The sequence below is a fragment of the Malus domestica genome, chromosome 07 (assembly GCF_042453785.1).
Source record: "Malus domestica chromosome 07, GDT2T_hap1".
NCBI lineage: Eukaryota > Viridiplantae > Streptophyta > Magnoliopsida > Rosales > Rosaceae > Malus > Malus domestica.
Genome location: NC_091667.1, coordinates 10,387,936 through 10,507,876, shown reverse-complemented (window position 1 = coordinate 10,507,876; position 119,941 = coordinate 10,387,936). Strand labels below are relative to the sequence as shown.

The window sequence follows — 119,941 nt, the reverse complement described above, 5'->3', positions numbered from 1 at the left end:
TTTCTTTAAAACTCTGAATAATCAAGTCCTTTCAAAAAATGGATCTCTATTTTTATTTTTATTTTTTTAAATGGGGATTAGTTGTGAGACATATTCCATGTCAAACTTCAACAATTCGAATCATCTATTCATAGATTGTTATTACAAAAAGTTCAATTCAATTCGCAACCATTTACCTATTTAATTGTCATGATGATATTTAAGATTTTTTAAAATATAGTGTTTGTCGATTACTTTGAACTCAATTAGATGTCTAAAAATTTTCCGATTTAGCTAATATTTTGCAAGTATGATTTATGAGATGCAATTTGAAAAATAAACAGTTTGGATTATTGAAGTTCGATGTGATGTCCATCCCACAACTAATCCTCTTTTTTTTTTTTTTTTTTTAATGAGATCCCTCCCTTAAAAGGCTTTGTAAAATTAATTATGTGTGTGTATATATTATTACATATTAATATTTTTTTAATTATCGAATCCTCGCCGTTCTCAAATCAGGATTCTTTGAGTTTTCACGCATTCCCAAACCTCGTGCTTCCCGAATATCTGCTCCCATTCCCATACTCGTGCTTCTTAGCTGAACTAGGTTTCAAAGAAAGCCTGATAACTGAACTCTCTATATCCAACCAAAAAAACTCAAAATCCTAAAGCATTACAAATAAAATATATGCATAAATTTGGTTCATGTCGATAATAATTTCATATTTCGGCATAGATTAATAGACATTTCTTTTTAAGAAATTTGAAAATTACTTTTACGTTCGTTTCAAAGAACATTTTTTTATTTGGAATTCCTTGATCCTTTTAGTGTAAATTGCCCTGAGTCAATTGAAATAATTCTTCTATACGACTAAAGTTAATAAAAACAAAAAAAAAATTCTCTAACTAAGGGCCAATACCACTTTCTTGAATTCTTCTTTATTGACTTCTCCTTAAAAGCATAAAATGTTAATTGAGAACAAATTACACCATTCCTTGCTAAATAGTTGCACATATTGCTTTGCTTATTCATGTTTGGTGGATTGGAAGTAGACTTGGCATTTGTGTCATGTTTTCTGTGTTCATGTCGTTTTCGTAACTTACTTGATATCTCAACGGGTCAAATCGTGTCGTGTAACACCCGTTAAAGTAAACAGGTAATATGACCTGACTCAAAATCGACATATTAATATTATCAAGTAATATGATCTGACTCGTTACTCGTTAAAGTAAATATATTTTAAATCAATAAATAATGGAAATCTAAAAAATGAAATTTGGTGAATAAAATAAAGCGTAAACTACAATCGACGGTCAAATTCAAATCTAAGGTTTATGAATTATGGTGTCAGATTTTGGAAGGTTTTAAAAATCTAAACAACCATGTAACCATCATCTAAGCGTAGATGATACAATCACGAGGCTTTATGCTTTCATATTTTTTAGACTTGTACATTAATAATTATGATTTTTTTTTTTGTTTTGAACTCCTTTAAAATACTATTTATGAGGGTTTGTATAGTTTTAAAAATTCCAACAACAATATATTCATCCTCAAAGCGTAGAGGATGCGATCTCGAGCATTTGCATATTTTTTCATATTTTTGGCACTTGTAAATTAATTATTATAATTTTTTAATGTGTTTGGTATTTTTAAATTACTTGATATTTTTATTTTTAATGTGTTTTATGTTTTTTAATGTCACTCTTTGCCTATAGTATACTATAAAAATAAATAAATAAATAAAACTTACATTTTTTTAATTTATATAGAATAATAATACAATAATACATATTTAATATACAATATATACATACACGCTCTGGCTATTGTACTTTATATTAAGTATTTTTTAGTAGTTTAAAATTTAAAATCATCAAAATAACTTTTTTCTTAACGTGTCGAAACGGATTACCCGCAAGTTACTCTCGTGTAAACTTGTTAAGGATTCATTGTTACATGTTCTTATTGATCCAATTAGTTAACATGTTGACACGAAACCTGTTATTTTCATGTCATTAATATATCGTGTTAATGGATCGTATAAGAAATTGTCAAATCTAATTATAAGAGTACCTTGAGTTACTGTGGAAATTAAGGTAATTCCTTGTTTGGTGTCCCTTTAAGCAGAGCTCGCTTTGGGGAGGTGTGAGAGGTTCTATGGCACAGGCCCCCATAATAGTTTTCTATCTCATATAATAATATATAAAATAATATTAAATATAGAAATAACATATAAAAAGCTAATTAGAGCAAAAAAAATATATATAAAAATGTTAGCAGAGCCCACAAACCACAAGCCTACACATATTATAAAGCAATAGAAAAGGTAATGAGTTAAATACAGAAAAGAAGTCAGAGTCAAACCAAAATGGTTATCAATTTTCGGTTATCAATTAAGGGATGGTTTGGGAGTGAGCTGCTATGAGAATAAGCTGAAATTAAAGGAAAAAAGCTGAAGCTGTTATTTGCAATTTTGGAAAACTAGTTTTTTTTCAAAGCATACGGAGCTACAGTGCTCCTTTAATGAAAAGATCCACTATTAGACTGTTTTTTTTTTCCAAAAGCACTTTTACAAAAAAGTTTACAAAATCCTCTGCTGATTTATTTCACAGCCGCTTATTCTCACAATAGTTTTTTTTTCAAAGCACAGCACTACCAAACCAGCCCTAAGAGTTAGAATCCACTTTTCTCTCTCACGCCAGACGCCAACACCCCTCACGCTGCGCTCATGTATCTCCCTTCTCCACTATTCTTTATCCCACAAAGTTACAAACCATTAAACCCTGATTCATAATTTCATGCAATTAAAAAGAAATTTTTATCACTGAGACTTCAAGTGATTGGAGACTTAGAGTGATGCAGACTTTGATTAAAGTAAGATATTTACTAATTTAAATATACTAAGTTGGAATTTGAAGATTTAGATATTTCTCGTTTATAATGATTTTTTTTCTTTGTACTTTTTATTCATAATTTTATGCAATTGAAGATAAATTTTCATATCACGGAAACAATTCAAGTGATCAAAGTGATACATACTTTGATTAAAGTAAGATATTTACTAATTTAAATATCTTGAGTTGGAATTTGAAAATTTAGGTATTTCTCATCTATAATAAATTTTTTTCTTTTGAACTTTCCAGAGAAAAACTCAGGAATTAATCAAGTAATCGTCACAACAAGAAATGAGCAGCCATAAAAAAATCACTAGACGCATAGGCGTTGCGGCTATCAGGTTTCATTGTTCATATTTACTATAATTTAATTGTGATCTTGTTTGAGATATAAAATATGACACCTACTAGAAAATAACCATTTGGCTACTTAAAGTGCCAAAGAAAAAGAAAAGTTGAACAACTGACTCAATCTAAAAAATGAGCTATTGATAGGTTCTTTGTTAAAGAAAAAGAAGCACAAAATTTGTTCGGTAGATATTTTTAGCATCAATACATTCAATACATTGTTCAAAAAATTTTTTTTTTGAAGATTGTCTTATAAGAAGGGCCCCTATTACAAATGTCGCACAGGACATCCGAAATCTCAAAGACGGTCCTGTCTTTTAAGTATGGAGAAAGATTTATATGATCCAAGTGTATTGTTATAATAGAGTCTCGTGCTAATAATAAAAAATATATATTTTTTTACTGCCACGGGACGTTATCATGTTGGTGAACATGTGTCATTCAAGTTTATCTCTCAAATATGAATACACGAATCATGCAATTAAACTTAATGATCAATTAGGGCTGATTTGGTGGCTCGATCGTATCTTCCAGTCAAGCAATGTCTCAGAAAGTAAGTTGGCATCTAGAAGACCTGAGCAAGGTTGACATTTACGACATTGCTTTCCTCGTGTCGTATTTTTTTTCATTTTAAAATGAAATCCCATTTAACTTCATTTGATATTTGAGGAAATTAGATATGGCAAATCTCATACCACCTTCTATTGATAGCATGTATCACAACCTACAACCTGTTAGAAATTTAATTCAAAATGAATTAAATTTTATGTGTATGAAAATTATATTTGATGAATTGTGACTATTTGTGAATAAGTTTGTGACTGGGTGTGTTGAGAGTGAATTCCACATCGAAAAAAAGATAGAAATTGTATGTGCTAATAAGTAATTGGGTTACTCTCCATACTGTCAATTGGTTTTATGGTGGAACCTTAACTTTCTTCAGGGTGCAACCTTTTCCTTTTAATTGAAAAGATGTAGCTATTGATTAAAGAGTTCTTGAAGAGTCACTTCTACATTTATATAAAAACCTCATCATATTGAGTCAAAAGTCAATTAAATATGTGGAATCATACAAGTTCATATGAGTCATATCATGCTTAGAGATTAAGTGAATCTTTGAGAGAGTTCAACACAATCATGGTTCGCTGGTGGTCATTGTGTCTTGGGAGACAAGCACCAAGCAACCAAGGGCACCATAGTGGGTAAATTGTCTTAAGAAGAAAGAACCTAATTCTTGACTTGACCATATTTTCAGGTTTTTCTAATCTATTTTCATGTGCATTAGCATTGTGTTTTGTTTATTAGTATATATTAATTTTTAGGGTAAAGTACAAAAAACTACATCAACTATTGGTCTCACGACACTTTCATACCTCATCTTTTTAAAATGACAATGTCATACCTCATCTTACGAATTTGTGCCAATGTCATACCTCCGTCAGTTTTTCTGTTAGTTTCTCTGTTAAGTGCTGACGTGGCTAGATACGGGCCACTCACTAATCCAACTGGATTAAAATATAATTAAATATATTTTTTAATAATTAAAATTTAAAAAAATTAAAAAAATTATATTAAATCTCTCTCTCCTCCATCTCTCTCGCCTATCTCTCTTCTCTGCATCCCCAAAACCCCTTCCTACTCGACTACCCCGTCCCCTTCCCACCCGTCCCCCCCCCCAACCTTCCTCCACCACCTTCTTTCTCCCCTCTCTCTCTCGCATCTCCCTCTCCTCTCCACCATAGTCCTTTCCTCCCCACTTCTCTCTCTCGCCGTGCCTAGAACCCCTCAAACCCCCTGGATTTTTTCATCCGCCCTCCTTTCTCAGATTTACCTGCAAGCTCCGACCCGCTTCTCTCTCCCACTCCATTGCCCATCGCCGATCTGCCGTCGTTGCCGTCTCCGAAGCTATCAAGGAGAAAGGGAGAGAAGGAGAGCTGTCAAGGTCGGGGCCAACAAGGTTGCCATCTTCCCCTAACCCAAACCCAGATCCCACCCCAAACCAACCACTCACATTCCTACCAGGTGCCTATCTTCTCTTCCTTCGCCGCTCTATCTATTTCTAACCTACAAGCATGCAAAAAAAACAAGGCACCCACCAATTTCATTTCCTTTCTCCCACATTTTCTGAGCAACCAAACAAAGCAAAACCATTCAATTTTTCCCAGAAAAAAAAAACCCAATTTGTATTCATAAAAGACTCGGCAGCGGTGGTGGGCGCGGGATTGCTGTTGCGTTTTGCTGGGCTTGAAGATGGTGCTGGGCTGCGGGAGCAAAAGGAGGTGGTAGAGGCGGTCCTCAACTTCTGCAAACCCGACAACGAAGTCGATTACTTGGTAATCGTGGGGCGACAAGGCTGTCAAGGATTCACAGAAGTATTCGAACCCATATGGGTAGTTTGGTAAGGAAAGGGAGGAGATCAATGGAAGAAGTGGGTACCCGAAGAGGGGCGAGGTTGGTGTGCTGGAGATCGGCGACTTCGATGTCGTCAGTTAGAATGAGGAAGAAGGTGATGGTCGTTGGTGGATGGAGTCGACAATGAAGATAAGAGAAGGGAGGGTGAGTGAGAGTTGCAGATGAGAGAAATGTGGGTGGGGTTGCAGATGAGAGAAGGGAGAAAGGGGGTGGATGGGGAATAAAGAGAGTGGATCGGATTTGGGGAAGATGGGAGGGGGAAAGGGGGTGGGTCCCCAAGTAAAAAAATATTAAACGATTTTAATTTTTTAGTTTTTAATATTTAATTAATTTTTAAATATTTAATTAATTTATTTAAGCCAGGCCACGTCAGCACTTAACAGAAAAACTGACGGAGGTATGACATTGGCACAAATTCGTAAGATGAGGTATGACATTGTCATTTTAAAAATATGAGGTATGAAAGTGTCGTGAGACCAATAGTTGAGGTAGTTTTTTGTACTTTACCCTAATTTTTATGTTTACTTGCATGATAATTTATGAATTTTATAAGCGACTAATATAACAAGAAGACCCTATTTTTCCAAAACAATCACATCCACATTGACATACAATACATCTTATTTTTCTTCTCTAATTCCTTTGACATACGTTGCCCCATATGTGTTTGGTTGGGTGTAGAGAGGAATTGAGATGTTAGGTTGTATATTTTACTTAAGTGAGGGAATTTCATCAACTAAACTTGGTTCTCGTGAGAGAATAATGGTAATTTCTTTAAAATAAGACGTGGGTGGAATGCATGTTGTGTCCCGAAACTGAATTGTTGGGTCTAAATAAGATCCTTAATGGGAATTAGCTAAAACATTGTTAGTAAATTAGAGAAGGAAGAAAAGAAAAAAGAAAAAAAAAACACTCTTAACATTTGTATTCTAGAAACACCACTTCAACAACTTCAAGTGTTCAGCTGTATATACAAAAAACACTTTTAAGAGCTCAAGCTAAAATGGTTCCTAAAATTTGTCTAACTCCTCACTTTGGTCATTAAGATTTGAAATCAATAGAAGTTGTACTTGAGATTGTCCATCATCAATCATCTTGGTCATTTGGTGAAAAATTATGTTAAATAAGGATCAAAATGACAAAATTATCCTCAATATAATAAACAATAGGCCAAAATGTTTAACAAAAATTGAGGGTATTTTTATCATTTTATCCTTATTTTATGGATATTTTTCACAAACTGACCAAATGATTTATTGTGGACAAACTCATAGACCAATTCTATTGATTTCAAATCTCAGGGATCAAAGTGAGGAGTTATGCAAATCTCAATTATCATTTTAATTAAAAAGCAAAAAAAAGAAAAGAAAAAAAAACTCATTAACAATCTACTTGTTGTGCTCTAATTGATTCTTAATTTTCAATTGCAAAGTTAATAGAGCTTTTTTTTTTTTTTTTTTAACTTTATAGTGTACCGAGTCTGAAGTAGTTTTCTTTAAAGTGCAATACTTTGAGGACTTACATGTGAAAAATTGAAAAATTGTTTGCACCAATTGTATTCAACAATCAAATTAGTATTCAACACGTGATATAAATATAAATTAAAATAGAGCTAGATCCCAATTCCAAAGCATTAGTTTAGCAAACCTCTCAAGTCACCGCAACAATCCAAAATCGTACACTGCAAAGGTCACTTATGCTATGAAATTAAACTACTTGTTTACACTAGAATGACTTTGGAGGGTGGAGACTGTATCCACCCAAACTAGGGTTTTATTTATTTATTTTTATTATTTTTGTGATTGAATTTGAGGCCATGGTTTCCTTCTCTAGAATGACTTGAAATAATTTAGGAGTAGGTTGCTTCGTCAACTACTGATCGAACCCTAATATGTAGTGTGACTTGTTAAATTTTTTCGATTCAGGTTAAGTTTTCTTCTTTTAGACTATGATTCTTTTCATCATCAATATATATTATCACTTCTCCATTAATTTTTTTATTTTAATATTGATAATAACCAATATGAAACTTTTGGTAATGTTTGAGATGAAAAATTGAGGTTCGCTAGATTGCATTATTGAAAGTGCCGTTTATAGTGGCAATTTTTCTAGGGTTTGTGTCGACACACAATATGCACGTACCAATCAATTGGAGTGGACGTGGACAATTAACAAGTACTACCTCCTATTGAACGTATGATTCAAACCCCCTTTTTCCTTTTAACAATAAGAGTTGAGTTTGAAGTCACTTTCTGGGTTATGCAAGTTTCAGACTTGAACCAAAATATGGAAAGTTAGACTCTTTGTACAATATGAAAATTTGACAATTTAGTCGCATAATAACATGCATGAGGTCCATCCACGTACCTTTGTGACAATAACTTCAAGTATGGGAACATGATCCCTAAGTATATGTGCACAATGCAATGGATGTACGTGTATACATATTCCGATTCGGCCAAATTCCAATCAGAGATAAGCGAGACTCAAAACTTGTGAAGTTTTTCTTGTCAAATAAGAAATAATATAAACTCTGGAGGATTCCGAATTTCGGTTTCCTTTTCAATTTGGAAATTTTAAATATTTCGTCTGATTTTCTAGATTCAGTTATACTTTTCATAACCGTGATGGGTGCTCATTAACTTAAGTCAGTGTATATTCTTTGTTGTTTTCGTAGCAACAATGCAAGGATAGATGTGTTAACTTCATTGTTGTCCGGTTGCTTGCGGCATTTACCCCAATGCAACATCTATTATGATATAATGACGTTCACATACCTAGTGTCCCCATTTTGTTGTGTGGTTTCAAGCTGGACGCATGCATCTTCGATGCATTGTTGTTAGTGAGGACGGAAACCTAACCTCTCAATAAAAGTTGAACATACTTGGTTACTAATAGATTAGAAGAAATTCTTATTCAAAATTGTTCATGATTGGTTTAGAAAATTTCGTACTTATCAATCGAGCCCCAACATATTATTCTATAAAGACAATATCTGTTAAAATATCATAAAAAACTAAAGTCGTTTAGTCAAAACAAATAGATAGACGGTTTAAAATATTACAATTGGTTTGACTACACAAACCAACTATCTATTTAGTATTTGCTACAGTTGATTGACAAAACGACATAATTTTTTTTAGAAATGATCTTTACAAAGTGTTTTATAATATGACTGTTTTGATTATAAGTACGAAGTTTTGTGAGTTGATTACAAAGAGTTTTGAGTAGAAATTCTTACTCATCCTTAAGTAGCCAGGTACTATTCTTAAAAGTTTCAATGCCCCTGCAAGAAGAACAATATAATTACCGTTACAACTCGTGTTAATAATACAATACTAAATGAAGAAAAACTTACGCGTTAGCATTTTTTTTTTCTGACACATAGCATTCCTCAATTACAAAAATCGTTTGGATGACAATGTACTTGTGCCACGTGCACCACAAGCCATGGATCGGTCAATTTTATTGCTATATATACTAAGTAACTAAGAGAGAATTTATTTTTCTCTTATGTAAATTTAAATTCCTTGAAGCCCACTCCATCTCCCTGTCATTTGACCAACGTCTGAACACATCCCACCTCTCAGAATATGATTTTACTGTTGTGTTTAGTTCATGGCATGGACCATACCAAATTACCAATACATTCAAAGATGGTAAACAGGACAACCCCCACCTAAGAAACCTTTCCAAAATTAGTAATACTAAGAGAATTGTTGACAATTATGTTGATTTTACTGCAATCCAAGATGGTGAGGTACAATCGCCCATCTTGATCTGCAAATTTAATCTTACTGCAATCCAAGATGGTGCGGTATCATCGCCTATCTTGGACTGCATATTTAATTTTACTGCAAATTTTAGGTAGAGCGGTATAATCGCCCGCCCTACCCTGCATATTTAATTGGTATGCAGTTTAATTTCATTACAATTTTAGGTGGTGCGGTATAATCACCCACACTGCTATGCGTATTTAAATTTTCCTGCTACTTGAGTGGTGCGGAATAATTGCCCATTCTATGTTACATTATTTCCCGGTACAATCGCCCTCCTCATTCACCCTGAAAATCTCGAGCCAAAAGTTTCGAGTACTTATCATTTTGGCCTAAATATCAAAATGAAAAATTTGTAAGAACCAGAAATTCTAACACTATATTCCTCCAGGAATACATATTATTGTAAGTTCTTACACATCTCATTTTCTTTCAGAAAAGAGAATGGTGAACTTGGCGAAGCTTGATTATGCTGCCTTGGACATTACCAGGAAGAATTACCTTACCTGGGTACTAGATACTGACACACCCCGTCCCGAAGGAGGGCATGCTGGCCGTCACATGAGAGTGACGTAACCATTTACACAGTTCGGAAGCTTTTAAAATACAATTATTAAAATGGAAACCCTCGAGGGTGAGTCCTACTTTTGTGATTTCTGTCAGAATACCGTTGGATTCCTCGTAGCCACCAAAACTCTGCTATCAAGAACCTGGAGGGGCGAAAAACAAAATTGAGTGGGTCAGTAAAACTAAGCTTTTCAAAAACATTTCGCCAAAAATAATTCTAACCCCTCACTGTAAAACCTGTATACTTTTCCCAGAAAATAGTATAATAACATAATACTTTTCATAAATCTCGAATCATCAATTTTTCTTTAAAACCCGAAAGTATGCCATGTTTTAATTTCGAAAACAAAATAAATGATGCATCAATGTAACAGGTGAAAAGTTGAATTAACCGGAGACCCTGCAGTTGGTCCTGTACGGTTAATTCCATAGCTCAACATCCAATCCAACCGGAGTCACCTCGATGACCTGTACGGCACTACACTGCAGATAAGTCGGAACTACCTGAAGTAGTCTGTACGACATGGATGGTGTAATAATACGCTCTAGTGCTTCTCTCATCAATCATCTGTGCACATAATCTAAGGTCACCCACTAGTCGGAATCACATCTAGTAATCTATACGACTAGCATGTCGGAACCCTCACTTGGTCTGTACGACATCCACCTACTTGGATCCAAGACGAGCGTGCGGTGTGGTGAATAATATAAGCACTAACACCATGATTGCAGGTTATGAGCTATCCACAATATACACATCAACAATGCACATGAATAATATAAAACTCACCTGATACTTACCTGTGCGTCCACAGCACCAATTCACATATATATATGCATCATATATCAATTCATGCTTTTCATATACTTCTATGCATGGCATTTCAAATCATACTTTTCATATAAATCTATCCATGGCATTTTAAATCATGCTTTCATTTAAATTCAATTTCTGGGAAAACTCAATAGTATATAGGTAATACGAAAACAAAACTGCCCACTCACTTGGAGTTCGCCCTACAACTCCCTAGCACAACTCATCAAGGCGTCATGACGATCGCCGCCTAGAACAATAATCAAATCCAACCTCAGAAATCATATCGATAGAATATAACTTTTATAAAATACGTCACTACGTAGATTGATCCGAAAGATCTGCAACTCAGATTTTAAATCCATAACTTCCAGAGTCCACAATATATCTCTAGGACAACATCCTGAAATTTCATTACCATCCAACGGTCGGATCTCCGTCAATTTCCAAAACTAAGTGACGGTTAACATTTTATTTTATGAACTTACAACTCCAATTCCGGAAGATCCGTAACTCGGATTCCCAATCCGTAAGTTCTAATAATCCTCAAATATTACGTATTACAACGTATCAAAGTTTGGTGACGATCCAACGGTCGGATCGTCAATTCACATTTTCACCTAAATGCGAAAACTATAAAACGTTATTTAAAGCACCTAACCAATAATCGTAATAACTTTCTCATACGGTGCTCAATTTGGGTATATGAATATACCACATTGACCTACTCGACGTCACGGACGTCGACAAATTTTTAAAATAATTTTGTTACTGTGGAACTCGCCCCCACGCGCCAAGGAAGGCACGGGTCCACGCGCGCCCACGCGCACCTTCTTCCTCGCGAGTTCGCCGGACTGGTTTTTCTCCGGTGGCCGGATTCTGGGCATTTTTCAAATGCCTTGTTCTCCTTCGTTTCTCAACCATTTTCTTCGTATAATATATCAATTTAAAGCCCTCAACATGTAGAATCACAATATACTACTTTTAAGCTTCAAAAACAACTAAATCTCACCGGAAAAATCCAAGCAAAACCGGCCAAACTTAACCCTCGTGATCCCGACGTCCAAATCCTTCCAACGAAGCACTCCAAGCTTCCTTGGGACCTCACTAAGCTCACTATGAGCTTGGATTGTCCTAAAAATCAACCAACAAAAAGTTCATGAACAGTGCCAAAATCGGTGCTTGGGATTTCGACGTGAAATCGAAAGATTTCTTACCTGAAATGGGTGTGGTTGAGTTCGTATAGTCCTCACGAGCACGATGGTACCTTCACAACCTTCGATCCGTGCTTGTAGGCTTGGTGGTGAGTGTGTCCGTACAAGTCGAGAGTGAAAGAGTGAGAGAAAGCCGTGAGGGAGGAGAGAGGCAGCACGGGAGAAGGAAAGGGTTGAGGTTGACCCGTGCGTGTGTTGTGTGGTCCAACAAAACCCACCAAAATTCCAAGTCTTTTAGGGTGCGTTTGTTGCGCCGGACTGTCTCGGACTGGACTAGCTGCCGGGACTAAGCTGGACTGGCTTAGACTGGACTAAGCTGGACTAACTTAGTGAAGCGTTTGGTGCAGTCTCGGACTAAGAAGCAGGATAAGAAAAACAGTACTGTTCACCAGATTTGTGTTTGCTTAGACTAGGACTACAAATTTTTGCCATTGTGTAATAGAGTAATGCTACAAATCTCATGATATGGGTTAATTGGAGCATATTTTTGCCATGTATATTATGAATCTTAAAAAAAATTGACAATTGTTTTGTTTCTATTACCTGCTAATAGAATTGGGTTTAATTTGCAAATGTAGCTTGATTTAAACTCTATCACCCAACAGAAGAAATATTTTGCCTTAACTGAATTGCTAGCTCTCAGTGGGTTTGAGTGGAATGAAGAGAAAATGATGTTGGCTTGTGAGAAAAGTGCGTATGACGAGGCTACGAAGGTTTGCGTATATCGGATTGTATTTTTTGTTTTATCTGATTGTGTTTTGTTTTTAGAATCTCATTTCCTTGATTAATTACACTGAGTTCAAAATCTCAGAGTTAATATCATCATCTTCTTAATTACGAATCAGGATAATGCACTAACAACATACATAGAAAAAGAAAAACCTCCATGGGAGGTAATTCCAAGTTCTTTACTGACACCATCACCATACACTCAGAAACCACTTGAAGCTAGATATTAGAAGGATTACAGTGCACATAAACAAAAACTGAGACTTGTATGAAAGACATAGCTTTTTAAATACCAGCTCTTTCATACTGTAAAGAAAAAAGAGTTATGACAAACTTATAGATGATCTGTTGATCTGCCAGCTTGTGTGGCAACATAAAAGAGTATATATATATATATATGTATATCTTTTCGGAAAGGTTCACCCATCATCCCTCTGAAAAAAGGAAAAACTTAACATTGTTTTTTTGTTTTCCATAGCTAGCACACGTCAAAACATCCTGCCCTGTCCATTATTAATTGTTCTGCCTCTTGTCCTTTCTTCAAAGATCGATTTTTCACTTCTTCCTCTTTACGCTGCCCTCTTCATCTTGTAATAGACCAAGAATTAATATATTGTATTACACGCCTTGTGTTTTGTGTTTTTTTTTTGTAGGGTAAAAAGGATGCAAGTGGATTGTACGATAAGCCTTTTCCGCACTACCACAGTTTGGGAGAGATTTATGCAAAAGATCGTGGTATGGGTGCAAATGCTGGTAACGCTGATGACGATGAAGAAGAAGTTAGACTTGAAGATGCCAATGTCAATCAACATGAAGGTGAGGATGAAAGTGGAAATGACTTTGATACTTCTTTCTCAGTACCAAATACCCAACAACAAAGGAATGCAGAAAGTAACACATCAAACATTAGTCGCAAAAGGACAAGAGTAGCGGATGAAATGGCCAAGCAATTCTATATTATGGCTAAAGCTATAGCCGATGTGGGACCTAAGATTGATGGTCTAGTTCATGCACTGTCAACCGATATAAATCTGACCGAAATGCAACAAAAACTTGACAGTGAGTTGACCAAAATGGAGTTTTTGTCTCCCATGGATTTATTTAAAGTCACTAACTTCTTGGCCAAAGAACATGACCTTTTGAGGGTGTTTTTCAACATGTCTGATGAAAGGAAGAGTGCATATGTGACTACTTTGTTGCAGACTTGGATGCATAACGACATCTAAGTGATGGTCCAAATAATGTGAATGCTAGTTTTTTGCTATGACGTGCTTACTGCCATAATGACATATCAGGGAAAATTGTGAATGTTTTGTAAATCTAATGACTTATTAGATGACACCATAATGGTGAAGAACTACTTTTTGTTGATATTATGATGTTTAGGCAGGTTAAGAATATTTTGTTGACAATCTGATGTGTAGGCAGGTTATGAATATTTGATAATATGATGCATACGCAGGGTATGACAAGTTTGCTTAGGTTGGTTATGGTGGTTAGATAGATGTACTTTAATGTAAAATATTAACTTTAATGAAGTTATTTCCTACTCTTTGTTTGTTACTAATATTTTTTTCTTCATTTATTTACTATTATACAAAATCCACCTCTTGAAGATCACTTTAGTTCAAGGGGAATCAAGTTTTTTGATTTGAAATGGTAAAACAAAATTTCTTCTACTCCTTGACATTATGTAGCAAAATATATTCTTGAAGAGTTAAGACTGAAAATGCTCCTAACAATTTCTTTCCATGTCCTTCTTGCTCATTAAGCATAATTCTATGCTCATTCACATTATGCACAACCAGTGGCGGAGCCAGGAATCTTACCACAAGGGGTCGTAGTGTAAAAGTCCAGAAAAAAAATTTAGGATGGAAATGTTAAAGTTAATGCTTTACTTAAACTGATTATGTGTAAAAGGGCTGACTGTTGCCTTTATTAGTCGACCCATTCTATTTATCAGTCGACCCATTCTATTTATCAGTCGACCCAATTACTTCAGTCGGCTTATGTATTGAACTAATTCTGTGTAAAAGGGCTGACTGTTGCCTTTATCAATCGACCCATTCTATTTATCAGTCGACCCAATTACTTCAGTCGGCTTATGTATTGAACTAATTCTGTGTAAAAGGGCTGACTGTTGCCTTTATCAATCGACCCATTCTATTTATCAGTCGACCCAATTACTTCAGTCGGCTTATGTATTGAACTAATTCTGTGTAAAAGGGCTGACTGTTGCCTTTATCAGTCGACCCATTCTATTTATCAGTCGACCCATTCTATTTATCAGTCGACCCAATTACTTCAGTCGGATTATGTATTGAACTAATTCTGTGTAAAAGGGCTGACTGTTGCCTTTATCAGTCGACCCATTCTATTTATCAGTCGACCCATTCTATTTATCAGTCGACCCAATTACTTCAGTCGGCTTATGTATTGAACTAATTCTGTGTAAAAGGGCTGACTGTTGCCTTTATCAGTCGACCCATTCTATTTATCAGTCGACCCAATTACTTCAGTCGGCTTATGTATTGAACTAATTCTGTGTAAAAGGGCTGACTGTTGCCTTTATCAGTCGACTCATTCTATTTATCAGTCGACCCATTCTATTTATCAGTCGACCCAATTACTTCAGTCGGCTTATGTATTGAACTAATTCTGTGTAAAAGGGCTGACTGTTGCCTTTATCAGTCGACCCATTCTATTTATCAGTCGACCCATTCTATTTATCAATCGACCCAATTACTTCAGTCGGCTTATGTATTGAACTAATTCTGTGTAAAAGGGCTGACTGTTGCCTTTATCAGTCGACCCATTCTATTTATCAGTCGACCCATTCTATTTATCGACCCATTCTATTTATCAGTCGACCCATTCTATTTATCAGTCGACCTAGAGTAAATTCAATCGATCTAAAGTAACTCCTAAATACATGCAGAATCATTTTGTTACTCAATGCATAATCAGTTTGTTACTTCATGCAGAATCAGTTTGTTACTCAATGCAGAATCAATTTGTTACTTCATGCAGAATCAGTTTGTTACTCAATGTAAAATCAGTTTGTTACTATTATATACTATATCAAATTTTATTAAAAAAAAGTATATAAAATATTTGATTTGGGACAAGGGCATTTTAGTAATCATACTGGTTTATATTCCGATTCTGCTGAATTAGTAAACAGCTTTATGGAATTGTATTCCGATTCCAGACAGTTTTAGTAAACAATTTCAACAAGAATCTGATTCTGATTCCACCTCATTTCAATTCCTCCTCAATCAAATTCCTCCTCAATTCGATTCCTCTCAATTTGATTACGGATTAGTAAACGCGCCATAATAGTGGCCAATACATGCAACTTCAACAAATACAAGTACATAAGATCTCCATAATTTAGAAAATCCTAGTTAACATTAGTTAACATTAGCCAAAATAGATCTCCATAATTTACAAAATGGCTAGTTAACATAAGCCAAAATACTAGTGCAAAGCTAAGTTATAAGTCATAACATAAGATTGTATGATTAATAAAATACATCCATGTTAACGTTAATAAAATACATCCATGTTAACATTAGCCAAAATCCTCATCCGCTTGCGTTGTCGCTTAAAAGCCTTTGGACGAACACTTTCTTGAGTTCCGGTTTGATTGCCCTGAACACTCCCACATTTTTTGGTTTATCCAAAATAAGAGACAATGCATCAATTTGATCCATAGGAGAGAGACCCATTGCTTCAAGTTCATTAGCTATGTCAGTATGATCTGCAGTACCTTGAACTAAAGCTTCAGTTACCATTTGCATCCTCTTCCCACTTTCAACATAAAAATCTTTCAGTCCACTGATAAGTGCCTCGGTTCCATCACTTGAACTTCCCACAGCTCTTTTCCTCTTTCTTTGGCTATTTTCAGATGGGGTGCTTTGTTGGCTTTGTTGGTTCATTGAAGAAACAAAATTTTCACCTCCAATATCACTTTCACCAACATGATCATGACTTTGTTCCTCCACCATTTGAGCAGGGGTTTCGGCTACATTACCCGTAGCCCGATCTTTTCCAAATATATATGCAAATCTATCAAACAGTGGAAAATGTTTGCTTCTCCATCCATCGGCTTCTTTATTTCTCTAAGATTATATCAACATAGCAAAACTAAAATTTAGCATGCGTAACAAATATAGCAGCAAGAATATAACTAATGCATAAATAAAATAGGATATGAACCTGCACATAAGTTTGCCATGCGTCATCACTGTCAACTTCAACGCACTTTTTGACATCATTCCATGCAAATCCACTTGTGTTTATCATGTCAACGACCATACTATATGTTTTTTTCCATTTCTTCAACTTGGACTCAATATGTGGATTTGCCTTTATATTTGAATGAGGACATAAAACATTGACAGCTTTTGCTATTTCAACCAAAGTACCTTGTTTGAAAGCACCGGTGTCACACCGTTGCTTCCGAGCAACAAAATCCTCAAGAACTCCTAGTAATACTTCTTCCTCAAATGCTTCCCATTTACGCCTTCTTCCTTTTGGCTCTTGAGTAGCATTCAAAATATTATCGTTATCCATACCTAAACAAAAAATATTTTAATGAAGGAAAATACCATACAAATAATCAATTTGCATAATATCCAATCAACTTGCATAATATCCAATCAACTTGCATAATATCCAATTAATTTGCATACCATCCAATCATTGTGCTAATATCTAACAAATGCATGATAAAAAGGAATACTAAAATAAAATGTTATCATTAAAACATATAGCTAGTTCGGTTGCTGGTTCCTAATTGCTCTCCACTCATTATACATTTCCTGAGCCATATCATTCCTCATTGCAGTCCACTGGTCCGATGTTTGAACACTACCAACATATTCACCTTCTTCTGTATTTTGTCCATCTTCTATTATTGGCAAATTCTCCATTGGATCTACTGACATCTCTTGCCTAATAAGATTGTGTAGTAGGCAACAAGCGGTAATTATTCGACCTTGTGTCCTTATCGGATAGAAAGATGGACTCCTTAGTATCGACCACCTTCCTTTTAGCAAGCCAAAACAGCGTTCAATTACATTCCTTGCCTTAGAATGCTTCATGTTAAAATATTCTTCCTTATTAGAAGGTGTTCGTCCCTCCCATTCAGATAAATGATAAGGTATTCCTCTATAGGGTGCAAGGAATCCTTCACCATTTGTATAACCACCATCTACAAGGTAATAACAACCTAATGAAAAAAAAAAACAAACCTTATTAGTGTTTTGTAGTTGACAAACAGAACTAAACCTAACTTACAAAGTTGAGACTAAGTAATAGTCTTACCCGCTGGTACCTTAAAACCATTAGGCCTACTAATCGCATCATGTAGCACTCTAGAGTCTGATGCGGAACCTCCCACCCCGGAAACACATATATGAACTGCATATCTCCTGAACACACACCTAACACATTAGTTGCGACTCGACCCTTTCTTGTTCGATATCTTGGTTTGTCAATTTCAGGTACATGCACATCAATGTGTGTTCCATCCAATGCTCCCAAGCAATTCTTAAAAACCAAAAATAATAAACTTTTTGTTAATTTATACAAAGGGAATGAAGAGTTAAAGCTTAGGGAAAATGAAAAAAATTTCTCATCATACCTTAAAACATCGCCACCTAGCATCTGTAGAATCAATAGGCACAGGCTGGGGGACTTTTAGTAGGATACCTTGTAATCGCAAAATTCCTTGCAATACGCTATTGAAATACCTACTTATAGTCTCTCCCGACCTATAAAATCTACCGCCAACACTACGATTCTTAGTATGATGTGCTAATATTTGTAAAGTCATACACACTTGTTCCTCTACATACACCAAACCATCAGTTTTTACCCTCTCATCTTGACGAAGTAAGTCGCATAATATGCCAAAAGTCCTTCTATCCATTCTCAATTCGTTAACACATTCAGTATCAGTATTCCCTATTATACCATTCAGATAACACAAACTAATCTCTCGTCTAATAAGTGAACGGTTAGTCAATGTGGGTCGTTCAACATGTCTCTGTTTGCCACGTAGCATCATCACCACAAGAATCGTACAAATACAAATTGTCTCCAAATAAGACATCTCTAACAATAAGATCAATAAAAGCTTCCTTCGATCCATATCTATCCAAACAAAACAAAAAAACAATAAACAAATTAACTAAATCATTAACCCGAGGCAACAAATATACATATGGCGTTGAAAAAAAAAAGTTATCATTAACCCGAGGCAACAAATATACAGGTGGCGTTGAAAAAAAAAAATTTCATTAACCCGAGGCAACAAATATACAGGTGGCGTTGAAAAAAAAAATTTCATTAACCCGAGGCAACAAATATACAGGTGGCGTTGAAAAAAAAAAACTTTTCATTAACCCGAGGCAACAAATATACAGGTGGCGTTGAAAAAAAAAAAAATCATTAACCCAAGGCAACAAATATACAGGTGGCGTTGAAAAAAATAAAAGTTTTCATTAACCCGAGGCAACAAATATACCGAGGCAACAAATATACAGGTGGCGTTGAAAAAAAAAAAATCATTAACCCGAGGCAACAAATATACAGGTGGCGTTGAAAAAAAAAAACTTTTCATTAACCCGAGGCAACAAATATACAGGTGGCGTTGAAAAAAAAAATCATTAACCCAAGGCAACAAATATACAGGTGGCGTTGAAAAAAAAAAGTTTTCTTTAACCCGAGGCAACAAATATACAGGTGGCGTTGAAAAAAAAAACTTTTCATTAACCCGAGGCAACAAATATACAGGTGGCGTTGAAAAAAAAAAACTTTTCATTAACCCGAGGCAACAAATATACAGGTGGCGTTGAAAAAAAAAAAATCATTAACCCAAGGCAACAAATATACAGGTGGCGTTGAAAAAAAAAAAGTTTTCTTTAACCCGAGGCAACAAATATACAGGTGGCGTTGAAAAAAAAAAACTTTTCATTAACCCGAGGCAACAAATATACAGGTGGTGTTGAAAAAAAAAATCATTAACCCAAGGCAACAAATATACAGGTGGCGTTGAAAAAAAAAAGTTTTCATTAACCCGAGGCAACAAATATACAGGTGGCGTTGAAAAAAAAAACTTTTCATTAACCCGAGGCAACAAATATACAGGTGGCGTTGAAAAAAAAAAAGTTTTCATTAACCCGAGGCATCATATTCAAAATGTTCTACTCTTATACATCTATAAACATGTGTCTAAGAACACTAGTATGAGGATTGCTATCATTGCTAGGCATTGCATGTGAAAAGGGAAATTAAAGGACACCTGTAATGCAGTAGCCTTAGCCTTAGCCTTCCGTTTATGCTCCTCTTCTCTGCAACCAACAACCACAACAAATTGCAATTCAGCATCAACCCCACACAATACAAAACATTCACATTGTATACACACTACATACATACACACTGCAAACACAATACATACATACACACACTACATACACCCTGCATACACCCTGCATACATACATACACACACTGCATACACCCTGCATACACCCTGCATACATACACACTGCATACACAGTACACAAACACACACACTGTATACACCTTGCACACACAGTACACAAACACACACACACTACATACACTACACACACACATTGCATACACTACACACACACCCTGCAAGTACACACACAGTGCATACATACATACACACCCTGCATACACCCTGCATACATACACACTGCATACACAGTACACAAACACACACACTGCATACACCTTGCACACACAGTACACACACACTGCACACACACTCATTCACACACACACTGCACACACACACACTGCTTACACACTGCACACACACACACTGCACACACACTCACACTCACACTCACTCACACTCACTACATACACTACACACACACACTGCATACATACACACTGCAAACACAGTACACTACACACACTACATACACTGCATACACTACACACACACACACTGCATACACACTTATTCACACACACACTGCACACACACACACACTGCTTACACACTGCACACACACACACTGCACACACACTCACACTCACACTCACTCACACTCACTACATACACTACACACACACACTGCATACATACACACTGCAAACACAGTACACTACACACACTACATACACTTCATACACTACACACACACTACATACACTACACACACACTGCATACATACACACTGCAAACACAGTACACTACACACACACACTACATACACTGCACACACACACTGCATACACTACACACACACCCTGTAAGTACACACACACTGCATACACCCTGCATACATACACACTGCAAACACAGTACATACATACACACACTACATACACTGCATACACTACACACACACTACATACACTACACACACACACTGCATACATACACACTGCAAACACAGTACATACATACACACACTACATACACTACACACACACACACACACACACTACATACACTACACACACACACTGCATACACTACACACACACCCTGCAATACACACACAGTGCATACATACATACACACACTGCATACACCATGCATACACCCTGCATACATACACACTGCATACACAGTACACAAACACACATTGTATACACCTTGCACACACAGTACACAAATGACACCGTAATCTTATATTATTACATACGAATCGAATAAATTCAAGATACAAGATCTTTGGACCAATTTTATGAATCAATATTCTGTTAAACGTCCTTGATTCGGTATCAATTTCCTAAGACACATAAAGCAGAATAATAGAGCAACAGAGTAAAACCAGAACTCAAACTAATCAATCGTGCCTCAAGAAGATCTCCCTATTTAGATCATATCACCAGATTCACCACATCCATTTCTACCAAATATCACGATGCAGACTATCCGTTCCAAACCATTAACGTAATCCGAATGAAACACTCAAAACCAAGAGCAATGCACACATCTAAACATAAAGTTGATAAAAATCTCAACATTAAAGAACCATTTCAACTATATTGGCATAGAAGAAAAACCAAACGTCTGTGTGTGTGTATACATATGCAACTCAACCACTACATTCCTCATCGAAACTTTTGATTCGTTTATAAAATTGAACAAACAACAATTACCAAAATCAAATTAATCCGAATTCCAACTAATAAACAACCTAATCAAATCATACATCGATCAAGCAAACCAATCAAATCTCCACAATTTCCATCAATAATTTTCAATCAATGGATTTGATTAGATCCAATAAATACCTAAACAGATCCAACGATGATATTGTTGATGGGGATGAAGATCAGCTTGACGAAGAACCCGACGAAACCCATCACGACGAACCCGATCGCTGTCCGGAGCGCGACCTTGGAGAATTCTACACGACAATCAACCATCAAATCTCATCAATTACACATGCATATCAAAGAATATAACTTGTGAGAAAACACAGATCCGACCCGAATGCTGAATTACCTTTGCGATCGGGCTTGTGGCAGCGCTTGACGAGGCGAATGCTGTCCTTGGAGAACTCTCGGAGCAGATCTGTTACGTGAAGACGAGGGAGCGGACGACGAGAGGAACAGATGAGGAGCAGGATGCAGATGAGGGCGACCAGGATGCAGCTGACGGCGAGCAGGACGTAGAGATGAGGATGAGGAGGACGACGTGAGGGAGGAGGTCTTACGAATCCGGACGTTTTTGGGGTGGTTCGCTAAGAACTGCTAGCGAAGGGTTTAATCCGTGCAAGTCGGATCTAATCCCATTAAACGTAATCCTTACCCCTACCAAACATCAGACTACAATACCAATTAGTGTAGTCTAGTCCAGTCCCCCCTAAGAAGGTCAAACAAACACGCCCTTAATTCCTTAACCACACAAAAATACATACCAAATTTTAAATCAACCTTTAATCCAATTTAATTAATTTTCCAAAAACTTAGGAACCATGAAATGTTCAAACATATCACACACACGTACCTTAATAACCGCTAAGGGTAAATCCGTCATTTCACATTCCCGTCAAATGTATCTCCGGGACGGGCTGTGACAGATACCAAGATCCATCTGGAAGCAGGGAATCTTGGAGATACCATAAGGGAATGGAGCATCTCATCCTCTTAAGAGCAGGCGAATGCTATGATTTTTATTCGTCGTCATCTTGATGAGGCACTAAAGAGCGAGTACTTAACGGTTGAAGATCTGTTAACTCTTTGGAATGCATTGAGAAGCAGATACAATCACCAGACAACGGTGATTCTTCCAAGAGCTCGCTATGAATGGACTCACCTAAGGATCTAGGATTTCAAGTCAGTGGCAGAATACAATTATGCGTTGTTCAGAATTACCTCTCAGCTGAAGCTCTATGGGGATACTATTATGAAGACATTCATATGGAGTTGCTCTATAAATAGAGCACTCCTACTGCCATCGATGTACATACAGAGAGAATATACAGAAATAAAAAAATCTCTTCCTCCATCTTTTATTTGTCATCCCCTAGTGCTATAATTTCAGTGTGACATTTTACACCTGCTTTGCTCCATCATTTATTAAAAATGTTATCTCTCTAACTTTGACATATTTATAACAAGAATTAAATTTTTAGACTAAATTTACAAATCATGTAATGTGTTATAATAGTCTAAAATATCCATAATATCCCGATATTTCCATCGAAATTTTCGTGTTTTTTGACTACCGATATTTCCGATATCATCGATATTTTAGACCTTGCTAAGACACTCATATATCTTACCATGCAATGTATAAAGTGTAAAATATTGTACTAATTCATTATATATAAATGATTATGGTGTGTTTAAATTTCTTTCATTAATTACTACATATTTTCTACTCTCACAATGTTTGTCAGCTCGTTATATAATCAACTTAAATTAGTTATATCTATCATACAATACATTTCCTTCCAATTTTTTGTGATAAACTAATAGATAATTGACTAAATAAATATCCTGCAAAGTTTCAATAAAAATTTCCAAGTTTTTCTTACAATTTCCGTGGTTTTTATTCAATTTTTATCGATATCGATAATATCCCAATATTTTCATCGATATTTTATACCTTGGTTATAAATAGAAAATAAATATGTTGATTAATACTTAAGTAATAATTCAATTATCAACAACCATACTATATAATTTACAAAATATAATTTTCATAGTCACCCCCCGCATTACCCGAATTTTGTTTTGATCGCGGGGAGGCTATGAAAATTATATAGTATGGTTGTTGATAATTGAATTATTACTTAAGTATTGATGAATGTATTTATTTCTATTTATGACACATTACATGATTTGTAAATTTAGTCTAAAAATTTGATTCTCTTAGTATTACTAATTTTGAATAGGTTTCTTAGGTGGGGGTTGTCCTGTTTTAGGAAAAACAATTGCAGTATTAATCCAAAATTTCTTAATTTAATTTATGAGTTGGTGATTAGACCACAAACAAAGCCAACAACTTAGAGCTAAATTACTCTCTCAATGCTGTCAAAACACAACCAATATGTGAAATTCTTCATACTGGCAATACACGATGGTGCAATTCCTAGTATATGTCGAATGGGTAATGCTAGGAAGACTAAATTTGTAGACTAAATTTTATGAACTAAACGACGTGGAAGTTGATGGTTGAGTTATTATTTAAGTGTTAATTAACGTGTTTATTTCTTATTGGTGATACATCATTTACTTTGCAAATTTAGTCTAAAAATTTCTTCTCCTTAGCATTACCCATGTCGAATACAGCACCAATTATTAACCAATTTTTAAATGATGTAGCTCATAACATAACACTTGCTTATTAGTTGTAAATAAATGATTCTTAGAGTACGCCCAAATATAAGTGAAATCTGAACATGAGAACATATATATGGTAGTTACTAGTTAACTTAACGTAACATTAACTGGTGTAGCACATAACATGACAATTGCTTATTAATTATAAATAAATAGTATCTAAAGTGCCCGAGATATGAGTTAACAAAATTTAAAGTAACATGATATGAGTCAGTGTCTCTTGTATGTTTTAGATTGAATAATACCAAATTAGGCTGCCCATTATGTGGCTTAACCGAACTCCCCTCCTCTTAATGTAAAAAATATCGATGTACTAAAAAAAAAACAAAAACAAAATTCAAAGTAACATGATAGCCTTGAATTTCGAATGCAAAAATTCGAAGTAAAAAGTTAACTACGTGAAAAAATAATTTTCTTGAGGAAATATAAGGATAAATTAATTCATCAGATCCCTAAAAATCATGAAACTTGATCAACATATGGTGATTAAGAGATATGTTGATAGCAAATACAGCATATTAATTAGGGAACTTTAACGAAAAGCACCCGGTACTGTTCACTTTAACGAAAAACCACATTTTTACACTAAAAAGTCAATCTTGGTACTATTCACTTTACCCTTTATTTTGTCCTTATCATTAAAACTCAAAGTTTTCAAGCCATTTTCGTTAGTTTTCCTTATTAATTAATCAAGGATTATACAAAACTAATTAAGAAAGTGATTAGCACAATTTGTTATGGAGAAAATGCATGAGGTGGTAGTCTCCTAGTATTTGAATAATATTCATGTGTATATGGGCTGCATATATTGTCTTCATTCCTAAGATCAGATCTTTGTGTGACTACTTTATGGGTTTTTGACACTTCATCATTTGCTTATGCTGTCTTGTATACCAAAAGATTCTTAGCATGGTAGCCATATTTCAATTGGTCCTTTCATTTAATTTTAAAATTAAATTAATGACTATCAAACATAATATTAGTTAAAATTGAATTAATAGACCAATTGAAATATGGCTACTATGCTAAGAATCTTTGGTACAATATATCAAACAAGGTTGTAGCAGAGGCCAGAGCAATATGGAGATATAATTGGACCACGTTGAAGGTAGGATACGTATGTGATCAGGCCCTTTATCTAACGGGATCCCTATTTTTGGATAAAAATTAGGATTAGTTGTAGGGCTCACTCTACGTCGAATTTTAACGATCTGAACGTCTATTTTGTACGTCTCGATTCATAGATCATTTTTGCAAAAATTCAATCTAATCCGAAACCATTTGTCTATTTGATTATCACAATAAAATTTCATTTTTTTCTTATAAAACAAAGTGTTCGTCAGTTTCTTTGAACTCAATTAGATGTCTCAAATATTTCCGATTTGGCTAATGTTTTGCAAGGATGATTTATGAGGTCCAACTTGAAAAATAGACGATTCGGATCGTTGAAGTTCAATGTGATGTGTGACACATCCCGACCTGGAATGTCCACTTGAACTCCGCATCGAGTTGTGTTAGCCAGCACAACTTGATTCGGATTCCAAGTGGACATTTCAAGTCGAGGTGCGATAGTGTGGGCCCCACAACTAATCCTCATTTTAGGAGATCCCTTCTCTTAAATGCCTTGTATATATGACATGAAAGAACAAAATTAGAATACTCATACATTTTTGTCCTATTTTCGTAACTTTTATTCTTTTTCTGTTTCTTGATTTTCTTTTAGTTTCTTTAAACTAAATGCCATAACTAAATAAGAACGTGGAAAAAGACAAAAGAAAGTGTTTAAAAATTACTTTATATTTTTGGACATTGGTACAAGATGTACTCTACTAACTACCATGTTAAGATACACACCCTAACTCCTAGAGAAAAAAAAAAAAAAAACCTGAAATATATAGGTAGTTTCCTTTCAAATCAATTGGACAAACTAAACAAATCTCTAGTGAGAGAATTATTGAGACCTCAGTGAGGCCTACCAAAATCTCAAATAATTTTTTATGTTCTCCACATGAAAAATGAATATGCTTAGTCACCAAAAATATTTATTTATTTAAGGTGAAAAAAAAAAAGAGAATAAGGATAAAAAGAAAGACCAAATTTTGTGACCAAAGCAAATATATATTTAACATGAAAAAAGTGAAAAAGAGGAAAAGATAGACCAAGCAAGGATAAGATGGGAAGATAAAAAAAAACAAATTTATATATCTTAAATAAAAGAAAAGCAAATTGCGGATGCAAAGATGGTCTCAAAGCGTACACTCCCCATATGCTCTCAAAGCATACACTACTAATCTATTACCCACATGCTCTCTCTCTCTCTCTCTCTCTCTCATGCCATTGGACACCACCATGCTTCTTCATACATATTCTTTTTTTTTTCTTTTCCTTTATATTTTAATTTCAATTTTTTGTTTTTTATAGAGAATCATAAAAGCCCAACACCTCCATGTTTTTATGCACCACTCACATTTGTTACTCTGAAACTTTGGAGCTAGTTAGACCCCCTATCATGGCAAACCAAACCAACATAGAGAGTGATGCTCAAGAAAACCTCCTCCCCTCCACCTCCTCCACCACCACTACCACCTCCTCCTCCTCCTCCTCCACGATAATGAATTCCAATTCATTGGCGGATCATAAAAGCACAAAAGTTTCTCTATCAGAGAATTGTACATCAAAAAAAGGGCAAGAGCCAAACAATGAGAAAGAGCAAGGCAACAAAAAGAAGAGGCAGAGGACTACTAGTGATCACAGTAATGGCAAGCACCCGACTTTCTGTGGTGTACGAATGCGCAGTTGGGGAAAATGGGTGTCGGAAATCCGCGAGCCGAGGAAGAAATCAAGAATATGGTTAGGGACATACCAAACAGCTGAAATGGCAGCTAGAGCTCATGATGTGGCAGCTCTGGCCATCAAAGGTGCTTCTGCTTATCTCAATTTCCCTGAACTGGCCCAAGCACTTCCCCAGCCAGACTCCAAGTCTCCAAAGGACATCCAAGCTGCAGCTGCCAAGGCAGCATCAGAAGCAGCAGCTGCTTCTGCTTCTGAGGAAAAGCAGCTTATTTGTGAAGCAGAAACTAACGAAGCAGAGGTCAAGCTGCCCATGTCAGCAAATTCAACTTTGTCCAATGCTCAAGAATCAAGTAGCACTTGTGCTTCTGCTTCAACAAATTATGATGAGGAGCAATTGTTTGACCTACCAGATCTTGTCATAGATGGGAAAGATGGAAGCGATAATTTTCGCTATTATTCTTCCTCAACTTGGCATTTGTGTGCAGCTGACACTGGATTCAGGCTAGAGGAGCCATTCTTGTGGGAGTATTAGTTAGCTAGTACAGATTAAGGACTGCATTTTTTTCTCTTTTTTTTTTTTAATTTATTTGGTCAAAAATAAATAATTAAGTTTCAAAATTGATCACTTTCGATCACTACATTGTCCAAACATAAATAACAGCGTGGATGCATTCATTTGTTAAAAAAAAAAACCTTACTAATTGAATTGCCCATGAAACTGTCATTTAGTTTCAATTTATCTCCAGAAACTGGTTTTGTCTCATTTTACCTTCTAAAACTGTCATAAGCAATTCATTTAGTCTCACTCCACCCCATTCAGTGAAAAAATGTCAAATTCAAACATAATAAATCGTCAAATTTCGTTCTCTTCTTTCATGACTCCAATTTGTTTTACCAAGAAGATCAGTTGCTTGAACTGAAAGGAATGATGGAGGCAAGACAAAAAGGTGTAAGAAGTTAAATGCTCAAAATGCTCTTGAATTTAGCGTTACCTTAGACCAAAAGAGTTAAAAATGGTCGTTTCAGAAGGTAAAGTAAGACAAAACCAATTTCAAAAATGTAAATCGAGACTAAATTACAGTTTCAGAAGGCAATTTAGAGAATAAGCCGTAAAACAATATTTGTTAGTTTGCTTATAACTGGCATTGGAAAAGAGAAAAGTGCATAATCTTTCCCCCAATGTACTATATGAGCAGAATAAACTGTGTTAGATTTCTATTTGCATGATTGTTATTCTGAAACTATAAAAGTAATTATATATCCGTCTTATTATCCAATCTAATTTAAAACTCGGTCAGTAAACACTACATTAGTAATAAAAGGACTATCATGATTGCCTGTTACTTTTCACTAATAGAATAGGATCTTTCCTTTAATTCTATACGCAAGGGGATCCAATCCTAAGTTTTCTTTAGTGAGAGGGTTTCATGGGGTTCACAGAGAAGAAGACCATAAAGTTAACCACCTTCCTAGATTTTAAGCAATTTTATGTTAAATGACTTTTAAAAGCTACCCACTTTCAAAGGTTTATACTGCCCTTCTTTCTTTTTCTTTTTTTCTTTTTTCTTTTTCTTTCATTTTTCAATTTCTCTCTCTCTCGGAGAGGTACTTGGAGAATGAAGTACTTGATGTACTAATGATGTCTTTATAATTACTTTTCTTTTAGGAAATTATTATTGGCATTCTAAAAATCTTATTTTACAGTCCAAACTTTTTATAATTAGAAAGAAAAATACACTTGTGAGGAGTGTAGAATGAGATTTTTGGAGTGCTAATAACAATTCACTTCCTTTATTGTCTTCATTTATGTAAGTATTGTGTATTAGGATCATTGTGGAAATATTTTTTAGCTAATTAGAAACTACCCACTACCATTTTTAGCTGAGCTTAGGGGTCGCCTAATGTGCCAATGTCAAGAATAGAGTGATTTCCTAAATTATGCGTGTAAAATAATAAGAAAAATTACGAGCAACGCATAAAATTAATAATAATATATTATTAATTATTACTCACAATAAAAGTTCAACTCTTGTTCTTTTGTCTTCAAATCTTAGAAACTACCACGACCATTTTTAGCTAAATTTATAGGGTCACTTAATATTCAAATGTCAAGGATACAGTGATATTTCTTGAATTTTATGCTTATAAAATAATATGCAAAATTAGAAGCAATGCATAGAATTAGTAATAAAATATTTTTGTTATTCATAATAAAAGTTCGACTCTTATTCTCTCATCTTCAAATCTTAGATCTACTATGAAAAACTTGAAGAAGAAAAATATGATTCTACAAAATTATCTAATGAAACTGAAGTGAAGGATTCGTGGGGGTTCAAGTAGTGTCAAGTTGAAGAGGGACAATCTCTATTTCTCTTCATTTTTATATATGCATGCCACTAAACAACAAATATTTGTTGAACCAAAAATTATGCATAGTTATTACCCGGAAAAACAAATCATAACTAGTTAAACCATGTGAGTGTATGTAGCAAACACTTCAAGATTCCATTAGAAGTGATCTGCCCAAATATTTTCAATACAACGGTGTGTTTATACTAAGGGATCAGAGATTTGGGACAAGTCATACAACGAACTAGCAAAATAATGAGTATTGAATTTCCTATTTATCAGAGTTGATCAAACTTATAACCTCTAACTTACAAGTGAAGAAAAATAATATTAGACGGTAACGTTAGGTGGCTTGATGTTGATATAATTAAGAAAATGAAATGAATTAATGTGGAGTCCAAAGAATGTAGACAACCATGTAGGGTACCGAAACTAGGTGACAATACCAAGTAACTAAAGAAATAGTTAGGTGTGTGTGTGTGTGTGTATATGTATGTATATAGAATTAGGGTGTAAATGAATTTAGTGGGGAACCCTAAAAGGGCCCCAATGCTTCCATTAGACTTAAATGAAATTTAAAACCCAGTGCATTAGTGGTTATCTTGTTCATGGTATTCATTATTATCTCCCCCTTCATTATTTGCCACACTTCATTTGGCCATTGGCCTGTATTCAAGAAAATACAGAAAATTGTCATGTCTTGCATAATGCCAACTGGCAAGCTTTATGTTAAAAAATGACCCACGAGTCTCTAATCATTGAGCTCCTATTACTTCCTCTAAACAAATAATTAACGACTAGCTAAACACTGCGGTGTGAGACAAAACTAAAGACATAAAATCCCTTCTCTCTCATTTTAGATAAATTTTTACCTATATTTGGAACTATGTCACGTCAAGTATTGCTTGTTAGAGAATAAATTCGTGTCAAAAATATAACAAAATAATATATATTTTATATGTAGAAGATTCAACTCCTAATATCATCGAGATATTTTTATGATGACAATATTAAGCTTAAAAATTTATCATTACTTTATTTGTTATAATTAAGGTTCTAAAAACGCTAAGTGCTAGTTAGACGGCGGACTGGGACCTAGCGCCTAGGCTAATTTAAGTAGATCTATATATTTCGTGTAAATAAGTGTATTTATACTTAAAATATATATAATTTCAGCATCATAAACTACAAAATAGAATGACATATATATTATAAAGTATTGGAATATGAGGAAAAACATGAGGAACAAGCATATAATGTGTGTTCATTTAAGCATTCAATAAGTCTCTTACAATTTATTGAAAAAAAAATAAAATACAAAATGAAAGTAATCTATTTTCTGTCTAAGTGAGTCGCAACCTAGGCGAGTGCTTAGGCAGCCCTGGACGGGCTAGACGTCTAGGAGGACGCCTCAACAGGCTTAGACGTCCTTTATTAATTTTTATACATCTAAGCATTAATCGGGATGGTGACCAACTGCTCGGCGCTAGGCATGGACTTTTCGAACAGTGGTTATAATATAACTGAGGAACAAGGTTGATATATCACATTTTAACATATATAAATACAAAATAAATACATATTGCGATGCTCTTTGGATGTGATGAGTAATCATGCGTTGCAGTGAGTGTTAAACCAAATGATATTGACTAGTGCTTGCCAGTGGTGACAACCTTTTGATTACAAAAGATGGATGATTGGATTTTTTATTTTTTTTCTCTCAAACGGGATAATCAACCCTCTCCCTTACAAGAGTGAAGAGAAATACCAATTATTTATGTGGTTCAAATTTACTTTTGACGATAATCAAATTTAAAATCTCTCACTTACAAGTGAAGAATAATATCATTAAATCGTAATACTAATTGCCAAATGAATGATTGGATTTAGATTTGTGAAAGTCCATCAGGATTACGTCACAGTAACAGCGGCTTTAATCATGTTGATGCTCGTTCGCCATCAGAATGAAAGACATATCTAAACTCTAGTACCAAATAATTGGTGTCTACACAGTCACTAAGATGTTAAGATTGGTGATTTTACATAATGATGCTGAAATAATTGTCCTTCACAATCACACTCACACTAAATCAACTTAAGTGGTACCACTAATGCTCAAATATTCTTTACACCTATTTAGGTTACAAAGCTTCGCAAATATTTTTATTTTGATCGCCCTCATTTATTTGATTGCTTATTGCTCAACCACACAGTCTAATTTTAATATCCAAATACTATGAGGAACGAATTTTACACGAGGGTCAAATAGTTACGGTGTTCCTGTGACAAATGAGAGAATTGATAAGTAAAACCTTGTCATACTGATTAATGGTGTGGTGTGAACAAAAACCCCTCCAATGTCTAAGTTAGACTCTAAAGAATAGTAAAATCCGGAAGCTATGGGTTTCTTCGAAGAGGAACATTTACGTTTCCATGGTTGGTTATTATGTCTTTATATAGTAGGAAATATGAGCTTGAAAATGATTCATTACGGCACACTCTCCTTAATTGGTTAGTTTGAACCCCTCACTATACGCGCATTTGATTAGTGAACATTGAACTTATGGAGACATTGCTAAAGGTCACTAATTAAGAGTGCCGTTTAAGAAAATATCTTTGTTGCATTGGATTCATGGTATATCTCGGCCATATAGGGATTGTAATCCCATTAGTAGATGAAACACATAAAAGAAATAACTCATAAATATTGATAATTCATGTTTTTTTTTTTTTTTTTGCAAAATTCATAATTTTATTTAAGATTTTTTTTTTTTGGTTACTTTAGCAACTTCTATTTTCTCAATTCTAACTCTTTCTCAAAATATACTTTTAAAGGATTATCTTCTAGGACATTAAGTTGGAGAAACACTTAGATCTTCTTGTTTTTAAATTATGGTTCATTTGGAAGTGATTTTAAAATGACTGAAAGTGTTTTTGGTGAAAGTATTTTTTGGTTCCAAAAGCACTGGAAATGCTTCATGCAAGAAGCACTACTAGCACTTTAAGTGCTTTTAGAGGATTCACTTTTTACTAAGGATTGGTTCTAAAAGCACTCTCATCAAAATCGCTTTCAGTAATTTTGAAAGCACTTCTAAACGAGCCTTTAAAAGTTTGAAATTATTATTAAGTTTGTACTCAAACAAAAAACACTATTCATGAGGGTTTGGAGGGTTTTAAAAATCCAAACGACAATGTAATCATCTTCCAGGCGTCGAGGATGCAAAGCGTTTGTATATTTTTTTTCACACTAGTACATTAATTATTATGGATTTGTACATGAGGGTTTGAAGGGTTTTAAAAATCCAAACGACGATTTGCCTATCATCAAAGCGTAGGGGATGCGATCACGTTGTCCTGCTCTCCTAATGTCCTTATTTTAAGGACTTGTGAAGACCAAATGTATATTAACCACAAGATTATATTAGTTAGACCTAAAGGCTTAACATATTTGACTACTTAATAAAGCAAAACAAGAAAATGAGTTTTCTAATGGTTTATGGATTTTAAGTTGGTTTTGCTTTATTAAGTTGTCAAATATTTTGAGTATTTGGATCTAAACTAATATAATCTTATGGCTAATATAGATTTGGTTCTCATAGGTCCTCAAAATAAGGACCTTAGGAGAGCTGGGCTGTCACGATCACAAGTATTTTTATATTTTTCACACTTGTAATTAATTAGTAGGAAATTTTTTTTGTTGTGCTTTGTTATTGTGTAGGAAAAATCAAATTACATTAAAAATTCATAATATTTAATTTACAAGTGTAAGAAATATGAAACAAATATGAAAAAGCTCATGATCGCATATTTTACGCTTTGACGATGTACCCATCGTCGTTTGAATTTTTTAAAACCCTCCAAACCCTGGTGAACACTATTTTTAGGTGGAGTTGAAAATGTGTAATAATTCATAATAATTAATTTATAAGTGCGAAAATTGTAAAAAAATTATATCAACGCTCGTGATCAATCCTCTACGCTTTGACAATGGTTATATTATAGTTTGAATTTTAGGGTTTAGGGTTTTGGATCTAGAATAAAGGACATATAGATACTAATTTAGTGACAACATGGTATATAGATACTAACTAGCAAGACTACCCGCGCGATGCTGCGGTGCTACGTCTTGCTCCTGTACAACCTTATCTACAAAAGGAACAATGAGCAGAGTTGAACTTAATTCCATCATCAATGCCTTGAACTTGTAGGATCAAAATTAATATATATACTAACATAGACCCTAAAATTTCTATCATGGTGAAAAATATTAACATTGGGAAAAGGCAAAGAGAGGAATTCTCAAAAGAAAACTGAGAGTATGGATCATATTGCATGGAAATCACAAACAGCAACCACATCAAAAATGAAGAATAACAATTGAAAAGGAAAATAATAATCGAACCATAACTGAAATAGCTATCTGGCTTTGAATATTACAATTATGAAGCAACTCTTATAGGATGAGTGAGTAGAACTTACAACGTAGTTAGGAGTTACAATGCAGTTAGGAGTGTTCCATCTCGCTATCAATTTGCTAAACCAAGATCATCTATACCAAATGACAACATTTTAATCCTTCAAACTGCTCCTGGAAAAAGAAGTAAATTAAATGCGGGGATCTATACCTTAAGACAACGGAAAAAGTAGATTAAAGCTGAAAAGTATCAAACTTTACAACTTTCTCCAAAAGCATATATCACTACAAAAGTACCAACGTTTCGCATTAATCAGAAACTATGCAAAATTATTTCATATTTTCCAATGAATTTGAAACCCTGAAATTGTCATATTTGGACGCTCTTTACTCGAAATTTATTCAAGAAGCACTTGTCAAATGTTCGACACAATTTAGGAATTCAAACAAAATCCACATAGTGCAGTGATCACAATCGTCGAGACCAACATTTGAAAAATGTAGATAAATTCACTAATAAGGCGTATCATAAAAAATCCATTGAGATTGAGATTACAGTAAATTGAAAACATTCTTATTAAAATAACGTAAGTCACAAAACGCACAATCAAAACAACAACAACATAGATTACTTTAAACTTGCAGAGACTCCAAAGGAATACTGAACTCAACTACATCATTAAAAAAATTGAATAATGGTAAAAAAAAAGGATCCATCAGGACAAAAAATTCTCACATGAAATTTAATCAACAAATGAAATTCTTAAGTTACCCAATTAGACCAACCAAGAAGAACCAGTCGTTAATCAAGAATTCACCAAATAAAACAATGCAAGAATTGACCAAATAAACGATGAAAAAGTGGAAGCTAAATGCATCCCTTTGTACTTCTTTTTATCTCCTCATCTTCCTATTTGTAAAGTCCAAAAAGCTGAAATCAGAATTGCTTCAAATAATTTACCAGATTTTACAATTCGAATGTGCTCACAGATACTGAGATCGTAATTTAACCATTCTATATCACTGCGTATCATTTCTTTGTCAGTTTTTTTATTTTTATTTTTTATAAATCAAATCTAAACCAATCTCAATGGAAAAAATAAAAAACAACACTTATTATCTCTATACGTAATTTAATCCGTACGGTCCAACGACTAATCAAATGATCAAACAAAGCAAAAAAACTAAACTGATCACAGAATTTAATCAGCAGAGCAAAGTCAGTGACAGTGAATTTTTAAATCACATGTGCTCACAGATAACTAATGACCTTGGTATTTGCAAATTGCGGATAAATTGATCTGGAAACAAAAGTTGTAGTATTAGTTTTGTAACCTGCAAGTGAACAACAATCTGTCAGGCCAATACTATTATGTTTTTGCATTAATCCACATGAATAAGACAGACTGCAATGCATAGGTTTAACAAATCAAACATACATCTAACCCACCTGAGATAAAACTCAAACATGTAAAAACAATTTGTGTCTTTCAAGGTAGCCAATATATGGATTTATCCATTGAGACGGAAGAGATTTTTGAACTGTGAAAAAGGAATAACACCAATTGATATGACAACCAACACAATCAGAAAAAACTCAGTGAGAATGTCAATTTATAAATCACATGTACTCATAGATAAATAACGATCTTGGTATTTGTGAATTAAGGATAAGCTGATTTGGAATCACAATTTGTAACATTAGTCTTCAGACCTGTAAGTGAGCAACAATTTGTCAGAGCAATACCATTTTGTTTTTCCACTAATCCACATGAATAAGACAAATGCAGATACACAGGTTTAACAAATCAAACAGACATCTAACCCATATGAGATAAAACCCAAACATGTCAAAAAAATTTGTGCCTTTCAACGCAGTCAACACATGGATTTGTTCTTTGACATTTAGTTTAATGAACCATTGCTCTTTACCACATGGCTGCAATTTTTATATACAAACATTAGTCTTTTGACACACATTTTCAAGATTGTCTGCACGTTCAGCAAAAGCACAGAGGCTTCCAAAATTCCAACGACCCTTTAATTTATTCTCAAAAATTCCAAATCCATTTTAATCCATACTGGAAAAAAGCATAACCATAAAAAACAGACCCAAATAATTTTAAAACAACTGCACTCACACAATTTATACCACCAAGAACATAAAAAAAAATTAAATCACAATCTAAACTAATGTTTCCTCTCCTCCTCTCTGTGTTTGTAACCCCCTGCAGCATAAAACCCAGAAAAAACAAACCTTCACACAACCTCAACAACTCCTCCCATATTTTCCCCAAAAACTACGACTCCATTTAAATCCAATAATTATCAATCCATGTCCGAACCGAAAAAAAATAGAAGCGCAAAAAACATACCCAAAAAATTACAGCAGCATTGCATATGCCATCCGAGATTTGCCAACCAAAGAACGAAAATGCAAAATTCTCTTTTAACAGGGAAAACCCAAGAGAGCACCACAACTGGCAATAAAAGGAAACGATTAAGGTTTCATTGAAACAAAGGAAAAATCAAAAATAAAAACCGAAAGAAAATGATTATAAAATATACCTTGGCTGAATCACACTTGTTCCACAGTGGGGTGGAAAGACGCCACCCCTGAAAAGGGCTGGAAATCGGCCAAAATCATAGCCACAACCCAGAAATCCAAAACGGAAAAAAGGGGCAAACATCAGGAATTCATTACCCTGGATCAGAGATGTCGAAACCCTCGGAACGTAAAAAACCCCAAGTGTAAATAGACGCATAACGACCCGGCAACCACAAAGTCCCTTAAACCACAAAAATCAGCAGACCTTTCTGCGAAACAAAGAACGGAGACCACAGAGAAGCAGAGGATTGGAAGAAAGAACGGGCAAAACGAAAAGACCAAAGCCGAAATCAGGAAAGGCAACGAAGGAACAAAACCCTAACTCGTTAAGAAGACTCTCGAAGTCGAGAGAATAAGGATGACCGACACGTGGAAAACAGGGGCAAAAACGTCTCTCCGGCGCATGAAGCAAGCGAGACAAACGGAAAGAAAACAGAGAAGCAAGGGCATTTCCGTCCGGACACTATTAATGAACAGTGCCGTTCCCAACCCAGTTTTAGTATATATAATTTAATATGACATTTTAATTTGATTCTTTATTGAAATAATATATATATATATATATATATATATATTAATGGGTAATGGAAAAAAAATGGGTAATGGATTGGATCATATTACTTGTTAATTTTAACAAGTCGAGTTCGGGTCAGGTCATCTACCCGTTCTTTTTAATGAGTTTGACACGACACATTAAGATATCAAGTATGTCACGAAAACGATACGAACATGGCAAACACGACACGATGGATCACCAAACCTAGAAAGTATGTACTATGTATCACCCTATGGGGGTTTTGTTTGACCGATCTATGACTGGATTGAGCTATTTAAACTTAATTTCAATATGGGGCAAACTTGAGTTTAATTAACTTGGATAAGTTAAGATTATAGCTAATTTTTAAACCATATAAAATAAAGGGTCGAAGTAGAATCAACCCAATCCAAGTCAAACCAGTCCAAGCTAATCTCAATAATCTTGTATCAAATGTGCCCTGTACGATTAGTTATAATCTTTGATATGATACATTTTGTTTTGGTTTGGTTTATAAGGGTCTAAATCTTTGAGGTGTGTGTTTTGATTTGTTTTTTTTTTCAGGTTGATTAACATTGTACGTTCTGATTGCTTATAATATATATACAGTTGGCAGCATATAATCTAAATATATAACAAGAAAATCATGTCGATTTGGGGTTGCATGTGTTATATATCTTACGTACTCTGGCATTGCATTGTGTCCGAGGATGACAATGGAGACCTAAAAAGAAAGAAAGCAACATGAGGGGACAAAGACACTGATTACATTACACATGAAGAATCTAATCACAATTTAGAGACTGGTTGATTATATATTTCACTAATTAGTCATAAGACTCGTAACCACAAAATCATTAGACAATTGGTTCGCAACTACGGCCAGCACTAGTACAAAAAAGTCGTAATCGTTGTCTTAGACAAAAATTTTAAACTCTCATCTTGTATTAAAAAACCTCGTCATCCTATAACAAAAGAGACGTCAAATATTAAAATTTCAATCATGCAATGAAATAATTGTGACTGGGATCGAGCTATATAGAACGTCTACAACGAGCAAGGAATCGATATCATGAATTCTTTGAAGTTGGAAAGAGCTGCATTTGAATGCTTTTGCTGAATGAATGATTAGATACTTGTATGCTTTTGATGCATGCATGTTTTTCTCTTTTGTAGTGGAGAGATCTAGACTCTGGACAATGGACTCTAGTGAGAGAAAAGCTCATTGCTTATGCATACAAGGAATGATATGGTGGATCACTTCTTCATAACATGGACTAGTGCTACTCACACACTTCTTTTTTATTTTTTATATACTTTTGTTAATTTTTGTCCGTTAATCTTCTTCAATTCATTCAATTCGATGACTAAAAATCAAGAGGAGTATGCAAAAAGTAAAATAATTGTGCGAATAGCACCAACTGATTAAAAAAGGTCACTCAACTCCCACCGTTCTCCAACATTCTTATCAATGAAAAAAACAAGAGAAAATAACAGCTGTCGCTTTACTGTAGTGGTAGAAAGTAATCATGTCTATACATTCTGGTGTGAGTTTGTTTCTCAAATCTCCCTCCTTCCTAATAACAAACAATTTAATTCGTTACACGCTAACGTTTGTAAAAAAAATGACACGTGATTTTTGTGGTCAAGCCCTCGCGACAATTCGTGGCGAGTTTGCTAAGGAGGATGTGATGGGGGTTTGAGGGTTTCGGGTACAGGGTACTTTAAAGCAATAAATATCTTAACGAGTTGGTAGTTTGGAGTTCAAGGTTAATTGTACACATTCAAGAGTGAAATTTCGACTTGGTCTTAAATGAAATGTCCGCTAACTGAGGTACCTGAATTAACAAAACGTGCACCATTAATTCATGCTGTTAACTTCCGTTAAAATGTGCGTTAGATTGATGATGTGGCACACGTATTTCACACCCACATATCCAATTTTGTGATGCCATGGGAACTAACAAAAAAAGTAACTATATATATGAGTGAAGAACCGAATACCCGCTTTTGACACATGTTTTTGTGAAGTCCATTCTGTAATGTATTTCAACATCCAAACCAACTATCTTTTAAGTCATCACTTAAAGATCATGTCTACCAAAAATCAACCAAAATCCAAAAACATATGAATATTGAATTAAATTTAGCGTTTCTTTGTAGAAACATATTTATCCATTTTCTTTACTACAAATGAACATCTTAATAGTTTAAGATTTGTCTAATTTGATTTATCCAATTCTTTTCACAAGGATGATCTATAAATGATGAACCAAAATATAAACAGTGTAGATCATTGAAATACATTACAACGTAGGTCCTGCAAAATGAGTATCTAAATATGTGTGAGGCAAGGTTTTATATAGCCCTATGCACTAGCTAGGCGGCGAGCAAGGGCTTAGGTGGGTATCTTTATTTTAATTAAATTAATTATAAAGCAATAAAAGCACATACACGAGGAATTATGACAAGTATAAAATGGATTACAAAATGTTAGATATGAACAATTAAAAATGCACCATATGAATTCCCACTTGAAATGAGTCATTTACAAACGCCTTGGCGTCGTAAAATTGAATGCAATAGTTTCTAATTTGTTGAGTCCATCTCACATCAATCACTTCAAGCCCACGCAACTATGCGACAAGAGTTTCTAATTTGTTCTTAATTGACAAAAGTTAAAATACAAGAGCAGCATGGGTAAAATTAGAAAACAATGGACGGGAAATTGTGCACCGCAACACATATCAACAAACACCTAAGAGAATTTTCACCATAAACAATTTAGCCATCTGTACAAGCAGTCGAACGTAATGCAATCGGAGCAGATTGTCTCCAAACGGTAGCATCTTAACTTCCATCTCCAAGACTCCAATCTATGACAAGCGACGACCGAGTGCATTTACGATCCCCTGAAAAGCCAAGAATTAGATTCAGTAGGTTATAAATAACATTCTGCAGCAACTTTCTTAGTGGTGGAGGGGGGAAAATCTCGCCAAAAATCCACTTCATAACCACTAAAGCAGTTCCATGAGTAACTTGAAACAGCTATCGGAGCAGACTTATCAATACACTTTCAAAACCCGACTGGCAAAAATAAGTTTTTAAAGACATACTAATACAAATGAACCGTCAACTGGTAAACAGTTTAATGGGGCAACAGTTTCCAGCATTACTTCACGGATACTGAAGAACAGTAAAATCCTTTTCCTAGTCTAATTTTACCTCTGCGAAGTTGTTAATTGCTGGCGCTGCCAAGATCAAAGTCCATCGTATAATCATATTCAATAGTTGGAATTACAGAGGCAACAAATTTCAGGAATAAGAACAGGTACCTACAACACACAAATGCACAATGATAAGAATGTTGTCCATTGACCATTCAAGGTACTAGTCTAGTAAAACAAGTGTAAGCGTTACTGTAGGATGCGTATCTCACAACAAACTGGTGGGAATGTCCTAATTGAAACATGTAAGAAAAATTAAAATAGAGACAAAACAAATTCCTAAATCAATTAACGTCTCAAAATTGATAGTTCATAGTATCAAATTGTTAACTCCGCCTATGTCTTACATGGCCGGTCCCAAGCCCGGATAAAGGAGGAGGGGGAGGGCGTCAGGTAGTCGACAGCCGGCACTCCATGATCACGTCGAATCCTTATGAAAATGAATCCAGAACAAAATCGCGCTAAAGCTAGGACGTCGCCCGTAAGTGGCGCGCTATGTGGCCCGAGCACAGTGATAAGTGAGCAAGGGTCGCTGTATCTCCATCGGCATCCGGATGCAGTGTTAAATGAGCAAGGGGGCCATAGAAACTTCTTTTCGAACGACTCCACTCAAAGTTGTTTGGGAGCATATGCTCCTATCAACTTTACCCGGGACACACAAAAGAAGTACTTTGATCATATTAGACAAGGGAGGGTGAAGAAGCTAGGACAGAAGGGTAGAGTTCAAGAGAGCAAAATGCGTTTAGGAACGTGGAATATAGGAACCTTAACGGGAAAATCTATGGAAGTAGTGGAAGTTATGGTGAGGAGAAGGATAAATATTATGTGCCTACAAGAAACTAAGTGGGTTGGTAGTAAGGCAAAGGATCTAGAAAACTCAGGGTTTAAACTTTGGTATTCGGGCACAAATAGAATGAGAAACGAGGTTGGCATCATCGTGGACAAGACCTTGGTACAAGATGTTGTAGATGTCAAGAGGGTAGGAGATAGAATCATGGCAATCAAGATTGTAATAGGACAAGAACTTATCAATGTGATTAGTGCGTACGCACCTCAAGTAGGGTTGGATACGAGTTCAAAGGAGAAATTTTGGGAAGATCTTGGAGACTTGGTGCAAGGAATTGCTCAGACGGAGAAGTTATTTATAGGAGGAGATTTAAATGGACACGTGGGCAGGGAGACAGGCAACTATGGAGGTTTTCATGGTGGCCATGGTTTTGGGGAGAGAAACGAGGATGGGGAAGCTATCTTGGATTTTGCAATGACATATGATCTCTTCTTAGCCAACACCTTCTTTAAGAAGAGAGAAGAACATGTGATCACCTACAAGAGTGGGTCGTCAAAAACACAAATAGATTTTCTTCTAATGAGGAAAGGGGATCGTATAACTTGTAAGGATTGCAAAGTTATACCAGGAGAGAGCGTGGCTAATCAACATCGCTTGTTGGTGATGGATGTACATATCAAAAGAGTAAGACAAAAGAACAAGACTTGGAAGTGCCCAAGGACTAGATGGTGGAATCTAAAAGAAGAAAAACAAGCCATTTTCAAAGAGAAGGTAATCACCCAATGTGTGTGGGATAGAGAGGGGGAAGCTAGCCAAATGTGGGATTCCATTGCTAGTTGTATCCGAAAAGTAGCAAAAGAGGTATTAGGAGAGTCCAAGGGTTTTGCCCTACACCAAAAGGAATCTTGGTGGTGGAATGAGGAGGTACAAACAAAGGTGAAGGTTAAGAAGGAATGTTGTAAAGCCTTATACAAGGAGAAGACCGATGAAAATGGTGAAAGGTATAGAAAAGCGAAGCAAGAGGCGAAGAAAGCTGTCAGAGAAGCTAAGTTAGCGGCTTACGACGATATGTATAAACGACTAGATACTAAAGAAGGAGAGTTGGATATCTATAAACTATCTAGAGCAAGGGAAAAGAAGACAAGGGACCTAAACCAAGTGAGGTGCATCAAGGATGAGGATGGAAAGGTTCTTGCTACAGAGAACGCGGTTAAAGACAGATGGAGAGGTTATTTTCATAATCTTTTCAATGAAGGAAATGAAATGAGTGCTTCTTTAGGGGAGTTGAGTAACTCAGAAGAGTGTAGAAACTACTCTTTTTATCGTCGAATCCGGAAGGAAGAAGTGGTTGTAGCTTTGAAGAAGATGAAGCATAAAAAAGCAATAGGCCCAGACGATATACCAATCGAAGTGTGGAAACTTTTGGGAGAGACAGGTATAACATGGCTCACTGACCTTTTCAATAGGATTTTGAAAACGAAGAAGATGCCAAATGAGTGGCGAACGAGCACTTTGGTGCCTATCTACAAGAATAAGGGCGACGTACAAAATTGCATGAACTATAGGGGTATTAAGCTAATGAGTCATACAATGAAGCTCTGGGAGAGAGTCATTGAGCATAAATTGAGGCAAGAGACACGGGTTTCGGACAACCAATTCGGGTTCATGCCAGGGCGCTCAACCATGGAGGCAATCTATCTCTTACGAAGATTGATGGAAAGATATAGAGATGGGAAAAAGGATTTACACATGGTCTTTATAGATTTGGAAAAAGCGTATGATAGGGTCCCAAGAGACATTCTTTGGAGGATTTTAGAGAAGAAAGGAGTACGAGTAGCATATATCCAAGCTATAAAGGATATGTATGAAGGAGCAAAGACTGCCGTAAGAACTCATGAAGGACAAACCGAAAGCTTTCCCATAACTGTAGGATTACATCAAGGCTCATCCTTAAGTCCTTACCTTTTTGCGTTGGTAATGGATGAGTTAACAGGACATATTCAAGATGATATTCCTTGGTGTATGCTTTTCGCAGACGATATAGTGTTGATAGATGAAACTCAGGAAGGGGTAAATGCAAAGCTTAACCTTTGGAGAGAAGTGTTGGAATCTAAAGGTCTTCGCCTAAGCCGATCAAAGACAGAATATATGGAGTGCAAGTTCAGTGCAAATGGAGGCCAAAACGAGTTAGGGGTGAGGATCGGAGATCAAGAAATACCAAAGAGCGACCGTTTTCGTTACCTAGGATCTATCTTGCAAAAGAACGGAGAATTAGATGGAGATCTCAACCATAGAATACAAGCTGGATGGATGAAGTGGAAGAGTGCATCCGACGTGTTATGTGACCGCCGTATGCCACTGAAGCTCAAGGGAAAATTTTATAGGACGGCAATAAGGCCGGCGATGCTGTATGGCACAGAATGTTGGGCGGTGAAACATCAACACGTACACAAAATGGGTGTAGCGGAGATGAGGATGCTTCGTTGGATGTGTGGGCACACGAGAAAGGATAAGATTAGGAATGAGGATATCCGGGGTAAAGTAGGAGTAGCCAAAATTGAAGGAAAGATGAGAGAAAATCGGTTACGGTGGTTTGGACATGTGCAAAGAAGGCATACTGACGTTCCGATTAGAAGATGCGACTATGGGACAGAGGTTCAGGGCCGAAGGGGTAGAGGAAGACCTAGGAAAACTTTGGAAGAGACTTTAAGAAAAGACTTAGAGTACTTGGATCTAACGAAGGACATGACACAGGATCGAGCACAATGGCGTTCTAAGATTCATATAGCCGATCCCACTCAGTGACTTGGATTTTCCAAGTCTCCAACCGAGAAGTTTTCCTCACTCGGAAAATTAAGGGAACACTACCCCAACCTACATGCTCCACTCAGAAAGCTTCAACATACAAGCTTCAACAAAAGAAAATTCAAAGAACTTAGCGAAGAAGGCTTTGGTGTATTTAACACAATAAGTTGAAATGAAGGAAAGCTTATTTATTGATATCCCCGATAAGCTACAAATATGTACATATACAGGAGTCAAAATAAACACACAAGAGGGAGCCTTCACAAAGGTTTCTTAGGAGAAGTCTCAGCAGTCGGTAGAGCCCCAGAAAGAGAAGGCACCGGAGGGGGATCATTTGGAGCCTCAGTACTGGACAGAACCCTAGAAGGAGGAGGCATCAGAGGTTGATCATTTGGAGCTTCATTACGCGGTACAGCCCCAGAAGACGAAGGCAATAAATGCCTTTGGAACAAACCCACAAATCTCTGATGATCAAGTAAAACCTGACCATCAGTTTCCTTCATCTGGTCAAGCTTCATCTTCATGTTTGTAGCATAGTCATGTGCGAGCCGGTGCAACTGTTTATTCTCATGCTTGAGCCCTCTAATCTCCTGTTTGAGACTCATCACTTTAGCCGCCAATGATTCAACTTGGCGGGTTCGAGCAAATAGGCGTTGGGCCATATTAGACACAGAACCTGCACACTGAACACTGAGAGCCAGCGAATCCTTAACAGCTAACTCATCAGACCGTTTGGAAAGTAGTCTGTTATCTTTGGGAGTGAGAAGGTTCCTGGCCACCACCGCAGCGGTCATATCATTCTTTATCACGGAATCCCCAACGGTAAGAGGACCAGTAGGGGAGACGAAGGATGGGCGCCATATGTTGTCTGGAGAAGGCGGGGCTGCCTCTTCAACAATGTTCAAGTCAAAACGACGGTCGGAGGGGCCAGACATTTTCAAAGGTGTTGAAGAGAGAAGAGGTCGGACAAATCAAGATTTTAGAAGTGCAAGAATGAAGCTTCTACTGGTGGAGATTCAAGTGTGCTTTGGAACTTAATGTCAGCCCCTATAAAAATCTGCACTCGACGGAGCTTCAGAAATCGAAGAGGCGCCTGCTCAGAAATCGAAGAGGCGTTTGCTTTCTCAAAAGCTGGGCTGCTTAGAGATCACGAGGGTTGATCTCAGAAATCGAAGAGGCGTTTGCTTTCTCAAAAGTTGGGCTGCTCAAAGACCACGAAGGCCGATCTCAGAAATCGAAGAGGCGCTCGCTTTCTCAAAAGCTGGGCTCCCCAGAGACCACGAGGGCCGATCTCAGAAATCGAAGAGGCACCTACTTTTCCAGCCTTGTCAGCACCTGTCACACGCACACTCAGCTTTGCGGAAATTATGGGCATTCTGTCGAAGATTTCTGGGGAAGTAGAAAACACATGAATCTTACTGTTCAATCACCCACTTCCCACACGCAACAATAGCTCATGGGTACCACAGATAACTTTGCCAAAGTTGAGCACGTGAAGCTTGCAGCTCCCTCTACATCGCTCTGACCAAGAAGGGTAAAAGAATAGCAAAGAAACAGCACTAACAAAGTTTAGACCCATAAATTTTGAAGGTCTAGCTACCATATTATTACCCACAAGGGTAAAGGAACAGTACCACTGCTGGATAATTGGAAAGTCCCTGTGTGTCAACATCTGTGCTTCGCGGCAAGGTAGACTAGCAAACATGCCCAACCTTTACTCACATTCGAGAAAACACTCCCAATAAGATTGCTTGCTCCAAAATCGAAGAGGCACCGTCCTCCGAATCTCGAGAGCCAGACTCCCAACATGACTACTTTCTTAAAAATCGAAGAGAGGGTAAAGGAACAGTACTATTGCTGGATAATTGGAAAGTCCCTGTGTGTCAACCTCTGTGCTTCGTGGCAAGGTAGACTAGCAAACATGCCCAACCTTTACTCACATTCGAGAAAACACTCCCAACAAGATTGCTTGCTCCAAAATCGAAGAGGCACCGCCCTCCGAATCTCGAGAGCCAGACTCCCAACATGATTACTTTCTCAAAAATCGAAGAGACACTACTCCCCGAATCTTCGAGAGCCAGACCCCCAGCATGATTGCTTTCTCAAAAATCGATGAGGCATCGTTCTCCGAATCAATCGAAGAGGCGCTCGCTTTCTCAAAAGCTGGGCTGCTCAGAGACACGAGGGCCGATCTCAGAAATCGAAGAGGCACCTACTTTTCTAGCCTTGTCAGCACCTGTCACACGCACACTCAGCTTTGCAGAAATTATGGGCATTCTGGTGAAGTAGAAAGCACATGAATCTTACTGTTCAATCACCCACTTCCCACACGCAACAATAGCTCATGGGTACCACAGATAACTTTGCCAAAGTTCTCTGCCAAAGTTGAGCACGTGAAGCTTGCAGCTCCCACTACATCGCTCTGACCAAGAAAGGTAAAAGAATAGCAAAGAAACAGCACTAACAAAGTTTAGACACATAAATTTTGAAGGTCTAGCTACCATATTATTACCCACAAGGGTAAAGGAACAGTACCACTGCTGGATAATTGAAAAGTCCCTGTGTGTCAACCTCTGTGCTTCGTGGCAAGGTAGACTAGCAAACATGCCCAACCTTTACTCACATTCGAGAAAACACTCCCAACAAGATTGCTTGCTCCAAAATCGAAGAGGCACCGTCCTCCGAATCTCGAGAGCCAGACTCCCAACATGACTACTTTCTCAAAATCGAAGAGAGGGTAAAGGAACAGTACCATTGCTGGATAATTGGAAAGTCCCTGTGTGTCAACCTTTGTGCTTCGTGGCAAGGTAGACTAGCAAACATGCTCAACCTTTACTCACATTCGAGACAACACTCCCAACAAGATTGCTTGCTCCAAAATCGAAGAGGCACCGCCCTCCGAATCTCGAGAGCCAGACTCCCAACATGATTACTTCCTCAAAAATCGAAGAGACACTGCTCTCCGAATCTCGAGAGCCAGACCCCCAGCATGATTGCTTTCTCAAAAATCGAAGAGGCATCGTTCTCCGAATCTCGAGAGCCAGATACCACAGACCACTTTTTCAAAAGTGCTCTGACAGAGTTAAAACATGTGAAACTGACAGCTCCCACTACCGTGCTATGACCAAGCAGGGTAAAGGAATAGCATTACTACTTGTTGTTAGGGAGACTCCTATATATGTCGACCCCCATCCCCAACGGACAGGCAGACCTGCAAAAATGCCCAAACCTTCATCATATCTGAGAGGGCACTCCCAACGAAGCCTTTCGAAATATTCAGCTTTCTTTCCCCCCGATAATACCTCTGCAAACAAGTTATACTAGAGCAAGAATATCTCATATCATCAGGGTTAAAAGCAAGAGTATCCCATATCATGCTTTTTCCCTGTCTTTTCCTTTGGCCTTGTTTTTACCTGCAAGACAAGGAGAAAGAGAGCAATCAGTCAGCACTTGGAATCAAGCTTCCAGCCAGGAACTGACTGCATGGAACCCCTTACCTGATTACTTACCTGGCATTGCTCTCGAGTACTCACCTTCAACATCTTATGTTTCCAGGGAAGATTCCGCACCTGCTTGAGGAACAGATAGGTCAAGTGCGAAGGATACAAGGAAGCATGTGGAGACAAGCGTAACAGCACACGTGCCGATACATCCATTACTCTGTCAAAAGCAAAAGTATCCCATATCAGCAGGGTGGAACGTACTCTAGATTTGATGGACTTGTTTTGACCCTCAAATTCTTCAGTCGGCCTTATACTCTGGAGGAAACCAGAAAACCCTCCAGCTCAGTTCAAGAATAAGCCTGTGGAAAGTTACTTCTTCAAAAGCAAAAGTATCTCATATCATCTCTTCTCATTTTTCTTCTCTTTATCCTTCATGCTGCTGCAAGATGGGGAGAAGGTGAACAATCAGTCGGAGCTCTGATTGCTTACCTTGTCTGTCACCTCTTTCAGCAGACCCCCTAGCTCGGCGACTTGGGGGACTCCTACTACATGGTTTGTATCGCGCTTGACCAAGCCTAAAACTACAAGTAAGCTTCAAGTGAAATTGATACATTACCTTGTGCATCTCCACCAGTTAAAGATACCACCCCTGGATGGAGGAAGAGTATTTCCAGAGAAGATGCCACATCTACCTATAAGACAGATAAGGCAAGTCAAGACGACACCACACTCCGATACTTAGAAGTTTCGTGATTACGAGATCATTCTCCCACAATATTTCCTAATGTCATTTGTACTAAATCATTCACTTGTACTCACTAAAGGAGAGCTTGAACCTATGTACTTGTGTAAACCCTTCACAATTAATGAGAACTCTTCTATTCCGTGGACGTAGTCAATCTGGGTGAACCACGTACATCTTGTGTTTGCTTTCCTATCTCTATCCATTTATATACTTATCCACACTAATGACCGGAGCAATCTAGCGAAGATCACAAAAAGCGACCGTTTTCGCTACCTAGGATCTATCTTGCAAGAGAACGGAGAATTAGATGGAGATCTCAACCATAGAATACGAGCTGGATGGATGAAGTGTAAGAGTGCATCCAGCGTGTTGTGTGACCGTCGTAGGCCACTGAAGCTCAAGGGAAAATTTTATAGGACGGCAATAAGGCCAGCGATGTTGTATGGCACAGAATGTTGGGCGATGAAGCATCAACACGTACACAAAATGGGTGTAGCGGAGATGAGGATGCTTCGTGGGATGTGTGGGCACACGAGAAAGGATAAGATTGGGAATGAGGATATCCGAGGTAAAGTAAGAGTAGCCGAAATTGTAGGAAATATGAGAGAAAATCGGCTCCGGTGATTTGGACATGTGCAAAGAAGGCCGACTGACGCTCCGGTTCGAAGATGTGACTACGGGACAGAGGTTCAGGGCCGAAGGGGTAGAGGAAGACCTAGGAAAATTTTGGAAGAGACTCTAAGAAAAGACTTAGAGTACTTGGATCTAACGGAGGACATGACACAAAACCGAGCGCAATGGCGTTCTAGGATTCATATAGCCGACCCCACTTAGTGGGAAAAGGCTTTGTTGTTGTTGTTGTTGTATAGTATCAAATTGTTCTTTCGATAAGTATATGCATGCATTTAAAGTCCACCTCATGGTTTTGACACCCTAGTGATTCAACCACATCCCAGCATCAAAAGAAGCAAGGTTTGTGCATGGCTCAAAACATACCCTAGTGAACACCTATATTCACCGACACTCTCACGTAACATGGAGATCAAACTCCAAGATTGATGATGTAAGACTATAAGACATTTTTATTGGGAAATTAAAATTGCAACTATCCAACAAAGCTCAGTTTAGCCACTGGGAGATAGCATCATATGACAAACAATTAGCTTAAGGATATATAAATGCATACAAAATGGGTGAGCCAGGAGAAAAAATTACTTATCAACTTCTGGTTCCACTCCGCGTGACATTAGTACATAAATAATTTTTTTCATCACAGGCCCATGTTGGCATGGATGTACAGATGCATGCTTTCCAGGCAAATGGGGATGATCCTCGATGGTTACCTGTGTCCAAATAATAAACCGTCAAACACAATCATTTGAAGTTTTTCCATTTCTCCTCACAATTAAAATTTACAAATTGCAAACTTCTCTGCCTTAAAAAAGTACAAGAAATAAAAACTAAAACAAGAAAGAAAAACACAACCACCTAGGGAACTTGAGCAATAAATAAAAAATTCATAGCCTCAAAAAGGAGTAAATGGCTTTACAGCATAATCAACAAACATTGTGGCCTGTGGAATGAGGTACCACCCTCTTGATGTGGCATCTTCAAGGCATGGTTTCACATTAGAGACAGTCAAAATAGAGTCAAGTAGAGACGACAAAGAACACAACAACAACAACAACAAAGCCTTTTCCCACTAAGTGGGGTCGGCTATATGAATCCTAGAACGCCATTGCGCTCGGTTTTGTGTCATGCCCTCCGTTAGATCCAAGTACTCTAAGTCTTTTCTTAGAGTCTCTTCCAAAGTTTTCCTAGGTCTTCCTCTACCCCTTCGGCCCTGAACCTCTGTCCCGTAGTCACATCTTCGAACCGGAGCGTCAGTCGGCCTTCTTTGCAAATGTCCAAATCACCAGAGCCGATTTTCTCTCATCTTTCCTACAATTTCGGCTACTCCTACTTTACCTCGGATATCCTCATTCCCAATCTTATCCTTTCTCGTGTGCCCACACATCCCACGAAGCATCCTCATCTCCGCTACACCCATTTTGTGTACGTGTTGATGCTTCACCACCCAACATTCTCTGCCATACAACATCGCTGGCCTTATTGCCGTCCTATAAAATTTTCCCTTGAGCTTCAGTGGCCTACGACGGTCACACAACACGCCGGATGCACTCTTTCCATCCAGCTCGTATTCTATGGTTGAGATCTCCATCTAATTCTCCGCTCTCTTGCAAGATAGATCCTAGGTAACGAAAACGGTCGCTTTTTGTGATCTTCGCTAGATTGCTCCGGTCATTAGTGTGGATAAGTATATAAATGGATAGAGATAGGAAAGCAAACACAAGATGTACGTGGTTCACCCAGATTGGCTACGCCCACGGAATAGAAGAGTTCTCATTAATTGTGAAGGGTTTACACAAGTACATAGGTTCAAGCTCTCCTTTAGTGAGTACGAGTGAATGATTTAGTACAAATGACATTAGGAAATATTGTGGGATAATGATCTCGTAATCACGAAACTTCTAAGTATCGGAGTGTGGTGTCGTCTTGACTTGCCTTATCTGTCTCATAGGTAGATGTGGCATCTTCTCTGGAAGTACTCTTCCTCCATCCAGGGGTGGTATCTTTAACTGGTGGAGATGCACAAGGTAATGTATCAATTTCACTTGAAGCTTACTTGTAGTTTCAGGCTTGGTCAAGCGCGATACAAACCATGTAGTAGGAGTCCCCCAAGTCGCCGAGCTAGGGGGTCTGCTGAAAGAGGTGACAGACAAGGTAAGCAATCAGAGCTCCGACTGATTGTTCACCTTCTCCCCATCTTGCAGCAGCATGAAGGATAAAGAGAAGAAAAATGAGAAGAGATGATATGAGATACTTTTGCTTTTGAAGAAGTAACTTTCCACAGGCTTATTCTTGAACTGAGCTGGAGGGTTTTCTGGTTTCCTCCAGAGTATAAGGCCGACTGAAAAATTTGAGGGTCAAAACAAGTCCATCAAATCTAGAGTACGTTCCACCCTGCTGATATGGGATACTTTTGCTTTTGACAGAGTAATGGATGTATCGGCACGTGTGCTGTTACGCTTGTCTCCACATGCTTCCTTGTATCCTTCGCACTTGCCCTATCTGTTCCTCAAGCAGATGCGGAATCTTCCCTGGAAACATAAGATGATGAAGATGAGTACTCGAGAGCAATGCCAGGTAAGTAATCAGGTAAGGGGTTCCAGGCAGTCAGTTCCTGGCTGGAAGCTTGATTCCAAGTACTGACTGATTGCTCTCTTTCTCCTTGTCTTGCAGGTAAAAACAAGGCCAAAAGAAAAAACAGGGAAAAAGCATGATATGGGATACTCTTGCTTTTAACCCTGATGATATGAGATATTCTTGCTCTAGTATAGCTTGTTTGCAGAGGTATTATCGGGGGGAAAGAAAGCTGAATATTTCGAAAGGCTTTGTTGGGAGTGCCCTCTCAGATATGATGAAGGGTTGAGCATTTTTGCAGGTCTGCCTGTCCGTTGGGGATGGAGGTCGACATATATAGGAGTCTCCCTAACAACAAGTAGTAATGCTATTCCTTTACCCTGCTTGGTCATAGCACGGTAGTGGGAGCTGCCAGTTTCACATGTTTTAACTCTGTCAGAGCACTTTGAAAAAGTGGTCTGTGGTATCTGGCTCTCGAGATTCGGAGAACGATGCCTCTTCGATTTTTGAGAAAGCAATCATGCTGGGGGTCTGACTCTCGAGATTCGGAGAGCAGTGTCTCTTCGATTTTTGAGGAAGTAATCATGTTGGGAGTCTGGCTCTCGAGATTCGGAAGGCGGTGCCTCTTCGATTTTGGAGCAAGCAATCTTGTTGGGAGTGTTGTCTCGAATGTGAGTAAAGGTTGGACATGTTTGCTAGTCTACCTTGCCACGAAGCACAAAGGTTGACACACAGGGACTTTCCAATTATCCAGCAATGGTACTGTTCCTTTACCCTCTCTTCGATTTTGAGAAAGTAGTCATGTTGGGAGTCTGGCTCTCGAGATTCGGAAGACGGTGCCTCTTCGATTTTGGAGCAAGCAATCTTGTTGGGACTGTTTTCTCGAATGTGAGTAAAGGTTGGGCATGTTTGCTAGTCTACCTTGCCACGAAGCACAGAGGTTGACACACAGGGACTTTCCAATTATCCAGCAGTGGTACTGTTCCTTTACCCTTGTGGGTAATAATATGGTAGCTAGACCTTCAAAATTTATGTGTCTAAACTTTGTTAGTGCTGTTTCTTTGCTATTCTTTTACCTTTCTTGGTCAGAGCGATGTAGTGGGAGCTGCAAGCTTCACGTGCTCAACTTTGGCAGAGAACTTTGGCAAAGTGATCTGTGGTACCCATGAGTTATTGTTGCGTGTGGGAAGTGGGTGATTGAACAGTAAGATTCATGTGCTTTCTACTTCACCAGAAGTCTTCGACAAAATGCCCATAATTTCTGCAAAGCTGAGTGTGCGTGTGACAGGTGCTGACAAGGCTAGAAAAGTAGGTGCCTCTTCGATTTCTGAGATCGGCCCTCGTGGTCTCTGAGCAGCCCAGCTTTTGAGAAAGCGAGCGCCTCTTCGATTGATTCGGAGAACGGTGCCTCACCGATTTTTGAGAAAGCAATCATGCTGGGGGTCTGGCTCTCGAGATTCGGGGAGCAGTGTCTCTTCGATTTTTGAGAAAGTAATCATGTTGGGAGAGTGGCTCTCGAGATTCGGAGGGTGGTGCCTCTTCGATTTTGGAGCAAGCAATCTTGTTGGGACTGTTTTCTCGAATGTGAGTAAAGGTTGGGCATGTTTGCTAGTCTACCTTGCCACGAAGCACAGAGGTTGACACACAGGGACTTTCCAATTATCCAGCAATGGTACTGTTCCTTTACCCGCTCTTCGATTTTTAAGAAAGTAGTCATGTTAGGAGTCTGGCTCTTTAGATTCGGAGGACGGTGCCTCTTCGATTTTGGAGCAAGCAATCTTATTGGGAGTGTTTTCTCGAATGTGAGTAAAGGTTGGGCATGTTTGCTAGTCTACCTTGCCACGAAGCACAGAGGTTGACATACATGGACTTTCCAATTATCCAGCAGTGGTACTGTTCCTTTACCCTTGTGGGTAATAATATGGTAGCTAGACCTTCAAAATTTATGGGTCTAAACTTTGTTAGTGCTGTTTCTTTGCTATTCTTTTACCCTTCTTGGTCAGAGCGATGTAGTGGGAGCTGCAAGCTTCACGTGCTCAACTTTGGCAGAGAACTTTGGCAAAGTTATCTGTGGTACCCATGAGCTATTGTTGCGTGTGGGAAGTGGGTGATTGAACAGTAAGATTCATGTGTTTTCTACTTCCCCAGAAGTCTTTGACAGAATGCCCATAATTTCCGCAAAGCTGAGTGTGCGTGTGACAGGTGCTGACAAGGCTGGAAAAGTAGGTGCCTCTTCGATTTCTGAGATCGGCCCTCGTGGTCTCTAGGGAGCCCAGCTTTTGAGAAAGCGAGCGCCTCTTCGATTTCTGAGATCGGCCTTCGTGGTCTTTGAGCAGCCCAACTTTTGAGAAAGCAAACGGCTCTTCGATTTCTGAGATCAACCCTCGTGATCTCTAAGCAGCCCAACTTTTGAGAAAGCAAACGCCTCTTCGATTTCTGAGCAGGCGCCTCTTTGATTTCTGAAGCTCCGTCGAGTGCAGATTTTTATAGAGGCTGGCATTAAGTTCCAAAGCACACTTGAATCTCCACCAGTAGAAGCTTCATTCTTGCACTTCTAATATCTTGATTTGTCCGACCTCTTCTCTCTTCAACACCTTTGAAAATGTCTGGCCCCTCCGACCGTCGTTTTGACTTGAACCTTGTTGAAGAGGCAGCCCCGCCTTCTCCAGACAACATATGGCGCCCATCCTTCGTCTCCCCAACTGGTCCTCTTACCGTTGGGGATTCCGTGATGAAGAATGATATGACCGCTGCGGTGGTGGCCAGGAACCTTCTCACTCCCAAAGATAACAGACTACTTTCCAAACGGTCTGATGAGTTAGCTGTTAAGGATTCGCTGGCTCTCAGTGTTCAGTGTGCAGGTTCTGTGTCTAATATGGCCCAACGCCTATTTGCTCGAACCCGCCAAGTTGAATCATTGGCGGCTGAAGTGATGAGTCTCAAACAGGAGATTAGAGGGCTCAAGCATGAGAATAAACAGTTGCACCGGCTCGCACATGACTATGCTACAAACATGAAGAGGAAGCTTGACCAGATGAAGGAAACTGATGGTCAGGTTTTACTTGATCATCAGAGATTTGTGGGTTTGTTCCAAAGGCATTTATTGCCTTCGTCTTCTGGGGCTGTACCGCGTAATGAAGCTCCAAATGATCAACCTCTGATGCCTCCTCCTCCTAGGGTTCTGTCCAGTACTGAGGCTCCAAATGATCCCCCTCCGGTGCCTTCTCTTTCTGGGGCTCTACCGACTGCTGAGACTTCTCCTAAGCAACCTTTGTGAAGGCTCCCTCTTGTGTGTTTATTTTGACTCATGTATATGTACATATTTGTAGCTTATCGGGGATATCAATAAATAAGCTTTCCTTCATTTCAACGTATTGTGTTAAATACACCAAAGCCTTCTTCGCTAAGTTCTTTGAATTTTCTTTTGTTGAAGCTTGTATGTTGAAGCTTTCTGAGTGGAGCATGTAGGTTGGGGTAGTGTTCCCTTAATTTCCCGAGTGAGGAAAACTTCTTGGTTGGAGACTTGGAAAATCCAAGTCACTGAGTGGGATCGGCTATATGAATCTTAGAACGCCATTGTGCTCGATCCTGTGTCATGTCCTTCGTTAGATCCAAGTACTCTAAGTCTTTTCTTAGAGTCTCTTCCAAAGTTTTCCTAGGTCTTCCTCTACCCCTTCGGCCCTGAACCTCTGTCCCATAGTCGCATCTTCTAATCGGAGCGTCAGTAGGCCTTCTTTGCACATGTCCAAACCACCGTAACCGATTTTCTCTCATCTTTCCTTCAATTTCGGCTACTCCTACTTTACCCCGGATATCCTCATTCCTAATCTTATCCTTTCTCGTGTGCCCACACATCCAACGAAGCATCCTCATCTCCGCTACACCCATTTTGTGTACGTGTTGATGTTTCACCGCCCAACATTCTGTGCCATACAGCATCGCCGGCCTTATTGCCGTCCTATAAAATTTTCCCTTGAGCTTCAGTGGCATACGGCGGTCACACAACACGCCGGATGCACTCTTCCACTTCATCCATCCAGCTTGTATTCTATGGTTGAGAGAGACGACAAAGAACAATGGGAAAAAAAAATATTCTTATATATGCTCCACCCCTCCCCACCTTTTGAGTTGTATGTATTTGTATAACTGTATATCCATGAACAAATGATTTGGAACCCATGGAAGACAGATTCTAATTATAAAAGCAAGGAATAATATGAGGCATCAACTCACAGTTTTGCGTGCATGATCTTGACTGACATCTTCAAGTACAAGCTCTGGTTGTAAAAGCATCCTTGACTAACGGCATTAGAAAGGGAGATTAATCAGTTCTTCAAGTCAAATTTTAGAGAATGAGAAACCAGACAAATTGAGATTCCCACACAAGTTTAAAATGAAATAAGTCTAAAAACGTGTAGCCATAAAAAAATGATTGTATATTTTAATAAGCAATTAGCCAGAGCCCAAGGTATGACCAGGATTGGGGAATAAACAGAATCAGTTACCTTAACACAGCTAGAACTGAAACAAGCCACTGCAACTTTTTAACATTCATTATCTTCTTTAATTATTAAATCCCAACTGTAGTAAAATAGATACTAAGCCTAACCCTATTGAGCACCAAGAGCCATAGAAAATAAGGAGAGGAATGAGTTTCTTGCAAAACATGTACCTATATAGTATTTACCCATCTTTAAAAGAAATATACTCACTATAGAGTCAGCAAGCAAAGAAATTAATACAAGCCAAACTGAGCCAAAAATGTGAATATGGGCTTTACATATGGGCTTAGCTGGTTCGTATGCATCTTTACTACTCAAGCTAGATGTTGGCTTAGAGACACTCCAGCTAAGCTGTCAGCTCATTTAATTAGTTTCTTCTTGAAGAACTTGGTCTCCAACAACTACATTTGATATATCTCCACTATTTTGCAATATCAGTCACTCTTCTTTTTCTTGATCTCCCAGTGGTCTTCTTCACCACTTGGTTTTCTCTTTGTTGTTTTATTGTCATTTTCAATAACATATCTAATTCTCAAACAAAAAAAATAAAATAAAAAACTCAGGCATACGATCGTAGGGAAAAACACTCTTGAGTTTATTTCATTGGAGTATTTAGCTCTATAAGTCAAGCTAGGAACCAACTGAAATTAAATGTTTCTGTTTCCTATGAATTGGATGCTTGCTGTTTCTTGAGATGATTGTACTCCTTTCGTTGTCCCTTAATGTTAGTTGCATGCCAACCATTTTGTATATTTGGTGACAGCTTATTCACCCTATTGTAATTCCAACCTTCTTTCAGAAGTTTTTCTTATTCCTTTATTTTCATTTGAAGCTCAAAATCCAGCCTCCAGCTTGATAAATTGGGCTGGAGAACATTCTTAACATGCAAAACTTTAACTGCCTCAAGTTGAATAGCAAATGACATAAATTCTTGACAATCATAGAACCATTCAAAAGAAAAATTGCTAGTTACTGAAACCAACCTCATCATACCCAGTAAGCCACACTCGAGGAGTCTGGTAGTATTTATCATACCTGCAAGTGACTAACATAAATAATATCATTGATGCCAACTTTAAATTAACTATACAGACCAACAAACTGAAGCAATCTTCAATTGCCTCACAATTGAATTATCCTGAAAGCTACTTCATTATCATAGAATTTTGAACCTGGTAAAAGGAAATATGCTACCGAGTTCAAATGTGGAAAATGTTGGACCTGGTAAAAAGTTAAAACAAAAAAATAATCTTACGTGATGCTAACATCATATGTTCGGGTTCGTAAAATATTGTCATTGTCAGGTTCATGAGCAATAAGATATGTTCCCTGCAATATAACCAACATACATGACATACTAAACTGATGGAGCAAGCATCAATTTCATGGTCAATATGCATCATAGCCATGAGTGTTAAAGGGACAAGAACTATCTTTTTGCTCCAACTAAACACTTACAGGGTCAAATTCGATGTTGTCAGCTTCTTCAAAGTCAGCCATGTTAGGAATATCGTCTTCATCTTCTGCTCCAACATGTGAGGGGACTGACTTCACATCCCTATTCTTGCTGATTTCTAAACTTTCAATGGCAGGTAAGTTTTCCTCCTCACCACTTCTATCTTATAAAGATAAGAAAATGTCTGAGTAAATGGTTCTGCGAAAGTATGGATAGCACTTTGACCAAAGTAACCTACCCTTCGGCTTCCCATGGGTTGCCAACCAGCCATCATTATCTTCATTATCAAGAAGAAGTTCCGTACCAGCAGCTTCATACTCCTCTTCCAAATATGCAGCCCTTCGTAAGCATGGCACTGAATGAAAACAAACAGATTACCCGGTGTAGATAAAGGTACGAGGAACAAGTAATGGCAGCAGTCTCACAGAGCTTAGATGTGAAGCATAAAGAGAGGCAAGTGACTTCGCACGCACATGCATAAATTGAGAGAGTGAAGCACACGAGCAGACACACAATAATAGGCGATTAGCTCATATGATTCTTGACTCAGTGAAGATTATGGAAACTAATTGACCTAACTTAACTTTTTGGAAGACAAAACTTTCCTTTCTTTGGTTTTCTTTCATTTACAAAAACCGTGTAGAGGATCACTAGATAGGTGACCGTTATGATCAATGATTAAAACGAAAAGGAAAAGGCAGAAAACACTAAGCACACATTACCATTACTCATGTTTGAACATTATATTCTATGCAAGAAAAGGCTTGTAAGGAAATAGCGCAACACGATGTCACTGTACCATTTCTAGTAATCAAATACTGCTTCTCCGGTGGTTAAGTACGGCTTCCTCTAGCTCGGTTCACCAGATTCCCTAACACCATATCAACAGGACGGAAAATCAAAACATACCGAAACAAAAATCAAATGCGAAGAAAAAAAAAACACACACGCAAGTTAAAGTCGAATGAAATTAACAAGAATTATAGCCACAATTTATCATCTTTCTGTAATTTTTATCTGATTAGACATTGAATTAAACCTCGAATTTCAGAAAAATTGAGAGAATTAATCAAAATTGGAATTTGGAAATAAAATTAAAAAACTTGAGAGAAAAAGAAGGGGGAAATTTGAATACCAGGACCAGGTGGGGCACTTGGAGACGAGGTTATCGCCGGAGGTGACGAACTCGGAGACGCTGAGAACGCCTTTCTCTTTGAAGGCGGAGACGGTGCGGGGACCTGTGATTTTCTCCACCGTTCCTTTGAACGCCTCGTGCAGCTTCTGTTTCAAAACCATCTCCCTTCTCTCCTAAATAAACAATCAAAGTCGCTGGCCTTCTGCGTTCAGCAACAGTGGGGGTAGAGACTGATACCGTGTGAGAGAGAGGATAATACAACACCGTATCATGCATTAGGACTACGGCCTATTGTTATTTTCTCTTCACTACAAGTGAAAGGTTTTTCATTGTGAAGCTAAACTCATCCTCTTTCCGTAGATAATATCGTGTTCAAAAAAAACAATTGTTATATCAGTAGACAACTGATATGGCAAATCACTTTTCAATCTCATAGCATACCCATGTTTTATCTTCTCCTTTGTTTGTGAAAAATTAAACGATATTGGATGATGACGAAAGCTGAAAGTTGAACTCCGCATTTTGAATGTAAGGGTGAATGATCTTAACTAACTGAACTACAAATCTCTTGCTATGAAAGAGGTCTCTCCAAACAAAGATATTAAATAGAGATGAGAGGTTTAAACTTAGGTCATCACATATAGTTACTTGAATCACAAGTGTCTTGTATTAAGCAGATTGATATTAAATATAAAATATTTCGATACAAGTGATCTAATATTTTGATACAACTAAAAATTCTACTTTAGTGTGTTTTATAGTACAAATGATATTGAGATATTCTACATTAATTTATACCAAATGAACATGAAGAATTTGACTCAGGACGAGGATATAGTGGATTGAAGACGAAATCAGCACTGCATTGTGATGAAGAGCTTAAAGGCAAATTAGTTACTGACATACTGTTTTTCCATAGTTAAAGGACATAAATAAGAAGAGTGATTTCACACTTTTTAGCTTCTCAAACCTCTCTCTATTTCTGGCTATCAAATTGAATAAATCAAACAAAATCAACGGTCAAGATTAACAAAGGTGTGAGAAGCATAAAGAGATGTACGAAAATCACTTTTCAAAAAGAGAAACGGGGTTATTTATCTGCTATTCTTTTTCAAGAATCAATATACAAATGGGTGCACTGGTAAACTCAGATGAATTTGTTATTGAAAGTGCAGAGTCATTTTCTCCTTCAAACTGGTCTGTTTCCTCTCGCGCCTCACCTGTCCCTTCCGCACCCTGTCATTTTTCCTTGTAACCAAGCAAGCAAGAAGGCTGACAGGCTCACAACTCTGAAGGCTTAAACCGAACGTACAAAGAACAAATGGTGAACAAAAAGGAAGTTTACAGCTAATAAATGAACAAAACCGAGACCGTCTTTGCATTTATAACCAAATGAATAATCAATCTCAGCAACATTTACATACCAACTGCACTTACCAAATGACAAATTAAACAGCAAAAACAAGGCTACTTTAGACAACTCCCTAAACATCAACTAAAATCTGTACAGCCAATAGCTCGGACACAGCTTCATCTGTTTTCCGCAGAAACAAAAGCCCTCGGGTACAAATAAACACCGACTGCCAGTCCCCAACACAATATCTTATTCTTTTATGATCACGCGGGCAAAACCGCCTCTGGGAATACAATCGGTATGACAAGATCTGATAAATCCGACGATAAGGTGAGATTCCAGGGCTCCAACCAGTTAAAAAGGGCAAAACCAAAAAGAGTTTTATGCTGCACTGAAAAACTCAGTTATACTAACATCCTAGAAGCAGAACCAGCAAAACTAAGGTTATTTGTACCGATCCATGAGGGGAAGGGAGAGCTACTTTTCTAAACAAAGCTTTTCTAATTTTCACTACGATAACAATTACATTTGAAGCTGCAATAGCCCATAATTCAAGTCTCGGATCGTTTGCACTTGCCTCACATGCATGATGCTGATCTCAAGAAAGTTTCATCCGTCTCCTTTTAGATGTATACAGGTTTTACATCATTAGGTCCAAAGCTCACAGAACACCTCGGGCACTTCCTCTGTCGAGTTTCAAGTACTTTTTTCACACAAGGGTTGCAGAACAAGTGATAGCATTTTGTAATGACAACCTGGGCATTCAGATAAAGAAAAGAAACTAAGTGCTGTACCGGAGGCACCAAAATAACGATGATGATTATAGTAACATAAATTTTCCTATGACTGACTGGCCACTGGCATCTGAACTTTAACATTTCAATTCCGAAAAGATAAGGATGGTGGAAGAGGAAATAAATAAATAGCAAAAAGACTTTAAAACCACAATTGTTAATTGGGGAAAGCTAGCAACCTTCTTATTTCAACCTTCTCACTTTTACTCATGCCACGTGTATTCCATTAGCACGCAAAACTAAAACTTTAATTACGTAAAAAGTAGAACCTTAATTACATTAAGAAAGGAAGAAAAATATTGGGATTTAAATATAATTACAATTTTAGTTTTCGGTGTCAGTTTATTACACATGGCATGAGTAGAATTGAGAAGGTTGAGAGGAGAAGGTAAGTGAGAAGGTTATTAGCATTTCTCTTGAAAATAATGCATTCCATTTCACATACAAGTTGCCTTCGCTTAAAATTAAATCCATATTTGTGATGCTTCATATATCATTTGATGCCCTTATTCTTTACTTTCTACCTAAATTTGAAAAATAATGTCCTAACGTATGTCATTATTAAATTTCAATGTAAAGTCAGACTGATGTTCACATTTTCCTAGTTGCTCCACATATTAACTTGCATAGCATCTGATATTTGGACATTTTCGGCTCCAAAAGTTGATATTTTAGATTTTTAACCATCTAAAATCTAAGAATTGCTGAACTGGAAATAAACTAAATAAAGTATAAATAGAAGTTATTTCAGCTAATACCTGTTTTGTCCTGTCAAGGCAGACATCACATTTCAGTATCTCCTTGTATTCTCCAAGTTCCTGTTGAAGCTTTTCAACAATTGATGAAGCCTCCGTCTCTGCTCGAAGCCGTGAAGCCTTTCTTTTTAAAACTTCCAGTTCCTCCTCTTTTCTTCTCTTTTCAAACCTATTGAATAACAAAGTATGAGTTGACACCACCACTATAAAATGATTTGCAGGAGGGGGTGCAGAACATCTACTATACCGTTCCTTCTCTAGTTCCAACTGCAGCTCTGACAGACCCTTTCGACTTTCTCCAACTTTAGATTGTGATGCGGCTAAAGCCTCCCGTAACTGCTGAGATTGCCTTCGAACTTCTAACAATCTCTTTTGAGTATTTTCCCACGTAATTTGTTTTTGCAACTTATCTTCTGCTACTTTCTGAACATGATCCTTGCATATTTTCAACTGTAAAGAAAGAATCGAACAATCAGTTTAACTTAACTCCATATGAATCAAATTTAACGTTTTACAGAAGATTCAAAAGTACCTGATCTTCGATTCGAGCGGCTTTCATGTTATAGAAATTAAGAGAATGATGGCCTTGTTGAATCTCCCTCTCCATTTTCCTATTGTCCATGAGTACAGCATTCTGCTGTTGTCTTGCCCTTACCCCCTCTAAAACAAGCTGCAAAAAGAGCCACAAATTAAAACCTAATATTAGAACATGTTTATAATCATTCAACACTTTAGCATGCCATGTGGACTGATGCCTGTGAGTTTTTTTGTTCCCCTTCGGTATTACAGCATATAAAATTTAACCTTCAGACAAAAGAAAATGGCAAGTCAATCACCTTAATGTTATAGTCATCTCTCTCAGTAATTTGCTGCAGTAGATGTTGGTTTTGAGTTTGCATATCATCATATGCCTGTCCAATTGTCTTAAGAAAAATCAAAATAAAATGTCAGAACTATCCGATGACAAGGGAAAACTCTCATCCGCATATGCTGAAGAGCACTAACCTCAATTTCAGATAAGTATGCCTCGTTTTCTTCATTTTTGGATTTCAGAACATCAGAAAGTCTCAAAATATCCCTGAAATGCCAAGAGAAGGAAAAATCAAATTTCCTCTACGCAATAATCATGTCGAATGGAGAACTAGGAACAGCCAAACAACAGTGTACTAGTTACCATTACAAACTAAATGTAATCTATAATTCCATTGTGTTTTGATCTCGTTTTAAGCCCATATAAAGTAGGAAAGTCACACAAGTGTGCATAAAGTTGTCAATCCCATGAGTGAGCTGCCACAATCAATCATTTTTTGAGATGAAGGATGAATTGAACTATGGACAATTATTCCAATGCTTCAAATAAGTATGACGGTTCAAAGTGAACCATATACATACGAACTCCTTATTTTAGGCTTTTAGCTCATTGAGATTCCATAAGTAATAAATAAATAAATTAGGGGGATTCAATAAAAAGTAACTAAGAGGAAGAACGAGAGCTCAATCGTATTTTGTTAGTCCAAATCTGAGAAAATGAAGGGAAAGAGTGGAATGCTTCACCCATGCAACCTGTTAAAACCCAACCAGAAGACCCAAGGCTTATGTTTTCTTAGTTTCTTAAAAACCCTTTAAACATCCTACTAATCCTAGCATTTCTCTCGAACCAAAACACGACATTCAGCAAATTTTTTGGATAGTGCTATTCACACACCCATTTTTACCTCCCATACACCCTTGTTAATTTTTGGCCATGGATCTTCCTCAATTCATTTAATCCGACGGCCGAAAATTGAGAGGGGTGTGTGAGAAGTAAAAATGGGTGTATGGATAGCACTACCCATTTTTTGTTTGAAGTTGGGTAATTAGCCCATTGCTCCATTGCTTGAAGTTGGGTAATTAATCAAGCATGTCCACAGCTATTCATAAAGAAGAGAACTATTGTTCTTTTAATGGAGAGGAAAAAAGTAAAGAGTTTTATGGTACTCTGGTGTAATGGTAATGTTCCGGATGGTTTGTCTAGAAAGAAATACCAGGATTTTAAGGATAAATTTGGACAATGAAAAAATTGTTTTGGGTCTCGGTTTCTAATGACTCTAAAGAGTGCCCTTGCTTGTTGAATGTGAACAATTTCTTAGATTTCTTTGATGTTCTTTGGCCTGCATGTGTTGCAGTTTAAGACTGTCTCTTGATTAGCGGGTGTTATGTTTTTTCCACTGCATTTGTATTATTTGATACATCTTTTAGGTAGAACACTGATTCAATGTGTCTCTACTCATTTCATACTATCTGTTTCCTATCATACAATTAAAAAACTAGTCAGAAAAAGTGTAACCTTTTGGAAGCTTCAAATTTCTGTCTCAAGTCAGCAATCTCAGCTTCAGCAGCAGCTAGCCTTTGTTGAGAAATAGCCTCAGCTTCATTTGCTCTCTTAACCCGTAATTCCAAGTTGCGTTCGTCAAGAGAGGACTTCAAACTTTCAACATGAGCCCATGCCTTGCATTCTGAATCTCTAGCTTCCAATACATCCCTGCAAATAGAAAAAATCCACACATCAAACACATGTTACATTTGCACAACAAAACCAACACATGACAAGAAAATCAGCTGTTATTGTATAATCACATTAATTTTATGGAACTCATTTATTACAGTTGTGTTATAACACTGTTGAACAAAAGCCACTATGCAAGTAAACTAGAACATGAGATCTCAAAAATTCACTTGAATCAGTTATGGAAACCCAGATGCACCCTTCACAAAATTTGCATTGATTTAGTTAATAAAACAGAAACGATTTTATTTCAGAAAATACAAAGCACATTTCAAAAAGTCTTGAGTAGATGGTTCAAGTGTCATTCTTTGCACAATATGTAAAATGGAAGTAGTGAATAACTAAATAACCAAAAACTAGTACAGGCACTTTACCTTGAATCAGTCAATTCACGTCTATACATTTCCAAAATCAGATTTAACTCTGACTCGCTTTCCTTTAAATCTTGGACCTACACCAAATAAATGAGAGAAATGAAAACTTGATGAAGCAAAACAAATCACATGAGGGCAAAAAAGTACAAAGCAAATTTATAATCTGAGAGCCACTGATATCTAATACTATATGAACAGATGCAACTCAATGGGTGTGGCTATCTAAAATGTACATATGCATGCGTGCAAAGGAAACAAAGTTTATAAAATGTTCAGAACGGAAGGATCATATCCCTGTACTATAATAAATGCTAAGCACCTCCACTCTTACTTTTATTTCATTTAAAACCACACATTAGGAACTCAACAAGCGAACCAGACAGCTATATTATGTGTTCTCATCATCTTCCATAGGCCATTCAATATAAAACCGTAGTCTCAACTATTAGTCTTCAGATTTTGATCCTCACGCTCTGTGAGCATGGATTTCCTACTCAATGGGGAGCAGGAAATTAAAATCCAGTATATACATATTTTTTTTTTCCCAAACGCGTATACATATATACATCACTTTTCTAGGATAACTTTCAATCTAAATAGTTCCTTATAGTTGCTACCCTTTCACTCAAAGAATGGCCACTGAATATGCTGCCTTTCCTAGTTGCTAAACTTTTCTCTTTGGGATTACAAGTTGGGTTTTCCAAACATGTGCCGCCATTCATATATTGAAGAACCAATCTCCATCTTTCTAATAGAAGTAGCATAAAAGAACCAACAAATCTGATGAGGATTGACGCCAATTGATTCACTTCAACTTTCAAAACTACTTGCTCTCAAAGTCTCAATACAAGTGGAAGGTACGTATTTCTATAATCAGGACTTTTATTAATTTTAAACAAGAAAACTACAAAACAAGACAGACAAGAAGTCTGCTGTGGGCACTCCAATTAAAAACAAAGAAAGTCCACCAATCCAAACAAAAAAAATTATTCGGAATAGCAGACCAATCTAGATATATTAAACTAATACTAGTGAAGCTTTTAGCATATCCAACATATCAAATGGAAATGCAATCACTTCCACTAAACATAACAGTCAAAACATAAAATAATATTCATGCATTCAAAAAGAAAATAGAGATAGTCCAACACAATTGCTTAGAGATGACTCTTTTAATTTTATCCCAATAATAAAGGCTACATAAAAGTGCTCCTTGTACACGAAGAAACTTGACAAAAATCCTAGGTCAAATAAGACAAGCTGACAAATTCAAGTCTTCCACCTCATGATAGCCTTTAACATAAATTCAGTCACAAGATCAAGAAACACATACCACAACATTCAACTTTTGTATCTCAGCATCTTGATCTTTGGATCTGGCAGATAAAGTCTCACACTCTTTCACCTGTTTATAAAGGCAAAGGTTAACCTATTTCAATGCAACCAAGACTTTCACTGCATAATAGAAATACCCACCTTCCTATCAAGGATGCTGGATAGAGACTGCACATCAGCCTTCAAAGAATGAAAATCAGAAGCAGCCTCTTTGTATTTACGTAATTGATCTTGCATGGTGCCCATTTTCTCAGGAAATGATGAAACCAAAGCTTTAAATTCTTTAATGATTTCTTTTCTTCCTGAAATAGAGAACATAATTTCAGCATGTATACTGTGAACAAATGCAAGAATTCCACAGTTAAAAAGAAAAGCATCAGATATCCTCTAACCTGGTTCTCTTGATGCCTCTTCCAGCTTGGCTTCAATCATTTTTCTTTCCTCAATCTGTTTCTGTATTTCTGTACCCAGATCAGAAATTCTAGATTCAACAACTGCAGAAGATCTTCGAAAGACATCAGCAATGTCACTCTTGACATTAAGCTCCCTCTCCCTCCACACAAGATTATCCTTCTCAGCCTACTCCATGGCAAAAGAAAAAATCAGCATTACAACACTAAACTTTCAAAAAAATTACAGTTAAAGGCATAACTGAAACTACCAACCAGTTACAACCTGTAGTTTCTCAAATAAGGCCTGGCACTCAAAAACTTCTGACTTTGATTTTTCTATTTGATCTCTCACCAAGAGAAAGGCTTGGGAAGAAGAAATACATATCACATTCTTAAGCATGTTCTGTCAATAAAATATCCCAATTTTAGTAAAACGGCTGAATATGAACTAAAAAAAGTGCAAGAAAGTAAAAGTAAAGTTGGACTTGCATTGACATAGAAAACGACGATAGTAGCACAGTAAAATAACCTGCAAACTAGATAACTGCTGTAATATTTTTAGCCTTTCTTCATGAAGGCCTTTGATGTCCATTAGTCGAGATGAAGCTTGGTCCTGCAGAGCTTAAATCAATTGATAAGCTTACCCCATCCAGTATAAGTTTTCAGAAATCAGTCAAAAAATTCAAGAAGAGAAAATTCATCACAATACCATTAGATCCTTGAGAGTAGACTCCATATCTTGCAGATCTTTTTGCTTATCTCTTACCCTATCAACATGCTTGTTCCCAACATTTAGAACTGGGGAAACTGTGCCTTTTGCGGTAGTAACTTTCTGTTTTAGTTGACGATCACTGTCTTCTAATTCACCAACTACAATTTTTAACTCCCCTTCAAAACACAACGAAAACATAACCAACTTTCAGAACATTCAATGACCTATCAAACCATGAAAAGCTGCCACCATCCAAAGATTCTTCCTTTCTACTTTGGGCCGGTGATTAAGCAACATTTTGTTTGTGGGAAACAGCAGTGCATTAATAAAAAATGAAAAGAAATAAGTGCAAGAAAGATGGAGAATTCTGCACCTTAAGAAAATAACAAACTAGAACGCTCATAGAGAGAGAAACTGTTAGGTTTTTCCAGCCCATGATAAGTTGTCCTAAGTCTATAAGGAATTATAGTCTTAGAGGATTAAATTGTTTTCCCAATTGGAGTTAGTTTCTCAATTGGAGTAGGATTTATAGCTAGATTCCAATTAGGATTAATAATCCTTATTGAAGAAGACCTTTATTATGTCTATATAAAGGGGCTATTGTACTAGTTTTGAATGTAAAGGAGCAAAACAATAAATTGTATACCACTCAAGGGATTAGAGTGAGAGAATATTGTAAAGTGTGTGCGAGAGAAAAGAAATAGTGTATTTCTTGTTCTTGTTCTTTCAGGTATTTCGTCAAGTCCCAGTTTTAGAGATTTGGCAAGATTATTGGTTGTACTCATTATTGATAAAGTGAAAGATTGTTGTTGCTGTCCTGTGGACGTAGGCACATACTGCCGAACTACGTAAATTCTTGGTGTTATTTATCTTGGTTACTTGTTTTTCGATTTCCGGAGATTGTTCTATGTTTCCCATTCTTAAACACGATATTCTCAACAAACACTCTCATTGTGGGGAGGAGAAGATACCAACCAAGGTGGATTATTAGACTCTTACATCCTGGAGAGACAGACTACCCACGAAGGACAACATTAATAATCAATGCGAAATCTCCCCCACCCCCCACCCCCAACAACCCTCTCCACACCGACCCGCTCTGCCCTTCTCAACCCCAAAAAAGATACAAAAAATAAACGTGTGTGTATATATATATATATATATATATAAAGAAAGATAGAGCAAACAAGGAGAAATGTTAAGAAAGTATCTGGCAAATTATCTCACAGGTTGGTAAAAAGCTGTATAACACAATAGGTGTAAAATTTTACCTTTCAAACGTTTAAGCTCAGCTTTATTCTTTGCATCCAAGTCACGGTGGCTCTGCAGTTCCCTTGCCAATGTTCTGTGCTTCAAAAACATATCCATAAAGGCCAATCTCAAGTTCTTAACTTCATTTTTAAAGTCAGTTGATGTCTTCTGCCTACTTGTGCCTATCAAAAGGAGCAGTATACAGAATATATGAGGAGTAAGTTTCAAAGGAACTAGATCATAACACATGACATTTGAAAGACATCTAATCTAAACTCTCACCATCTTCTGGAAGCTCTTTCACAAGTGCATCATACAATGCATCCTTCACACGCCACTGGTTGTCAATTGCAGCTACAACATTACATACAATATTCTTAGTCTTTTCACAGGGAGCACCTTTATCTTCTTCCATCTGATTAGAACTTTTATATGTACATGAACTTTCAGTTGCATCTGCTTGTGCAAGACGGTTAAGAAAAGCATCCTGCAATGCAGATGGAGCGCCATCTGACAAAACAATACAAGGCAGACTTAACAGCAAGTATATTTGAACAATCATAGTACTGATTATAAGTTGAAAAAGTATGATTTCAAATCACCATAAAGATTCTCAAGCTTAGGGGGTATTCATCTAATTCAAACATAGAGATGAAAAGAAGAATACAATGGTAAATAACTTGAAACTCAAAGAGTTGGAGCATGGTACTTCTACGAGCAGAAGAGCTAGCAAAACCACCTAGTACTTCAAAAATTAAATAGAGATGACAGCGTACAAAAATCATATCAACTTGTGGCTTTCAGTTGATGCTTAAAGGCTTGTACAGAAATATTAAAGATGCCCATAGATGGACCACCCCTTAAAACTATTTTACAGTAAAATTGGATGGCAGGATGAAGAACATGTTCGTAATTTCTGATGAAAAGAATAACAGTATTCAGTATTCAACCCCTCAATCATAATTAATTAAAAACGAAGTTTCCATTCCGATATGCAACAATCATAATAAAAAAAAACCATTAGTTAACCAACTCAGGACTTTTACACCAACTGCCAAGTTTAATATACAATATACACACACAAACTTCAGAAAGCTAAAACCAGAATTAACTAAGCTTTTTCATCATGACTACATTGAACGCAAGTTTGATCCTCACCTTCCATGATGGAAATGTCTTTAGCATCTTTCTGACTGTTCGATTCTCTTGTACGGATGGAACAAGATTCCAAGTCATTAACCATCTATTGTCAAAAACATATTGTCAATTTCCCACAATCAATATAGAGTACCATAACCATAACACCAAAGACGACAGAATCATAACAGATAAGAAGGAAATAGAGAACAATCACACCACAGAGTGTCCTACCTCTTCCCAAGACTTATTGACCACCGTTAATATGGAATCATATGCCTTTTGCTTGTCCTTCATTTGAGAAAATTTATTCTCAAGAATAGAGTGCTCCATCTTCTGAGTCTCTAACTTCCGTGATAGATTTTGATTTTGAACTTGCATGACAGTAATGTTAAGCTACAAGTCAAAATATACAATATAAGTTCAAAAAACAAGAAGATTACATGTATTTATGTATTTCAGCTAGCTGATCGTATGTACGCCAGTAAAAATGTCTATCAGCTTTCAAGAGGGAAGTGAAAGAAAGATATGCATAAATCTTACATCACTTGAATAGCTGATTGACAAGAGCATTTGGTCCATTTGTTAACTCTTCCCCAAAAGAGGATAGATTTGAAGCGAATTTGACATTCATGTTTCATTGTAATTTCAAAGAAATGTTTGAAATTTAGATTGTTCTCTTCATTTATTCATCAAGCATTCAAATCAGGGCTATATAACTTCTCACTTATTTTCTTCTATCTCCCACCCTATCATATATCATAGCCCAACCACTTTACCTTAGAAATGACAATTCACAAAGAAAACAAAAGTTAGAACATCTGGAGTGCACACATCATCTTTAAAGGAGGAAATGTTATCATATTTGTATTGAGTCATATACTCTACCCTAATCCGTTTATATCAAGCCAACCTATTTAATAATCGAAATAGTGTTTGAGTCAACACACATTTCATTAACCATTAAAATCAACTAATCATACCCTTAACAAAATAAAGATGCACCCAATTCAGATATCAGTAAAAACCAAGAAAATCTTTATAAGGATTCATACAATACAGAGAAGAAACGAAAGGGAAAAAAATCCTCAAATGGGACTAGTCAAACTTGTCTTTCACAGAGAGTCTTGCTATTCTGTTTGACACTAGCCCAATTGATCTATTCTTAACGTAAGTGGGTTTCATCCCTGAGATTGTGCCAATAAGAGCAACCGTGACTCGTTGTCTACAGTTTCCATACCTAGCTGCGTAAACTCTAGGTACAACTGAAATGAATAAAATCACCACAAATAGCTGGGGCAAAAACCAGAGACTGAAAACTGCAAAGATTAAGCGGTAAAGTGCCAACCTATCCGTATACTAAAATAATTCAATTGGATAAAGTAGTAAAATTTCCTCAAACTAAGATCGATTGATAAGTTCAATGGTGTACTATAAATCCTTCAACAACGATAAGAGCACGAATTTTGTTCGAATCATCGGGCAAACTCAATCAACAAAACAACAAATACTAATAATCCGAATACGAAACCTCCAATTCAAACTAAGAACAAAACATATGAGCAAATACAAGCACAAAAGACCACACCTTTTTGTCCTCGGAAATGGGCAAAATGGGCTGCTTCTTAGCAGTAGCAGCCATGGGTGATAAGGAGTTAAAGTGACGCCGTTTTCGATCAGACTCACCTGTGCTCCCCATTGGAAACCCTAGAACCCGCAAACACTTCCACTCACATTACACCAGACACACCCCCACAAAAGAAAAACGGCCCCAATTCAATCAATCCCTTTTATACAACAGCTAGGCAGGCACACCATCAAACCCTAAAAATTCCAGCACAAACCCTAGCTGGAAAAAGCCCTAGAAATTTTCCCAAAAAGAAAAAAACAGTTTATTTTACTTTTCTGCTCTCTTAATCGGTTAATCCCCAAAGTCTCCAACCCTAATTCAAATTCCACAACTGCAATTCAAAACCCTAATCTCTCAATCTTAAGATTGTCAAGGAATTTTGATGCATCAGATCTCTCTCTCTCTCTCTCTCTCTCTCTCTCTCTCTCGCGTTCTCGGCTGAGACTGGAAGCCCTCAACACACAAACACTCAGAAAAAATAAATTATAAAATAAAATAAATAAAATAATTTGACTTTTTTATGGTTTTGTAAATTTTGTGCAACAATATTTAAGAAGCTGAAGGGGCAAGCGTGGAATTGTGTGAATTTTAAAAGGGTGTTTTGGGATAGAGAATGATGTGTGATTGGTTGGGTGTGAGGTTGCACGCGGTGCGACAAGCAGGGGATTATTTGGTGAGTTTCACTACGAGCTCTCTGCATGATGAAACTGCCACCCTGGTTGCATATGTAGTTGCCAGTTGGTCTCTCAATTTGAGTGACTTTGACTGTTTTGGTTAGTGCGATAAATTAACTTTTTTTTGTTCTGTGTGCCTGAAAATCATTAAATAAAAAACTTTTTTCAATAATTCTTTTCGACCAACAATCTAACCCACTAACAATATCGATTATCATAAACAAATAAATGCAAAAGAAAAAGTTATTAGCCTTACAACGTTTTATTTAGTACAATGATACTTTACATTAAACAGAGCATGATTTGGTTTTAAGACACACGATGGTCAATTATCATAATTGGTATCGAACCTGAGTAGAATCTAAAACTTTACACTTACAAAATGAATAGAAATATCACTACCCAGTTTACAATTCTTAACAATGAGTAATTGTAAAAACAAAAATCATTGTGCAACTCATTTCTTACAATTTTTTAATAATGATATATTAATAGTCTAACACTATGGGTCGAAAAATTATTGTCGAACTCATCATCACGGGTTCAAATTTAAGACTTTGCACTTACATGTGAGAAATATCACTAAAATTGTCTAGTTATTTCTCACATTTAATCATTCACTTATTTATGAAGAGAGATTTGTGAGCAGTGGTTGACGATATACAAGATTTTCTTGATTTATTGACACAAAATGTTAACTAAGGTTTAGGTAAAGTGGTTAAAAAGATATAATCTCCAATATAAAAAAATAAAAAAGCTTTGGTTAATCTTTATTTTATCTAAATTAAGACTCTGTCTCTAAATTCACGAAGCTTAATAACAAATCTGTATCTAAATTCAGATTAAAGAATATAGTAAACAATTTAAATTTTTAACAATAACAAATAACATGAAAGTGCAAACATTTAAAAAAAATCCATCTTTGAATAATCACTAATTTTCCTAAAAGAAATTCGTATAAGAATGCAAATGTATAGCACCCAAATACATCAATCAAAACAAAATGATTCAAATTGATATCCATTCATCACACAAACAAAAAATAAAAATACAGAAGAGTTATTTCACAAAATATTGTAAAATGTATATCAATTTTTCTTCCCTTCAAGAATTAAAATTAACACCTACTACAATTTTGTTTTTTTCAATTTGAGTTTTGCTTGTCTCTTTATTTTGTAATGGAAGCAATTGGTGAGATTGATTTATGGTTAGCTGTTACATATTTCAGAAAAAAAATAAAAAAATTTACCTGTTGAAATCCTTTGGTGTGACTCTTGTTTCTCTTTTCTCTCCGTTAAATTTCACAATGCATAAATGACTTCACAAAACTAGCTAGCCTAATTGGGAGGTTCTCGTATCTCCAAATTAGCTAAAATTTTCAGATCTAAGATGATGGAGTTCCCCCATGAGCGAGAAGGGGAAGGACCGTTACAGCGTTCCCTCTGTAAATGTGAAATAAGTAATAAGACGAAAGTTGTAAACCCTAATCTTACCGTAAAAATGAGATAAGAAAGCACGCAAAAGTTATAAAATTTCACATCTACAATACCATATCGAGTAGGGTTTATATAGAGAAAGGTTAGTGACAAAAGACTAGCCTTTGTACATTGTATTTAAGGAGTTATTATTCACGTAAAAAAAAGTTATCATATACGCATTTTTTCATTCTAATAAATTAAATTGTACAAAATGAGTGCATTATGTCTTTTCTAAATTGTGAATAACATTTATGTAAATTTATTTTGTTGACATTTCTTTGAAAAAATGTAGATAATAATGTCACATCTCGGGCTCGGCTCCGCCGTAGCATGATATTGTCCGCTTTGGACCCTGGCCATGCCCTCACGGTTTTGTTTCTGGGAACTCATGAGAACTTCTCAGTGGATCACCTATTCTAGGATTGCTCTCGCCCGAATTCCCTTAACTTCAGAGTTCTGATGGAATCCGAAGCTAGTGAGTTCCCAAAATGCCTCGTGCTATATAGAGGTAGGCATGTACATATAAGGCACATCACCCCCTCCCCGTTGGTCGATGTGGGATCTTACAATCCACCCCCCTTAGAGGCCTGACGTCCTTGTCGGCACACTCTCACCGAACGGCAGAGTGGCTTTGATATCATTCTGTCACATCCCAAGCTCGGCTCCGCCGTAGCATGATAATGTCCGCTTTGGGCCCCGGCCACGCCCTCACGGTTTTGTTTCTAGGAACTCACTAGAACTTTCCAGTAGGTCACCCATCCTAGGATTGCTCTCACCCGAACTCGCTTAACTTCGAAGTTCCAATGGAACTCGAAGCCAGTGAATTCCCAAAAAGCCTTGTGCTATATGGAGGTGGGCATGTACATATAAGGCACATCACCCCATCTTCGTTGGTCGATGTGGGATCTTACAAATAAAATATTATCAGATAGGTCTACTACATTGTATTGAGAAATTAACATGGTTACAATTGTACAACATAGCCCTAGTTCATGGAGAGAAAAACTAAGAATAAAGCTTTTGTCGACCCCTACCTTTTGCCTTAAGGTCAAGAACATTCCTGTTTTATCTTAGAGTCAGCACAATCCATCTTGGTTTTTTCCTTCTCTTTATTTCTATGTCTCTTCTAGTTGTGACCTTTTTTTCGCTCTACTGAAGAAAGTCTTCATCTTTTGCAGTTGATTTCTCACATTGTCAAAGAGAGTCTTGTGTTTGTTTATTTATTTTTGTGCACTTGACAAACAATTAGGAGAAGAAAGTTAGACATTTTTTTAAGATAGACGCATGACATGGTTTCTTTGTTGATGATTGCAAGATCACCAAAGGATAGCGCAATCTTTCCTTGTGGTGTATCATAGTTCTCCAATTTGCAAGGTTCAATCATCATGAGCGTTATTTTTGTGTCATTTTTATTAAATTATATTTGACAAATAAATTTTACAAAAAAATCTTGTATACACGTCTACATATTGAAGAGTACACTAATACTAATAAGAAATGAACACACATAATCTAACGCAAAGAAAGAAATTAGACACATGGGCTTCAATTACTTATCATTGTCACTCAGTAATATAATGTTATTTTCTCTCAATTACATAATGTTTCTCACTCAATTACATAGTCACATTGACTCTTAGTTACATAGAGTTAATATTGCACTTACACTCAATAAATGTAGGAACAAAAATAATCAAGCATTCAAAACTCGACTTAAAACTACACATTATATGACAGTTCATTTCAACGTTATTGATTTATCTAAAAGAAGTAATGTAAGGTTGAGGATAACATTTTAAATGTATTTCAAGTAAAAACAACCACAACCAACCATTATCGACTGCCGCCGAAATTTTCAAATGGAAGAATTTGGAGAAGATAACCATAACGAAAGCCCCAAATTTCATCATCTACCATCAAAAAACTTTTTAGGCCTAAATTCATTTTCTTGAGCCTAATTTGAGTCTTGTAGTAAGCTTAATTCGCATCATTTTTTCACCAAACTCAAAACATCAAACTTGAAAGTTTCCATCAAAATAAGCTACCTATGAACTTGAAAATCACTGGAACTTCCATTTGTTCAATTGTTTTTCAGAAAAATGACGTAAGGGTATGTTTGTGAGAAACTTGATTTAGGCATAGTGATGAAAAAATGGATAACAAAAAGTTAAATAGGAGTGATAAATAGTACACCACATGAGCATTACAAAAGACATATGAGAAAGATTTGCAAATGACTTGAAATTTAAAAGTCCCACCGAAACACACCCTTAAAAACACTTTTATAGGCACTTCATTAATCAACATATAATTCAAAAAAGATTTTAGGGTCTTACCAATTTACTTGACTTTTGTTTTTGGTCGACCAATTTACTTCACTAGTGAAATAGTAATAAAACGGTCATCCCTTTTTATCACAGTTAAAAAGAACAAAAGTGAAAAATGAGGGCAAAAAACTCCATTTCAAGCATAACTGATAGTAATGGGTTGTAGATCGAGGGCGACAGGAGAGTGGAAAATGTCGTCCTTTATTATTTTAAGGCATTTTCGAAACAATTGATGTAACCGGTGGTGGGGAGACCATTGATGTAATGGAACTTAGGGTAACTGAGGATGTGCAGACACACCTGGATCGACGTTTCTTCGAGGAGGAGGTGAGGATTGCCATTTTCTAGATGCACCCTTCAAGGGCCTCAGGCCCTGACGAGATGAGGCCTTTTTTTTTTCTTCAAAAATACTGAGATATAGTTGATGGTGATTTTACCCTAGGTAGTCCAAGATTTTCTATCTTCAGGGAGGATGCTTTGGCAAGTTAACTTCACCCATGTATGCTTAATCCCAAAACAAAAGAAAACGAAGGAAATGGTGCATCTCCGTCTCATAAGCCTATGCAATGTGTTGATGATACTTATATCAAAGGTTTTGGGTAATCGATTGAAGGTACTACTACCCCGCATTATATCACCAAATTAAATTGCTTTTGTCCCTAGTAAGCAGATATCGGATAACTTAATTATGGCCTCTGAATTTGCAAATGCCTTATCTAGACAGAAAAAGGGTAAAAATGGGTTCCTATCACTCAAGTTCAATATGAGCAAAGCTTACGATCGAATCGAGTGGTTTTATCTTCGGAGGGTGTTGCAAACACTAGGCTTCCCTTATGGTGATCAAATCTCATTATGGCTATGGTTTCTACTGTGGACTATTCAATCATAGTCAATGGGATTCCCAAGGGCTTCATTGATCCATCTCGGGATTTTTGATAAGGTAATCCCCTTTTTTGTACTTCTTCCTCTTCTGTGCAGAAGGCCTAACCGTCTTATTGGATGTAAGGGAGCAACAAGGCTTTTTACAGGGCTTCTCTCTATGCAAGATGTGCCCATAATCTCTCACCTTTTGTTCACGAATAATAGTTTTATCTTCACTCGGGCCTCAGTAGGGGATTGCAATCAAATTTTTGATGCACTGCTGGTCTATGGTCAAGCCTCAGGCCAGGTAGTTAATCTACAAAAGAGTGAAATGTGTTTTAGTAAAAATGCCAAGCACCCTGATAAGGAGAGAATGGCGAGGGTAATTGGGGTGAATATCGTTGGCAAACATGATCGGTATTTGGGCCTCCCGACTATTGTGGGTTGGAACCGCCACCAATGCTTTGGCTTTATTAAGGAACGCATCTGGAAGAGACTACAAGGTTGGAAGGGTAAGACTTTAAGTGCAATAGGGAAGGAGTTACTTGTAAAAGTTATGGTGCAAACAACTCTCATCTATCTTATGAGTTGCTTCTTGTTGCCAAAACATTTTTGTGATGACTTAAACAGACTAGTGGCGAGATTCTAGTGGAATGGGTCTGAGGGAGAGAAGAAGATTCACTAACTATCTTAGGATAAACTATGTACTCCAAAGGCTACAGGTGGACTAGGTTTCCGTAACCTACATGCGTTTAACTTGGCTTTACTGCCCAAACAAGCTTGGAAAATTATTATGGATCCCAATTCCCTTCTTGCCAAAATTTTAAAGGCCAAATATTTCCCATCAATGTCATTTATGGAGACTCCAATGAAACCAGACTCTTCCTTTGTCTGGAAAAGCATATGCGGCGCTCGGGTGATTATAAAGTGGGGGACCCACTGGAGAATTGGCGATGGCATAAGTGTCAACATATGAGACGATCTTTGGATCCCGTTCCTAGTCTCCTTTAAGATTTTTTTGCCAAAGCCTATTGGTTGCCAGGCCGACATGGTGGTAGATCTTTTTTACCAGAAGTATGGAGGGTGGTACCATGAACTTCTCTTATCTATGTTCTCAGCGGCTGAGTCTGATCTAATTTGATATATCCTTCTTAGTGTTAGGCAGGTTGCTGATATAATGATTTGGCATTTTGAGCCAAAAGGTCGTTTCACTGTAAAATCGGCTTATCACATATCGTGTTATTGGCTCCAATAGTCTGCTAGGGGAATATCCTCATTGTCTAAAGGACTTTCATCCTCCAAACTTTGGTCTGGAATTTGGAATGCTAGTGTGCCCCCAAATGTGTGATTAGCTTGTTGGATTTTTGCAACAATCTTATCCTAGTGCTTTAGAATTTGGAGAAAAAACATGTGGTGACAGAACTATCGTGTGTTCTTGTTTGGACCCAAAATTACATCATCGGGCCGAGTAATCGAGACTGTTGAGTAAGCATACCTTCACATAATCAATGGAAAAGTGAAGATAATTTTAGTAAGGTTAAAAGATAACATTATGGTTTCTTTTATCATGATTATCTTTTTATAATGATTTATCTTGACATTTTCTTATGGAAATAATATATCTACAAGTTGGAAACAGGCAACACAATTCAAATTGATGTGGATGTGGATATGTGGTTTGGATCAATTTTGGTTGACAGATATGCACGGTCAGGATATTAACCATTTAAAATATGGTGATAATTAAAAATGAACATCAACATTCAGGATGCATGCGATATTTTTGGTAAAAAAGATGATGGCTTAGGGTGACGATGAGAGCCTAGGAAAGCTAGGTTTTTTTGGTGATGTGATGATGTGGTAGGAAACCTAGGATTTTTGCATGGTGATGGGTGTTGTCAAATGAGTTTAAAGTGATCAGAATTGATGATGGAATCACAATATGCGTGCCGTGTGAAAGGGTTTCAATGGGACATCTGTTGCTCTTCTGGTATAAGTCTACATGCATAAGGAGACTAAGAAGATTTTTGCCGAAATATATTAAAGATAATATCAGTTGTTTTGATATTGTTTTTGGAGTATAGTTGGGAAAGGACTCCTTGGATTGGCGGTCAAGGAAACTTGGCTATAAATACAAAGCGACAAACAAAGAAAAAAAACCCCTCAAATTCAACACACAAACTGCCCTACACAAACTCTTGCTCTACGCGAAACCTCTCAACAACCTTGAGATTTTTATTTTCTTTTTCGCCGACACATCTTCAATTTGGATAAACAACACTGTGCAGGCAACCGGCGAACATCTTTAGTTTGGATAAACAACACTGTCGCCGTAGAATCAGCTGATCGCGAAACACCTTCAGTTTGGATAAACAGCACTGCGTTAAGGCTGACTTGTTATTTATCCAAGTCTATGTCGAGAAGGGTTTTCGAATCCTTATTGGCAGAGGTCATCTTACGAACCTTCTCGGCGAAGTGAGGTGTTACGAATCACCAAACTCGGTGCGTTGAACGCCAAGTTATTTTATGATTAGATACTCATAAGTTGGATTTAGAGTTCGGCATTCTGATAGCTAAACCACATTTACGATTAAAACATACATCTGCTTCGAATACTTGTGTCCATATAGTCTGGTGTCGATTCAATGTGCTTATACTCTTACGAATATAATCACCGTGATCGAATCTGACATCGACGATTTGTGAACTTCGTAGAACTAGCAGCCTTGTCTTCAGGCTCTAGAATCCGAAGGCCAAGAGTGTTCCTTCCTCGGCTGCAATCGTAACATCAAGAAGTCAGCAGCGCACCCAGCGCAACATCAACATATTTTACTCCTTGGTCGAGCTCGGCTGACGAGTTGGAACGCCCCACATCAACCAAAGGACGTAGTTAGCTTACTAGTTACTCAGCCTGCGCACCACGTAGGCTTGGTAGTTTTTAGGGTCAACATTTTGGCACACTCAGTGGGACCTTTGCTAAAACTACGAAGTTCACATGGTATATCAAGATCTCAGAGAGGGTGAGATTTGGCACCTCTTCAAGGAAATTGTCGAGCAACAAAAATGTCTTGACTGGATCATCGAAGCAAATGAAGAAAGGCAAAAATATTTCTTTCAAATGAGAAAGGTGAAGGTTCATCACAACTTACAAGATCAATGGTTAAATGAAGATAGAGCTCGATACTATGAGTGGCTCGCTAAGAAAACGTCTTTTTGTCTTAGGTTCAAATCAATTCCATTTGAAGAATGGTTGGATCAAAAGACAGGGAGGCAATTTTTCGCTTCGGCTACAACCAACATTCGGCCTAAGAAGATTGTCGAGAAGGCCGAATAAGAACCTAGGTCACCTGTTTTTGTGGTCGAGACTGAAATTATGGTAGGCCTAGAAGAAAAAGTTCAAGTTTCAGAGCCAAAAATTGACTTAAAAAATGATTCGTCAGATGAGTGTTCCAATTACGAACAAGGCTGAGACATTGGCCTAGCTGAAAAAACCACACCAATCTATATGATTATTGGTGATAAAGCCGATATGGAGAAGTCACGTTCGGTTAAGTTACTCGAGTTAAAAGCCAAAATTGGTGAAATAATTATGCCCGGGGGGCATAGTAATTTTTCAACACATTCGACGGCCGAAAATGAAAAATATTTCGTCAAGTTAAAAATATTTGGAGAAAATTCTTTATTCGGCCTAAGATCTTGGCTTGGAATAAAGCATCGTTGGCCTCCTCCTCTTTATTAGTTCGGCCACTTTTGTTTTCTTTTATTAAGAAAATGAATAAATTATTTTCTTAATCATTTGGCTAATTAAGCCGATGCATAAGAAAAAAGGGGGGCAATGCCCCGTACACCAACATTAGAAAACACAAAAAAAGGTTTGTTTGCTGTGTTGCTAAGATATCCAGCCCAATATATATATATATATATATATATATATATATATATATATATATATATATATATATCTCACCCTGATTTTGGGTCGACCTTCATTTTTGGCTGCTAAGGTCAAGGAAATAGGGGAGGCCGAGACAAACCATTAGGCCGAAGTCAAGAAAAGTGGATTGAAAAAAAAAAAAACCAAATTTTTATGATGTATGGACGTCATGATTCCACTTCCCCTGACATGATAGCTGAAAGGTAGGCCACATGTTTGGTGAAGCAGAAAGATTTGATGTGACTTAGATATGGTATTATTGTGACTCAACAGTGTTTTCACTTTGTTTATGCTTGCCTTCGTTCTGAGCTTCTTGACCTCAACTCAATATATATATACATATATATACTGAGTCGAGTAATTGAGACCATTCGACTTATGAGCTGAAGCTCAAGGAAACTAGGGGGCAATATTTGGACCCAAAATTACACCATCGACCCGAGTAATCGAGACCGTTGAGTAAGCATACCTCTACACAGTCAAAGGAAAAGTGAAGATAATTTTAGTAAGGGTAAAAGATAACATTATGGTTTCATTTATCATGATTATCTTTTAATAATGATTTATCTTGACATTTTCTTATGAAAATAATGATTTGGCATTTTGAGCCAAAAGGTCGTTTCACTGTAAAATCAGCTTATCACGTAGCGTGCAATTGGCTCCAACAGTCTGCTAGGGGAATATCCTCATTGTCTAATAGACTTTCATACTCCAAACTTTGGTCTGGAATTTGGAATGCTAGTGTGCCCCCAAAGGTGCGATTGGCTTGTTGGAGTTTTGTAACAATCTCATCCCAACGAAGTAGAATTTGGAGAAAAAACGTGTGGTGATAGAACTATCGTGTGTTCTATGCAATTCTAGTACTGAGGCAACCTTACATATCTTTAGAGCACTTCCACCGGAGGTGAAATGTGCCAGCACCTAGTAAAAAAACCAGGCTGGGGGTCAGTGCATCAACTCCAGCCTGTGGAATAGACTGGCACCCAGCCCAAGCCAGTCCACAGGCCGACCTAAATCGACATAGGAAGGAGACGGCTCATCTGACGCCATACTAACGTCATGGCTACCGTCTCTCTCATCTGGAACCCTATCAAATGCCTAAAACCCCACCCCGATCCCTGGAACCCCATCAACCCCCTTCCCCTGATAAATCCATATATTCAACACCAAGTCCCCCTTCCAAATCGTGATCTTCCTTCAACTCGGATTGTCGTCGATCGGTTGATGGATCTTCCTGCAACTAGAACTTTTTTTTCCGTTTTGTATATTTTCGATGAATTTTGAATATGTAGGTGTTGATTTTTAGGGGTTTACAGTGTGTGCAGGTCAAGGATGGTGGGTGTCCATGTTTAGAGTAGGGTGGGTTCGACGGCGTGGTGTACAGAGAGAAGAAAAAAGTGGGAAATGTGGGAAGAAGAAGAAGATGATGACAGGAGTCAGAGAGAAGAAGAAGAAGGGAGTCAGAGAGAAGAAGTCAGAAATTAAAAAACCAAATTATTATTTTATAATAAAAATTAATAATATTTTAATAAAATTGACTAGGCTATTTTTTGTTAGGGGTGGAGATGTTTTGGCTTATTACTGTTCACTGGGGTCTATTATTGTTCACTTGAGTGGATAAATGCACTGGGTGCTGACGCAAAATCTTTAGGGGTGCTGAAGATACTTAAGTTCATTAGTGTTTGTTTTTATTTGGTGTGTTTATTGTATTTTATGTGGAGTGTTTTTTAAGTTCATTTAGTGAGTTGAAATGTAATTTTGGTATGTTGATGTAATTTTATTTGGTGTGTTTTTTTGGTGTGTTGATGTAATTTATTTGGTGTGTTGATGTAATTTTATTTGGTGTGTTTTTTTTTTTTTTTGGTGTGTTGATGTTATTTTATTTGGTGTGTTTAAATGTGTTTTGAATAAAGTACTAAATTAAATAAATTGGAAACAACATAAAGTACTAAATTCAATAAATAACCAAATTAAATAAATATGCTCTTAGTTTAAATAAAGTACTAAATTCAATAAATTGGAAACAACATAAAGTACTCTATTCAATGAATAAGAAATTACAATCCAAATAAGAAATTACAACCCGAATTGATTGGAAAATTATGAGTTCGTGAATGGATAATCATCACCTAACCAATTTGTCGTGCTAGGAAGATCTTCTGTTGTCGTGCTAGGATGATCTTCTGTTGTCGTGCTAGGACCATTTCCTCTTACTCTCGCTTCTCTTGCATGCCTCTTTCGCATCACGTCCGCTTTCTCCGACTTCCAAAAATATTTAGAGTTTGGAGACTTTCCTTCTAAAGGCTCATTTATAATGTTACGATCTTGTTCAACCATTTTTTCTTCTCTTCTATGTTCCATTTCTTGCCAAAGTAGTTCTCTTTCTCTCTCATCAGCTTCAATTTTTTTCTCAAAAACTGCAGCTTTTGCATCATCTCTAGCCTTATCAGTCTCAAATTTAGCCATTTTCCAAGCCAAAGTCAATTCACCTTGGTGGGCAAGGTCTTCCATATACTTTGCATAATCTTTCTTGGAAGCATTACCTTTTCTTTTTGAAGCCTTCTTACCTTGAGGCCTAATTGGAAAATAGGTCGACCCCAACGCTTGTTCAATGGGGGGCGTTTCGGGCACTTCTTCTCCATCATCTTTATCATGATCATGCGAGGCATGATCGGGTGTAGAGTATAGATGGGTGTTGTTCATGAAAACTTTTGGACCGACAGACACAATTTTGAATTTAGGACAATCTTTGACAATATTCCAACATTCAAACTGGGTGAATGTTTTGTTTTTGCTTTTGGTTTTGGCACCATACCAAGCTTGTGCTTGAAGTTCCTACACAATGCGGGAGGATAAATAATTATAATGAGAATAGGTAACAAATAAATAATACAAACAAATAATTATAATGAAAATAGGTAACAAATAAATAATACAAACAAATAATTATAATGAAAGTAGCTAACAAATAAATAATACAAACAAATAATTATAATGAAAGTAGCTAACAATTAAATAATACAAACAAATAAATAATATATTGTTACCTGATCCGCTAAATTTTCCCCACTTCGAAAATTACCACTAGCTTGTGCCAAGGCGTCTCTCCACGTACTAAACGCTTGGCAAAGTAATTTCCAACGACTGGACATCGATTCTTTAGTTCTTTGCCCACCCATTTTCTCAAGATAATTGGTATAAATAACATTTCTCACAACTGCATCTCATTACCCGTAAGTGAATCATGAGTAACTTGAACTCAGCTAATACACAACGCAACATATTCAAGAAGCGTCTAATTTGTACCTGCTTGAGTAGTCATTTTGTTAGAAAAAAATTGGATTCAAACTTTGAGAGAAATATAGGAATGTGGTTGAAAGTAGTTGAGAAAATATGAAATTGTGGTGTAAGGTAGAATATAATGAGAAGGTATATATAGAAAAGTAAAATCAATTTTTTTTTATAATTTTTCATAATTTTTTTTTCGGATTTTAAAGAATATTTTACAATTTTTTTAATTTTTATTCACCTAATTAATCTTTGCCGTTGGATTTAAAAAAATTTGAATTTCAACACTCCAGATTGTGCCACGTGGCACAACGATAACATTTCAGAATTTTTAACTGTTTTTTTTTTAATTTACAAAGCCTAATAACGTGAACCGTTGATCTTAGATCCACAAATTAAATGACAATTTTTAAATATTTTTTACCGTTGGAAATCCAATGGTCTATAAAATAAGACCGTTGCAATTGAACGGACACGTGGCTTCCCAACAGTAACTTTTCAAAACAGGCGTCGCCAGCCCCAGCGCTGTTTTTTTATCGGAAGAAGCACATCCAAGCGCGCGTGAAACGCACACACCTGACGCAGCCCTCGGGCTCTCGGGCTGGCAATCAATGCCGGGCCTGCTCCTCGGACCTCGCTTGTCACTCGGGCTTCCCAACGCTGGAGCCTATCCCCCCCCCAGCAATTTGCTCCTGTTTGAAAGCCTGGCCCCCGAGCAACCTCCCCCGCTGGAGTTGCTATTAGGGATTGCCATTTTGCCCGATGTGCCTGGATATCTTCCTCGTTGGGGACTCTGCCACGAATGAAAGACCCTATTTCTTTCAAGGCTTGGGCTTTGGACCTGATTGAGCGGTTCCCACCCCATTACTTTGAGATTTTCATGATGACTTGTTCGCCTATTTGGAATTGCAGGAATTCAGTTCTATGGAATGCTAAATGTGATTCTCCGGACCTTGCAGCAGCCCGAGCTATATCTTGGCTGTAGGATTTTGTTAGGGTCACAACAGCTACATCTCGCCCCCAAAGTTCTGCTCCGACCACCCTAAATGGTCTCTCCTGCCAACGGGCCGCCTTAAGATGAATTTTGATGGCGCATGGAGGGAGAGTCTTAAGGTAGGTGGAGCGGGAATTGTCATTAGAGATGATGGAGGTAATTTTCGTTGGCTACTGTAAGATTTTTAAGGATGTTTTCACTCATTTACAAGCGGAAGCGTTGGCTGTTTGAGATGGTATGGTTTGGGCGGCGTCCAGGGGGTTTTAGAAATTTGATAATCGAAGGTGATTCTCTCCAGATTCTGGGTGCCCTCACGGAGCCTTCTACCAATTTGTCTAACATTGGGCATATTGTGGAAGAGGCAAAGGTTTGGCTCCCCATAGTCACTGAAGAAGCATGTACCCATGTCCGCCACCAAGCCAATGGGGTTGCCCATCGTCTCGCTTGTTTCAGCCTTAGCATTGGAGACCATTGCGAGTGGATCTGCCCTCTAAAACTCAGTTTTCTGAGCTTCTCAATGAAAATCGTATCGTTTCAATCAAAAGAAAAAAAAAAGAAAAAAAAAAAAGAACAGAAGTAATCAAGTGAGCTTGCGCTTATACTGTATTGTGTTTCCATGTCCATGCCCAACAGTTACTCAACTTTCCTACAATTGAATCAAAAGAATAAGACGGAGAGGAGCACAAATATATACAAAAAAATGAGCACCATACCCTGTAAAGGATATAAAATACCATATTACAACGAACAAATAACAACGAGAGATGAAACGCAAAGGTCATTGGCCTCATTCATCTTTCGTCCCATTATCGTGTCTCTTATTCTGCCCAACTTCGACAAGCAACGTCAAAAGAGCTTCACACACTTGAGAAGCATCTGCTTCGGAAGGGTCATCTGACAGTGACGAGTATACCATCCAGGCATGGTCTAATTTACGCTTTGGACGCACAACAATGGATCCAGGAACTTCTGCATCGCAGCATGTGACAAGTCCATCACTCTTCTTGCCATATCTGACCTGAAGAAGCTGTGCACAGGCAGCCATAGCTGCACCAAGGGGCACTACCACTGGAAGTTTTGCTGCTTGGCCTGCAGAAAGAGCGGCAGGTAGCTCGGCATGCGCTACACGAGATAATGTAGCTAAAACAGCAGGAGAAATGGGAGCTTCAGTGTGGCATGAAACAACCGGGAGGTCCTTTGGCAACGGGTGTTTCCTTATAAATTCTCTTCTTTTCTCATAAGTCAAATCTTCCAGGGCTTGTAAATCACCCTTCACAGAAGAAGATGACATGGTATTTCAGAAAAAAATTATTCTAGAAATCAACTGAGAAGTGCTTCACAATAGTAACCTCCAATACACGTTTAATGAGAACAGAAACATTATCGGAAAAGCAAAACAATCATAATAGGAGCACCATAACACCGAAAACATGCTTGACTTCTATTGTTTCTTCCATGGATATCACAACTTATTAAGATTAATATAACTATCATACTTCCGCTAGCATATGAAAGCACAAAAATTGGGTCCTTCACACTATCTACCCCCATCCTCAGGAAAAAACAAAATTAACCCCCATCACCCACATCTTGAATGGCCATCATCAGTCCTAGCAGCACTTGAAACTTCACCAAAATTTTCATGTCAGGCCAAACACCTCAGTCAATAATATATAGACATATTAAGAGCATAAGTCCCACCTACGAGTGCACCCTACTACAGGAACCAAAAGAAAACATGATGATAGGCAAGAAAGCTCAACTGAGTATGACACTGGAACAATGAAAAAACATTTTTCTTTATCATTGTTTTCATTATACACCAGATAGTCACATGCACGCACGAACTCCTTACATACCTTAATCACTTTACAGATCACAATCTCCATTAGCTTTCGCAAGTTCACATAATCACCAAGCTGTCCCTCTCGCAAGATATCTGTAGCTATTGGGCTACCACCATATGGACTCTGTGCTAACGCCAAACCGGCAACCTTATCTTTCAAATCAGGCCAATACAACGATAGAGCAGCTGCTGCATCTATTCCCCCTTTGCTATGTCCCAGAAGCAAGACACGTTTTTTGGAACCCCAATAGAATTCCTCAATGTATTCTTTTATCTCTCGAGCATTTTTTTCAACTGAAGCCTGATTGGTGATTATTAACACTTAGTTGAGAATATAATAATAAGGTGAAAAAGGGCTTTCTTTAAGCAAAAATAATAAATAAATAAATAAATACCTCACTATGAATCTTGGCTATATGGCACACCAGACCCAGTTTTGATAAACTCGTTTTTGTATTTACAAAATATAGTGGTCCATGGTTGCTGAAAAGACCTATTGATTACAAAAGTAACCAAACTTCATAAGCACATAACTATAAGCAAAATGAAGATATATAAAATACTTCGGAATTCCAATCTCCAGACCAAGTATATAGGATTGAAAAGAAAAGCACAAATTTGACGAAGAAAAAACCAAAAATGATCCTGAATGCATCATCCACATCATACAAGCAAGCCACATCAGGGCAGAAATGGGAAGGGAATGGAGACATTGTTTCTCCTTATCCGTTCCCTGACTAAAGTACTATTAACCTTTTGTGTTTCATTCGAAGAAATTATACCTGGAACCAACAAACAAACCATTGAGTTTGGCAATCTGTGAACACCATGCCTGGCAAGGGGAGAAATATTTCATTTAATACTGGCGTCAACATGATAAGAAGATCTATATAAAAGGTCGTACCCAGTGCACAAGGCTCCCGCTTTACGCAGGGTCTGGGAGAGGTGAATGTCGGCTAGCCTTACCCCCATTTATGGAGAGGCTGCTCCCAAGGATAAGAAGATCTATATGCAAAATAAAAATAAAATACAGTATACTACACCTGATATCCCCCAAAATCTCCATGAACCTTTCAGTGCCGTCTTCAACAGGGGGCATTGTCGGATCACGCTGTAGCCATCCTATATCATCTGCCGACCCACGCACAGTTTTTCGAACTCGATCAATAAGGCTGAAATTCAACACAATAATCACCACTAAGTTGAACGCCAGATGATGCAAAAAACAAGAAGCTCACAGAAATACAAGCTTAAAGATATTTCTCTGACAAATGTATGGCTTAGTTTCAATAAGAGGCACATAGGCTACTCTGGTAACTGTGGCAATGAATCATATTCCTACTTTGTGTTGGGAAGTTGCTTGAGGAGGTAAGTTTTTAGTGGCAAGGTTATTTTGGTGGAATTTCAAGATTTGATGCACAAAACTGGTACAAGCATTACTTGGGTCCTAATAAGGGCCACCCCATACTATTAACACTTCATGGTTTCTAAGCTATGTAGGTTTCTTGGACAGCACTGATTCCTAGAAATTTGTTCTGTCTTTCTTTTTCTGCTGCTGTTATTCTTACCTACTCACTGTAACCATAATCAGAATGTTTTTCCCACAATTCCCTGTAAAAGTTTTGTTAGCTTCTTGTAGTGTAATAGCCATCAAGATACAAAAATTTCTGGGTCAAGCTTCTTATTTCTCTGTTAGGGTAAATATTTATTAATAATTATTTTAAAATTTTTTGGGCGGGTTGCCCTTGTGGTTAGCATATATGCTCTTCCAAATCCTTCTTTTGGGTTTTAACTCTATTTGTGGCAGGCTGGGGGTTGTTAATATAAACTCTCCAGATTGAGTCCATTAGTGAATATTCGGCTAACCTGTATTGCTGACTTCTCGCTTAGGAGTCCTACATAGTCCTCCATGCACTGATGTCTTAAGCAATGCAGTAAAGCGTTCCTCTCTTCTACTAAGTTTTCTTTTTATAAAATATTTTAGGTTAATGGTTAACGCATTTCAATTGAAGACTTTACAAGTATAGGTCACCAAGAAGTAGTATGCTAGGAACAAATACCCTTGAAATAAAGGAATGCCACTTTGGCCACCATTGGTAGATTTGATGATGGCACTAGAGTTTCCTGATGAATCTCCTGAAGAACTTCTCACTGTTCCATCAACTACAGAGGGAGCATCAGTTGCAGAACTAGATGACTCTGCAGACGCTGAATGGTATCCACTAGAAGACACATCATCGCTAGATGTAGCAAGGGAGGCGAAAGTTGGCCGAGACCAAAAGGTCACCATTTCCTGAGCATGTCCATTGGAAACCTCTGAATCACTAGAAGAAGGTTCTACTGCAAAATAGTAAGATCCACAACTTATGACAACTCAGAAAAAAAGCACACAAGTAAAATAAAAACTAAACCATAATAATAAATGGTACGGAAATATATAAAAGCAAATACAAAAGGTACATGAGAGAAGCTTATTTCAAAGTGTTCATTGAATTATTCTCATACATGGGAGAAGGTTGAAAGGGATGAAAACGGATCAACTCATAATTTGATGAAAAATCACTTCCACACTCCGAGAAATTATAAGCGCAGAGTACTTGGAAAAAAAAAAACACAAATGAAACTAATGACAATGTACAGAGAAAAAAAAACTGCCGCAAAAGAATAATTTTCCAGGTTTATACAGTAAAGACACCACATTTCATAACCAACTCCCCAGCTCACCTTCCCCACTCCCACTATAAAAAGGTCGTACCCAGTGCACAAGGCTCCCGCTTTACGTAGGGTCTGGGAGAGGTGAATGTCGGCTAGCCTTACCCCCATTAATGGAGAGGCTGCTCCCAAGTCTCGAACCCAAGACCTACCGCTCATGGGCGAAGGCACTTCCCCACTCCCACTATACGTTGAGAAATATAAAGAAGGGAAAACAAGAGAATAAGAAACTCAACCAATCTCGATATGGAATAAGGATGATTACTTACCAGAATAATCAGTGAAACAGCGTGTAAATAATGAAGTTGTCTGAGAAAGATAAGAGGCAGCGTCATTGAGAGCTGGTACTGAGGTAAGCAGCTGAGGAAAGACCCCATCATTTCTCATAGTACCATTCTGAGCCTGGAAAAAAAAGGAGTTGCTAAATAATTATAATTGTTTTTTTCCTAATTACAAATATTGTAAACAATATATCAAAGAAAATGAGCAAGGAATGAAATTCCGAAGTTTCTCAAGTTTTTCTTTTATCCAGCAATGCAACGTAGAGTGCAATAAACAGAGGACAGCACCAAAAGTGGGATACACAATCAGATTCCAGCCACAAAACGATCATCTAAATTTTCATTTCTTTGTACATAAACAAGAGTGCTTAAAGTATAGAGATTAGTCACAAGCAATAATTGGTGCCCTAGTTCCCGATAACCGAGCTTGCTGGAAACTAAATTGAACTGAGAAATAATACTACATTCTCTGCAAAACCATGTGCACCAAAAAAGTTGATCGAAACCTCGCAATCTAATCTCATCCTCATTATATACCTTGAGCAACACCTTAATAATCTCGAGAGGAAACCCCGATTCAATGCGATATCAATAACTCCATTTTAACCACTAATTACAAAGCAACTGCTTTCACATCATAAAATTAATTACCTAAACCTGCCCCAATCTTTCAAAATGTAAATTTTTGCAACAATGTTAATTAATTAAGCTAGCAGCAAAAAAGGAAACAAGTTGAATGATAGATAGGTTACCGTCAACGGTGTCGTTTCGGTGGGATTGGTCTTTCCATCTTGCATTATAGACCTCAATTTCTGCATAATTGAATCATAATTCCAAGGTAAATTCAGGTGCCTAAAAAAAACCCTAAAAATTTGAAATTACCGAAAAGTTTAGAGATGTTGGTGAAATTAATTTACCTGGATTACTACTGCGATTAATTCAGAATCAGATGAATATTGGACGAACTGAAAAAAAATCGGAATTGAATAGAAGTGGAATTAGGGTTTTTGGAAATTTGAAATTATCAGATTTTTCTTCTGCAGGAAGGGGAGAATGAAAGAGGGAGAATTGCGTAACGGCAAAGCAAAAAAGGAAAGAGCAGAAAAGAATAAGAAAACTACGTCGTTTGGTATGTATGAGTTTGTCGTTGTTTCCGCGGCACCGCTCGGAAGCTACCAAAATACAACGCTACTAATTGACGAAAATACCCCAATAGCTACAGATTTTCCTACCATTGTACTTGTGTGCAAAATGTAAGATGTTACATTCGTGCTAGATTATCGTGTTGACGTGTTTTTTTTTTCTTATTTTAAGGAAACAAAATAACGTTACAAGAGGGAAAAATTTCGGGAACACCCAAGGTCCCAGGAGTCAAATAACAAGGCATCATAAGCAGTCAGAGACACACAACTAATGCAAACATGAAAATTCTCTAAACCATTTCCACACAAAATAATGACATCAGCTACAAAATTAGCTTTCCTAAAAATATGATTCTAAGAAATAGATTCAAAAGAAGAGGCCAACTATTTAATGTCTTCAATAGCCCTGATACCAAGGAATCAAAATTCGAACAACTCCATTTCATTAAAATGACCAAATTAAATTAAATTGAAACAACACCATTTCGGAATTTCATTAACGAAATTCTATTGTGCGTGCAATATGCACAACCCTCGTAGTTTATTGAGACAATTCACACCACTAGAGGCTGCGAAGGAGAATGCCTTCAAAAGTAATCCCAGGTCCAAATGCCAAGGCAAGTCCCCATTCCTCATCCCTCCCCTCCTTCTTCTTCAACTTCAACTCCTCCCTCATATTTTCCATCACATAAAAAATGGTGTTGCTACTCACGTTCCCATAGTCCATCAGTGCCCTTCTGCTGCACTCCAGCTTATCACTGCTCAGCTTCAGCGTGCTCTCCATCTTGTTCAGAATCGCAGGTCCGCCCGGGTGCACGGCCCAAAACAGCTCGTTGAAGTTCTTCAGCTCTGCTTTCGCTGGCACGGTCAGCTTCTTGCAAAACTCCTCTATGTTCTCGTCAATTTTCTGGGGCAGGTCCCTTCCAAGCTTGAAGTTAATGCCTTCCTCCGACAGCCTGCCGTCGATCACATTATGAGTCCCGGGGAGGAACTGCTGGACGGCGTAGTTGAGCTCCATGAAAGGAGACTCTTGTCCTGCTATTGGGTTGCTTCCAATGATCACAGCTGCAGCTCCGTCCCCGAATAGCGCTGCCCCTACAAGGTCGTAAGGGCGCGCCTTGTTGGGGGGCCTGAAGCCAAGGATTGTGGTCTCGGAAGTGGTTAGCAAGACGCGGCTTCCAGGGTTGTTTTCAGCTATGTCTTTGGCAACGCGGAGGCCGGTGACACCACCGTAACAGCCTAGGAAGTAGAGCATGACGCGGCCAACATCGTTCCTTAGGCCGAGCTTGCTTGAGAGGTAGAGGTCGCCGCCTGGGAGTCTGATTTCACTTGAGGAGACGTAGACAATGTGAGTGATGTCTTCAACTGGCCTTCCCCATTCCTTGATGCAAGCAAGGCTGGCTTCCAACGCCATCTCCACCACGGCAGGGTTTGCGATTTCAAGCCGCTGTTTGATGGTGGCTGTGCCCTCTGTTGCTAGCTCAGGGTATTTGTCTAGGATCTCCTTGGACATCACTGTGTATCTAGTCTTCACAGTGGTGGTTTTGCCTAAAAAAAAATAAATACATAAATGATCACATAACGCGTCTAAGTACACGTATTATGTGTACCACATCAATGAGATCGTCAGATATGGTACAAATAATTATTCGATTTCGTCAAAAACGTAATTTAGAAACAAGCAAGTAAAGAAACCATTCTAAGAACTTAACTCAAGACATAGTATAAGTAATTTTGCTTACACAGGCGCTCCAGTTTCTCCTTGATGGCGGCATCTTCACATTTTGTATCGCGAATGTAGCCCTCGACCAAGCAGTCTTGAGGGATGAGCTGGCTCGGGAAGGCCTTGCCCAATGCAAGGACGGTTGCCTTCCCCGGCGTAGGAGCATACCTACTTGGGGAACGATATTGCCCGGAAGAACCATTAGTGCCGTTTCTCTCGACCTTCGACATCTTTACAAGACTACGAGGAGGAGACTGAGCAAAGGAAGTTATCTGAGTTTGGAGAAAGGCAAAGGGAATGTGTATATAAGGGGGAGATTTGGGTGGTGTTGGAGAGGAGTTGGTTTCAGAGGGAGAGTAGCATGAAAAGAAAGAGATGTCTAATTTATTGTGGTTTGGTGATTTTATGGGTTTCTTTTTTGTTGGGGAGGAGTTAGGAGGGTGACTCCTTTGGGAGGGAACTAAAACAATCTTTCCCTTTTGTTTGGTTTGGTAAAACAACACAGTTAAAATGTTGAAAACCAAATAGTTACCTTCTGCTTCAAAAGCATGAGTAGTTAAAAAAAGAGGGTTAGGGTTTAGGGTTTAGGGTTTAGGGTTTCGTAGAATCGAAGAAGAGTGCCCGAGTTCAAATTCTTTTACCCGTAGATTAGAGTAGTATTGTTCATTTCTAAATCATCTTATATTCCGAACATGCTCTGTAATTTGAATATTAGAAAAATGATTTGGGATTTGAAATCTTTTACACTTGAGGAGTATATTAGATTCCAGTCACACTCTTTGCACCTGATGACAGCTTTTGTTTCTTCAACAGTTCAACTACCGCCCTTTCACATTATTCAAGCCTTTTCTTTTAGAGCCCTTTGCCTCTCTCTTTTATGGCCATCCAGGCTTTGGCTAGCTGAAGGGGGTGGGGTGTCTTGTGTATTGTGTATGCGATCGGACAGCCATGTGGCCACCCAAGAATTTTTCAAAACAAGGGAATTCAAATCTAAAAAATCTCTTAACTATATGTAACAAAGATAAGAATTAAAATTTCTCGTGACAATGTAAGGTGGTGGATAGCCTGACATTTTGGACTCAACCCGTTAACCCGACCCGACCTAATCCGTTAATATTTGTATTTGGTTGGATGCTTAACAGGTCGGGTCGGGTCGTTAACGGGTGAACCCGTTAAATAACATGTCACTTTGGGTCAACCCGTTAGACCCGTTAGGACCCGTTAACACGCGTTAGCACCTCTTAGTTGAGGATATTTTAGTAATTTTAGTAAAGTCTTAATGACAAAAAATAAACTGTATGCAAAAAATAAAAATAATAATAATTGTTAACGGGTGAAACGGGTGACCCGTTAGCTTAACGGGTCGGGTTCGGGTGACCCGTTAGCTTTACGGGTTGGGTTCGGGTAACCCGTTAACTTAACAGGTCGGGTTCAACCCGATCCAAATCCAATAAACTCGACCCGTTTACAGGTCTAGTGGTGGATATAAGAGATTTACAAACTAATGTAACACCAAGAATATGGATCTTATAGCCTGCCTTCTGGTTAGTAAAGCAAGGGCATGCTTGACTTCTCAATCTCTGTGATTTCACTCCACAATTTCGTGGCCGTATCCATTTTGTGTTGTGCTGCACTTCCCACTCGATGGTAGTTGACTTTACGTTGTTCGTAAACAGGCAATATGAAAAAGAAAGTAAAGAATGGCTAAATGAAAAATGTTTGGGAAATCCTTGTCTCAGATAGATTATTGTTGAGAGAGCCTTATTGCCCTGGTGTCAAGGAACAGGGCATAAAAGTTTTTTTTCGTGGATTGGGATCAACTATTTCGATTTCCAGGCAAAAGTTTCCTTCAGTGACCGAGTTTTGTTTGATTCTCAGACAAAGTTTCCTGGAAAAGAGACAAGGCAACTGTTTAAAAGAAAGGTTTCGAATCAGGTGCATAGGTTCTCTCTGGGTTTTTGAAGGTGAAAGTTTAAGAGGAAAGGATTTGAGTCGGTAGGGGAGCACAAATGATGTAGGATTGAGATACTAAAATGTCATTTGCTAGCCACGGGAAACTTAGACGAAGTTGAATTCTTGCAAATGAATACTCTTGAGATTTAAATCTTTCAAGAAATAAACCGGCTCTAAAATCAGTGAGTTGCAGACCTTGTTAGTTATGATACTTCAGCCTTGGGGGCTCAAACAAGATAAAACTCCATTCAGTTTTAAATGATTAAGCCTGGTTTTGTAAGTTTCAAAAAGAAGGACGAGGACATAGACGTTACTACAAGCAAAATACTGTCGAAGAATGTAAAAACTTCGGCACTAGTTCCAGGAATCATTACCAGAATCGTTGAGCAACTCCGAGTGATGGCCTTGATATGCAGTTTAACTCGTGTACCATATCAAGACACAAATTTCGCTGTGAAGAAGTTTTCCGGCAACACCCCAAGATCAACCCGATTTTGTACATCAGCAACCTTCATTCTGTTCAGCATACAAGTCATTAGTTCATGATGTTAAGACGTCGTATACAAAGGTCCACCAAACGCTTGAGAGCCTTAATATTTGTTTTTTGAAGGCATCACATGCACAGGCACCAAGCTTTAAATCTGGCTACAGGGTAGTAATCTGGTGTTCTTCTAGGCTCCTGACGAGTAAAATTAAGTAAAATCAGGCCAAAACCAACCCGATCTCAATTCGAGTATTTATTAGATTGGATTGATGCATTGTCCGTCCATTTCATCACAAACTCAACCCGAATTTTCGTCTGAAATCAATTGTCCACATATTATTATTCCCACGTCATATTATACAAGTAATGTGTAACTTTGGATGACTATTAATGTTTGTTGACTTTCAACCCGAATTTGCGCCTGAAGTCAATTGTCCACATATTATTAGTCCCACGTTATATTATATAAGTTATGGATAACTTTGGATGACTACTAAAGTATGTTAACTTTCAATTGGATGATGAATGATAATTAGGCTTTACATTTCTCGGTTGAAACTTTAGTACATTTTTATTATTCAATTCCAACTTTTGCATAGTTGAAAAAACTTCCGTTTCTCTTTAAGAAAAAAAAAAGTAAATAGCGGATTGCCCTACTGATTAGAGTGTTCATTTTCAACTCACAGTGTATCGAGTTTAAACTTTTCAAACACTTCGAAAGCCATTCAATAACCGGAAGATTCAAATCTTTTAACCGAAGATATTTGGTACCACTCATACATTTGAGGGTTTTACACAATAACGCTTCATGTTTTCATGTTCCTAGTTCCTACACTAGAACATTATCAAACAAGGGAAAAGGTCAACATATTTACTCTGGAGGTGAACACATTTACATGACAAGAAAGGCGGCACGCGTTCATTTTCCAAACGTAATTCTATCAGCTACGTATGTGGAATACGAGGACCGAGTCCTGCGCGGGATCAGTCGAAAACGTCAAGCGGACCGCTTAAAATAATACCTGCAAAGTTTTCAAGAAATTAGTTTGTTGCGAAAGTCGGTATGTATGTATGTTGGGAGAGGATGAGGGAAAGAAGCGAAAGAAAACATACACGTATATCTTTATGCCATAAATAGAAGCATATTTTCGTAGAAGGCGTTCGACGGAGTACCATTCTGCACGATCTGATGCATCTTGATACCCAATACGAGGCATGTGGATTGAAGCTTTAAAATCAGGCAGAAGAGTATGACATGAGAGGTTTAACTTGTCAGAATCCAAATTAACAAACATTAACACATAAAGAACTACACTTTTGGATTGCAAATATTTACCAGAACTTTGAGCAGCTGAAAACGATGCTTTCGATAAGCAACTTTCCAAGTCAGGGATAGAAATCTTGCTGCGGGGTACTTTACGCCTAGGATTATAAGATTGCACAACAGCCAAAGCCACCCATTGAGGGGGATTCGAGTCCATCTCAGGCTCATCTGAATCCTCTACAGTAAGGAAGAAAGTTAACTACAAATTGTAAAATATACTTCAAGCTGAAATGATATACAAATTTCCGCATAGTGCATTGTGAAGCCAAGAGCTACTTATAGTTTTCTCATTATACCTTTGGACAGAACATGATCAAGAAATTATTGTGCTGCAAATGATATAATCACATTTCTCTAGTACTTCTATGCAGAATAGATTCCTTTGTATAATAAGCGACGAGACGAATTTAGATAACATAGAGACCAGAGGCTAACCATAAACTCTTATAAGGTGAAGATCACCAAGATGCAGGTCACCAAATTCGGAAGCTCGTTGATACGCATCAGGGATACTTGCAGATAGCTTGGACAGTGCATCAAACATTCCTCCACGACCCCAGTGTCCAGAATCATCAACACAGCTGTGAAATAAACATAGAAATAAGGTCTGGCAGTAAATCACCGACCACCTACCGAGACAGAGAGTTTTTGAAACTGAAGTAGTTTGAGCACATTTATAATACCAAAGGAAAATAATTAAATAGAACCTTTTATCATATGGTAGCAAACTCTCATTATCTCTGGACATAATAAGGAATCATGCTGCAGAATGAGTTCATCGGCAGAAAAAATCCACTGACGAATAATTCACTTGAGTAATAATCTTTATTTTGTATTAAAAGATTCATCAATTGTGTGGTGCCCCGGCTATTATCTCTAGAGAGTTAATAAAATAAACTGGTAACAACTATTAATATTTAGAATATAAAATCCCACAACAATTCAAAGTCTTGCATCACAATATATAAGATCTTGTGCCCACAGACACACGTCCAGTTGGTTTGGGATTAACATGATGTTAGAGCAGGCAATTCATCCACTTGTTTGGCTCAATCCAGCCACACTTGAGATTACAATTGGGATTATAAAATAACCGATGTTGGATTCAAGGAAAGAACGAAAGAATGAAAAATTATTCAAGCATTAAGAAGCCTTACAAACAAAAGAAAACTGTTTGAAGAGCAAAATATCAGAAACACAAGAAAACACATATTCACCGTTCTAACTCAACCAATGCAATATAATGAGAACATTCAGGAGGAGGAATTTAGTGATATTAAATTTACCTGAAAACAATGGCAGGCTCAGAGGGGCAAACTTTTGATGGTTGTGTACAATCCCCATAAACAAATTGGACAGAACCTGAATCAGACATCATGTCACTATCCACAGGGCTGATAGGGTCTTCAACAGACAGTGAATGGTATCCAAGCTCTTCCCACTTAGACAACTTCTTCTCCTCTGCTTTCTTCTTTGCAGCCTCAAGTTTTAGACGTTTTTCCTCGAGTAGATTTCTTCTGCTTCCCGTATCCATATTTTCTTGTGACACCTCCTTGAATTTTTCAACCCAAGAGAGATATAAAGATTCATCAAAGCCCAAATTGAAACCAAGAGAAGTGGAACCTTCTCCTACAACAAGATCATTTCCATTCAAAACATCTGCTGGATTAAGCTCAAATTTCCTCTCATCCTCGGTAGCTACTTGTTTGTTCCGCACTGAAAGTACCTTCTCAGCCATAGTATTCAGTTCTGACATCTGAAGCACACCATTATTAACTTCATCAGGATCGAAGAGATGTAACCCAAATATGATGGATCGTAAGTCACTAGGTTCAACTCCACTTGTTTCTTTACCATCCTGGTCCATAACATCGTCCCCAACAACATTATGGCTTAGCTGCAATTTCCTCTCTGCTCTCCGCATGATAACCTATATTGACACATTTGAATTATTTATGTGTAGTGTCTCACCTCAAAGGCTTCAGAGGTAACAACTGATGTATAGTGTCTCACCTCCTCCACCATACGTCCTGTAACTAGGTTTATTGACAGTACGTTATTCATCTGACCAATCCTGTGTGCCCGCTGCAGAGCTTGCTTGTCAACCTGGGGATTCCAATCTTGCTCATAGAATATAACCTACCGTATGCAAATTGAGCAAAAGAACATCAGGAAAGAAAGAAATGGCTAATGTAAAATGAATAGAATACAAATATGATGTGATTAAAAGCAACTTCAGGGAAGAATTTATGTTACTTGAAATTTTACAACATAGCCTACTTTAGGTTCCTCAACAGCAATATATTATAAACCTCTCAAAACTATTCTTTTAATGTCATTCTCTCTGATAGCAAGTTACCCAATCTTAAGGTAATATGCTGGATATAAGTTTATCACTTGTCAGACCCAAGATTCTTGTTAGTAACAAGGTACACGACTGTTTGCAAAAACTCACAGTATCAGCGGCCACAAGATTCAAGCCAACTCCCCCAGCTCTTGTAGAGATCATGAAGACAAAAGCACCATTTTGATCAGCTTGAGACTTCAAACTTTTTTTTGTTAATTGCGTGCTGAAACTTCTTATGGCAGCAAAGCGCTCCTCAGCACGAATTGATCCATCAAGCCGCTCGTAGGAATACTTTCGTAACTCCAGAAAATCCTACAGTACATAAGAGAATATAAATTGTTAAATGCATGCAAACAAGCTGAAGCATTTATCATTTTGCATGAAACAGGAGAAGGACAGAAAAAACAAACCTGCAGAATATCAAGGGTATGCGTCATCTGTGCAAAGAGAAGCACACGGTGTCCATACTCATGTAGCTTTTGAAGTAGTTGATCCAAAATTATAAGCTTACCACTAGCCTGATCAAAAAATAAAAAATAAACAGAGACTGGTTGGTAGGAAATAAATATTACAAGAGAGCAGAATACATACTAAAAGTACTTAAATCGAGATTCAGGGATCAAGCATTTTAGCTTCATGAACCAAACCAACTAGAGCTCCACTTTTGTATCTTAATCTGCAATGCTTCTATAGATGTTAGAGTTTGGAAACTACATGACTTGGCTACACTCTCATAGGTCGTTATCATTTACCAAGTGTTGAAATAAATACCTGAACCAGGTGTTCGCCCTCTTCATACGGTTCAGGCTCAATACCAGGGAAGAGATACGGATGGCTACATACTTTTCGCAGCTGTATTACCTGTATTGCCAGTGGCAGAAGTAATATCAAAAGGGAAAACACTTGATCAAAATCAATACCTGATCACTGCATATAACAATAAGCAATGAAGTATTGAATAAGCATACACATACTTGAAGCAAGAAGCCAGATTAAACAAGAATAAGGAACTAATAGTACAGTGTCAGGAGTTAGCACCATTTTGGTATCACTATTTTAGGTCCTGCTTTTTTATAAGACTTCTTCCTTGTAGTTATAGGAAAAGTAGCAGATGCATTTGGTACATTTCTTATTTTTCTACTTCAACAAAGTTGTGGAGAAGCAGTAGCTGGGAAGCAAACTAGTGGGTCATTTTAAAGTTACAGTTATAAAAAAGTAGCACTTTGGGCTCAAAATAAAAAATGGCAAGCATTAAATTCATTTTAAGGATTTCAATAAATTATACTGAACAGTTGGAAAAATGATTTGACTATGTACACAGCTTTTGAATTGCATTTACCAAATATTATTTTACAGCTACCAGCCAATAGGACCTGGTAAAACCTAAAATCACATAGAAATATAACCTCCCTGCATTTGTAATTTTGTAGATGGTATAGGATAAAGGAGTTTAATGCCAATGTATCATTTATAAGAAAAGATTCAAGGGAGAAAACAAACGCTTAGGTGAAAAATAGAAAAGCTAACTTACAATATTCTGTAAGGACTGATGATTTGAACCTCCGGAAGAGAGTGCAAGTAGCTTCGGAAGCTCCTTTCTCAATATTGACATATACACCTTCTTTTGCAAGCTGACCAATGGTGCCAGCCTATCAAGATAATGCATCTTAGCATCATATTCATTATGTTCTAAGAGTACGTCTACAATGAAGAAAGGGATGGAGAACTTACACTGTTATCTCAGTAAGCGGTGGCAGGGATAAATCTCCAGACTCAATAAGTTTAAATTTTGTACGGCGGAGCATGAAAGCTCCCAAGATACTTCTTAAGCTTTTGAGTTGTTCCTTGACTTTGGTTGTATCATGGCCTGTTCAGGAATAACAAGTGACATGTATATAAAACCATGTTTTGACATCCCAAAGTTCATTCTCCTTAATAATTGCAAACCATAACAGAATAGTTCGGTCATAAAATCAAGAACTCATCCCCACACGGAACTGCAGCTGAATTTTAAGTAAGAAATGTTCACAAATCATTCTACATCACATTATAGGCCACCCAACTTACTTATGACAAGTAAGAACATTACCTGATGAGGGATCTCCAGCTTCCTTGAATGTTGCAAGGAACTCGTCTAGCTTCCCAAAGACTGAAGGCATACAAAAATGCATCAAAGCCCAAAGTTCAGTGAGATTGTTTTGGATAGGTGTGCCAGTCATCAGTAACCGTCTTGGTATGAGATAGCGCTCTCTTAGGACATTGTACAAAACCTATTAACGTCAAAACATATATATGTTTGTAATGACAGTTATTACGGGGGGAAAAATTGTATGATAACTTCCATCCCTTTCTTCGTGTGCTCAAACTTTCTTATTATGCCTGCCTAGCACAAACTTTCATGGTCTTCATACTAGAAGTCACAAGTATTGGAATCAAAGTTAAAAATTTCCAACATCAATTGCATGGGAAGATGTTTAAAATAAAAAAAAACATACCAAACTGATCAGCAGTATGCTGTCATTTTTATTTCTGAAAGCCTGTGGTTCAATTTGTCATATGATTAATAGCTGTACCTGGTTAATTATTTTCCTGATTCACATTACTGGACTACATAGTGTAGTATCAGTATTAATCAATCATAATAAGAAAAATGTTGCTACTAGTATAGGGTTCCTTAATATATAAGAGAAAATCTGTGACGTGTTAAACATACACTGGAAGGGTTTTTGAGCCTTTGCGCTTCATCAATTACTGCATAGCTCCAGGGCATCTGAGAAAGAAAATCCTGATCTGCCAAGGCTATGTCATATGTTGTCAACAGGACATCAAAAGGCAATGACAATACCTGTCAATTGGTCGAACTTGAAAACATCAATACAAGACAAAAAATAGCTTATTAGAGAGCTAATAATAGTAATTAGCTATAAATTCAACCATTAATAATGATTGACATCTACAGTTTATTCCTTCCAAAGGTACACAGCAGGAATGAAACTTACATCAGTTGAGGAGGTCTGCTCATTTACGTGCTTGTAGATTGTCCTGCGTAGAATGCGCCGATTTTCTTTATCACCAATATACCGAAGAATCTTTAGCTTTGGAGCAAATGTGTCCATCTCTGTGACCCAACCGTCCGTCACACTCAAAGGACACAATACCACTGTGTGTAATGACCGATGGAAGGAAACAAGAAATGTATCAGGCACACCAGTACCAAAAATATGAACTTCAAGGAATTCACACCAAAAGCAAAAATGAAACTCACAAAATGGTCCAGGTGACATCTTCTGAACCTTCAAATAGCTCAGTAATGAAACAGCTTGTAACGTCTTTCCCAGTCCCATCTGACAATCATTCTCTTGGGTTCAAGACTTCAAGTACAATGAACACAGCCAAAAATATTTCTGTTTCCAGTTACTTCTGCTCAACATGTGCAACTAGTTGTATCCTCAACAATAAATATGAACATCTTCATTAAATTCTTTTTTTTTTTTTCCTTTCGTTTTTCTTTTGGACCTATAACATATTGGCTAGCAAGGATATGTACATCTCATACTTCCTAAACCCCACTGAAGGTGCGATTCAGTCCTGTCCTTGGATACAATACGAACATTACCAACTAAGCTAAATTGACACCTTCCACTGAATTCGGGTTACAATATTGACTCTACTGTTAAAAGTTGAAACCCTCAGCCAATACCAACAAGTCATATACTGGTGATAGAAATCAAAAGTACAAGCAGGTTCGATAACAATACAGAGTATGAAGCTAATTTTTTTGCTAATTTCCAGCCTGAGACACTAAAGAACACCAAATTATGCAACTGAAGAATTTAATTATGCAAGAAAATTACAATATTTAAATTCATAAGAACATAATGTACACTATCGAAAATTACTTCAATTTTTCGAAAATTAATAACCAAATTTCAAACTCAAATGACCGAATTCAAGGAAATTTCAAAATCACAAATTCACCACATGTAAGAAGACTTCAAAAGAGTGACAGCAGTTGTACCTCGTCTCCTGAAAATTCAACCAAACAATTCATCAAAGATTTAAACTTTATTTCGTAGATTTTCTCGGCAACCAAACACATTGAAAAATATCATTAGGAAGCCCCTTACCGAGAATGACGTTGACGCCTAGATTGTATCGGCGTATGAGCCACGACACGCCTTCGACCTGGTGAGGCTTCAGTTTAGCCTTGACGCCGAGCTCTTCAGAGTCGACACGCGCGTCTCCGGCGCGTGCGTCATTAGTGAGTATGATATTCGCCGCGGCTTTGAGCCTCTGCTCGTAATTCATCGTCCTTCTTCTCAAACTCAGTAGGGAGAGAAAGAGACAGAGAGAGAGCGCGCTTTTGAACAAAGAGCGGTGGAGGGAAGAGAGAGACTTCAGAGACCAGAATACCCTTAATCAGTTCCGCATTTACATTACAAAGACATCTGTTTAGCGGTTAGAAACGATTCTAGGTGAAACTTGTAGACAAAATTTAAATATGTATCATCGATATATATGAGCACATTTGTTAATTCTTAAGTAATAATTCTATCATCAACTTTTATGTTTATTATTTTTTTGGGTTAAAGGGAGAACTTCATAGAAGAGAAAGGCACAAGACCAAACAACAAGCAGAGAACTAATTCCGCCACCCCAGAGAAGCAAAGACAAAGATAAATAGGATCAAGAGAGACGCCACCACACTAGGAACCAGCATCACCCTATCTATTAGTGCAAACAACCCCTACTTACATAGGAGGACAAGGAAGACCGTCTTTGTTCAAAATGCCAACTAACGAAGATGGAGTTTGTACAACCCATACGAAGCCGCACATCTTCGGGGAAATACTCCTTGCGACAAAATCCGTCGCCATATTTGCTGATCGTGGAGTCCATGACCAGGAGCATGATTGAAAACTCCTCCCAACCTCAAAATACGGCTAAGAATTGGGAGTAGGTCCCAATCACAACTCAAGGAAGGAGAATTAAGGGACCAAATAACCCATTGTGCATCCGACTCAATTACCACTTCCTGCTCTTGCAAACATTTTGCCAACAAGCACCATTTCAGAACAGCTAGTGCTTCTGCCATCCCAGCAGAAGACACATGCACCCAAACACTCTTCACCGCCTTACAACCCGAGAAATTGTCTCGAGCCACAATCCTAATCTTCCCGCATAGGGAGTCTCTCTTCCAACAGGCATCAACATTCACCTTAATTCTATTAATTGGGGGAGGAGACCAAAGAGCAAGATGGTGCATACCTCTAGGAAGGGCTGTTTCGGATAGTGGATGACAAAAGTAGGGAAGAAAAGGCATGCTTAAAAAACTCCAAGGCAGTGATGATAACCTGATTAGATCTGAAAGGAGAAGGTTTTACATCGTTGAAAATAGCATCACATCGGGCTCTCCAAATAAACCAACAAGTAAAAACCAAGTACTCCATAGACCGATCAAGATCCTCCTTACAACCCATATTTTGATTAATCACCACATACAACCACTCAACCAAAGTAGTAATTGACCTTCAATTTATCTGAGAACTCAGAGGGCTCCCAATCCAAATTCTGGAAACCCATGTACACAGAAGGAGAATATGCTCCATGGTCTCCTTACTTTCATTATAAATTGGGCAGAGGGGGGATGTGGCACACCTACGCCAAAACAAATTGGATTTAGTAGCACAAGCATCCCGAAAAAGCCATCCAGAGGAAGTTTTTCATCTTTACAACTCCAAATTGAAGCCCAAACCCTAGGATCAACATTACGAGAAGAGGAAAGGCGATCAAGGTTTAAATTGGGGTGTCGATTGTGATTTCTCCGATATCCAAACTTAACTGAAAAAGAGCCATTTCGCTCATGTGGCCAAACCAGCTTATCAGAACTCAAAAGCGGCCCCTACATAAATTCTAGAGATGATATCACGCTCCGTTTCCAAGATAAGGTTAGAAAGAAAATCCAAATTCCACGCCCTCAAAATCGGATCAATGAAATTCGCAACCTTGCTCTCCTTATTGATAGCCGAATGATTCAGAGGGATAAGGTGCACCCCTGAGATGCCAGGGACCCAATTATCCTCCCAAAACCGAACCCCCATACCTCCCACTATCTGCCATCTAGCATCTCTTAGAATGAGATCCCTGCCAACTTTTATGTCATTTAGTTTGCATAAAATTGTGTACAAATTTAGTCTTCGTAACATACTGGGAATAAATAGGGTGATTAACATTATCAAGGTGGTGAGGATAAAAGTTGAAAATTATGATAGGTAGACTAAATTTGTAGATTAAAATTACAACCTAAATGACGTGGTACCAAAAAAAAAAAAAGCATGTTAACCAACACTTAAGTGATAATCCAATCATTAACTTTCATGTCATTTAGTTTACAAAATTTAGTCTACATATTTAGTCTCCCTAGTATTATCCAAAGTAAATGGTTTTTGAGCCAAAAAGAAAACCACACGTTGTCCTCGAAGCCCGCCACATCACTTACGTGTAGAATTTCCAGCTAAGTTTTTAATAGCCAAGTATTATTCTTACATATGGCAACCTTTTTAAAAAAAGAATTAAAAGATTTCACAACTTTTTTCATCCCAAAAAAATTCATGAATTTTCTTTGATCACTAATTTCTTTGCACGTGCTCACACACATGCGAGATGTTTTTTTTCACCAAATCTCGTCGCGTATCTGTTTAGAATTCTTATAGACAGATTTTTTATTAGATTTTCAACCAATCACAGATTCCACGTAGCATAATCTACAACCCCATCCCTTCCTTTTTCTCAATATAAACTATACATCCAACCTACAACTCACACACCAAATTCAAAATCTCTCTGAATCCTTCTTCATAGTGTCTAAATCTTGAGTTCTGACAATGTCTTCTTCAAGGAGATTGTTAGAAATCGAAGGGTAAGAGAATGAATTATTTGAGCTCTAGGAGTGAGAAAATGAATTGTTCCAAATGGAAGAGCAAGAAAATCAAGAACGTAGAATAAGACATGATGAAGCAAGAAGAGAGAGAACCGCACATACCTGTCGTGTCATGCAAGCTGTGGCGCTAATCTACAAACCCAGTCGTTTCCCAAACCTCAATAGAAAGAGGAAAAATAAGGTAATGGTCTCTTGAAAGATTACTTTATCCCAAATTGTGTTGTCCTACTGTGTATTTTAGAAGTCATTTTAGAATGCAACCATATATGTTCAATAAAATCATGATTGCTATTTGCAACTACGATTCATACTTTGTGCAAAAGAATAATGCTTTTAATGTTATAAATCTCATTGTTGAGCAAAAAATGATTGCTGCCTTGCAGATGTTTGCATATGGGGGATTTGTAGACCAAGTGGATGAGCAATTGTGAGTCATTTATGAGATTTTGCTCCAAAAATTGACTATTTACACCAATAAGTACCTCTGGCAACCCATGACAATGGACATGCAAAGGCTTTTGAAGAACGGTAAAATGCGAGGCCTTCCTGATATGATTGGACATATCGATTGTATGCATTGGCAATGAACAACACTGTGTTGTGTTTTTATGTTGTTTGGTGTGTTGTTTTGCGAACAATTCCAATTGAATAAAGATGCTCATAGTTTATATAACGATTAGCTTAATTTAAATAATGTACCGAATTAAACAAATACGAAATTATAACCCAAAATGAATATTATGTGCACCTCTGATTTACCACTTATTCCCTATAAATCACCTAATCAATCTGTGATGCTAGGATTGTTGGAATTTTGTAGGGTATTTCAAAATACAAATCATGCTCATTGTGACAATTATTTTCCTTCAAATCCATTTATTGATTGATTAAAATTCTAGCCAATAACGTTGACATTATTACTCAAGAATTGGGACGTTCGTATTATACTACTTAGTCTAATATTGTTAGTTAGCCAATTGGTCTTGTGCAGCTTACCATGTCCTGACGTCAACAAGAAAAATTGATCTCAACATGTTCTTGAATTATTATTAGGTTGTGCTGTTAAAAGAACATACAGAGTGTACTATTTAGGGCTTAAATAGTCATTTTATATCAAGATATATGAGTTATTTATTATTAAATTTTATGTGGAGTGTAGTCAACAAAATATGAGGTGTTAACATTTATAATAACGTTACACTTTTATAGTATAATAATTGCTCTTTGAATTAATTAACATTTATTGGCCAACGTCTAATTGGAATGGTTCTGTTATACATGTGGTAATCTCTCTGGTAAAAAGATGAAGATGACATTCATCTCATCTTCTTTCATCTATCCTTTTGATCCATCATCTTGAAAGCTTTATTATATTCTTCACACACTCCATACTAAAGGAAAGAATTGAGTTATTCACCCGATCCAAATATTACGAGTGTACGTTTACGAGGATCATAGGTTGTTGTATCTTGGAGGGTAGGGCATCATAACCTGCTACACCGAGACATTGTCTTAGAGGGGTAAAATCTACCCTTAAAGATAGTGAATTTACATGCCTTAACCTAAAACATTGGTCTAATCAATGATCGACTATGAGCGTTCTCTACCTACAAAAGATAAGTATTATTTTATCTTATTTTGTTTGTTTTATGTAATTTATTGTGGCAATGAAAATTATTATATACTAGTATTTATTTTATGTGGCATTGCCAATATTTCCAACAAGGATCATCTCCACTTGGTCCCTCTTCTCTTTCACACCTCCTTAGCATTACTTCCGCTCGTTCTGATCTCCAAAAAATTTTGAATCTGGAGACATTCCTTCAAAAAACTTGGAGATAATTTGATGATCTTTCTCAGCCCTCATTTCCCTAAGTATCTCCATTTTTTGTGTGTAAGTACATCTCTTTCTCTCTCATTAGCTGCAACCCTAGCCGTATCTCTAAACTCTAGCCTTCTTAGCCTTAAGTTTAGCCATGTCCCCAAACTCAATGCACCATGGCGAGTAATTTCTTCTATATATTTTGTATAATTACTCTTGGAAGACCTTTTTTTTTCTTCGCAGCTTTCATACCTTGAGGTTTATGTGAATGATAGGTCAGTTCCGATACTTCAAGTGGGTCGACTTCCTGAACATGCGTGATTTCTTATGATGTAGAGTCCAGAGGAGTGTCGTTCATGAAAAATGTTGGACCATTTGGCACAATGTTGTACCTGGGGCAATCTTTGACAACATTCCAACATTCAAAGTGGTTGAATGACTTGTTCTTGTTGGTTGCATTGTACCAAAGTAATTGGAAGCTTTGAGAGAAAGATTGGTAGAAAGTATTTAGAAATATTAAAACGTGATGTAGGGTGGAAGAGGATTGTTGGGTATTTATAGGAAATATTTGAAACTTTTTTTTTTGTATTTTTGTGAATTTTTTATAATTTTTATCTAACTTAATTAATATGCACAGTTGTATTACATTTTTTTGCAATCCAAGAGTCCAGATTGTGCCGCATGGGTCCAATGGTAATACGATTTTTTCGTTGTTTTATCTTTCTCTTTTAATTGAAAAATATGGACCGTTTATGATAAACTCTAACGGCCCAGATGTCGCCACATGTACTAACCGTTAGGATTGAATTAAAAAAAATTTAGCCGTTGGAAATCCAACAGCACATAATGTGCCACATCGCCCCCCATTAGGCTAGGTTGAGTGCGCTTATAGCACGGGCCCCGTCACACCTTATTGGTTGGCTCAAATGCCGTTCTCCGCGCCTAAAAACCACGTACTTGATGTAAAAAAAAAAAAAAAAAAAAAAAAAGAGGAGAGAACTTGGATGTCGTTAGCCTAACGTCAGATCCACTTAGTCAGAGACTTGGGCCATTCCGCCAAAGTGACGAGTCTGGCGATGTTGGCTCCCTAATAGCCTGATTGATTGGGTTTGGGTGGAGAGGCTCTTTCGAGTTTTGAGGATTGGATTGCCCAATTACCCAAGCAATTGGCATGTGGGTGGACTAAGTGACTCTTTAGAAAAAATTGTGCTTTATCTGGAAGAGTCAATAGTTGTATCTCTTCAATTACAAAACAAAGGTTTCACTTTTCTCTTTAATTGAACTAGCCTGGCAATTGTCCTTTATAGTTATATTTTTATTTAAATAACTAATTTATATTTTTATTAAAAAATTATTCAAAAAAGGAAATTAAGCAAAAACATGAAACCACCCATTAAGACCATCTCCAATGGTTGGGCTAAAAGCCAAATATTTTAGCCCGAAAAATTTAGCTTTTAACCTAGAAACAATTTTTCTGCTCCAACTGTTCTAGCCTAAAATTTTAGCTCGGGATTATTAAAGAATGAACTTATGCTATTTTTTTTGTTAAATTAATTTTTTTTAAAAAATTTGTAGACTATTGTAAATTAATTTTATGAACATTTTAATATAAAAAAAATTTAAATTCAGATAAATATTGAAAAATTTAAATTCCGATTTCCAGACTAAATTTTGGGGGGGAATCTGGCATTGGTTTAGCATTTAGCATTTAGCCCAAAATTTCCCCTTGGGTTGGAGTGGGTTTGGGGGAAATTTGGCTTTTAGCCCACCATTGAAGTTGGTCTAACATTGGAGCTTTTTTTCCTCTATAATTTTAAATTTTAAATTCATTCAAAATAAAAATGTGATGAATTACTTTAACTCATTTTGGTTCAATTGTAATTTTCAAAATTCTTAAAGGACAATTTATGGTATTTTGAATGTTTCACCATTTTAGGATGCTCACTTTATATTAACTGAATAATGAATAATCATAACTTTGTTCATAAACAGTCACAACCTCATCAAATATAAATTCCAACAACCTTTTTTTTTTCAAAAAAAAAAAAAAAAAAAAAAAAATCCAACAACCATAACACTATAATTTAATGTGAAACTATACTATAAAAATTTGTAACGTGAATATTGCGAGTGCTCTTGTATGTCATATTATACATCAATGTGTATATTAAATAACAGAACATTGATAAAATAGTAGGTTAATTTTTTGTACAGCATAAAATACATATACTTGGTATATTAATTCAGAAAAAATTATATATTATGTAACATAATAAATTTGGAGCTCACTCCTGAAATCATTACTTTATCCCTCTCAGTTTGACATAAAATACAAATTTGACCTAAAATAAGTAATAATAGATACACTTAAGTGCCCTTGTGCTCTCATTTAGATTATTGACCATATGAGTCACTTAGGGATTATATTTTCGGATAGATCGGATAAAAAATAACGTTTTTAATTTCTATTCTAATATTTTAGAATCAAATTATTGACCATATGGGTCACTAGGGGATTATATTTTGGATAGATCGGATCAGAAACAACGTTTTCAATTTCTGTTCTAATATTTTAGAATCAAATCGATCACAATTTCAAATTCGGAATTGTCATAATTGAAGAAATCTCACAATTATTCTGGCTCAAGCTCGGCTCGTATCAGAAGCAAGCCCAACCTAGCTCGAGCTCAAAAAATTAAAAAAATAAAATAAAAATAAAATAAACAAGGCAAACTTGAACACAATGATATTCGGTTCGGCGACTGGACTCGACTCGACTCGTTTATAGCTCCACACACACACATTAGGTATGCGATCATATCATAGATCGTTGTCAAATTATATTTACCTCAAATCAAGGGATTAATTATATTAATGGACCATGTCTTCTTTCGCAATACATTCCTAAATCGTTATTAACTCTCCTACATATTCGACATTTTTTTGCAGGTAACACTATTCCACACGGAGAAAACTCTAGCTCTCTCAATATCTTGATCGTCGGAGAGCCCTTGACACCTTCTTGTCCCGAAAACTCTAATTAATCAGCCTATCTAACACATCAGCATATCAGCATGTGCATGTAACAAACTGCCGATAATGCAGCATACGTGAACGCCTCCCTCAAGCTTTCTGCATGAATATTGCCCGGATAAACTGAGCTTAATTTGTTACCGGAAAAAAGAAAAGAGACCAAAAGTGAGCTTAATTTGTCTTAATTAACAATAAACTTCGACATTTCGACATGACAATGAAGGTGGTGGTGGAGAATTTGACAGGAACTCTCTTCTATGTTCAAGTCGGAAAGGAGGCCACGGTTGCTGATCTAAAACGGGAAATTGAAGCCCAGCAGGAGCTCCCTTACCACCGTCTGATCTTGATTCTTGACACTGATAGTGATGATCGTCATTGTAGCCGTCTCATGAATGACGATGCAGACGGAGTTTTGCTCGTTGATTATGGAGTCAAAGATGGATCACATGTTTATGTCTTTTTAAATCCCCTTGATGATGGATCCACTAATCACCTTTTTGAGCTTAACTGGTGTGATTCTCTATTAGGTTAATAATTCTTTTTTATACTGTAATTGTTTTTTAGAATGTATTTTTCAATAATTTGAGCTTACATTTTGATTAAGGTATTTCACAAACCGTCTATCTGCATTTGGGTTTGGATTCGAATTTTATTTCGATTCAATTGATGAGATTCCTAATGAAGTTCTTAATTCAAGGAGGAGGTAAAAAAAAAAAAAAACCGTAAATTGGTAACAACGATCACATTGAAGTAAATTGAAAATTACCATGTTACTCATACATGAAGATAAAATGGGTCTCTATACATTTGTGAAATTGCAGAAAACTAGTAATCACAAAGAAAGTTTCAGGAGCTTACGAAATTTATACATGAAAGAAGGAAGGTCCAACCATCCATCATTACGACAGAGATGAACTCAATGTTGTAAATCTTTGAGCCTCCTCAACACGGCCAAAACGATCAAGAAGTCCAATGATTAGAGAATATTGTTCCTCAGATACCTTAACTTTGTACACACGAGACATTAAATGGAAGATACGGCAAGCATCATCAACAAATCCAGCTCGATCGCAAATAGATAGAACCACCTGGAAAGTGAAATGGTTCGGAGTGAAGTCTTTAGATCTCATCTGATCGAACAGATTGATAGCTTCTTGATACATGTCATTGTATGCATAAGCCTCTATGATTGCAGTCCAAGTCATTGAACCCTTGACAGGGATTGCATCGAAAACAGACTTTGCATGATCAATGGCTCCACATCGCCCATACATTTTCACAATTTCAGCAGTAACAAAAGGGATCGATTCAAAGTTCTTCTTCAAAACTTGTCCATGAATTTCTTTCCCAAGCTTCAAATTCTTTAGGCCATTGCAAATATTCAAAATCCTTGCCATTGCAACGGAATCTGGCCTGTGCTTCGATAAGACCATTGACCTTACCAGACCAAGTGCCTCGTAGAGGCATCCGTTGTCAATATAGGAATCAATCATGGCCGTCCAAAGAATAATATTTCTGTTCTCCATCCCATCGAATAGTCTTATGGAGTACTCAAAGATGCCACACTTCGAGTACATCACCATCAAAGAAGAAATTATAGATACATTGGGCAAGAAACAATTTTTCACAGCATATGCATGTATCTCCTTCCCTCTTTTCAAATCCTTCAATTCTGCACAAACTGGAAGGATGGTGGCAACCGTGACCAAATCTGGCTTAAACCCTTCCTGCTGCATCCAAATGATCGATCGCAATGCCTGCTCAGGCCTCCCATTTGCAACATAACCCGACATCAAAGCAGTCCAGCAAATTGTATTCCTCTCCTTAGAATGATAAAAAACCCGCCGCCCCACATCCATATCTCCACACTTGCAATACATGTCTATCAAGCCAGACTGAATGAAAATCTGCTTCGAATAGCTTTTCGTCTTCACCACAAAAGCATGAACCTCCTGCCCTAGCTTTCGAGCCCCAACGTCCCCAATCACAGGAAGAATACTAGTCAATATAACCGAATTCAGCCTTATTCCTTCATCGACCATCATCCTAACATACTCCAAAGCTTCCCTTTGCCGCCTATTATGCGCAAAACCTGCAATCATGGCTCCCCATACAACAACATCTCTATCACCAAATTCTTCAAACAAGCGGTGAGCAAGCTTAATCTTGCCACATTTAAAGTACAAATCAACCAAACTGGTCCGAACAATTGCGCTATCGATGAAACCGTTCTTAACCAAAAGGGCATGCGTCTTCAAACCTTGCGACAGTGCCGAAGCACCTGCAAAGCTCTTAATCACACTAGAGAAACTATACACATTCAACTCAACCCCTAACACCCGCATTTCCGAATAAGTATCAAGAACATCACCGTACCGCTTCCCACCAGCAATGACAGTGCCTCTAAGCAAGGCATTCCACGAGTACACGTTCTTGCTAGAACTTTCATCAAACAGCTTCTGTGCATCATCCACTGACCCAAAACTAGTGTACATATTTACCAACTTTGTGCGTATAAAGTCATTGTTTTCGAGCCCATTAATCCGAATATGAGTGTGGATTTGCTTGCCGTGATCCAACGACCTTGTACGGACACATGCGGCGATGAGGGCGGAGAATGTGGTGACGTTAACCGGGATGCCCTGCTGGTCCAAGTAGTCCAAGATACTCAGGGCCTTCTCGATCTTATTTCTCCTTGCAAAGCTCTGTATGTCCTTGTAAATGGCATGTGGGTTCTTCGTGTGGAGCGGCAAGGAGTCCGGAAACGCGTCGTGTTCTTCGAAAGTCGGAGTCTTTTGTTTCCGCCGTGATGATAAAGCTTTCCGCTTGAAGGTTTGGCGGTGTTTATTACACTCATTAGAGTTTGCGGCGGCGATGCGGGTGCTTGGCGGGAAGCAGTGGTGGTGCAGAGAGAGAGGCGGTGAGGTTACTGTTACAGCTTCCATGGCTTATCAGCTATGGCAACGGCTACGGCTGTTACAACGTTCTTCTGACGTTGTTCTTGTTCAAGTGTCTTGTTTCAAATTTTTATCTGAACCAAAGCCCAAGCCCAATAAAACATCTATCCGGCCCAGCCCACAAGTAGACCCACATACTTCAGTTCATCTCTCTCTATCTTCTCTGTCTGTGTTTCTCTCTCTCTCTCTCTCTCTCTCTCTCTCTCTCTAAACAATGGCTTCCAAGTCTTCCAATTTTCTTGAGCGCCATGGTTACGATTTGGTACTTGGATCGATAGCTGCGTTTTATGTGTTCATGGCGCCCTACACTAAGGTTGAAGAAAGCTTCAATGTCCAGGTGGCACTTCTCTCTCTCTCTCTCTATTTGCCTGAAGTGTATGAAAGTGAAAAACTTGGAAATATTTACTAATAAGAGAGTTAAATGATTGAATTACAGTGATTTGTGGTAATTTTTAATGGTGGAAAATGTTGGAAATGTAAAATTTTTCAGTATATACAAAAAATTAAACAGGATTTAAATGAAAATTTGAGGTTCAAATTTGGTCTGCTCACTGATAACATGATGGGGGAGATGAGTTTGTTATCTGGGAAAACTGAATTGTTTATCGGCGTATTGTTTTCAGCTTCTTTAGTGCTTTTGCTTACTTCTAATTTCGTTGTTTCTTGTTCTTACTTGTTATCAGGCAATGCATGACATTCTGTATTATCGAAATCGCATAGATAATGTGAGTTTATATATCTGTCTCTTCATAAGCTTGTGTCAGCTGTTATGTTTTCTGGAATGTGTTGGTCCTTTTGGCTATCTAACTATTTTGTTTGGATAAATGTTTGCCTCCTGGTAGTATGATCATCTGGAGTTCCCTGGAGTCGTTCCTCGCACTTTTCTGGGTAAGCTTGTAAAATTTATGCTGTAGATGTTACTAACTTTGTGATTTAAAGTCTAAATGAGTAAATTAGCCAAATAAAGCCTTTTGGGGCAATGCCAATCCCCATATTTCTAGTGCAGTTTTAGCTGTTCTAGTGTTTTAACTCATGGATAAATTAATAAAACTACTGAAAATTGTACTGATTCGTTGATGACTTATTAAATGTTTGAAGGTGTTTACTTCACTGATTTGTGTGGTATGTCATTCTTCTAGGTGCATTGTTTGTTTCAAGTTTGGCATCTCCTTCTGTTTTAGCAATGGAACTGTTGCATTTGCCAAAGGTTTATAGTCTTTTAGCAGGTTAGTGCTTTAAATTTCTTGTAAGTTTGCATTCATCTAAGCGTTGCTTCACGAGTGGCAGCAAATATTTCATGGTTTCCATCTTATTATCGGCCTCCATATGGATTATTGTTTATTTTTGTATCTGGGGTTATGGGTTATGCTGAGATTTGTGGCTGACCTTCTTGCTTGCTGGAATGGCGATTTGGAAGGCCATCTAGTCTGAGAAGTCTCGCAGAGGATTTATTTGAAAAGCATGTTGTTTTGTGCATTCAGTGGTACATTTTGGTGGGAATTGAAAGGCATACCTCCTATATACTTTTCTTGCACTTGGGGTCATGTATTAATTTATTACTTCTTCTGAGAAGAAAAAAGTTGGATGAAATTCATGGGGAATGCCTTTCATTCTGTTTATATCTTTTTTAATTATAAATTTTTTTGATGTTATATCTTGCATTTCATAAAAACAATTCCTAAATTGTTTTAGTTGCTGTTTGCCAGTTCGTTTGGCATTAGGTGGCATCATATTATCTACATTATGCTTCTTTCGCCTTCAGGTATGCTGTTGCTTTATACTTATTTTCTTCTCGTGCACTGTACTCCTTGTATTTTGTTCAGTTCATTAAGTTGTGTTTCTTAAAAAGGTCGTACCCAGTGCACAAGGCTCCCGCTTTATGCAGGGTCTGGGAGAGGTGAATGTCGGCTAGCCTTACCCCCATTTATGGAGAGGCTGCTCCCAAGTCTCGAACCCGAGACCTACTGCTCATGGGCGAAGGCACTTGCCATCGCACCAAGTGCGACCTCTTAAGTTGTGTTTCTTAAAAGAAAAAAAAAATATAACTAAGCCTTTTATTTGTTTCCTTTTTCAGGTTAGACATAAGTTTGGACGTCAAGTGGAAGCTTTCTTTGTGATACTAACTGCAGTTCAGTTCCACCTTTTGTTCTATTGTACTCGTCCACTTCCAAATATACTAGCTCTGGGCGTAGGTAATTCTTCTCATGTGCATTCTTTTTCCCTTGTAGATGTAGATTTTTAAGATTGTACAGATTTAGAACTGGCTACCTAATGAACCTCTGCAAATGATTTGTTTTCTTAACAATTTATTTATTTTTTCCTGCTTCCTCCTACATGATTAATTAAGTTCACCTGCGGGTAGATAGTATTCGACACTCCAAATATGTATCTTTTTTATCATTTTAACAAGTTTGACTTGAGAATACAAAGGATATACACGTTAGGTACGTACTGGATATGGAGGGGAAAACATTATTTTGCGCCTTTCTTTTTCGTTGATTCTTAAATGCTGTCTGTTTATTATTATAATACCAAAGGGTCAAATGGCACAAATAGGAAACAGAAGAGTTGGGAAGGAGTCGTTCTTATTTTCTTCTTTGTGCGACCTAGGGGCTAGGGTTTTCATTTACACCCCATAGAAGAAGCACAGGAGAAGAAGATATTGTTTTGTTTTGTTATCGTATACATTTCAAGTGAATAGAATTCCTATAGAAGCCTGGAATTGAAAAACAAAGAGAAAGAGTTCCTTGAATTCTAGAAGATGAATATAACATCATTTGTAGGACCTTGTATTTTTTTTTTTTGGTATGATTATAACCTTTATAGCCCTTACTGTGCTTGGCCTGGGATGCATGCTAGTTTTCATTATTGAAATATTGATTGGCTCTGACAGCTTATTCATATGTCATGTGGCTTTTATTTATTTTTCGTATTTTCTTGTTGTAGTCAATTTGGCGTATGGGTATTGGTTAAAGGAGAAATATTATGCAGCCATAAACTGCCTGGTATGTCACAATATGCTATAATCAGATTATGCATCATAATGTCTAAGGATACTATTATCTCGGCCCTTTTGTCCAATTGGACTTTTTTTTTTTTTTTGTAGACTCTGCTGATGATTCTTATGAAGTAAGTTTACTTTATTCCTCACAGTTAAGATACACTTACCTGATTTTCTTTTAATTTTCATCTTGGTTTTTATATTCAGATTTTTGCTACGGTTATCTTTAGATGTGATATTTTGTTACTTCTTGGCCCTCTTGGCCTGGAGCTTTTGTTGGTAAGTTTCTACTTGTGCCGGTTAAGGTGGATAATCAATTTGCATTTTAATTTGTACCTTCGTGTAATAAATTATTAATTGATCTTTCTTTTTTATTACAGACTAAAAGAATTTCATTATGGAAGACGTTTAAATGCTGCAGTTTGTGTGCTGTATTGTGCGTAGGTCGTTTTATTATCATTATTATTGTTCTTATTGTTACTGTTATTATCATTTATTAGTATTAGTATTACTACTACAGGTACTACCCTACTATCAATTTCTTCAGATGCATAGATCACGACGTTGGTTGCAAAAATAACAACAATTTCTGAATAATGTTCTTGTTTGGATTTTTTGCAGTTCAGGCCTTACTGTTATAGTAGATTCAATTATGTGGAAAAGGTTACTGTGGCCCGAATTTGAAGTTTTCTGGTTCAACTCTGTGCTCAATAGAAGTTCAGAGTGGGGTGTATCCTTACAACAATTCTGTTTCGCATTTGATTTGGAGTGTGTTGTAATGTTTATAATCTTGTAAGAGTAAGACATATTTTTAGTCCAATTGAGCAGACTATTTCCGAGTCTTCAAGTGTTTCTGCCACCGAGTTTGTAGTGTGTGTTCTGCCTGGTTTTATGCATTTGAATCTTTTGTTAGTGTTTCGTTTTAGGGATTTTAGGCTATATATTAGGAGTGGGACAGTTAACTTTTGGTGGATACCTTTTCAGTGGATGCTAAAATAGGAGTATTATCGTTTTCTTTTCATTAATTGTTTTGGTACAAGAGAAGGAACTCTTATTCAAAGATTCTGTGGGATTATCACCTTGTCTTTTGGGGGCAAAGTGGAGTGAATGTATAACTAATAAATATGTGTTAGTAGTTTTCCTTAATATTACTTTTTATTCAGATACATCCGTTTTACTGGTATTTCACTTCAGCACTCCCGCGGTCATTGCTTGCTGCATACCCTCTTTTTCTGGTGAGTCTGGTGCCCTAACTAAACCTTCTCTTTCATGTATAATATAATTGGTTGTGAGCTTAGATTATCTGTCTATTATTTTGGCCAGTGCTTCGAACATTTTCTAATTTAATACAGTTGATGGCTGATAATACTTAAGTACTTGGCATAAGTATGAACTGCAATTGATATAGTAATTTTCTCAAGAGTAATTGTATGTCGAATGTCTCTACTTGGGGTAGATAATAATATAGTAAATGAGGTTTCAAGAGATTCAGATATAGCTTTCTATTTGGGACAAACCCTCTGTGCTGGATGAGAGACATGAAATTGTTAGTTTAGAGTTTGGACTTGGAACATTTCTTTCATTCTCTTGATTGGTTAGAATGTTTTTTTTTCTTTTTTTTTTTTCCCAAAATAGATGCACGAATGTGAAGATCATAATTGATGGTAACATGAAAATGAAAGACATGGATACGGAATCAAATGTATTTTGTGATTAATCATTTTGGATACATTCAACTTCTCAAGCATACTACTACATATGTTCCCAGGGCTCCAAACCCCTTATTCTTTCTAACTTGATACACAATCTTCTTGCAGCTTGGGGTCTTACTTGAGAGGAGGGTTTTGTTATTCGTTCTTCCAGCCTTGTCCTTTGTTTTACTTTACTCTAAGCTTCCCCACAAGGTAATATTGCTCATATTTTATAGAGTTTGGTGGGCTTATTTTTATTCTAGATTAGATAATGAAGGACCTTATATATCATGCTGCAGGAGCTTCGTTTTATAATTAGCTCAGTTCCCATGTTCAACTTATCTGCTGCAATTGCTGCAACTAGAATGTATGTATCAAATTGTGTAATTTGTAAAATAGGATCAAATTGTTGTAATTGTATTTTTGCTCCGGCATAAATAAAACCTGACTGTAAAATAGTATAAATGAATTCTGATTGTTCTTTCCTACAGTTAAATGAATTCTGATTGTTCTTTCCTACAGCTATAACAATAGGAAGAAGACTTTCTGGAACTTGCTTTATCCAGTGATGCTTGGATTATTGTTGATCAGGTTGGATGTTTAAAATTCTTTTGGTTTCATCAGAAAGAATAATCTGCCACCTTCTTTACTGATTTTATGTTTTTGTAGTCTAGGGTGCACTGTCATAAGTTTCATGGCTTCCAATGAAAATTATCCCAGTGGTCATGCTTTAAAACATTTGCATCAGACTGGTAAGTACTGTCTCTTTGTTTATATTAGCAATTTAGTTGGTATCTTCTTGTTACTGTTATTATTAGCTTCTTGTTCTGTGTCTCTTTATTTATATTAGCAATTTAGTCGGTATATATTTTTGGTACTGTTGATATATGAGTTTGATATTATTATATGATGAGTTTTTGACAGGCCATCTTGCGAACAGTTCAAATGAACATTGGGTTCACATTGATACGTTTTCTGCCATGAATGGAATATCCCGCTTCTGTGAAAATAATTTCCCATGGAGGTATAATTGATTTTCTTCTAGTTTTAACTTCACTTATAACTTCTGATGATGCTGTTGGCTATTCCAGAAACTCAGCTGTCTCTTTGGTCTGGCGGTTTTGAATTTAAACTAGCAAGTGTATACTGAAACAATTTCAAGATGACATGGTTTACGGTCATTATGATAATCATTCACCTTTCATAAACAACATAACATTTACTGTGAGTGAAGATTCTGTACATCTGGGTAGAGGAAGCTGAGCTTACACCTGTGTAGCAATAAATAAATAATTGTTAGAAGTCATGTCTCTGTTTTTCTAAAAGATAGGTATACGAGGTTGCTGACTCCGATTCTTTAACCTGGAAAATGGATATGGAAGACTGTATATCCTTCTAACATACGCTACTTATAAAGTTGTTTGAAACTTTGAACCCATGTCAAATTTTCTGTTTTCCTTTTCTATTCTCTTAAAAAAAATTCAGAGATCATGTTGAAGTAATTGTGAAAAATTCAATTTTGGAATCCATCTTAATTTAAAATTACTGGTTTTTAATAATATATAAATTGTCAAAGGTTTGTGTATCAGTTCGTTTAACTACTGGCAGTGCAGGTATTCTAAAGAAGAAGGGATTCCTCCCGAAGAGCTACACCGCAGAAATTTCACCTATCTTATAAAGTGAGTTTTTTTTTTTCTGATTGTCTTCCTTTTTCTCTGTCTAGAACATTCTTAGAATCGAATGTGTTAAATGAGTAGTGTATTTGGAGGAGAAATCTATGCTTTTGCCTTAACATTGACCATCCATCAAGAGTTTTCTGCCAACAAGACATTTTCCAAACAAACTGTTTAAGATTGTTAAGAAGTGTTGTATGGCAAACTGTTTATAAGACGTCAGTATCGTTTTCTAATTTCTATACCATCAATAATGTTAAAGGCATTTCGTTCATTCCCACATAACAGAGGATTAAATAGTTTAGAAAATTGTTTTGCGATAATTCTAATGCTTATACCCTTTCAACGGACACATGTAGAGATTTATCTAAATCCAAAAGCTTCTCCATTCTTACGGTGTTTGGATGCTCTTTGATTGAAACTTATTTTGTTTTGCATTGATGCTCTCATTTATGTAGTCGGATTTCATTGTTTTCTTGTATATCAGTGAACATCCTGCCATTGATGGATTCAAGTGCCTATTTGCTGTAAACGGTTTCTCCCGGGTTCGTTTGAGAACTGGATTCCCTCCCGTTTTA

At 37.2% G+C, this 119,941-nt stretch overlaps 10 protein-coding genes and 3 long non-coding RNA genes across 19 annotated transcripts in view; 3 read left to right on the top strand and 10 right to left on the bottom strand.

Annotated features, from left to right (window-relative positions):
• Nucleotides 1-10,171: 10,171 nt before the first annotated feature.
• LOC139197625 (uncharacterized) lies at nt 10,172-12,180 on the bottom strand. Its single transcript, XR_011583192.1, has 3 exons — nt 12,012-12,180; nt 11,807-11,928; nt 10,172-11,044 (listed from the first exon to the last, which is right to left on the bottom strand). It is a non-coding gene; the product is annotated as an uncharacterized lncRNA (long non-coding RNA).
• Nucleotides 12,181-12,592: 412 nt separating this feature from the next.
• On the top strand, nt 12,593-14,094 carry LOC114825839 (uncharacterized). Its single transcript, XM_029104862.2, has 2 exons — nt 12,593-12,721; nt 13,391-14,094. Exons 1-2 carry the CDS (start codon nt 12,677-12,679, stop codon nt 13,961-13,963), a joined length of 618 nt encoding a protein of 205 aa, XP_028960695.1. The 5' UTR covers nt 12,593-12,676; the 3' UTR covers nt 13,964-14,094.
• A 2,035-nt stretch (nt 14,095-16,129) lies between these two features.
• On the bottom strand, nt 16,130-17,281 carry LOC139197361 (uncharacterized). The gene is made up of 2 exons (XM_070824626.1): nt 16,959-17,281; nt 16,130-16,861 (listed from the first exon to the last, which is right to left on the bottom strand). Exons 1-2 carry the CDS (start codon nt 17,055-17,057, stop codon nt 16,325-16,327), a joined length of 636 nt encoding a protein of 211 aa, XP_070680727.1. The 5' UTR covers nt 17,058-17,281; the 3' UTR covers nt 16,130-16,324.
• A 4,754-nt stretch (nt 17,282-22,035) lies between these two features.
• On the bottom strand, nt 22,036-22,385 carry LOC139197360 (uncharacterized). Its single transcript, XR_011582700.1, has 2 exons — nt 22,252-22,385; nt 22,036-22,153 (listed from the first exon to the last, which is right to left on the bottom strand). It is a non-coding gene; the product is annotated as an uncharacterized lncRNA (long non-coding RNA).
• Nucleotides 22,386-26,871: 4,486 nt separating this feature from the next.
• LOC103410100 (ethylene-responsive transcription factor ERF034-like) lies at nt 26,872-28,007 on the top strand. The gene has a single exon (XM_008348863.3). The coding sequence runs from the start codon at nt 27,043-27,045 to the stop codon at nt 27,919-27,921; it is 879 nt and encodes a 292-aa protein (XP_008347085.2). The 5' UTR covers nt 26,872-27,042; the 3' UTR covers nt 27,922-28,007.
• A 5,589-nt stretch (nt 28,008-33,596) lies between these two features.
• Nucleotides 33,597-37,237, bottom strand: LOC108173747 (uncharacterized). 4 transcript variants are annotated; one of them, XR_011582698.1, is made up of 6 exons: nt 36,721-37,237; nt 36,528-36,632; nt 35,603-35,866; nt 35,423-35,487; nt 34,218-34,326; nt 33,597-33,884 (listed from the first exon to the last, which is right to left on the bottom strand). It is a non-coding gene; the product is annotated as an uncharacterized lncRNA (long non-coding RNA). The 4 variants fall into 4 exon arrangements; XR_011582696.1 differs by having other exon boundaries at nt 33,607-33,884; nt 34,218-35,487; XR_011582699.1 differs by lacking the exon at nt 35,603-35,866 and having other exon boundaries at nt 33,608-33,884.
• A 2,558-nt stretch (nt 37,238-39,795) lies between these two features.
• Nucleotides 39,796-58,876, bottom strand: LOC103438973 (autophagy-related protein 3-like). Its single transcript, XM_029105542.2, is given in 11 exon segments — nt 39,796-40,207; nt 40,521-40,630; nt 49,518-49,645; nt 55,740-55,805; nt 56,992-57,043; nt 57,264-57,337; nt 57,467-57,627; nt 57,703-57,819; nt 58,264-58,297; nt 58,299-58,335; nt 58,600-58,876. Coding segments are annotated over 10 exon segments (927 nt in total). The 5' UTR covers nt 58,761-58,876; the 3' UTR covers nt 39,796-40,207; nt 40,521-40,533.
• A 1,078-nt stretch (nt 58,877-59,954) lies between these two features.
• Nucleotides 59,955-71,616, bottom strand: LOC103438971 (E3 ubiquitin-protein ligase BRE1-like 1). 2 transcript variants are annotated; one of them, XM_008377517.4, is made up of 20 exons: nt 70,837-71,616; nt 69,483-69,644; nt 69,270-69,354; nt 68,394-68,621; nt 68,132-68,293; nt 66,858-67,036; nt 66,678-66,761; nt 66,432-66,551; nt 66,149-66,335; nt 65,898-66,058; nt 65,755-65,826; nt 64,422-64,498; nt 63,829-64,023; nt 62,508-62,580; nt 62,339-62,425; nt 62,035-62,172; nt 61,750-61,952; nt 61,506-61,671; nt 60,531-60,708; nt 59,955-60,263 (listed from the first exon to the last, which is right to left on the bottom strand). In XM_008377517.4, exons 1-19 carry the CDS (start codon nt 70,945-70,947, stop codon nt 60,577-60,579), a joined length of 2,622 nt encoding a protein of 873 aa, XP_008375739.1. In that variant the 5' UTR covers nt 70,948-71,616; the 3' UTR covers nt 59,955-60,263; nt 60,531-60,576. The 2 variants fall into 2 exon arrangements, with proteins under 2 accessions (XP_008375739.1, XP_008375738.1); XM_008377516.4 differs by having other exon boundaries at nt 59,955-60,708.
• A 13,395-nt stretch (nt 71,617-85,011) lies between these two features.
• Nucleotides 85,012-90,404, bottom strand: LOC103438970 (uncharacterized). The gene is made up of 9 exons (XM_008377515.4): nt 90,191-90,404; nt 90,026-90,085; nt 89,262-89,394; nt 88,341-88,620; nt 87,324-87,452; nt 87,063-87,112; nt 86,676-86,773; nt 86,294-86,581; nt 85,012-85,704 (listed from the first exon to the last, which is right to left on the bottom strand). Exons 2-9 carry the CDS (start codon nt 90,068-90,070, stop codon nt 85,222-85,224), a joined length of 1,506 nt encoding a protein of 501 aa, XP_008375737.1. The 5' UTR covers nt 90,071-90,085; nt 90,191-90,404; the 3' UTR covers nt 85,012-85,221.
• Nucleotides 90,405-90,835: 431 nt separating this feature from the next.
• LOC103438969 (type III polyketide synthase A) lies at nt 90,836-92,473 on the bottom strand. The gene is made up of 2 exons (XM_008377514.4): nt 92,158-92,473; nt 90,836-91,963 (listed from the first exon to the last, which is right to left on the bottom strand). The coding sequence occupies exons 1-2, from the start codon at nt 92,366-92,368 to the stop codon at nt 90,978-90,980; spliced, it is 1,197 nt and encodes a 398-aa protein (XP_008375736.1). The 5' UTR covers nt 92,369-92,473; the 3' UTR covers nt 90,836-90,977.
• A 2,831-nt stretch (nt 92,474-95,304) lies between these two features.
• LOC103438968 (probable helicase CHR10) lies at nt 95,305-102,686 on the bottom strand. Its single transcript, XM_008377512.4, has 17 exons — nt 102,374-102,686; nt 102,265-102,272; nt 101,512-101,590; nt 101,246-101,406; nt 100,960-101,091; nt 100,336-100,516; nt 99,978-100,113; nt 99,778-99,895; nt 99,018-99,107; nt 98,657-98,764; nt 98,355-98,558; nt 97,913-98,038; nt 97,186-97,829; nt 96,335-96,480; nt 95,912-96,076; nt 95,689-95,803; nt 95,305-95,597 (listed from the first exon to the last, which is right to left on the bottom strand). The coding sequence occupies exons 1-17, from the start codon at nt 102,552-102,554 to the stop codon at nt 95,573-95,575; spliced, it is 2,619 nt and encodes an 872-aa protein (XP_008375734.1). The 5' UTR covers nt 102,555-102,686; the 3' UTR covers nt 95,305-95,572.
• Nucleotides 102,687-110,768: 8,082 nt separating this feature from the next.
• Nucleotides 110,769-112,986, bottom strand: LOC103438966 (pentatricopeptide repeat-containing protein At1g71460, chloroplastic). Its single transcript, XM_008377507.4, has one exon. The coding sequence runs from the start codon at nt 112,984-112,986 to the stop codon at nt 110,941-110,943; it is 2,046 nt and encodes a 681-aa protein (XP_008375729.3). The 3' UTR covers nt 110,769-110,940.
• Nucleotides 112,987-113,194: 208 nt separating this feature from the next.
• LOC103438967 (dol-P-Man:Man(7)GlcNAc(2)-PP-Dol alpha-1,6-mannosyltransferase) overlaps nt 113,195-119,941 on the top strand; it is a 7,273-nt gene continuing 526 nt past the window's right edge. For 2 of the 3 annotated variants that reach the window (XM_070824624.1, XM_070824623.1), the window contains exons 1-18: nt 113,195-113,335; nt 113,682-113,723; nt 113,841-113,886; nt 114,138-114,224; nt 114,705-114,760; nt 115,073-115,190; nt 115,945-116,003; nt 116,207-116,278; nt 116,380-116,443; nt 116,626-116,729; nt 117,163-117,234; nt 117,817-117,903; nt 117,990-118,057; nt 118,213-118,281; nt 118,360-118,442; nt 118,615-118,714; nt 119,304-119,369; nt 119,851-119,941. The exon at nt 119,851-119,941 is cut by the window's right edge and continues 3 nt beyond it. In XM_070824624.1, the coding sequence (XP_070680725.1) occupies nt 113,213-113,335; nt 113,682-113,723; nt 113,841-113,886; nt 114,138-114,224; nt 114,705-114,760; nt 115,073-115,190; nt 115,945-116,003; nt 116,207-116,278; nt 116,380-116,443; nt 116,626-116,729; nt 117,163-117,234; nt 117,817-117,903; nt 117,990-118,057; nt 118,213-118,281; nt 118,360-118,442; nt 118,615-118,714; nt 119,304-119,369; nt 119,851-119,941 (1,407 nt within the window). In that variant the 5' untranslated portion in view covers nt 113,195-113,212. Of the gene's footprint in view, nt 113,336-113,681; nt 113,724-113,840; nt 113,887-114,137; nt 114,225-114,704; nt 114,761-115,072; nt 115,191-115,944; nt 116,004-116,206; nt 116,279-116,379; nt 116,444-116,620; nt 116,730-117,162; nt 117,235-117,816; nt 117,904-117,989; nt 118,058-118,212; nt 118,282-118,359; nt 118,443-118,614; nt 118,715-119,303; nt 119,370-119,850 lie in introns of all 3 variants that reach the window. The other variant, XM_070824625.1, reaches the window with a different exon arrangement.

Excerpts from the sequence above, each read along its gene's own strand:
- LOC114825839 (XM_029104862.2), top strand. The coding sequence starts at position 12,677 with ATGATGTTGGCTTGTGAGAAAAGTGCGTATGACGAGGCTACGAAG. Across the intron at positions 12,722-13,390 it reads CGTATGACGAGGCTACGAAG|GGTAAAAAGGATGCAAGTGG; the intron begins GTTTGCGTATAT and ends TTTTTTTTGTAG.
- LOC139197361 (XM_070824626.1), bottom strand. The coding sequence starts at position 17,057 with ATGGTCGTTGACATGATAAACACAAGTGGATTTGCATGGAATGATGTC. Across the intron at positions 16,862-16,958 it reads CATGGCAAACTTATGTGCAG|AGAAATAAAGAAGCCGATGG; the intron begins GTTCATATCCTA and ends ATATAATCTTAG.
- LOC103410100 (XM_008348863.3), top strand. The coding sequence starts at position 27,043 with ATGTTTTTATGCACCACTCACATTTGTTACTCTGAAACTTTGGAGCTA.
- LOC103438971 (XM_008377516.4), bottom strand. The coding sequence starts at position 70,947 with ATGGGGAGCACAGGTGAGTCTGATCGAAAACGGCGTCACTTTAACTCC. Across the intron at positions 65,827-65,897 it reads CCAGCATCCTTGATAGGAAG|GTGAAAGAGTGTGAGACTTT; the intron begins GTGGGTATTTCT and ends CTTTATAAACAG. Across the intron at positions 64,024-64,421 it reads CGTGAATTGACTGATTCAAG|GGATGTATTGGAAGCTAGAG; the intron begins GTAAAGTGCCTG and ends TTCTATTTGCAG.
- LOC103438970 (XM_008377515.4), bottom strand. The coding sequence starts at position 90,070 with ATGCAAGATGGAAAGACCAATCCCACCGAAACGACACCGTTGACG. Across the intron at positions 89,395-90,025 it reads CCGAAACGACACCGTTGACG|GCTCAGAATGGTACTATGAG; the intron begins GTAACCTATCTA and ends TTTTTTTTCCAG. Across the intron at positions 85,705-86,293 it reads TGATCTGTAAAGTGATTAAG|GGTGATTTACAAGCCCTGGA; the intron begins GTATGTAAGGAG and ends TCTTCTGTGAAG.
- LOC103438969 (XM_008377514.4), bottom strand. The coding sequence starts at position 92,368 with ATGTCGAAGGTCGAGAGAAACGGCACTAATGGTTCTTCCGGGCAATAT. Across the intron at positions 91,964-92,157 it reads GGAGAAACTGGAGCGCCTGT|GCAAAACCACCACTGTGAAG; the intron begins GTAAGCAAAATT and ends ATTTTTTTTTAG.
- LOC103438968 (XM_008377512.4), bottom strand. The coding sequence starts at position 102,554 with ATGAATTACGAGCAGAGGCTCAAAGCCGCGGCGAATATCATACTCACT. Across the intron at positions 100,114-100,335 it reads AGCTGGAGATCCCTCATCAG|GCCATGATACAACCAAAGTC; the intron begins GTAATGTTCTTA and ends ATTCCTGAACAG. Across the intron at positions 98,765-99,017 it reads AGGGCGAACACCTGGTTCAG|GCTAGTGGTAAGCTTATAAT; the intron begins GTATTTATTTCA and ends TTTTTTGATCAG.
- LOC103438966 (XM_008377507.4), bottom strand. The coding sequence starts at position 112,986 with ATGGAAGCTGTAACAGTAACCTCACCGCCTCTCTCTCTGCACCACCAC.